Here is a 105,952-nt window from a genome sequence, read left to right as displayed (position 1 = left end):
AAAGGTGCACTTTCAGATGAAACCAAGCAAAACATTTTCAAGGCAACCACCACACTAGTCTCATAACAAACAGAAAGCAGATCTTCACATTACACAGCCAGCACTACAGATTGCATGTTTCTCACATACAACGTCACTGTATTCTAAAACTGCTAACACTAAAGGCAATATACTTTATTTTCTTACCGTTTTGTGGTCATTTCCAGTGCCCCCACGCTATTCTCTGACCAAAATCCACAGTGTTTTCCTCTGTAATATTAAAATGGCGTCATGCGCCATCTTTTGATTTGCTGCCTCTTGTGGCCATCTAGGTGGGTTGTCGTTAAGCTTGGGAATTTAAATAAAGTTTGTTGACATTCTGCATCTTATGAGCTGTCGAATGATGCATCATGGAATGATACTTCAACAGGGAGATGTCTTTCAGCGTAAACACAGGTGAGCTGCCACCATCTTGGATTAATGACGCACACAAAGGGAACATTCTGTACTTTCAGCACCTCTTCTGGCGGTCAGGAGGGATGACTCAGAAAAGGACAACGCAGTACTTAAACTAAACTAAACTAAACTAAACAGAAACTAAAGTGGAAACAGAAGTGGTCTGTTACGGTGTCTCTGGTTGTAGTGTGTTGCCTGCTCACGCCTCCCCTCCTCAGTCTTCTTTTGAAAAGAGGTGCATAGGTTTCTCCTCGCTCCCTCGTTAGATAATGATTGGTTATGATTTGAGTGCAACACCAAACTGTGTGAACACCACTTGAAATTCTGTGATGGTAAATGCAGGAAAGTGCAACGATGCCATTGCGAATACGCCACAAGGGGGCCCCCCCAACTAGTCTCTGACAATAGCCAGTCAGCCAGGTATGCCATTGGCAAGACATGAAACTTCATGAAGAATCCATGTGTCCAGTCCTGACTCTTCCTGTATCATGGAATCAGGTGAAAGGAGCTTTTCAGCTTTTAAGTGAATCAAAATGTTCATGAGGTCCATCATAGACAGACAGAGGCTCACGGGACTGTCGCCTCCTCTGAGTGGGACGTTCGCCGTCTTTGAACATGAAGAACGCTGTGGTTGTTGCAAACAGCAGTTTTAGATATTTTGCACATGGAGGTTAATCTATATGCCTTGAAGGTTAATCACGAGTGTGTGTGTGTGTGTGTGTGTGTGTGTATGTTTATGTGCATTCTCCATAGGTTGAAAAAAGTGCATAACTTTGCATAGGCTGGCAGTGTTTTGTATCAAATGTTCAAACTGAAATATTTTTTATGTATAACGTAAGTCGTATTTGTACTCTGATAATGTCTGGGAGTTAACTAGAGGTACCATTATTTTGTTGTATCTTTTTTATTATTGTGAGAGTTACAATATTTTAAAAGTAACTAATTACTAGGAAGAATTTTTTTCTATCATAATTTTTTTGCTGTCTTGATAGTAACAGAGAGGTTACTTTCAGCATTATAAATTATGGTGAGTAACATCTAGGAAGCCTTTTTTTAAAATTGTCTGTTGTAGTAGTCTATAAGCAGACAGCATCTTAAGCAAACTTTGGTAATTGTGCTTCATTGTAAAACTTGAGCAAACTAATCACCCCCCCCCCTCCAAAAAAACAAAAAGGAAGTGCTCAAAGGCCATATTTAAAATGAGTGCTGTGTCTCACTATTACAAGATAAAACATGTTGATAAAATACAGAACTTAACTGATCATTAAAAACAGGTTTTCTAAAGTGACACATTTATATTCAGCAGAACTGGCTGAGCAAGTCCACAGGTTCACAAGTGTCTCTCCCATTTCATTTGATTTCATGCTGGTGTTAGTGAGGCACTAGTTTTTTTTCTTTTCTTTGCTTTTTGTGGGTGGTATGTTAATGAGCTTCGCATAAATCACAGTAAGTGACTAATACGTTTCAAGCTCATATGATAATCCTGTGTCCTGATATGAAGTAAGTATAGAAAAGTGGGTTAAAGTGGGCTTACTCTTGTATAAAGGAGCACAACAGCAGATGGAGGAAAGACCGTCCAACATTACTGCATGCATTTGTCACAAACTAATCAAAACCCAAACACAGAGTCACACAGATGACTGAGAGCGCCATCGACCCGCTCAGCTTCCAGGATCTGACGGGATCGGGCATCCTCAAGGTGGTTTGACCTCCATATTTACATTTTCAAATTTTAGATAAAGAAAAAAAAAACAGAGGAACAGACCAGAAAAGAAGAAAATGTAAAATATTTCATTTGCATGATTGACTGACAGAGATATTCGGAGAAAACAGATCCGCTGTTGTAACTCTGTTGCAGCTGCAAGTAAAAAGCGTCCAGTTGAAATACAGCCGTTTATCACAATGGGAGTTAATGCTTGTGGCGACTGCTGCGTGACGTGATGGTTCCACTCCGGATCTGCTCCAGATCTGTTCCGCATCCTGTGTTTAAAGGGCATAAGAGTCTCTGAGGTTTTAACCTTTTCACGTAGGCTGATATTATCTTCTTCTGTATAACTGCCTCTGAAGTGTCCCGCAGTTCGCTGGATTCACATTTCCATCATCAATGATCTCTCAATACGCTTTGAGTTCATTCTTCATTTTTTCTCTAAACCCAGGGCTGTTTAGCAGCAAGTATTTAATCTCCATATTGTTGTTTTATTATAACCACTATCAAAGTGTAATTTCAAGTGATCTGTTATATCTCTCTGACTTATTTCACATTCTTTTAGCCTATGTTTTTCAGAATTATAGATAAATAATCAATCCTTGAAAAGGCATTATATCGATTTGAGTGGAACGTGGATTGTCTGACCTAGTTGTGAAAATCTCTCCAGACATTGATCGGGCCGCGATCCTGGATTCTTCTGTGAAACTATTTTTTGCTGTTTGTGATTTTTCGTTTTTGATAAGAGGTGTCCATCTTCAGGTTAAACATTGTACTGAAGTCACCAGTTTGACATTAAACAAACTTGAGCATTTTTTTATGTGCACTCTGTTTCAACCCGGAGGTGCATAAATATTAAGTAAGGTCACTTCTTTATTATCTAATTTGACCTTCGCCATGATGAACCTGCCCTCTTTATCTTTGGTTTTTGATGAAAGCTCAAAATGAATAGAACTGGGCATCAGAATATCTACCCCCTGGTTTGTGTCTTGTTTTAAATGACAAGTAGTAAATGTGTCCAAACCTCTTTTTTTTTTTTTTTCTTTTCATGCTCCTCATTTGTTAAACGAGTCTCCTGCCAATATTTAGAACAACGTCTGAACATTCAGCACAGAATGGCTGCAACGGTGAACAGAAAGGAAAGTAGGAAAATAAATGAAAAACCGGGCTTCCATCGAAGAGGCTGTCCGTGAGCCTCTTGTGTCAGAGTCTGCATGAGTGGCCCTCATTCAGCATCTTCAGACCAACTACCAAGTTCTTCAATCAAAATAGGCCACATTTAATCAAAAACGGTGAAAATTTTCCTCTTAAGACATTTTCTATTACATTTAGGTTATAGATGGCTTTAAAATTTTCCACCCAGCTGGTATTACTTCCTGGTAGCAGGAGTTTTTTTTCCCCCTCCTCTGTCATAAATGTAAAATATTTTTTTTCTCACTGCTTATTTGAATGTAAACAGCCACAGTTATCTACTGTTTTCCTGTTGAGGAAGCTTCGGTAAAGTACTCAAATTAAAGTATTGACAATGACAGGAAGTATTGTGTTTCAGTCTGTTGGTATTTTTAGCGTCCAGTCTGATGTCAAGCTGTCTGCACTTTGGGGGAACCCCCCCGGCACATTGAGGATTTCCTGTCTCCTAAAACGTTGTTATTGTAGGACATCCACAGCACAGAACTGCAGCAGCTGCGTCTTTATGAGGGGAGAAGTTGTCAGAGATACCAGTTTTATTTGTGATGTTTGGTGACAACAGCACTTTTGTCTCGGTGGTTTTTTTGTGAAATCACATGGTGCACCCTCAAAGAGGAAGCGCTTCGCTTTCCCTTTGCCTCTCTGCATGCATACACTGTTCGCTAGCCTGAAGTATGCTGCTTGCAGACTTCCTGTCATTATGCATGTACAATTGACTGAATAACACAGCCTGTTTTAAATGTCTCTCCCTGGTTCCTAAGTCTAAAGGAAGGGCATCATCCCAATTCTTCCGAGTACTCACATTTTCCCATTTAAAAATAATTTCAATCTTTCAGAACAAGATTTTTTTTTTTGTCCATTTTGAAAATTATAATCTGAGGTCATTACTTTATGCTAAATAAACGTGCGAGGGCTTCCCACAGTCATGAAAGCAGCAGAATGCAGGAAAACCCAGCAAGATTCTGAATGTCATCTTGAGAATTCCCAATTTAGTCTTTCATGTGGTTTAAACTGCTAATTGGGTTTTTGGATGGAAATGTCACTGTCTGTATCAGAATGAGAACCACATTTATTGCCATCTATAGTTTTCTCAATATGAGGACTTTTTTTCTGGTTGTTTGGTGCAAGCAATAAAAACAGAGAAAAAGACATAAACAAGTAACACTGAAAACAGCAAAAAAAAAAAAAAAAAAAAGAAATAATACAATTTCAACTTTTATTTACATTGGAACTAAAAAGTGGCATGCCTAGAATTATTCATACCATTTGACAACAGTCCCAGTCTTTTGAAAATCCAAAGTTCTAAGACATTCCAAGCTGTTCTAAAGCATCCTGAATATCCTGATTAGTTGGGGACAGTTGTTTTAGTCAACACACATGAAAAGCAGCAGCTTCCTGCCGTTGCTTTGTGGACGGTCATCTCTAACACTGTGGAGTTCACTGAGGACCTGCGGCTGCATTTTGTGGCTGCTCACAAATCGGCAAAGTACGGTGGCCCAGAAGGGCCAGCCCCTGCATTCAGCCTGTTTGAGAGCACTATATTCAAGGCGCCTGGACCCATTCACACTATTGTTGCCACTTTGTACCAACCCCCAAAGCCCCGCATTGACTTGTTAACTGACGTTGCCACTCTTCTCACCCAGCTTTCCACTCTACTGACATAATGCTGCTGGGAGATGTCAAAATACACATTGATGACACTACTGAGTCTCTTCTCCAAAACTGAGGTTATCTCAATTCTAGACTCCCTCTACAACCCTGATGACCTTACAGCAGCACTGAACAATGGGCGACACAGCATCCTCGACTCCCTGGCCCCGCTGAAAAAACAGACTGGTACACCCCTGATCTTCAGACTGTGAGGACAAACAGTTCTCACCTCAAGTAACTCTATACCAAAACACTGGAGTCTCTGTTCACAAAGATTTGTACAGAAAACACGTGCTCCATTACAATGACTCCACTGCACACTGGATAACTGCTTACTACTCCGGTCTCATCGTCTCCACCGATGGAAACACCAAATCACTACTCTCACTTCTCAGTAACATCCTCCAGCCTCCTCACCCGGGACCCCCACCACCACCAACACCAGCTCTACTCAAACGACACCTGAAATTCTCTGATGGTAATTTTCAATGACAAGATCAACAACGTTCACCAGGTCCTCTGCTCTCACCCTCCTGTTCTTTCCACCGCTGAGTCCTTCCTGTATAGTCGGCCCTTCTCCTACTTTCAACTGCTCCACCTGCCAACTGGATCCTCTCCCCACATCTCTGGTCAAATCCTGCCTTCCTTCCCTGCTTTCTCTCGTTTCTGCCGTCATCCTTTTTTCACTATCCTCTGGTGTTTCCCCTTCACTTTTTAAAGATGAAAAACCCCGATTCAGACCCCAACAACTGCAATAACTTCTATCCTATCTTCAATTTATCTGTCATCTTCAGAATTCTGGGAAAAGTAGTCTCCTCCCAACTCTACGCCCATCTCTCCCACAGCTGCCTCTACGAACCCTTTCAATCTGGTTTCTCACTGACACTGCTCTCATCAAAAGAACCAGCGGTCTCCTCACAGCTGACACTGGTTCGCTCTCCATTGTTTGACCTGAGTGTGGCTTTTGACACTATCCCCCATAACATCCTCCTTTCCTCCGTCGGCATCACTCACACCTCATTCCAGTGGTTTCACAAGTCAAACTCAGTTCATCCAGCTCAAGTACTTTACATCCAGCTCATCTACAGTCACCACAGGTGTGCCTCAGGGCTATGCCCTGGGGCCCCTCATTTTCATTACCGATCGCCTCTCCCTCAGCCCTATCTCCCATTAATCCAGTATCTCCGAGCACTGCTACGCCGATGACTCTCTCTCTCTTGCCTACTCAGTTCCACTCTCTGCCCCCCATCCCTCACCTCCTGCCTCCTGCTGCACTGCCCCTCTTCCGATTTGCTATTGTACATTGTTTTTTTCTTTTTGCCCTGCCTGTATTTTATCTTGTGTTACCTTGTGCAGCGACCTTGGGTGACCTGAAAGGCTCCTCCAAATCAAATGTAGAACTATTATAGTAAAGTTCCCTCTTAGTTGGTTCCCATTCATCTAGCAGGGAGCAACACTATAAAAGTGAGAGGAAAAGAGAAGAGAAAGTTGAGCAGTGGAATAAAAGAACTGTGTCCATGTGTGTGTGTGTGTGTGTGTGTGTGTGTGTGTGTGCTGGTTATACTTGCAGGAAGGGAGGGGGTCTTATGAAACCCCTCTGATTGGATGATCACACTCGCACACGTACACACACACACACACACACACACACACACACACACACACACATACACACACACACACACACACACACACAGATTCAAGACACAAGTCAGGAGCCAAACCATGTGGACTAATTCAGTCGCTGGCACTCATGTTACTGCCTCCTTTTAGTGCAGGGGTGGGGGGGGCTCCGGCTGAGTGGGCGGAGAGCAGCCGGGTGGAGGGAGGGGAAGACAAACAGGAGGAAGGCTGGGGCTCTGAGATGGGGGCGGAGAGCAGAAAGCTCTCCAGTTGTAGGAGTAGTGTGGAAAGTAGGACTGGGAGTTTGACTCTGTGAGCACATGACAACAAAGGAGGCCGAAAGAGAGGAAGAATGAAGGAGACGGCTGGATCAAAAAGACAGAAGATGGAGTGAAACAAGATGTGGCGAAACAAAACCCACCTTCCCACTTCCACCTCAGCGGAGCCTCTGTAGCGCAGACGTGGAGGAATACAGCAGAGGAGCAGAAGACTTGCCTGGACAAGAAGACAAACTGTGACTGAGGAGGCTTGAACTCGCTTCCATAGAGGAGAAGAAACTTGAGTCAAAGCAGACGGGCAACAGGCAGAGGAGGAAGAGGAGGGGGAGGAGGAGGAGGAGGAGGAGGAGGAGGAGGACTAGAGGGCTTCCAGGAAACTGAAGAAAAGCAAGAGGCGAACACTGACACTCTTGAATGAGTGCGAGGTACTGCCAGGGAAAGGCGTTCAAGGAGGAGGTGGTGGAGTGTCTGAGAAAGCAGATACCAGATAATGAATCAGTTTTAACAAGAGGAGACAGAAAGACATGAGACTACAGATCCTAAAGCTGCTCTTCTCTCTGCTCACCATCTTCTTCTTGGGGGGTCTGCTCTCCACCCTCATCTGGTACATGTTGAACAGCAAGTAAGTCTGTCGCTACACTACACACATCTTTGACCTTTGTTTTTTTGTACAGTAGTTTTGTTGAAACCACATCATCTCTGACAAAAAAAAACACAAGTTGCAGAATAAAATTTCACAGTAATACAAATCTTATCCTTCCTTTTAACTGTCATGTCAGTTCTGGCACAGTAAAAGAAAACAGACATAATAAACTTGTATAAATAGTTCTTAAATGATTCACATTCAGTAACTTAGAAAACACTTTTTGATGATGATGATGATGATGATGATGATGATGGTGAGATTTATAAAAGACGGTAAAATGAAACCGTAATGCTCCTATTGAGGGTTGAAATCAAAGCAGATCAGTGATTTTTTTTTTTTTTTTTTTTTTTTTTTGAGACAAGCCCTTGTTTCAGACAAAGAGAAACAGAGAGGATGTTTAAACTGAAGAGGAGCAATTCTCCCAACACACACGTCAGGCTGAATCACTTGTAACTGCAGAAACTGCAGCATGTCATCCCGCAGATAACACACATCACAACACCATAGCTGTCTGATGGACGCTCATGCAGATTAAGATCTCAGTGTCGGGTTTTTTGTGATTTATGGCAACATAAAAAGAAGGAAGTAGCCTAGAACAGAAAACTGGCGCCGAAGACTGAGAGACACGAGGCTCCTGCAGACATGTGGTTAAACTTTTCACTCTTCTTACTCATTTATACCACCTGATCAATGTCCAATGTCATAAACACAGAGTCACATTTGAATAGTTTGAAGAAATCATTACTGCTGATATATGAACGCATCATTGGATTAACTCTCTTTATAAAATATGTAGCATATTTGGTTTAATGCAAAGGTCGAAATAGGAAATTAATAAATGCTTACATTACTGTAAGTGTACAGTACACTTACACATGATTACACAGTACTGTAAGATGGATGTTTGAGTGACACTACTTCACTTTAAAACAGAAAGTACCGGGGAGTACTCTATATATATGTGATGTATATGTCAGACCTTTTGACTCATTTGTATACCAAGTAAGTTTATGGTTTTAACAGAAACTCCCACACTAATGTCTCTGTTTGCATCCAAAAATGATTGCCATTGAGGAATTTTATATACATATTGTTTCAGCATCGAAACTTGAAATATTTTCATAGGTGAAGGACAAAGAAATACATTGCAAAATATCATTTTTCAAATAACTTTATTCAAGCAGTGAAGCAAACTTTTTTTTTAAGAATTATTGAAGATACTATTTAAATGCTTCTTAACTACTTTATTTTATAGCATCAAAAATAGAAGCGGTTCAACTTTTATTGCAGTTACATTTTTAAAAATGCTTAAAAGTTTTTACACTGAACTAAGACTCAAAACTTTTGTATGTTCGCCCATTTTTCATGCTCGGGACTCCAATTTCTAATATTTTTTCTATGTACACAAAAGGGATGTTTCTCTCAAATACTGCTCACAAATGTATCTAAATCTGTGTGGCAGATCAAGATGCCCATAAGAGAGCAGGATTGTTGTTTTCTTCGACTGACCACAATGAAAGGCCACTCTAAAATATGCGATTTTAATGTGTCTGTCGTGACCATGGTTTGCGTCACGCAGTGCAACATATCTCCTTCTGCAGAGATGATCAGGTTTTTGGAATGGTGGTTTTATCACGCAGCGCAATGCCACAAACTTCGCAAGTTTAGAGGTAGTGTGCAACTGGCATGCTGGCTGCGTGGTTTTCAAAGAGGGATGCAACATAAGGTACAAATTTGTGAACAGTATTTGAGAGAAAAAAGCCTTTTGTGCACAGAGAAAAAGTCTTGGATCTTTGAGTTCTTCTCATGAAAGCTGGGAACACAATGAAAGTTCTGTGCTTATATTATTGTTCAGTGGAAGTTTATAGGTAAAATACTTTTTCTTTCCTCTGTTTTTGCCGTGAGTGACGTGCTGCTCTGCCACACACACAGATGAATTATGATCATTTCTTTGTACTTTTGCACAATTCTGGTTAAGAGTTATGATGCACATGAATGAAACTGATCTGTTTGGAACCTTGATTAAATATGTTGCCCTGCGTTTGGGTTCACCCTGCCCCGTGACAAATTCATGTTTAGAAAAACAAGCACATGTGACATGAATATAAACTTATGAAGGCTGGCCTGGGGTTTTCACCTCAGCACACATTAGTCCAATTTGATCCCTGAGGTTATATCCACAGTCTGCCAAAGTCAGATCTCCAGGTGATGGTTTCTAGAGGATGTCACACCGCTCAGTCAGACGCTTGTTGCTTACGCTCCCTGTCCACTCCTCAGCAGTGAAAGAGATTGACTCCTGTTGGGTGATGGCGATCAGGTGTTTAAGAGTGTGTTTCAGCTTGTGATGGGACTAGGTTGCTTGTGCTTTTAGTTTTGATGTTTTCTCAGTGCCAGTCTCAAAGCAGGTGTAGCCGGCCTCCTTCTCCTCCACTGATATCTGTTGTTATCTGCAAAAAAAATGCCATGTCTATTGTGCTTTTTTTCCACAAAGTGTAAAAACGTCTGCACCGTGTCTTTAACTTTTTAAAACTAACAAATAGCAGAGAAGGAGAGCGTTGTACTGGTGACGAGTGTAAACGTTTCAGCTGCCCACAAGTCCCAGCATGCACTGCAGTGTCACATCACCCATTGGAGCCCTGCTCAACCCGAATCCCATCACATTTTTATCCTGAGCAGAGGTTGATTGAGAACAGCCCAAATAAAACAAGGGAACTGTGTTTATCTCTGAACAGTTTATTTTCTCTGCCTGCTTCTAATCTGAGCTGTTTCATGATGCCACAGTGTGGAATCTCACCGACAACCTCCTCACAAGAAAAGTGTCCCAGTGTCTTCAGAGCAGTGTAAAAATTGCAGGTGAGAGCAAACATGACCATCACAGCCTCCTTCCTGTAACTGAGTACATTTTTTGAGAATCTTGGGGATTAAACGCCTCACTGTGTGTGAATGTGTCTACTAAACAGGGAAATCATTGCTAACATAGCAAAACGTTATGCTGAACCCTGGAAGAGGCAGGATGGAAATTACCAGAAGTTCAGGTGAGAAAAATGCCTCAAATCTGTACATCTAATAGACACATTAACCAGACTGCTGTTACTGCTGTCCCTCACCCTGCTCACCCTGGACCTACACACACACACACACACACACACACACACACAGTCTTGTATTTCTATCCTTGTGGGGACCTTCCATTGACTCCCATTCATGTCTAGCCCCTAACCCTGACCCTTACCCTAACCCTAACCCACACCACAACACAGCCTAACCCTAAAGAAATGTTTTTGCACTTTTACTTTTTTCAGTAACAACAACATGGTCAAGAAAACACTGTTTCTCCTACTTAGGACCGGAAAAAGGTCCCACAAGGCACGTCGTTCCACGTTTTGCTATCCTTTTGGAGACATTTGGCCCCGACAAGGATAGAAATACAAGAACACACACACACACACACACACACACACACACACACACACACACACACACACACACACACACACACACACACACACACACTTCAGTTGTACACACTATTTATCCCAAGGATCTTCTGTCATTCTTTGCTTTCTTGTCACTTTTTTTTTTTTTCTTGAAATGGGACTCTTAAAAATTGTTTCAACAAATCTCTTTGGCAGAAAAGATGTTGTTTTACATGTCTGTGTTTGTTCAGAAAGACATCATTGTAAAGGAAAAAAAATGGACAAACAGTCACAAGAAAGTAACTGAATCTCAGTCCATTCGTTCTCTATGGCTTATATGGTGCCAGAAGTTGAGGTGAGAACGGTGAAAGAAAACAGTACATCTTATAGACACATTAACCAGACTGCTGTTACTGCTGACAAAAATTTATATATGAGGTTCACCCTGCACGCACACACACACACACACACACACACACACACACTCTATTCATACCAAGGATCTTCTGTCATTCTTTTTTTACTTGTGTGTGTGTGTGTGTGTGTTAAAAGAAAAAAGCTACAAACAGCTGAATCACAGGAACAGAATCCCAGCAGCTCTTAATTATAGCCCTTCAAGATGTTCTCATTTCAAATGTTCCATCTATCCGTCTTCTGCTGCTTCATCTGGGGCCGGGTCACATGCTCAGCGGTATGAGCTAGGATTCCCAGATTTCTCTGTCCCCAGACCCTTCCTCCAGCTCTTCCTCTAGGATCCTGAGCCTTTTCCAGGCCAGCTGGGAGACATAGTATCTCCAGAGTGTCCTAGATCTTTTCCAGGGCCTCCTCCCAATGGGACATGCCTGGAACACCTCCCCAGGGAGACGTCCTGGGGGTTTCCTGAACAGATGCCCGAGTCTCCTCAGCTGGCTCCTCTGGATGTGGAGGAGTGGGGGCTCCACTGTGAGCTCTTCCCTGGTTGAACTCTTCACCCTACCCCAAAGCGAGCTCACAGCCACCCTACGAAAGAAGCTCATTTCCGTTGCTTGTATCGGGGATCTTTTCAGTCAGAACCCAGAGATGATGACCAGAGATGAGGGTAGCGATGTAGATTGACCGGTAAATTGAGAGCTTCCCCTTTTGGCTCAGCTCTCTCTTTGTCACAATGGACCGATACAACTGCATCACTGCAGATGCTCCACTGATCTGCCTGTCGATCTCATACTCAATCCTTCCCCAACTAGTGAACAAAACCCGAAGATACCTAAACTCCTCCATTTGGGGAAGGGTCTCTCCACCGACCTGGAGAGGGCAGACCACCTTCTTCCGGTTGAGAACTATGTCCTCACATTTGGAGGTGCTGCTCCTCATCCCCTTTGCTTCTCTCTACTGCAAACCACGCCATTGCATGCTGTAGGTCCAGGCTCAATGAAGCCAACAGGACTACGTCATCTGTGACAATCGGATGAAATCCTGTGGTGCCTGAACCAGACACATCCGACCCCTGGCTGTACTTTGATACTCTGTCCATATAAATTACGATCAGAACCAATGACAAAGTTCAGCCCTACCAGAGTCCAACATACACAGGGACCAGGTCCAGCATTCTGCTGGCCATGCGGACCAGACTCCTACTTTGGTCATACAAAGATCAGATGGCCTTTAGCAAGGGGCCCCAGACTTCCGAAGCACCTCCCCATAAGATACCACAAGGGATATGGTCGAACATCTCCAAATCCACAAAACAAAAGTGGACTGGTTGGGCGAACTCCCACGAACCCTCAAGCACCAATGGAGAGTGTAGAGCTGGTCAGTGTTCCACAACCAGGACGAAAACCACATTGTTCTTCCTGGATCCAAAGTTTGATTATTGGTCAAATCCTCCATTCCAGTGCCCTGGAATAGGCTTTCCAAGGGAGGCTGAGGAGTGTGAGCCCCCTATAGTTGGAGCACATACTTCGGTCCTCTTTTTTATAAAATAATAAAAAAAGGACCACCACACCACTCTGCAAATCTAGAGGCACTGTCCCCAACTGACGCACAATTTTGTAGAGACGTGTTAACCTAGACAGTCCCTGCACATCCAGAGACTTGAAGTATATAGGTTAAATCTCATCCACCCACGGTGCCTTGCCACCAAGGAGCTTACCTTCCTGGATTCCTTTTTCCACTGCTTGGCAGAAATAAAACAATGGCTCAGCGAAAATTCTCTCCAACTTAACGCAGACAAAACTGAAACACTCATCTTCGCCCCTGATGTCTCAATTCCAGGGATCAAACAGTACCTTGGTGACCTCGGGCAGTCTGCCAAATCCAGTCTTAGAAACCTGGGTGTTTTCTTTGATAAAGACATGTCTCTGGAGGAGCACTGCAAGCAGCTGACGAGAAACTGTTTCTTTCAATTGAGAAAAATCTCTAAACTTAGGAAAATGGTCTCATTCAATGATTTAGAGCTCATCATTCATGCTTTTGTCTCTTCGCGCTTAGACTACTGCAACAGCTTGTTCTCATGCCTGAATAAGAAGGAGCTTTCGAGGCTGCAACTTGTGCAAAACTCTGCAGCAAGAATCTTGACCCGCACAAACAGATGGACCCGCATTTCTCCCATTTTGAAGGAGCTTCATTGGCTGCCAGTCTCTTACAGAGTTAACTTTAAGATTTTGGTTTTAACCTTTCGGGCCTTGCACGACCAAGCTCCCTCTTATATTCGCGATCTGCTCCAGCCTTACTCCCCTGTGAGGGCTTTAAGGTCTGCGGACCAGAATCTCTTAAAGGTGCCGCGTACCCGCTTCAAGACCAGAGGAGCCCGATCATTCCAGGCCGTTGCTCCCAGGCTCTGGAACGATCTCCCGCTCTCTCTTCGATCAGTTGTGACTGTTGACACTTTTAAGTCACAACTTAAAACTTTTTTATTCTCTCAAGCATTTGCTTAGTTTTTCGGGCCTGTTTTTGATCACATTTTTAGTGCTGCTTATTTATGTATGTGTATTTAATTGTTGTCTTATTTATGTATGCTGTGAAGCACCTTGTGGCTTTGTGTCTGTGAAAGGTGCTATATAAATAAACTTTACTTACTTACTTACTTACTTACTTACCAACCACCTCGGTGACTTCAACTTGGGTGATGGATGAGTTCACCTCTCAGTCTTCAGCCTCTGCTTTGCCCAGGTAAGATGTGGTGATAGGATTGAGGAGGTCCTCAAAGTATTCCTTCCACCATCTGATCTGAAACCACCCAGTTGAGGCCTGCAGCTCCCCACCTCCACTTTAAACAGTGACAAACCTTGTAGGCTGATGGTTCGTCAGAATTTCTTCGAGTCCAACCGATAATCCTCCTCCATGGTCTCCGCATGTTCTCAAATGTTAAATGTGTCCTGAATGGTGGTGTTAGTAGGTGAAACTGGCCCTAAAAATTTTCAGACTTCTGATTAACCCACGAAGTGTGTCCTTGGAATGTGAGATACAAGTCGAGCTCACAGATAAAACTCGGGCAGTGCAAGGACAATCCCAATAATTGTTTCAAGGTCAACTCAAACAGTACTTTAAGAAAATCTGAACACACATAGGCAGAACATGCAAACACCACGCTGAAAGGCCCCTAACTGAATACATATATATAATTTGATGTAGCCTGTTCTTTTTTTTTTATTTACAGGCTATATAATACATCTTGTAGGTCAATATGCATGAATGATTTCAACATTTCAAAACATGGCTACAAATTTGTCAGCACACAGAGCCCCATAAAGTATTCATTTAGAATATATAGATGTTACAGATGTCTCTAGATGTTTATGTTTTCAAAGCAGTTGACCTCACTGCAGTCAAATACGCTGAACAGTAGGGAGGAGCAGGAGCACAATTACTGTTAAGCTTAAAAACACACAGCATAAAAGATAGTGAAACTTATCAAATAAAACACTTACATCCACTTACATTTGATATGATAACCTGGACTCATTTTCACAAAAACATTGACTGTTTTGACTGATATAGCAGAATAATAAAAAAAAAAAAGTGTCACTCTTATGACAATCTCCACATATAGTTCACAGTCAGAGTGAGTTGAATATCATCATGAAGCACCTGGGTTTGTTTATTTTGCATACTGGATTAAAGAAGCACAGCTACAGACAAAGGAAGAGAAGTAGGGCAGAGGAACTTAGAGCCCCAGTCTAAATATAACATGTCATAAGTTCACGTGAGTTATAGTAAAACGGACTGAAAGCCACAAGACCTTTGAATACCATTTTCTTTTCTGTAGAAGTTGAGAAGATATAATTATGCAACTTGCAAACAACACACTAGTTGCGGTATTAAATTCATGTTTGTGTTTTTATCCAGCTCTCTGCTGAGCAGCAAGTGCCACGGGGCTGAGTATGCCATTGTTACCCAGAACAACACTCCACTGGGATCGCAGATTGTTTACAGCGGAGAAGCAAAACGGAAGGCCATTGAAGTGACAACAAATTTGTTCAGTACTTTTCCGAAGGTAAGACATCTTCACTCAGTGATCATTTAACTGCTTTGCTTTCACATCATGAAACAAGAGTCACAGTATCAGTGGGTAAACTATGACCGTGCAGTCAGGTTTATTTTAGAAAGGGGTCATAACAAGTCAGGGTCGAGATGTCTGGACCTGAATTACACTGCTGCTGCATTGGCAGGGCAACAGTGACTATCGTTAACGATAAGCTGGCAGAGGAAAATATCAGTATGCAAACCTCAGATTACTAAAATGCAAAGTGTTAATGAGGCCAATCAAAAGCAAACAAGTCAGCTAGCAGACATGTTCGTCTGAGTTTCTCATTCAATACGGAGTTTATTTCAATTGGTTTTATGTTTTCTTCGAGGAAGACTTTCTAAAGATCATGAATAGCTCTCTTCAAAGGGGTGTCTTCTGTGCTGCTTATAAAACGCGGCGGTGAAGCCCTTTCTGAAGAAGAGCAATTTACACCCAATTGTTCTTATTATCTACAGGCCTGTATACAACTTAACGTTTTTAAGTAAAGTTTTAGAAAGACTGGTTCTTAAACAAGTCAATCACTTCTTAATCAAAAACAATATTTTTGAAAGACATCAGTTTGGTTGCAGAGTGAACCACAGTGCCGAGACATCCCTTCTAAAGATTTTAAATTACACAGGATGAATTTGCACAAAAATAAAACTTACAGCGTTGGTTCTACTGGACCTGAGTGCGCTTTTGACACAGTAGACCATCACATTTTGATAAATAGACTGAGACACCTGGTGGGACTCTCTGGTACTGTTCTTAACTGGTTCAGTTTTTATCTCATAGACCAATGTTTTTATGTAAGTAAAGACATGTTCCTCAAGAACCCAAGGCTCACTTTTATGTCCCATTCTTTTTAACGTCTACGATACATGCTTCCTCTTGGGGACGTCATCTGAAGGCACGCATTAGTTTCCATAACTACGCTGATGATACTCAGCTGTGCATCAGTTTCTATAGTTATGCTGATGATACTCAGCTGTACATCACCGTGTGTCCTGCCCACTCAGGGCCAATAGAAACAATTTTAAACTGTATCTCAGGCAAGTCATGGATAGTAGTGATTTTTCTACAGCTCAACAGCACAAACCTGAGGTTTTAGTTATCAGTCCTGAAGGTCAGAGAGAGAAAATTTCATCCAAACTACTTTTGTCTAAAGCGACGTACATTTTCATCATCTTAAGAAAATAGCCAGAGTCTGTCCATTTCTCTCTCAGGCCAGTACAAAGGTGCTATTGCAGCTTTTATCACTTTTTGGTTAGATTATGTAATGCCTTGCTCTCTGGTCTTCCCAAAAAAAGCATCTAAAATCTCCAATTATTATAACAATCAGCCGCAAGTGTGCTGAGAAGGACCAGGGGGTGAGGCCACATTACACCCTTTTTAAAGTCGCTGAATTGATTCCCTGTCTGCTTCAGGATCAATTTTATGGTTCTCTGATTAGTTTTTAAATATCTTAACAGCCTTGCACCTTCTTATTTAGCTGATTTGATTTACCATCTGGACCCTTGGGGCCCTGAGGTCCTCTGGCAGTGACCTACTGTGCGTCCCAAAAGCCAGAACCAAGACCTACACTGAGGCTACCATTACCCACTACAGCCCCTGTGGAACAGAATGCCTGTAATTTTAATTTTTAATTTTATCTTACTTATTTTACTTCCAGCTTTCTGTTCAGTCTGAAATAAATATTTGTAATTTGAGGAGACATTTCCATCAATGGTGTCTGAAGCAGTTTTTGTTGAGTGACCATATTGTGAACGCCTAAAAAGAAGAGACCCTACTTGGTCTCTTGGAGATACCACAAAAACACCCAAAGACATTCAAAGACAACAAAGCAGATTTATATACAGTACATTTATTTAATATGGTTTGAAGGAATATTTTGTGATGCAAACATAAATAGCTCACAACATAAGAAAAAGAGAGGCAGCCCCAATATATTTCTCTTACCCAAAAACAAGTTTAAGTTCAACAAAAGAAGAAGATTGGTCACCCATTCTTGTTTTATCTAGGCCTATGTAAAAAAATAAATTATGACTCAAAATTTAAAAAAAGAAAATGACTGACAGCATGTTCTTCATTTTTTCCTTCAGTCCTCCTTGTCTGTTTTGTCTGTCCCAGAAGTTTACAATCATCACAATACGTTTGTTTATATGTATTTTTTCCTGTTGTACATCTGTGAAAGATTTGAATTTGGCATTTTTGGTCTGAGAGTGCAGAGCAGGGAGTCAGAGTGTGTAGGGAGTGGGGGGTTTGGGTTGGAGTGGGATGCAAAGGATTATGGGACATTGTTTTCCCAGACTTTATTTGTGTAGCTGGGATGATCAGCAGGTGACAAGTGAAGGCTGCAGTGATTCTGGAGACACTGCAGTGAATGCCAGTGAGGTTTTTAGCAAAAAATGTCAGTGTATGGAATTCCAAGATGAAAACAATTGTGTGCACAAAAAAAAAAGTTATTCATTCATTCATTTTCTTTGCCTCTTTGATTTTTTTTCCTGATCGCAGGGTTCTGCTCATGTGATTGATTTGAGATTGAAAAGACAGAGTGCTGTTGAGGATGAGACCCAGATCCTTAACCTGGGGTGAGGGTGAAATGGAGAAGTTATCAGTGTTGATGTAAAAGTGGTGTGGGATCAAAGGGACTTGGTTCCAATGAGAAAATCCTCAGTTTCATTACTGTTTAAGGAAGTTTAGGGTGGACCAAATTTTTATTTTGGCAATGCAATCAGTGACAGCAGTGTAGCAGTGGAAATTAAAGTTGTATTTGTGGAAGATATTGCCAAGGAGAAGGAGGATGATGATCGATGGAAGGATGATGAAGAGAAGTGACCCAAGGACAGAAGCCTGAAGCACACCTGTGGTGATGGAGAAAGAGATGGATTTATTGGATTTTGGTAGAATGAACTAAAATGGAAGTAAAATGGAAAGTTAGTGAGCTCCTCTAGTGATTAAAAAAAGTAACACCTTGACAAGAATCATCTGTTGAAGCATCATCATCACAGCATGAAGCTTAAGACGTTTTACACACTGTGTAAATGTTGCTAATGTCTTTGATTCCAGGACCATCCTCTTCCCAATAAGAAATGGGACTCCTGCTCTGTGGTGGGTAACGGCGGGATCCTGGTCAACAGCAAATGTGGAAAACAAATCGATTCGGCTGACTTTGTGATCAGGTGAGAGATTCAGCGACTGAGGATGGACATCAACTGAACTGAACTACTTTCTCTGAAAAGTTCATGTAAGGATTTGTGGGTCTTCTCTGCTTGTTCAGGTGCAACCTCCCACCTTTGGACAGTGAATTGCAGAAAGACGTTGGTAAGAAGACTAACCTTGTGACAGCAAACCCGAGCATCTTCATGGAGAAGTAGGTTGGAGAGTGACTCTTTGTCTCCTTCAGTAAAACACTTTGTCTCATTTCATCACAACAGCTGTTTTTTTATTCCCCAGGTTTCATGCTCTGAACAATCACCGCCGTCCATTTGTGGAGAGTCTGCGCCGCTTCGGAGACGCCACGCTGCTCATGCCAACTTTCTCCTTTGGCTACAACACTCAGATGTGTCTCCGAGCTGTCTATGCCATCGAAGACTTTGAAAGTCCCATCAGACCTGTCTCTTTTAACCCTGAATACATGAGGAATCTGTCCATCTACTGGCGCTCCCAGGGCCTGAAGGAAGCTCGGCTCAGCACTGGCTTTATAATGGTTAGTCTGGCACTAGAACTGTGCAACAGCGTGGATCTGTACGGATTCTGGCCTTTCAGTGTCCACCCTCAAGACTTCCATCCCCTGACGAACCACTACTACGATAACAGACCGCCTCGAAAGAGATTTCACTCCATGCCAGCCGAGTTCGACCACCTGCTGAAGTTGCACAGTCAGGGCATCCTCAGGCTTCACCTGGGAGAATGTGAGCAGTGAAGGATGGGTCTGCAAAAAAAAAAAGAAAAAAACCCCAAGAGTGCCTTACTGACTTCACCTTCCAGCAGTCAAGGTGTTTTACTGTAGTTTTGCGAGCACTTTCACATCAGTTTCTTTTTTACTTGGAATAGAGAAAAAAGATTACTTGGTGCTTTCTGGAGGATTTGTCTTTTTCAGTGGTTGCTGTTTGATTATTGCTAGATATGCCAGAGGGGCACCAAAAGTGAGCACTGTTGTCCCTCTAGAGGAAGGTCTCTGGTTTGTGTGAAGTTTGCATGTTTTCCCTGTTTCTGTGTGAGTTTTCTCAGGTTCTCTGTCTACCTCCCATGATCCAAAGACGTGTAACTCTGAAGTGACTCTTGAATGTGTAGCTGGTTATTTCTATGTTAATTCCAATATGGACAATTTGTTGAAGGGGTTTTCTAATTTTTACATTTTTTCCCATGAACCAACTCTGAGTAAAGGCAGTTAATGAAATGAAATGTATAGCGTCATGAAATACCTGCTGTATTTCAGTAGCATTTATATATCAGTATTTCTGTGAGGGTTGTACCAAGGTTGTGCCTTTTAAAACTGACTATCTTTTTCATCCAAAAGTTTTTTTCTTGAATCACTCTATGACACAAAACGTTTTTGATGCAAGGAGGTCGCCCTCTGGTGGCCACAGATTTAACTGCAGAACAAAACAACCTGTCTGACAGGTAGAAATGTTGCTTACTGTGTAAGAGTTTATTTTGAGTAAATAAATTAGAAAGGGTCTCTTTATTAAGCGGGGTACACATAAAGATTTTCTTAATCTTAACAGATATTTTGTCATTTACAGACCTCAGACATGAACATTTTAAAAAAAATAGTTGAACAGTTTTCATCGTGTTGTGTTTCACAACACACACACCACCGCTCAAGCCAGAAGTGTTGCACGATCAAACAAAAATGAAGAAGAAAAAACAACGATGGGAAAGCACAACGGGCATCATGAGAGAGGGCGTAAGAGGACGTAGTGATGGTTGTCTTGGAGCAGGGCCAGCCCTGGGCATAGACGACCTAAGGAGCCGCCTAGGGCGCCATGTGTGGGGGAGGGGTGCCGAATTGCAGTCCCAAATCTTTTTTTGACAGTCATTATCCTGTGCCCCCTGGTGGGTGCAACAAAGTATGGAAGGATAGTGCATTCAAATGTAGTGTGGGACACGAGGTGCGGCGGTGCCGTTAACTCCAACTACCCCCCTCCCTGCTGCATAGCAAGTCAGGGCCAGTACTGTCTTGGGGCTATTTATAATGGGAAAATCCTGAACAAAAAAACTGAAAATGTGATTCTGTATCCATGTTTGACCTGAAAAGCTCTCTTCTTGATGTGACTGTCAGGCCTGAACTGTTTCAGTTACGGGGACAGATTCACACTCAACACAACCCAGACCACAGGATGATCTTATAGGACAAAACACAATCTGGAGTTCGCCGTCCTTGGTCGAGACAAAAGCAGCCCAGTAATCTTTGTGTGTGCCCCGCTTTAAAAAACTACCGAAGTGTAACTTGTAGGCATAACATTTGTAGTTGAAGGTCGAGAGTAAAACTAGAGTTTTTTTTTCTGCATTTCCTCAAGAAACCACTTGAGAAGTTTTTTTCTGTCATGAAAATGTTTCTTTGAGGAGTACTAAGACCGTTAAGTAACTGTGTCAAAAGGTGATGATTATTTTTCAGTTTTAATAAAATGTTGAAATGCATTTGCAAGAAATGTTGTTAGTTGTTGTTTTGTCATCTAAAAGTGCAAAAATATGAAGTGAATCATCAAATACTCATCTTGTACAGAGAAATCTGATTGGACTTTTAAAAAGTCGTAGTTTGGGACAATCTTTGCTTGATGACAGAATTGTTTTTGTGGAATGAACACATGCTCATGCACATTCCAGAAATTCACACATGGGCTATTCTGTCCTGAGTCATTATTGCACTTTTATGTACAATGGTTACTGCTGGTATTTCACTCAATGACTTTCTCTCTCACAAGTACACATACTGCCATTACAGTGCACTGTAACTTAATCATTTTCACCACTCACCTGAAAGACCCGGGGGTGTCCAAAAACACAAGAAAGAGATAACAGGAATTATTGGATGTTGAAATGAATATGAACGATCATCTGGCCAAGAAGAACAGACAGGGGAGGACTATATACCCAGGGAGGAGAAGACGAAAAATGACAACAGGACAATTGAAAGACTGGAGATTTCAGGTGAGGGAGACAGGATGGACGGACAACAGGAGGAGCTGAAAACACACAGGGGGAATAGAAGGGGCAGAGAGTATCCTGACAGTCCTGATGGCCAAAGCACCTCCTGAGGTTGAGTACAGGCGTACTGATCCCACAAAGCACTATTGAAGGGATTCGCCACATTCCTTTACCCAGGCCAATATTATCAGAGCCCAGAAGCTGGGCTGGGAGGCTGAGAGACGCACTGACAGGATGGCAATTGGCAGGATTGAAGGGAGTATAGCATTATCTGCTACTTAAGCAAGGGGAGAACTAAAACATGCTGGAAAAGGGCTCTCCAGGAACAGGGTTGGAGACCCCTGAGCTATCTGAATAAATGCCCTCTGTCAATGGCCACTGGCTTGTCGAATTTCAAACAAATCTGGTCGGCTTTCATTTCTCCTGACATTCTGGGATCACTGATGATCTTAGCATACTGTTTATAATTTCCATGTTCACGTGACTGCTCAGTACGCTTTGGTCCACCCCCTGTCCACGAGGGTCTACGACGTGGATCCCTCCCTCCATGGTTGACCACCTGCAGCCCAATTTTTGGGACTGCATGCGTTGATCGCACATGCGCCAGAGCCTGAGAGCGCTGGTTAAACTGTACATGTGCATGCGTGCAGCTTGTTTGTCAACAGCGATGTGTGGAGTGGCCATTCATTTTATGGCTGTAGCGCTACAGCTGAGGTTTCTATGACCTGGACCTGCTAATCATGGTCCACAGTCATGTTTTTGGGGGTCAACAGCTTCTCAGAAAGCGCTTGCTGGTCTCTGAAAGCTGTGCTCAAACTGAGTCTGAATGCTCTGTCCAATCAGAACTCTTCTCAACCCTCAGATGTTAGACAGAACTGAATAAAGGTGATTAAACATGTTTTCCATGTAAAACTCAATTCAGAAGTACTACGTGAACGCAAAGGAGAATCTTTTCATTCTGAATGATTTATTTCTGAATAATTAATTTCGAATGAGAAAACATCATGCAACCTTGGCCAATGAAAGACACAGCAGAGAGAAAACTTGTCTGGAATGGAAGATAAACTGTGACTACAGAGGTTTGAACTCACTTCTTTAGAGGAAGAGAAATTTGAGTAAAACCAGACAGGCAAGTGGTGGAGGAGGGTGAGGAGGAGGAGGAGAGGGCTTCCAGTAAATTGAAGAAAGGAAGAGGCTGAACGCTCGTCAGAGAGTGTGACGTACTGTCAGGGAAATCAGTTTGAGGAGGGCGGTGGAGTGTATGAGAAGGGAGATACCAGATATTGAGAGTCAGTGTTGTCAAGAGGAGACAGAAAGTCATGACACTACAGACCCAAAAGCTGGTCCTCTCTCTGGCCATCGTCTTCATTTTGGGGCGAGTGGAATGTTTAGTTCATCACGTAGCACAGTGACACAGGTTGCATGTCAGCAGTCAGTGTGCCTGTTGTTGCACTACTTTAAAACCTGCTCATCCCTATCGATGTTACGCTGTGTGAGTCACATGATGGTCACACCAATCCGGCACTGATCGGCTGTCTAATCCGACTGCACCAGGATCTTCATTCAGCACACCTGTGAGGTGGATGGATTATGGCGGCATGGCAGAAGTCCTCACTAATAAAGATTTAGACAAATATGTGAACAATACTTGAAAGAAATAAGTCATTTGTGTACATAGAAAAAGTATTTGATCTTTGAGTTCAGCTCATGAAACGTGGGACCAAAATAAAAGTGCCAGGCTTATATTTTTGTTGAGTGTCAGTTTATATGTGACAAAAGTGCTTTAGCGATAGTCCGATAAGGTTCATTAGGCCTTTTTTTTGTATTCATGGTTTGGATTCATATACACAGGCCAGAGGTTATTTTGCCTACCTTGACTTGTTTCGGCTGCCAAGCTGCAGCCTTCCTCAGAAGTGTCACGTGATGTTGTCTGGTCGGCTGATTTATACAGGTTTTGGCGCCAGCTTCCTACGTCGAATCCTACAAATCCTACGTCGGGGAGACTGGCAGAGCCTTCAACATCAGGACAAAAGAACATCGCACTGAATGCGAAAAAGAAACATCTAAAGCGTGCACACGCTCCTCCAAACGACAGGCAGAGCAGGAACAGCTAAAGTCTGCCATTTCCGAACACTGCAAGAGGGAAAACCACCTCATGGACTGGGATCATGCCCAGATCATCGGCACGGAAAGCAACAAGTACCACTGCTGGATCAGGGAGGCCATCGAGATCCGGAAACGCGCCCCCCAGACTGTGAACCGGGCAGAGGGGGCGTATCAACTTTCCCATACCTGGGACACAGTACTGAAGAAGTCGGACTGCAGATGGCGCTGTCATCCTACTGCACCCAGTAGGAAGCTGGCGCCAAAACCTGTATAAATCAGCCGACCAGACAACATCACGTGACACTTCTGAGTTATCACTAAGTCACTATCACTAGTTTATCACTAATCACTAATAGTTTATTTTATCTGCCTGTCACTAATCTGATCAGTTCCATGATGCCCCAGTGTGGAATCTCACCGACAACCTCCTCTCAAGAGAAGTGCCCCAGTGTCTTCAGAGCTGTTTAACAACTGCAGGTGAGAGCAAACATGATCATCACAGCCTCCCGCACTTATCAAAGTCAATTCTTTGAGAACTTACAAGAACAGACATTAACCATGTGTGTTAATGTGTCTGTTAAACACAGAAATCATCGCCAACATAACAAAACATTATGCTGAGCCCTGGTAGGAGGGAAATCGTCAGAATTTCAGGTGAGAACAATGCTTCAAAGCAATATGAACATCCCATAGGCACATGAACCAGGCTACGACAGCTGCACACATACAGGCAGAACATGCAAACTCCATATAGAAAGACCACCAACTAAACTTAACCCATGTAGTTTTTGATGTAGTCTGTTCTTTTTAATCCACATGCCATTTAAAACATATCATTTAACAATGCAAGATGTTAACATTTCAAAACATTTTTAAAAATTATTAGCCCAAAAAGTCCCATAAATTTTTCATATCAAATATATGTTTCTAGATATTTATGTTTTTGAAGCAATTGACCTGCAGTCAAATATTATGTTTTTTAAAAGAGCAACAGCAGCAAAATTATTATTAAGCATCCATAACATTGTTATATGAAACACATATATTGAGAACATGCATCTCTATTCTTGTCCTGTCAGATCTCAGTGCTGCATTTGAGGTGGAATGTGCGACCGCTCAACACCACCAGAGCTAAGCAGGGAGAATACAGTCACCTGGTGAAGCAGATGCATGACATGGACGAGGAGAGACACTTCTATTTCAGGGTGTCGGCAGCTCGATTCGACGACCTCGTTCAACGGATCACACCGTTCATCCAACCTGTGCAGACACACCGCAGTCCCATCTACATCCAGGAGAGGCTGGCCATCACACTTCGCATTTTAGCTCCTGGGAGCTCTCAGAACATTGTGGCGGCGAGCTATAAAGTGGTACTTTCGACTGTGTGCTCCATTGTCTTCGAAGTGACTGATGCCTTCTGGGGAGCTCTGGAGGATGAGTTTGTCTCCTTCCCATCACTGGCACAGATGGTGGACATCACACGGGATTTCTGGAGACTGTGGAACTTCCCCAACTGTGTTGGTGCTATCAATAGAGAACACGTCACTATCAGAGCACCACCCAGAGCTACAAGTGACTTTTTTAACTATAAAGGCCAGCACTCCATTGTCCTGATGGCTGTGTGTGATGCCAGGTACCGCTTCACTGTGGTGGATATCGGGGCCTACGGCAAGCAGGCTCCTCATGTGTTTGTGCGATACCCAGCTTTGCCCCCTTCACACAAAACTTGTACGTTCTTATTCAGGTATGTTGCCCATTAGTCTCTTGTAAAATATAAATCTATGTGAAGTACAGATAAATAAGTAAAGAAACTAAAAAGGGACGTTGGGGTTCCCCATTGTTACTCTGACATCTGTAAATGACTTATTTACTTTTTATGGCTACAAGCAAGGCCGGTTGCTAGCTAGCAAATATATCAGACTGATGCAGAATTGATCTTAGTTCAGATTACTTTTTTAAATCTTGATTGTAGCAATATTCGCATATTTAATATTTTGATCTCAAACTGACCATTATTCACTATTGTCCAAAGGATTTTAGTGGACAGAGGGAGCCACACTTGCTAAAAAAGCTGAAAAATATTGCCACTCCAAATTAACATGCAACATTATAAAGTATGTTGGTCCATTATTACTTCTCATCCTTACATTATTTTTTCAATATTCATTTAAATTATTTCTCCTAAATTTGTGTAAATATGCACATTCCAATGTAGACCTGATCTGTACAGCACTTTGTTTTGATTTAGGATATAAGTATGAATTAACCCACACGTACCGTTTATACCTTTCTAGATCGGAATCTTTTGATGAAGGTCGGAGACACGGTGAAGGCCTGCGTTGCACTCCATATTTACCTCGCCTGTACAGATGCTGCAAATCCAGCGGCCGCCAGATACATCCCACCAAACTTGCTCAACTCCACAGTTGCTTCTGGCGAGTTGCAGCCTGGAGAGAGGAGAAGACAGCTGAAGGGACTCAGACTCCGAGCATCTCAGGCGGCCTGGGCCACGAGAAAGGATTTTCTCGAGTTTTTCCACAAATCGCAGGGCCTCCAGTTGTTTGTCCAAGCCGATAACTGAAAGCCAGACTTACAAATGAATTTCCCGACGCCCCTGTTGGAAAAAAAAAAAATAATAATAATAATAATTTATAGATTTGTTTACTTTTTCTCAGTCAAGCAGTGCAAAGCGAAATGAAGGAGTCTAAGAAATGGCTATGTAAAAATCAGACAACACATTTCCAGATCACCAAGTGGGGCAGAAGCTGGCTCTGTGAAGGAGCACAAATATCAAAAAAATTATGTAATTTTTAATCCCTTGCATCCAGTCCAGAAGGGATGAAAATTACATTGAATATGTAGTTAAGTATGTGTATTATCTTGAAATCATTTATCAATATATTTATTTGTTTTCCAGTTCTCGAATTAATCTAGATGTCATGCCACATACACAGACAGAGAAGAGAGGCTGGCATCTCTGGTGAACACCGAAGGAAGCAGGGAATGCTCAACTCCAATCCCTGCTTCCTCTGTATCCCTCTCCTCATCTGCTGCTGAAAGGCCTTCATGTTCCCGAAGCCCAAGAGAGCGGGGTGCAGCAATGCAAACAACCTGGGCTGAAACAGCAACAGCAGCAGCAGCAGCAACACTGACGGCTCCAGCTGCGACCGCAAGAAGACGGGCCCCATGACAGTCCGGCCTTGGAGACAGACTCTTGACAATGCTGCAGGAGCAGCACTGACAATACGACCCTGAAAGTGAGGCAGATGCTGAATAGGCTGGACAGGGCTGCCAGACAAAAGGCCAAAATTACAATTTTGAACACATTGTACTCTCTGGAGCACAGACAACGGAAGCAGCACACTGTTCTTTTATTTTAGAGTGCTGTTAGTCTTTGCTATTGTGTTTTTATTTATTGATTTTAGAAGTACGTACTTAACAAAAACAACACCAGACATTGTGATTGTATTTTCATGTAAGATTGAGATTTGTATTTTTTGCCTATTTTTTTGGCACATTTGTTCAGAGTTTAATAATGGAACTGTTACATTTATGCTACATTTATTTATGATATCGTCATTTAATGCAATAACATTAGAAATGCTTTATTTAAGGGAAAACTGCATTTGTCAAAGCTGGTCCCATTCTTTCATAACCATAGAAAAGTAGGGACATATAAAATACATCAACAAGATGCTACACCCCAGTCTAGGATCTGGTTGAGACATAATATAAAAGGGACTCTCCCCCTTCCCCGCTCCCAAGGAAACCAGGGCCACAACCATTACGGTCCACAATGTCAGCATTTATTTTCACTGCGACAATAACAGAAATCTTCAAGGTGAGCAGGAGAGAAGTTTTACAAAAAGGAACCAACACTGCTAGAAAAAAAGCTGCAAGCAGTGATGAACTAGTCCTTGCACACACACTTCCACAGACATGCATACTGACCGACACACCTTTTGATAAAAATGTCAACAAATTTGATATGGATACAATCAGCCTTCTTACAATGCTACATCTGTGTGTAATGTTACACCAGGTGACACTGACTGTGATTAGATGGATGCCTTGATCAAATCCATATTCCGATAACCATTCCAACCATAGATTGTAAACAAATGGATAGACGTTTTTTGACGTCACCCATTGCGTTCCCAACCGCCATCCTGAAGACTTCAGTGAGTCCAGCAGGACGTCTCCACATTGATTATTTGAAACCGGATGTAAATGTGATTGGTCCAGCCCGTCATGTGAGTGCATCATGTGGACAGAGGAGGCGCTGTGATAGGGCGATTTATACTGAACTTCAACTCATAAAATAAAATCAACTGATGATTTATGTGAAAATCAGAGTCTGGTGAAGCCAACACGGTTATAAAAACTAGTGATAGAGGCCAAAACATGTTCTGAAACCACGCGCTTTATATGTTTGTTTGCACTCGGAAAATCGCCATTTTTGAATGGGTTCCAATGAGACCGGGGCTCTTTTTGAAACCAGCATCATCGCCCCCTGCTGGAATTTCTCCGGAATTAACCGTTTTTTTGCACTTCCGCATTATCTTCATGTTTTATGAGCGGAGGTTGGCGCTTGATTACAACATGTAAAGTTTGAAGCAAATTGGTGCGGGCACATGAAAGTTAAACAGCACTTCCTAATTAACGGTGAACAGAAAACACCAGTGAGGTCTCCATGGCCACATTTTTAACATTTAGTGTGTTAGAAGGTTCATCAGCAAGGCCTGCTGGTATATAGTGGTCAAATTTGAGGTCTGTAGGAGCAATCGCCATTGAAAAGACTGGGGCGCTGCAGGCTGGAATTCGTATAATAGTTATTATTATTATTTTCTAACATTATTACAAGCCTAGTAGTGTATGCAATAAATGCTGTGCAAAAATAAAAACACTATTTAACGTAATTTATCTTTTATTACCCATTTATTAGTAAGGGTTTTATTTTGGTAGGGAGTCCATTTGACCCGTGACGGTCAGGGGTCACGTGGTTCCGTTTTTTGGTTTTGAGACCTGAAACGAAAAAATTAAAAATTGAATCCAAAAAACAAAATTCGGCCGTAATTTGCTTGTGTTTGTTTCATTTTTGGTTTTGAATTGAGAAAGAAAAAAACGTTTTTTCGTTTTTGTTCGAAAACGAAAAAAGGAAAATTGAGCCGTTTTTTCCTTTTTCGTTTGTTGGTTTGGTCAGAAAAACAGATTATACTTTTGGCCCCTGACCAGTAGTCATCTGTGAGTGAGTCTCCCAGCTCACCTGACACAACGTTCTCAGCAGTATTTAGCCGGAAGTTGTTGAATGCGTAAAAGAAATCAAAGAATGTTATTTTCTCCATGCAGCCATCACGTTCCAGATGTGAGGAAGATAATAAAGACTGACTTCTTGACCTTTAATTGATTTACCCTTTCAAAATATTCAGTGTTTTACCTTTCTTGAAACTCTTGCATTGTGGTACTTCATGGATTACCAGTTAACACTAGATATTGATAATGTCCAATGAAACCAGCATGGTCCTCATAACAAAGGATTTTGCCAAGTTTGTGCATGTGTATGGGTAATGTCTGACTAAACACAGTGTCCTCATAAGTCACCTCTGTGACTGGAAACGCCATGTGAAGTTATTATTTCACAACACTGGATAGCAATGTTGTAATCCTAAGTAGACTGAAATGTTCCTAATTTCCTCTGGAGTAGTTTTCTGGTCCCCATGTATCTCTAGGACAAAAGGAAAGCTGAGTCCCTACAAACCCTGTTTGATCTGGTTTCCAAAAAATGTCCCTATAAACTGCCCAAACCAGTATAAGTGTGTGTGTATATGTTGGTGTCTATGCTTAAAGGTGCATTAAGGAGTTTGCACATTTCATGCGAAACAACGGCCCCTGCAGGCCTTGGGCGTAACTGCAGCTTAGTGAAACACTCGTGCCTGTGGCTTCTGTGCTGGAGTTGTGGCAGTGCTAGAAGCCGGTCTTTTCTTACTTTCTGGAAGATCCATCCTGAATACTGCTCAGTTGTTGCTGCTAAGCATCTGGCAGAGTAATGGTGAACAAAACAAAACCTAAGGATATCAGGCCAGCGGGAGCGCGCATTATGTCACATCATCTCAAATTCTCCCCAAAAAAAATTCTCGTGCCGGACCGGCACTGCGACTTTCAAGTGACAATTTAGTGCTGTTAGAGGTACTTACAATGAATATATCAGGGCACATTATACACATCATTGAATATTTGTAACATATTTATTAGGGATGTCCCGATCAGGTTTTTTTTCCACCGAGTCCGAGTCTGAGTCCTATCATTTTGAGTATCTGCCGATTCCAAGTCCTGATCCGATTCTTTTCTAATATAGTAAAATATGTACATTATCTATAAAAAAAAAAAATAAAAAACTTATGAAAAGTTCCCTTTTTTATTTTCTTAAAGTTAATTCAAAACAACACTTAGAACAGTGCATTTCTGTGACTAAAAATAACAATCAGAAAATAAGTACATTTTCTCTGTAATTGCATCTTTCTGTAGCACGGAAAACCTAAGTACATCTCATTTAACCCATTAAAGCCAGGCATGCATTACCGCTGAAACATGCTTCAGTGTGCAGCAGTGGCCAGAAACATTCAATACAAAGTTACGAGGCAGTGCAGCAACACGATCTGTACCCAGAAACAGGATCAGTTATGCATATGCGGGAGTTTGATGCATTTCATTGCCCAAGAAACAGCTGATTAGCGCAAAGAAGAAGAAAAAAAGACCCGGCGTCAATGGTAGAACTGTGCAACAGCGCTTCCGGGTTTAATGATAGAATTGCGCAACAACGCCACTACCGTAAATGCATCCCGGCTTCAATGGGTTAAAAAGGAAATTAAAGAAAAAAATAAACATATGTGTCCAACTGAGTCCAAATCGGGAGAAAACTTCCGATCCCTAGCGAGTCCGTAATCACGTGATCGGGGCCGATTTCCGATCACGTGATCGGATCGGGACATCCCTAATATTTATGGTGGAAAATACGTTTTTTTAAAGTTGAAAAACTCCTTTATGCACCGTTAAGAATGACCTTTGATCAGGGTTGTTCTTCATTAGGGTGTGTAAGACTGTCATGTCACGCTGATATATTCGAGGATGGCCACCCGAAACAAGAGTTGAACTTGAGTCAAGAATTGAATTAAGTTGACTGAACATGTTTTCCATTTAAACATCAATTCGGAATTATTATTCCCATGAACAGGAGATTATTTTAATTCTGAATTATTTAATTAATATCTAATTAATAAATATCATACAGTGAGGATGATGATTGGTCTAAAAAGACACTAGAAGGAGTGAAGCAGTATGTGGTGCAACAAGGTGTCAGCTTCCACTTCAGCAGATGCCTCTTCAGCTCAACGGTGGAGGTAAACAGCAGAGCAAGACTTGTCCTGACAGGAAGATAAACTGTGACTAAGGAGGCTTGAACTCACTTACATAGAGGGAGAGGAGGAGAAACTTCGAGGAAGAGGAGGAGGAAGAGAAGGGTTTACAGGAAACTGAAGAAAGGGAAGAGGCAAGGATTCACACCCTTGAATGAGTGTGAGTTACTGCCAGAGAAGGCAGTTAAAGGAGGAGGTGGTGGAGTGCATGAGAAAGCAGACAGCAGATAATGAGGCAGTGTTAGAAAGACGGGACAAAGACATGAAGGTACAGATCCGAAAGCTGCTCCTCTCTCTGGCCGTCGTCTTCATCTTGGGAAGTCTGCTGTCCAGTTTTACTTGGCACAAGATCAACAAGCAGTAAGTATATTACCACACACACACACACACACACACACATACACATACATACACACAAACACACACACGCACACGCCTGAGAAAGTTCTGAATTCTGAGCACTGAAAGCTGTGTATTTGTAGCCTGTTTTCATACTTGTCTAAACCACATCATTTTTGACAAAAACCACAAGTTGTAGAAGAAATATCAACATCAATATGAATCTTTTGCTTCATTGACTTGGTGATTATTGCCTGGAATACTGTCATGTCAGCTCTGACACACCGTAAACAGACACATTGAGCAAACAGTTATTTAATGATTCTCAATCAGTGACTGAGATAACTTCTTTCCGTGGTGTGACTCATGCTTTCTTTCAGTTTAATTTGTAAATATCAAAGTAGAACAGTCTATTTTTTTAGACAAAATCTTTTTTTTTTTCAGACAAAGTGAAACATGAGAGGATGTTCAAACTGAGGAGGAACAAATCTCCCAACACACACCTCAAACTGAATCACTTGTAACTACAAAAACTGCAGCATGTCATCCCACAGATAACACATATCATAACACCATAACTATCTGATGGCCGTTCATTCATATTAAGTGTCTGTTTTTTTTGTCTGTTTTTTTTAGTGATTCGTGGCACCATCAAAGAAAGGAAGTGGAACCGACAACGGTCAATGAAAGCACTGAGAGACCTGAGGCTCCTGCAGACATGTGGTAAAGGTTTTCACTGTCCTTATTCTTTTACACCCTCAGTTTAATGTGCAATGTCTTCAAATATAATGTCACATTTTTATAGTTAGAATGAATCATTACTGCAGATATATGAATGCATCACAGGATTAATTCTCTTTCTGAAACCTGTAATGTGTTTTGCTTTAATACTAAGGTGGAAATAACAAATTAGAAACATTCATATCAGTCATTATCACTGAACAGTTTATTTTATTTGCCTTTCACTACTCTGATCTGTTCCATGATGCCACAGCGTGGAGTCTTACAGTTGTACCAACTGCAGGTGAGAGCAAGCATGATCATCACAGCCTAACTTATTTATCAAACTAAATCCTGTGAGAACCTCGGAGATTATAAACCTGACTGTGTCTGTTAATGTGTCTGTTAAACAGGGAAATCATCACCAGCATAGCAAAATGTTATGCCGAACCCTGGAAGAGGCAGAAGAGAAATTATGAGAAGTTCAGGTGAGACCGCCTCAAATACGCACATTAACCAGACTGCTGAAAAATGTTACAACATGAAGTTCATTCTGGAGCCTGAGACACGCAATCAAACACATTTCACTTTTACACACAGCATTAATCCAACGGATCTTCTGTCATTCTGGTTTCGTGATGCTGGTCTATCATGTGCTGTGTGTTGAGAAATGAGTCTCTGGTTATTCAGTTTCTTAACCACAACGACACTGAACAAAAATATTAATGTTACACTTTTGTTTTTGCTCCCGTGTTTCATGAGCTGAATTGAAGGATTAAATACTTTTTCTATGTCCATAAAAGACCTATTTCTCTCAAATATTGTTCAGAGATGTGTCTAAACCTTTATGTGCAATGCCGAGACAATCCCTCCACCTCACAGCTGTTGTAGCTCAAGATCCTGATTTGACAGCAGAACTATTGCACAAGCGTGCCTTTGTTTGACCGCAATAAAAAGGCACTAAAATGTGCAGTTTCATCACGGCTCCACGTCAGTGGTGTCACAAACTTTGAGGGCGCGTGCAATTAGCATGCTGACTGCAGGAATGTCCACCAGAGCGGTTGTCCATGAATTAAACATTCATTTCTTTACTATAAGCCAGTTGTGAAGGACTCTAAAACTATCAAATGTGTGTGTAACTCACGTGTCAAAGAAACTATATATTACATGTTTCACAATATGATTGTGTGCCCATGAAATGTTTTTCAAAAAAGGGTACAGGAAAAATTTGGATTGAACACACGACCATGTCACATAGTGAAAATGGATTGTTGACTCTAAAGGGCCATAAATCCTGATAACAGACATAAATAATAAATATTACATTAAATTGTAATGTAATGTAATAATGTATTTAATAAACATTAAATATTAGTGAACACTGGGTAATGTAATTTTTTTTTTTTTTTTTTTTTTTTTAGGAGGGACTTAGATAGCCCCCAACTGTAGGAATTCTGGGAGGGTTTCAATATGTGATCACAGAATATGCAGCAAACACAGAATCAGTCTCATCTGCATCTTTAGTGTGTGTTTTCTCACCACATCACCTTTGCACAATGTTGAATCTCATCTGTGGCAGTTTCAGAGTTTTAAAGGTGTAAATATTATTTCACATAATATACCTACCTCCTCGGAGAGTGCCGCGCAGGTTGCCAGATTTGGGGAGATGAGGTGAGTTCAGACCGTTTAGAGGGGATTTGTCTGGCTAGCTCTGGAGCTCACAAATGATTGGAACCCGGAAATAGTGATGGCTAGCCCCGCCCACCAAAGTTGTTGTGGACGTAACTCTGTTTAAAAAAAAAAAAAAGTAACATGACCAGGAAATTGACGTGTCTTTGATGACAGATGAAAAATAGGAATGATGTTAATGATTTATATCTTTTTTTTTTTTAATTACTGCACCTTTAAAACATAACTGACCATTTGGGTTTGTATATTTTGCATACATTTGAAGAGAAGTCAGCCGTAGGAACTTACATCCATGGTCTAAATATAACATCATTTATAAGTTCATGTGAGTTTCAAGTAAAACAGACTGAAAGCCACAAGACCTTTAAATACCCCTGTGTTTTCTGTAGAAGTTGAGAAGATTTGCTTAATGTAACATGGAAACAGCACACCTTCATGATAAATGCCTGTGTTCAATTCATCTCTGTGTTTGTATCCAGCTCTCAGCTGAACAGTAACTGCCACGGGGCTGAAAATGCCATTGTCACCCAGAACAACACTCCAGTGGGGTCGCAGATTGTTTATGTCGGGAACTCAAAAAAGAAGACCATTGAAGTGACAACAGATCTGTTCAGTACCTTTCCAAAGGTAAGACGTCTTTCACTCAGCCGTCATGTAACAGCTTTGCTTTCACATCAAGACTCTGACCGTGCAGCAGGGCTCATTTTAGGAAGTGCTGTTGTGGAATTTTGTGAGAGAAAAAAAAAAAAGGGGAGTCAAGGTTTCCACACTGCACAAGGAGGTTTTATTTTAGGACTGCAAAGAATACTGACTAGTCAGCTGAGTGAGAGTAAGGCTAAGGCAGAACTCAAACCACCTCTCCCATGGTTTCAGTCAACACTGTGTGCATTAACAATCGTCAATCGACAATCGTCACCAGAATAGCATCTGTTATTCAGATCAGAGTGTATGACTCCTCTCAACCTCTTTCAATGTCAGAGCAGTGTGGCCTTTCCACAGCACCTCAGGAAGTCAAAACACACTGAAGTCAAAATATCCCATAATCCCTCCTGTTGTTAAGAGATACAGACAAAATCAACTTGAATTTCAACAGTAATTTGTTCTTAAAGTTTGGCACTTGGAAACTATTTCACTGAGATGATCAGCGTCACACCCCGTGGTCAAAGCCGCAGTGATGTGGGGGAAATACTGGCCCGCAATGAATTCAGCCTGCAGCCTCTGATTCAGTTCCATCAGGACTGCGAAGCCCTGTTGACCCTCTGATAGTCGTCCTTTGGAGATAGTAGAGGCGCCATCATATGAAAATAGGGATCAATAGCTTTAGTAACTCTAATCTTTTGTGTGTGTGTGTGTGTGTGTGTGTGTGTGTGTGTGTGTGTGTGTGTTGGTACCTATGTATAAGAAGGACATTTGGGCATTGACACCACAGTACATGTTTTGCATTGGCAGGACAGGCACCTATACAGGATTTAGACAAAACAACACTCAAGAGAGAAGGACAAGGCACCTGAGCATCTTATTTTCATACTCAAATCCAGCTGTGATTGGTGCACCTTCATCTCCATTCTCATATTCGCTCGCAGTCTCTCACCAGGCTGTGTGTGATACTGCTTCCTCTGTGGTTGTTTGTGTTCAGCTGTCCTTGGCTTGAACTTTAAATTTAAACAAACCAAGAGATATGAAATAAATCCTAATTTCAACAATAATACTAGAATTTGGCACTCAGAGAGCGCAGACCTCCGCCACAGCGATCGGTGATTGGAGCGGAGCGCTGCGGGGCGTGGAGCGGTGCGGCGTGCAGCGCAAGGAGCGGCACGGTGCCTGCATGAGGTGTTGGACCGGGGGGGGGTGGGGAGGCGTGGAGCAGTGCGGAGCGGTGCGGTGCCTGCATGCTGTGTCGGGAGCCATGAGTGGGGTGCTGGATGGGCCCCCCCCCCCCCACCTTTAATTCTGCCCCCCCCCAACCCTGGGCCCTGGACAACAGACCTGTTTCCCCCCACTGTCGGCGGGCCTGCCCAACTATGTCAAAGACTGCCCTATCTCTCAATGATAAAGAATCCTTTAAAAAATTCCTGGATCCAGACAGTGATCCAGATTATCACCAAAATTTAATGGATTCTAAGTTAGCCCAAGACCCACCTTTCCACAAAGTTTCATTGCAATCCGTCCATAACTTTTTCCGTAATGTTGCTAACAAACCAACCAACAAACCAACCAACAAAGAAAAACAAACCGACATGATTACATAACCTGCATGGCGGAGGTAATATCTAACTGTAGGAGACAGTGTTGAGTCGCATTTTGTAGTAACGGTGCATTTTGTAATAAATGCCCAAAATGTAATAATTTTGTTGTTTAATTTTGTAACTAGAAATTGGCACTCAGAGAGCGCAGACCTCCGCCACAGCGCAAATCAGTCACCAACAAAAATAAGAACACCATATATAATTAAACATTGTGATCGGGGGTGTGATCGGAGCGGAGTACTGCTGCGGCGTGCGGTGTCTCTCTCAGTCGCCCTGTCGCCCTCTCTCCCTGTGTGTGTGTGTGTGTGTGTGTGTGTGTTTATCTGAAAAGGAAAACCGAAAAGCAACATAATTTATGATATTTTACTTCATTTTAATTTGAAAATTGACCGGATTCTCTCGTATTTTCCGTTCCCGACTGCCTGTGTGGTGCGATCTGCTCTGTCCAGCTTTACAACTGGCGGTCCACGGCGCGCAGCTCGCAGAGAAAATACAGAGGAGCAGAGCGGCCGCGGTCCACGGCGCGAGCCGCTACGCACGCGGCGGTCCCCCGCGCCTCCTGTATGAACTGTCAGATAGGTTAAAATGGGGGGGCCGATCTGACAGTCGGTGCGCGGTGCTTCCCACTTCCGCGTCGGAAGCGGGACGTCCTGTGTGAACCAGGCGTTTGTCCCCCCCCCCTGTCGGCGGGCCTGTCCAACCATGTGAAAGACTCCCTATCTCTCAATGATAAAGAATCCTTTAAAAAATTCCTGGATCCAGACAGTGATCCGGATCATCACCAAAATTTAATCAATTCTAAGTCAGCCCAAGACCCACCTTTCCACAAAGTTTCATTGCAATCCGTCCATTACTTTTTCCGGGATCTTGCTAACAAACCAACCAACCAACAAACCTACAAACCGACATGATTACATAACCTCCTGGCGGAGGTAATAAAGCTGCATTTTGCAATAAATTGCCGCATTTTGTAATCAATTTTGCCGCATTATGTAATAAATTATTACATTTTGAGAAGGTGCTGTTTCCCCAAAGAGGTGACATTCCATGTCCCTAGAGCCAGTCCCTGTGTCCAGGGATCGGGTTACCAGGCACCCTGCCGTTGGCTGCCACCCAACCCACATTGCACGCGCTCCCTATGGTTCCCTTGGCGGGTGGTGCTTCTGCCGGAGGGTGGGCCCACATTGCCCCTTCGGGCTGAGCCTGGCCGGGCCTTTGCCCACAGGGCCCGTTGCGAGGCCCGACCCCAGGCCTGGCTCCAGGGGGGGACCCTAGCTGCGCCATACCGGGCAACGTCACGGTCCTTGATTTAACGTTTCTCATTGGGGGTTTTAGACCTGCTCTTAGTGTGGCCCGTCACCCAGGACCAGTTTGCTATGGGAGACCGTACCAGGGGCATAAAGCCCCCAACAACACAGCTCCTGGGATCACACTGGCACTCACACTCCCCCACCACTTTAAGGCAGCAGATCAGGGTTCATAGTTTCAATAAAGGTAAAATGATACATTGAAAGGGAAACTGGGTTACAGAAGCATGCTTGGTTTATTAGGCTATACTGTAGAAACTATTGCTACTGAGATGCACTTTTTCCCCATAACAGGGCTCAAGGCAGCGCTATGGCTATCTCAAGCTTCCTGTAAACCTTCCAAGTCACTCTTGTCTAAGTTTATTATTTGATGAACAATAAAATAAACAACAAAATACGGCTTAACAAGGGCGTTGCAAATTCTCAATCTTGATCTCTTTATTGGATCACAGCAAGAAATCACAATTGAGCATGGAGACCTGCAGTGTGAACGTAGCTATTGAGGCTGCAGCACACGAGTGTGGGAACACTGGCACAGTGGGAGAAAGTTACACTGGGAACCGTGACACAGTAAGACAGATGGACAAACAACCAGAGCACACAAAGACAACCCATTATAAACCCAAGGCAGAAGGGTGACTCAGTCACACACTCAGGAACAGGAGCAGGACATCAGGGCGGGAAATCAAACACGAGGAGGGATAGTTAGAATACAGCATAAAGCACATGAGATAAAACATTAACCCTACATCCAGTTTGGTAAATGTCAAACAAATAAATGACCCCTGTATGACTGGTGGGGCTGATACTGATGGGTATTTAGCCAAACTGTTCTTCATCCAGACTGGGGGGTCTGAATTCATTTTCATTTCATGGCTGTAGAATTGTCAAAGATGAGCAATAATTTAGAGTATTTTCATCTTGTAAACATCTATTTTTTTGCTTTGTGGAAGTGTTCATTTTCTTTCAATACAATAATGAAGAAGTTTGGGCACTTTTGCATTTCAGTAGACATGTGAAACAGCAGTGATAAGAGGTTTGAGTGAAAAGGTTTTTAAATGTGAAGTAAGACACTTTGCATTTGGACATGTTAAATACTGTATTTAAAGTACAAGATGTCAGTAAAATGGTTAGTTATAGATGTTGACCTCTTGTGGTGAAAAAAAAAATATATAAAAACCTTGATGATTAGAATCATCTCATTAAAACGAACAATGTGGATCATGTTTATACAACCATGCCCACTAACAGAAATTTATGATGTTTTACACACTGTGTAAATGTTGCTAATGTCTTCGATTCCAGGAGCATCCTCTCCCCAATAAGAAATGGGACACTTGCTCCGTGGTGGGGAACGGTGGGATCCTGATCAACAGCAAATGTGGAAAACAAATTGATTCCGCTCAGTTTGTGATCAGGTGAGAGATTTAATGACTGAGGATGGACATCAACTGAACTGAACTACTTTCTCTGAAAAGTTCATGCAAGGATTTGTGGGTCTTCTCTGCTTGTGCAGGTGCAACCTCCCACCTTTGGACAGTGAATTGGAGAAAGACGTTGGTAAGAAGACTGACCTTGTGACAGCAAACCCGAGCATCTTCCAGCTGAAGTGAGTTGGAGAGTGAATCTTTAGCCTCGTTTCCACTGTGCAGCTCGTATCGGTACGGGTCAAGTCCGTAAAAGCGTACCAGGCACAAATCAGAGTTGCGTTTCCATTGTGCAGGGTTACGGTTGTAATGTAGACTGGGTGACAAACAGCCACATTACGATACAGGACATGACATCATTACGCATAGGCAAACACGGAAAAATGGAAACAAACATGGTGGGCATCGTATTCTTTCTTTTTGATTCCTTGCAAAGAAGATACAGGCTGTTTTAAAGGAGGCTCCAGGCAGCAGAAGAGACGCTGCCAAGTAAAGAGTGAAAGCAAGGGACATGATAAGGCAGAGATATCAGACAAGGAGTGGAGGGACTCTGAGGAGCTCTGCTCAGCACCTAATGTTTCAATACTGGAATAAAAATAAATTGAAATTGAGTGAAGCGGTGTTTTGGTCATGGAAATTCAGTAAGAAGATATGAAGTCATGGAAAATCAAAGGTGAAAAAGTGTCTGAACTTTGTTAACACTATATGGATATTATATGAAGTATAGATCTGCTCATTACTCGGTAACATCCATACATTTTTCTAACTGAAAAAATAGTTTGCTCTAAGAGGAGAGTCACAGTTTCAAACTCGCCTTAGAAATTGTGCAGAGACTACATGCTTGTCAGCGTGAGGCCAACTCAAAAGAAGAGTTGGTTGATCACAGGTTTGTTTTATAAGGCTGTATTTACCAACCGTTGTGTGTAAAGATATAAAGATTTAGGATTAGATAAGCGCTGACCTCTTCCCACATGTGAATGACACTGGCACCACATTAGCATTCACTCTTCAACAGCAGTAAAACTAAAGTGTGTGGTTTTTATGAAGGTTTTATGAGCACCGTCCGGTCTGGTTGGTGCTCCAGCCTCCTGGAGCAGAGGGGGAAAGAGATCAGTTAAGCAAGGCACTGTGACCCATACACTGCATTCACCCATTAGACACTGTGGTGGCAGGTAGTTGTGATATTCTTGGACAGTAACATTACAGGACATGTGGGACGTTATTCCCAGGGTTCAGTTGCAGAGTGTAGCCCATCAACTGACTGTTCTGCTCTTCTGTAATGGATTCATTATTACCTGTTGTCATTTGTCCAGCAAGTTTTGTTGCTTCAACAGTTTGCTTCAACAGTACTCTTCATCCATTGTCCTGTACACTGCTGGATATTCATGTCAGTATCCAGTTGGAGCAGCAGTGGCGAATTTATCTATGCGCTTTAACTTGATAGAAAACCAGAATAGATGCTGAAGGCTTTACTGCAATATGTACAAGATGAACAAGGCTACTGCTGACCCCAGAGCTGCTGTGTACTTCATAACACAGCAGGAGAGTCTGGCTTGAGGTGACGTGGATGCCGTCGGTGCTGCACCTCCCGTCAACATCGCTGGGCCCAGAGGAGGAGGACTTCTGGCCCAGCAGCGACTCACGTCCTCCTGCAGCAATGTTAACAAACCACACGTTCATATAAAACCGATAACGCTACACAGAATATGATCTACAGCTGGGTGTAAAGCTAACTAGCTTAGCCGCATGCTAATGCTAACCAGCTAGCGCTCTGCGTGGATGCAAATGTAAAGGCCACCACACACTACAGGATTTTTTCAATCTTCCCCGATTCAGACGCCACACACCAGAAGACAACAGAGGACAGATCGCACCCCGATCTTCCTCTCCTGATCTTCTAGTGTGTGGCGTCGCTCTGGAGCAGAACACACACTAGCAGATTCTTCAGCCAAGAATCGGCTCCTCACTCTTCCAAATCTCGCGTAGTCCAACGTGACTTTGTGCTGTTTCCCTTCATTGCTGTGTTTACGTTCATCTCCACTTTCAATAATAAGCGGAGAACTCATTCATTCCCTCAGTTCATTCATTCACATCGGCATCGCTCCTTCAGTGCAGACCCCCCCCCCCCCCCTGCGCATGGAGCACGGACTGTCAGGACCTTTCCAGAAATTTTGAATGTTCCAGTACAGAGGAGGGAAACATAGTTTCAGATCATTTTCTTATAATTTACCCTCCAAATTTAATAATAATTCAGCTTATTAATCTGTTTGGGGTTTTTTTTTGTTTTTTTTTACTTTTGAGTCCCGCGCGGAGCAGTAGAATAAAGTTATTAGCAGACCCCGTCTCAAATTAAAGCTACTTTTTTAAATCACCAACTATCTTAAATAGTTCTTTATGTCCACAGATTTGATAGTTTACACCAGAATAAAAACACGTTGATCTTGATTAGGTAAGTTTCATTATAGTCCGCTCTGTCTCTGAAGGCACGGAGTCAGAGGAAAGTTTTTTTTATTATTTTTTTTTTTTCTTCCCCATTCTTCCGTGATGGTTAATAACGGAGATTAATTAAAACATTGGGATTATTGCAGGACTGGCGGAGATGCAGATGAATGTATTAGATCAGAGTTTGGGTCTGAATGGAGGGAATACAGTTCATCCAGGAGCAATAGGATTAACAACTCTCTTTCTGCACGGCTGAGTTTAGGAGCTCTGGCTTTTCTGTTTCACTGTCATTTATAGTGAATATATTTCACAGACATATAGAGGGTTTTCCCGACGCGGCATCAGGCACGTCATCGACCCAGAAGTCGCCATCTTGGAGGTACACCGTATCACAACAAAGCACGAGTCCTAAGGAAGATCCAGAGCGTTATCAAGAAAAATGGTAAATTATTGCCGTGTCATTGGTTGTGCCAATAGGTCAGACAGAGAAAAAAATTCAGCCCGATCATCCTGTAGTGTGTGGTGGCCTTAAGACAAAAATCCCAGATTTCAGCTGTGGATGATTTAATGGCAACACTGGTGCAGACCCGGCATCAAGCACCCCCTCATGCAGACTCCCCCGCCCCCTCAGTCAAAGTACAGTATTTCATTAAAAAAATAAAGTTTTCAGTATATTATGTGCTTAAAAAACAACAGCAAACTCCACTGGCTTGGTCAAATCAATATGAAGTGTTGTGCTATTCAAAATTCAAAAAAGAGGAGACTCCAGCTCTACTAAAGGTGAGAGCTGGTCATTTTATCATTTGTTTTGTTACCATTTGTGCTTTTTAGCAATGTGGTTACTGATCATACGTTGTTGGACATGTTGGATCAGCGCCGCTGATCTGCGGATTCTGTTTTTGTGTTGCTCCGTTACGTTTTCTCCACTCCCCCCCCCCCCCCCCCCCCCCCCCCCCCCCCCCCGTCTACACTGGGCTGGCGCGGGACTGCACTGGTGGTTATACAATTCATAGTTTTAAAACTTAGCATTGTTCTCCACCTCAGCCCAGACCGCCTCCTGTGCCTTGACTCACAATGTGGCCCTAAATCCAGCCCATGGCGTCAAACCACCACCGGTTCCTCCTCAGGATCCCACTGAGGCTGTTGTGATCCTTTATTTTTCTGTAATCTCTCCGCAGTTTCTTGCATTTTGCGCAGCGCTGATCGGGGGTCTGAAGCCACGGGAGAGCAGCCACTCCAAAATGACGCAATTTAAAAAAAAAAAAAATTATTTATAACGGTACTGTTCGGCTCCCATTGAACCTCTTCTGCAGTGATAGAGAGTAGCAGCTGCTACTCCTGTTAAGACCAGTGTTCAGTAGACTTTTTGGAAGAAGTTCGGTGGCTGACGGAGTGATTTCTGTCGCCAAACTTTTTGAAAATAGCAAACCTCTAAAACAGCAGCAGTTGTAGCAGACCAGTCAGCAGACAGCAATGCTGAAGTCGCTCCCTATCATACCTGGGAGGATCCAGGACATGGTCCTAGGTATCGTATATGGAGGGGTGGCGGGAAATGGTCACGGGTTGTAACCCTTATTGCAGCACCATGAACAGTGGAAATGCACGCCGACCCAAAACAACCTGACCCGTACCGCAGCTGTGGAAACAAGGCTTTTGTCTTCTCAGTACAACACTTTCAGTAATGTTTCTTCACATCAGCTGCTTTTGTTTTATTGCAGGTTCTCCTCTCTGAACAACTTCCGTCGTCCATTTGTGGAGAGTCTGCGCAACTTCGGCGACGCTATGCTGCTCCTGCCAACCTTCTCCTTTCGCTTGAACACTCAACTATGTCAGCGGGCCATTTATGCTATCAATGACTTTGATAGTCCCATTAGACCCATCTCTTTTAATCCTGAATACATCAGGAATCTGTCCATCTACTGGAACTCCCAGGGCCTGACAGAGCCCCGCCTCAGCACTGGATTTATGATGGTTAGTTTGGCTCTGGAACTTTGCAACAGCGTGGATCTGTATGGATTCTGGCCTTTCAGTTTCCACCCTCAGGACTTCCATCACCTGACGAACCACTACTACGATAACAAACCGCCCCGAAAGCAATATCACGCCATGCCAGCCGAGTTCAACCACCTGCTGAAGCTGCACAGGCAGGGCATCCTCAGGCTTCACCTGGGAGATTGTGAAGCAGAGAAGGATGTGCCTGCAAAAAAGAGACAGAAAAAGCATAGAATGCTTGTCTGACTCCATATTTCAGCAGCCAAGATGTTTGTACTTCAAGTTTTTTTAGCAGTTTTACAGTATATCTATTTATTCACATCAAAATATTAAGCTGGAATCTGGATCTGGATTTTTTTTTCACATGGTGCCTACCTGAGGATCTTGCTTTTTTCAGTGACTGTAATTTGATGAAACTCAATGTATTTTGATAGATATGCCACAGAAGTGCCAAAATTAAGCACTGTCGTCTCTCTGAAGGAAGATGTCTGGTTTGTTTGTGGAGTTATTATGTTTTTCCTGTTTCCATGTTCAGTTTTCTCAGATCCTCTGTTTACCTCCCATGATCCAAAGACATGTGACTCTAGGGTGAATTTTAAATGTGTATCCACACACATCCAGACATTATTTATTTATTAAACGTGATATGAACAATTTGCTAATGGTGTTTTTTTTTTCCTGTATTCCTGTGACAAACAGGTTAATGAAATGTATGAACATCATGAAATACCTTTAGTATTTCATTAACATTCATAGATCAGTACTTCTCTGGGTTTGTACCAAACCAGCCATTGTGCCTTTTAAAAATGCAGCATGTTCTTTAAAGATAAATATTCAGAACTATTTCTAAACAGTGAAATCAATAATTACAAAGTCTTTGTCATTGAAAATGCTCATTTCTTTAGCTTTTTTTTTCATCCACAATGTCAAAGTTTGTCCCTGAATCCCTCCACGGTAGAAAATGTTTTCCCTCATTTCTTGAAGCCCTGTTTCTTTTAAAGGAGGTCGCCCTCTGGTGGTCACGGATTTAACTACAGAGCAACACATCCTGTCTGACAGGTGTTTTCCTTCTTTTGAAGCAGGAAGTACTTAAATGTTGCTTACTGTGTAAGGGTTTATTTTGAGTAGATAAACTGTAAAAGGTATCTCTGTTAACCACGAGACAGAGGTTTAACTTGTAGACATTAGATTTGTTGTGGAATATCTACAGTTGAGATATATATATATATATATATATACATATATATGTGTGTGTGTGTGTGTGTGTGTGTGTGTGTGTGTGTGTGTGTGTATATATATATATATATATATATATATATATATATATATATATATATATATAATATATATATATATATATATATATATATATATATATATATACATATTTCGAAGAATTATTATGTTTGCCAAAAAAACACTTAACACTTTCACTGTTTTGATCCTTCAATATTGGCTCTTCTGATCATTGTGAAGTTGAATTCACCGATCGTCGTTTGCTGACTCATAGGGAACGAGAGCTGGGTTTAGACCTTTGTGAGGCAGGTTAGTTTGACCCTACTATTGTTACTGCAATAATAATTATTCTGCTTAAGCTGAACAGAAAATCTGTGGACGTTAATGAAGGAAAGGAGAGAGAGAGGGGACGAAAGGTGAAGGGAGGAAAAATAAAACTTAGTCAAGGTTGTAAGAGAAAAAAATATTTGTAGCTGTCTCATGTCTTTGTACTTTTACTTTTGATACTTATATACATTTCATATAAAGCACTTTATGACTTTTACTCAAGTAATTATTTTATGGGTGACTTTCACTTTTACTGAAGTAGATTTCAAGCAAAGTATTTGTATTTTTATCCAAGTATGACTTTCTGACTTTCAGCTACGGTGGAGAAGTAGGACGGGGAGAACGAGGAGGAGGAGGAGGAGGAGGACAGTGATTCTCCAGGAAGTAGAAGAAAAGCAAGAGGCAAATGATTCTGTTCTGTCAGGAAAAGCAGTTTGAGGAGGAGGTGGTGCAGTGGAAGAAAAAGCCAATCAGTGTTAGCAAGAGGAGACAGAAAGACATGAGGCTACAGATCCTAAAGCTGCTCCTCTCTCTGGTCACCATCTTCTTCTTGGGGGGTCTGCTGGTCACTCTCGCCTGGTCCAAGTTCAACAAGGAGTAAGTGTATCACCACACACACCTGAGAAAGTTCTGAATTCTGAGCGCTGAAAGCTGTGTAAGGAAATGAAGAACTAAGTGTTGTGACATGTTGATAGTTGACCTGGTTTTTTTCATAGTTTTGTCTAAACCACATAATCTTTGACAAAAAGCACAAGTTGCAGAAGAAATATTAACATTAGTACCAACAGTCTGCTTCCTTTGAGCATCACTCATTTGGTGATTATTGCCTGGATTACTGTCAAATCAGTCGAGACACAGTTAAAACAGACATATTGAACTTATATAAACAGTAAGTAAATGATTCTCATTACGTGATTTAGATAAGTTTTTTCAATGATAATGATGGAGTGTTTTGGATGGTGGTGTTTTTAGTTCGTGGCAACATCAAAAAATGGAAGTAAAACAAGAAACTGGCACAGAAGACTGAGAGACATGAGGCTCCTGCAGACCTATGGTTAAAGTCAGGCCCAGCCATAACCAATCCGGCACCCTAGGAAAGATTTTAGGTGGCGCCCCCCTTGCATTGCCAGTGTATACTGTATACTAACAAGAAACTTCATAGCTTTGTCTTGGACATTTTTTTTTTTTTTTTTTTTTTAAAGAAAGATCATTCCCAATCAGCATAGTCAACAAGATAATAAATTATAAATAAATGCAAAATGAAATTAATAAATGAAATACAATATGAATACCTAACATGAAATATAAATGATGTGACTCCACTGCATATCTAATATTTAAAACATGTGATTTCAAGAATAAAATGAAGTGATATAATAAAAAAAAAATCCCAAAGAGATACATGCATGATATTCACTGTAGAGCGCAGTGCATGTATAATATACAATGCACTTGTTTCTGATTTGCAAATTAAATGTTCAGTTTATTGTCATTACAGTGGAATGCTGACCAACACAATGTAAAGCAGCAGTACTGATTAGAGGTCGACCAATTTATCGGCCGGCTGATATATCGGGCCGATATTTGGATATTTTTCTCCATCGGCCATCGGCCGTATTTTCTTTTAAAAAGCCGATTTTTGATCCGTTGTATAAAATGACGCAATTTTTGATCAGACGCATGTGCGGGTCCTCAAGAAAGGACCCCTGTGGCACGCTGCTGCATTCATTTACGTCAGAGCGGAGCGTGCTCGGTGGAATCCAGGCTGTGGAAAAAAAACCTGCATCTGTTGCATCTGCAATGAATAACGGATTTGTTGAACATTTCAATGTTTTTGTGGCTCTATGGCTCCAGTCTGCAGCTTATCAGTGTTTACTGCAGAAAAAAAAAAGTTTTTATATATATATACACATATATGTGTGTGTGTGGGGCGCAGTGATTAGCGCTCTTGCCTCACAGCAAGAAGGTCTTGGGTTCAAATACCGGCCGGGGCTCAGGGCCTTTCTGTGTGGAGTTTGCATGTTCTCCCCGTGTGTGTGTGTGGGTTCCCTCCGGGTTCTCTGGCTTCCTCCCACGGTCCAAAAACATGCATGTCAGGTTAATTGGTCACCCTAAATTGCCCCTAGGTGTGAATGGTTGTCTGTCTCTATATGTCAGCCCTGCAACAGACTGGCGACCTGTCCAGGGTGTACCCCGCTTTCGCCCACAGCAGCTGGGATCGGCTCCAGCCACCCGCGACCCCGAAAGGGAGAAGCGGCAGAAAATGAATGAATGAATATATATATACATTTATTAAAAAATCGGCCTAAATATCAAATTGGAAAAATCGGCTATGCATATCGGCATCGGCCCCCAAAAAACCCATCAGTTCACAGCAGCATTCCGTCTCATGTGATGCTACTTAATTAAAGGAGCACAGCAGGCCTTAGGTGTAACTGTAGCTTAGTGAAAAGCTCGTGTCTGTGGCTTGCGCCCATGTACGCGCACAGAAGAGGGGAACTCCTTCCTCGCTCTTTTAGCAGCGCTCGAGTAAAATGTAAGTTTCTTCTGCCTGGTGGGTCTGTGCTGGAGTTGTGGCAGTGCTAGAATCCGGTCTTTTCTTACTTTCTGGAAGTTCCATCCTCAATACTGCTCAGTTGTTGCTGCTAAGCGTCTGGCGGAGTAATGGCGGACAAATCGAAACTCAGGATTACCAGGCCAGCGGGAGGCGCATTACGTCAGGCTCAGAGCGATTCGTACCCGAATCAGTCATACTGCTGTGCCTTCAGTGCCCTGCACAGGAAAACAGGAGCGACAGCGATCTTGCAAAAATAGCTCTTGCTGCCCATCAGGCAAAGGTGAAAACGTGTGTGGGTGTGAATAATTGAAAATTTGATATTTAAAACTGCGCTGTACCCCTTTAACTCAGTAAATAATATTGTAGACAACTGTAATTACTTAATCTTCTTTGCTTATATAATACAACTACTTAGAAAAATAGTGAAAGTAGCACCTTTTCTTCTTTCCCATTTGTGCTGCTGGCGCCCCCTGATGCCTGTGCTGCCTATGCCACATGCTGGCTCTGGTTAAAGCTTTCACTCTTCTTATTGATTTATCTCCTCTGATCAGTGTCCAATGTCTGCAAATATTGAGTCATATTTTGATAGAATGAATCATGACTACAGACATATGAATGCACCACTGGATTCCTTCTCTTTCTGAAACCTGTAACATGTTTTGTTTTTTTTTTTTTTTTGTAAAGGTTGCTTTAATGAAAATGTAAAAATGCGAAATTATAAGCTTTCATATTACTGTAATTAAATTGCATGTTTCAACATTACTACTTACCCCCTTTAAAACAGAAATCACTGCTGAGTACGCCACATATTTCTTTTTTTAATCTAACCTTTTGGTGTGCATTTTGACCCAATAAGTTCATTGTTTTAACAGAAATTTCAGTATTGTTTAAATAACTGATTTGTACTTGAGTAATTTTATATGAACGTTGTTTCATTATGGAAACTTGAAATATGTTATAAAAATGAATTGAATGTCTTAACTGAACTGTGCAATGAAACATCATGAAAAAGTAATATTGTGAGTAGTTGCAAGAGGTCTTTGAACTTTAGTAGACAAATTACACACAAAAAGCAAAATGTGCTGTAAAAGCATATTTTTATCTGGATTTTATTTAAGCAGTGAAACTTAGACATATTTGAGATTTATTATTAAACATTATTCAGATACTCACTACTTGAATTTTACCATTCTTCCATGCAGTTGAAGTTTTAAAGCTTGACACTTTATCTTTTATTTTTTATAGCTCATGTTTAACCAAAGTACTTTTTCTCATGAAGTAGACCGATTTCAGTGACATGCTCTAGTTTTAGAACACCTAAACATTGACATTTTTATTGTAAGCTGATGCTGATTGATATATCAGCCAAATGAAACAAGAAAACTGTGTGTTTATCTCTGAACAGACCATTTTCTCTGCCTGTTTCTAATCTGAGCTCTTTCATGATGCCACAGTGTGGAATCTCACCGACAACCTCATCACAAGAAAAGTGTCCCAGTGTCTTCACAGCAGTGTAAAAACTGCAGGTGAGAGCAAACATGATCATCACAGCCTCCCTGATCACACTAAATCCTGTGAGAACCTCGGGATTAAACGCCTGACTGTGTGTGAATGTGTCTCTCAAACAGCCAAATCATCACCGACATAACAAAACGTTATGCTCAACCCTGGAAGAGGCAGGAGGGGAATTACCAGAGGTTCAGGTGAGAACAATGCCTCAAAGTAATCTACACATATTCTACACACACACACACACACACACACACACACACACACACACACACACACACACACACACACACACACACACAATTCATCCCAAGGATCTTGTGTCACTCTTGGTTTTCTTGTCATTTTATTGAATGGTAAAATGTTTCACTAAACCATTTGACTTGAAGAAGATTTATTTTCGTAGTGATAATCTACATTTCCTCCATCTACAAATGATGCCGGTTCACGTGTTTAGGAGATATATCAACTTAGTCTCACCAGTGTATGATATATAGAGGGATTATCCGTCGCCGTTCCACGGCGGCTACAGAAAGCAGCAGGAAGAGTAGCGAAAATGTGCACGTTTTATAGAAAACAACTGGCAATCCATCATACATCCACATTACCAGAGTAGTACTACTAATAGTAATAGTACTAGTAGTCAGTGGGAGCGTGCGGGAACTATTCTCTCATAATTGTTTCTTAAATCTTTTTTTTTTTTTTTTTTTAACCTGTCCAGCATCAAAGCAGCAGAATGGAGATCTGGCTACTGTTGTGCGCTCTTCCAAGAGGAGCTTGTAAGTTCAAGAGGAGCTTAGAAGTAGTAATTGTTTATCTTTCTCTGTTTATCTTTCTCTGGGACAGACGGATTAAGTAGTGTCCTGGAGGAATAATTTTGGAGGATATTAATCTGAATGACAGCAGAACCAGCAGCTGATCAGTCCCTAACAGACACGACCGCTGTGCTCGAGTGATGACTGATGACAACAAATATGTAAAAACACAAATGAAACCGAAGTAACTTCCCTCTCCTCTGTCTGTGGGCCGTGGCAGCGCAACATCGCAGCGCACAACAGAGAAAAAAGTATTTAATCATATTTTTGTGTAATAAAAATAGTAATGCAACAATATTTTGATCAGAATTTGTCCTGAAATGCATCTTTTAGAAATGGACCCATCTGAGATGGGTGCACAAATCACTGGTGATCACGGCGAAAAGGAAGAAAAAAAAGTATTATTAGGGCTGTCATGGTAATGGTAATAAAGCTCTAACAATTCTGCATCTTAAAAATATAATAAAACAATATTATGACTGGAATGGATGCGTCCATCCGGATCACATCTGGCTGCAATGTCGGTAAATTCCAGTAAAACTCAGAATTCTCTTGTTTCGTGTGAATGCAATGAAAGAAACAGACGTCAGGGGAGAATTCACAAATTATGTTTTTTCTTGTCCTTTATCCACTCAACTGCATATCCGTATGGGTCACTGAGACGTATCTAATTCAACAACAGTAACTTAGCAGCATCACTTGTTCTATCACTGGATGATAAACTATTGTAGAAGAGTGACAACGTCGTGAGCTAACAATGCAAGATGAACGTGGATAAACACAACAATGCTCAGTGTAGCGGCTCTTTCTGCATTCAAGCTGTGCACACATCCACAGTGAACAAATAAACCCTCTATTGATGAAGCTTAATTTATTGATTCATGTCCAGAAACATGAATTGCTCATAATTTTCTGTCCCAAATGACAACTTTAAAACTAATACATTTCAATTGGAATTGTCTTTCTATTGGTGGCTCCCCACTCCCCAAATAAACAGTGCATGTGCCGTGATATTATTGTCTCTGATCTTTGAACAATCAGGTTTTGTGACCCTGTAAACACTAAAGATAACTTTAAAGGTATGTGCACCCACACTGCTGTACATTAACATTCTGGGAACACACGGAGCTGTCATCCAGTTCAGCAATTTACTTTTGCAAATCTTTGTGTATATATGGACTCTCGTTCGTTATTGGCCACTAAGGAAATCTCCTGACCCCTAAGATAGGCCCTAAAACCGTCCCAGACAGATGAAATGGTGACATCTGACGTCAGATTAAATTCTAAGTTGAAAGTTGGTCAGACTGATGGAACTGATTCAGTCTGGTTTTAATCCCCTCCACAGCACTGAAACTGATCTTTTAAAAGTGTTTAATGATCTGCTTTTAAACCTTGATGGTGCTGTTTTAGTTGTGCGAGACCTGACTGCAGTGTTTGATAAAGTGGATCATTCTACTCTCCTTCCCCTCCAGCACTCTGTTGGTATTAAAAGTACCGCTTCAGACTGGTTTGAGTCTTGCCTCATCCATGCTTTCAATTCTTCACACTTGGAGGACTGGTCAATGTCCTTCGGCATTGACCAGTCTAAACCGGTCCAAAATGTAGCCACTCGTCTCCGAACCGGGACCACATAACTCCAGTGCTTTCTTTATTTGTCTTTAAGTCGCTGAATGGACTGGCTCTAGATTATTTATCTGACCCAGTTAAGGTCCATCAGTCCTTCAGAGCCCTGAGGTCAGCTGAGAAGCGGAGCCTTGATTTTCCTCAATTCCTCTTAAAAACCAGCTTTGCCCTGCTCTGTGTGGTCTGCAAGTAGCCTCTCTATTTAAAACCCCGGCTGAAAACCTTGTTCGCCCTGGCTGACCAGAGTCGAATGTGGATGATGCAGTTTAACATTTAATTGTTTGGATGCTTTGTTTTGTGGATTACTGTTCCTTGATGTTTTTACTGTCCTGTTAAGCACTTCAGAATTTGCCCACGATGTTTAACAACATTATTTCTGTTTCATTTCATCCAATTGAGCTTCACACATTTCCGAGAAATCTCCAACTGATGCAAGACTGGATCCAAAGGATGAAAAATTAAAAATTTGTCAGAGGGCAAAAAATGATAGATCATTGGAAGAGACTTGGTCTGATGTCAGTATCCACATTTAGAAAGAGAAGTAGGAGAGTGGAACTTAGTGCCATGTTTTCAATTTAATATCATACCCCTGTGTTTTCTGCAGAAGTTGAGAAGATTTGCTTAATGTAACATGGAAACAGCACACCTTCATGCTCGATGCCTGTGTTCAATTCATCTCTGTGTTTTTATGCAGCTCCCTGCTGAACAGCAAGTGCCGCGCGGCTGAAAATGCCATTGTCACCCAGAAAAACACTCCACTGGGATCAAAGATTGTTTACAGTGGGAAATCAAAAAAGAAGACCATTAAAGTGACGACAGATCTGTTCAGGACCTTTCCAAAGGTAAGACGTCTTTCACTCAGCCGTCATACTGCTTTGCTTTTACAGCATGGAGCAAGAGTCACAATATCAGAGGAAAGACTCTGACCGTGCAGCAGGGCTCATTTTAGGAAGTGAGGTTGTGGAATTTTATGAGACAAAGAAAAAGAGGAGTCAAGGTTTCCACACTGCACAAGGAGGTTTTATTTTAGGACTGCAAAGAATACAGACTAGTCAGCTGAGTGAGAGTAAGGCAGAACTTAAACCATCTCTTCCATGGCTTCAGTCAACACAGTGTGTATCGACAATCGTCACCAGAATAGCGTCTGTTATTCAGATCAGAGTGTATGACTCCTCTCAACCTCTTTCAATGTCAGAGCAGTGTGGCCTTTCCACAGCACCTCAGGAAGTCAAAACACACTGAAGTCAAAATATCCCATAATCCCTCCTGTTGTTAAGAGATACAGACAAAATAAATTTGAATTTCAACAGTAATGTGTTCTTAAAGTTTGGCACTTGGAAACTATTTCACTGAGATGATCAGCGTCAGACCCCGTGGTCAAAGCCGCAGTGACGTGGGGGAAAAACTGGCCCACAATGAATTCAGCCTGCAGCCTCTGATTCAGATTCATCAGGACTGTGAAGCCCTGTTGACCCTCTAATAGTCGTCCTTTGGAGATAGTAGAGGCGCCATCATATGAAAATAGGGATCAATAGCTTTAGTAACTCTAATCTTTTGTGTGTGTGAGTGTGTGTGTGTGTGTGTGTGTGTGTGTGTGTGTGTGTGTGTGTGTGTGTGTGTGTGTGTTGGTACCTATGTTTAATTAAGAAGGACATTTGGACATACACACCACAGTACATGTTTTGCATTGGCAGGACAGGCACCTATACAGGATTTTAGAACAAAACAAACACTTAAGAGAGAAGGAACAAGCACAAGAGCATCTTATTTTCATACTCAAATCCAGCTGTGATTGGTGCACCTTCATCTCCATTCTCATATTCGCTCGCAGTCTCTCACCAGGCTGTGTGTGATACTGCTTCCTCTGTAGTTTGTGTTCAGCTGTCCTTGGCAGTCTGATAAGGAGGCAGCAAATGATGAACTGCTTTGCACTTTTTTTTGAAGGTAAAAGGTTCCTCCCTCTGTAAATTCATTAGCTCCTCCATATTCTCATCATAAGAATGTGAACTCTGGGTGCTGTTTGTCATTTTAAACACAGACACTGTGTGTAGTTTCATATTTTGTAAAAATGACTGCCTTGCAAATCCAGGATTTCATTCTCTGTCTCGTCCTGTATAGTCATCCCACGTTTTCACAAACCTGCCAATGGCTCACTCTGCCTCTGCACACTGTTCATAATCTTGGAGTAATGAGTTTTCTCTCACACACATTTTAATCACATGAAAAGCAGCATTGTTCAGCCAACGGTTAACAGGTTGTTAATCTGACCACTGCCCATCTACTGAGGAGGGGAAAAGGGTCTTATTCTGTCAGTTTTCCTAACCAAACAGTTGTAAATTGTAAACATTACTTCAGCCTTCAGCATTGCTGCAATACTTCATCCATTTGAAGTGATGCGTAAGCTGAGTTTTTGCAGAAGGAGCTGCTTCCTTAAATCTCACCTGGACTCCACATCATCTTCACTTACCATTATCTTTGGTCCTTGAGGTGCTCCTGAACTACCCTCTCCATGTTTGCTGTTCCTCCTTCAGGGGATCTTCTGGGGCAGCTACTTTCTCTTGTTCCATGTCCCCGCCTACCTCCTCACTTTTCGCCCTACTGGGGGCTGTGGTCCCCAGGGACCTCCCTAAAGACCAGCAGCAGCCCTTCGCTCCCCTGCCTGCTTACTATTCAGGCGACCCCAAGCTGTGGGTCCAGTCAGTGCCCCTCTGGGGCCCATAGGGGCCGGAGGGTCAGAGGCTGAAGTCCTTGGGCCTGATTTCATTGTGCCCCTGAAGAGGTGGTTGGACGGATTCTGACTGAGACCATCGCGGGAAGCTCAGGGTGTAGCAGCAGTACCTCCAGGCCCTGGCCAGAACTTCCCGTTGAGGGTGTCCCAAAAGACTGTCACCACGCATACCAGTTTCTCAAGGTGAGGTGCCGTCTGGCAACACAGGGCAGTTCCGTCCCGGTGATCTGTGAGGAGCAGTGCAGATCACATCAATGTGCTGGAGCTGCGAGTAGTACACCTGCCCCTTAGATATTTCTTCCCACTTGTGAGGGGAAGACACGTGCCCGCATGGTCACACAACACCACGGCCATCTTTCACATCAACCACGAGGGCTGCACCAGGTCCACCCAGTTGTTGCCTCACAGCGACTCTCAGGTGAACTGCGAACTGTCTGGTCAGCCGTGGGCCATGTATCGGCCAAGGGCCTGAACGCGCTATCGGACTCCCCTGAGGGGAGTACCCCTGGACGAATATGTGCCGCTGCCTGCTGGGCAACACTCAGCACTTTTTTGTAGGTTAAACCGCATGAACGCCACCACTCCCCAGCCACTGGGCTTGGTCTTTTGCTCTACAGAACCATCTCAGTGAGGTTTGTCCCTGAGATTCCTCATAACTACACTGGGATTAGTCATTCAGTGCAAGTCAATATTCTGTAGGAGCAGCTCTTGTGGTGACACCTGAACTTTGTCTTTCTAGGGTCACCCAGGGGTCACAGGTGACACTGTTGATATGCATACTTGAACTGCGCATGCTGAAGGGAGCATCCTTGCTTTCAGCACTGACTTCTGGTGGTCATCTGGGATTCATAGAACTGTAGTTACATTCATGACACGTTTTACCCACTGTGTAAATGTTGCTGATGTCTTTGATTCCAGGAGCATCCTTTCTCCAAAAAGAAATGGGACACTTGCTCCGTGGTGGGGAACGGTGGGATCCTGATCAACAGCAAATGTGGAAAACAAATCGATTCAGCTCAGTTTGTAATCAGGTGAGAGATTTAACGACTGTGGATGGACTTCAACTGAACTGAACTACTTTCAGTAGAAAGTTCATGTAGGGATTTGTGGGTCTTCTCTGCTTGTTCAGGTGCAACATCCCACCTTTGGAAGGTGAATTGCAGAGAGACGTCGGCAACAAGACCAATCTTGTGACAGCAAACCCGAGCATCTTCAGACTGAAGTGAGTGGTGTTTCTAGACCAATTTTGCTGTAGGGGCAGCCTGGGGCCAGGGGTTTTGTCAAAGGGGCACATTCAGTCTGCCATCCAATTTTATTCTGAGTGGGGGGTCCAGGTTCATGTCTGCCGGCCCCTCCTCGGAAGCACCACTGGTGAGTTGGAGAGTGAATCTTTGCCTCCTTCAGCAAAACATTTTCAGTCTTCCTTATTCACATCAGCTGTTTTTTTTTTTTTTATGTTTTTGTTTTTTGTTTTTTTCAGGTTCTTCTCTCTGAAAAACCAGAGTCCATTTGTGGAGAGTCTGCGCCACTTCGGAGATGCCATGCTGCTCCTTCCAACCTTCGCCTTCAGCGCCAATACTCGTGTGTGTCAGCGGGCCGTCCAAGCCATCAAAGACCTTAATAGTCCCATTCGACCTGTCTCCTTTAACCCTGAATACATGAGGAATCTGTCCACCTATTGGCGCTCCCAGGGCCTGAAGGGACCTCGGCTCAGCACTGGCTTTATAATGGTCAATCTAGCGCTGGAACTGTGCAACAGCGTGGATCTATATGGATTCTGGCCTTTCAGTTTCCACCCTCATAACTGCTGCCCCCTGACTAACCACTACTATGATAACAGTCCAGCTGTGAAGAAAGTTCACTCCATGCCAGAGGAGTTCAACCAGCTTCTGAAGCTGCACAGTCAGGGCATCCTCAGGATTCACCTGGGAGATTGTGGGCAGTGAAGGATGGGTCTGCAAAAAAAAAAAAAACTCCACCTTTCAGCAGCTCAGATGTTTGCACTATGAGTTTGTGAGCACCTTTATAGTATCTCTATTTATTCACATCAAAATTTTCAGCTGGAATCTGGATTTTAATTGGTTTTTTACTCGGTGCTTTCTACAGGATCTCCATCATTTGTTTGGCTTTTTCAATGATTGCTGTTTTTGATTAAACTCTTTGTGTTTTGATAGATATGCCACAGAGGGGCCTAATGTGAGCGCTGTCGTCTCTGTTTGTGGGGTTTGCATGTTTCCCTGTTTCTGTGTTAAGTTTCCTCAGGTCTCCCGTTTTGCTCACATGATCCAAAGACGTGACTCTCAAGTGAATGTTGGATGTGTGGATGATTATTTATTTATTAAATGTGATATGGACATGTTGTTGATGGGGGTTTCTGATTTTTATGTTGTGTTGTGTCTGGGTAGAACACATTGATAAAATGCATCATGAAATACCTGTTGTATTTCAGTAAATATATATATATATATATGCATTGGTTTTATATAGCGCTTTTCAGGACACTCAAAGACGCTTACATTGCATTATTCATTCACACCATACTGGGTGGTGGTAAGCTGCTGCTGTAGCCACAGCTGCCCTGGGGCAGACTGACGGAAGCGAGGCTGCCAATCTGCGCCATCGGCCCCTCCGACCACCACCAACCGTTCACTCTCACAACTTTCATACTAGGCAAGGTGGATGAAGTGTCTTGCCCAAGGACACAACGACAGTTTTACGCCTGCGGGAGCAGGGATCAAACCGCCAACCTTCCGGTTATAAGACAACCTGCTCTACCAACTGAGCTACTGTCGCCCCAATATGTATGTATATGTGTATATATACATATATATATATATATATATATATATATATATATGTGTGTATATATATATATATATATATATATATATATATATATATATATATATATATATATATATATATATATATGTGTGTGTATGTATATATATATATATATATATATATATATATATATATATATATATATATATATATATATGTATATATATATATATATATATATATATGTATTAGTACTTCTGAGGGTTTGTACCAAGTCAGCCATTGTGCCTTTTAAAACTCAAGTGTGTTCTGTCTTTGTAATTATTCAGTTCAATTCAATGCACTTCCATTCAGCTTTATTTATAAAGTGCCAATTACAACATAGTCATCTCTAGACAATTTTACAGAGAAAAACCCAACAGATTGTTGGGGTTTACGTTTGGTAATTCGTATTAAATTACTCAAGTTATGATTTTCTGGAAGTAATTGATTGCTTTCAGTAATTTGTTAACTTATTAATTTGCGTAAATTGTCATTTACCAATTAATAATTACAGGTCATTAACTGAATCAATAATAACAATCAATCAAAGTGTAATAAATACTTTAAAGTGGAGTACAAAGTAATTTATCCCAAATTCAATTATTATTAATCCGAATATACTGTTATTTATTAGTGCTGTCAGTTTTAATCGCATTGATCGCAATTAATCGTGATTAATTCATGGAGAACTGTCAACAATTAACTTTTTAAAAGTTGAGATTAATTGCAATGAAGAATCTAATCCTCATAAATCAGTCCCAATGTCAGGAAAAAACACTATTATCCTCTAGTTCTTTTCTTTGACCCAATTGGCAGACCTCAATGGATTAATCGCGATTAAAATTGACAGCACTATTATTTATTCATTATTAATGTCAAATAATCAGTTATTTGGGGATGGGTAGATCACAGAGTGACTTAACTATTAAATCACTGATTAACAAGGTGTTATTAATTATCCATCCATCCATCCATCTTCAACCACTTATCCGGGGCCGGGTCGTGGGGGCAGCAGTCTCAGCAGAGATGCCCAGACTTCCCTGTCCCCAGACACTTCCTCCAGCTCTTCCAGGAGGATCCCAAGGTGTTCCCAGGCCAGCCGAGAGACATAGTCTCTCCAGCGTGTCCTGGGTCTTCCCCGGGGTCTCCTCCCAGTGGGACATGCCCGGAAAACCTCCCCAGGGAGGCGTCCAGGAGGCATCCTGGGGTTGGGGCTCGCAAGCGAGCGCCTGGTGGCCGGGCCTTTGCCCACGGGGCCCGGCCGGGCTCAGCCCGAAGGGGCGACGTGGGCCGGCCCTCCGGTGGACCCACCACCCGTCGAGGGAATCGTAGGGGCTGGGTGCAATGTGGATTGGGTGGCAGCTGACGGCAGGGTGCCCGGCGACCCGATCCTCAGACACAGAGACTAGCTCTGTTATTAATTAATCAAGACCAATTACTGATAATGGGTAAATTACAGATAATGAGCTGAGAGATGTTGTGAATTATGCACCAAATAAACATGTTGTTTATTTTATTAATAATACCAACTTTCAGTCTCAAAGGGGAAAGTTAATTTAAGGTGGTTGTTCATATTTCGAATAAACAACAGTCAAATTATCAGAGAAACGTGAGGTCGGCAAGAGGTGTTACAATCAAGCTTGTCACAATCACAACCAAAACCCACCATGAATCGTTCAGTTCAGTTAATGAGAGAGAGAGAGAGACAGAAAGCGAGAAGGGAAGAGAGAGCGAGTGTTTTCGGCCCTCCTGATTGCGGTCTGCCCCCTCCTGCTTCCGCAGGCCATCTGGCCCGATGCCCTGTAAGACCCGTGCGAACTGGAGGTTTAAAATCTGGGGGAATGCGGTTGAAGTGGTGTTGAGGCAGTACGTTCCTCCGTGCTCCAGAGTCTAACAAAGCACATAATTCAAGTCCATGAATCCATATCCTACCACACATCTCACTCTCTGCAGACTTGGAGAGAATAACCACTGTACTGGCATCAGGGGCTGGATTTAGGCTCGTATTTGTGGGAGGTCGTGCTAGTTGACGGGGCGAGGGGCAGGTTCTCTGCAGGTGTCCCACACCAGAGCAGTTGTGACATCTGACATTGTCTATTTTTGACCTTCTGTACTTGCTTTTGTGTGGTTGGCCCCTCTGATAGAATTTCGGCGCCCCTGGTGGTGAGTGGGCAAGTGTTCGGGGACCTTCTTCCCTCTGTTCACTCACTGTAGCACATACAGGTTCATGTAGCGCGCCCCTATAGCCCCGTCCACCCGGACGCATCAGCTGAGTGACAGCCCTGGCAGCCCTCTTAGTGGTCTCATACCTGTGCAAGATCTCGCAGGCCCTGGCCAAGGTGCAGGGGCGATCTTCCAGAAGCTTTTGAACCACCTCAGCATCTGCCAACGAATCAGTGAAGATTTCCACACCAATACGGTCCTGCTCCTGCTCAGACCGGTCAGCATATGCGATGGAGAATATCTCGTAGATGTCATCTCTGAGTGTGTGCAGGGCCTCACCTGGTCTCCAAACCCTCTGCCTCAGCTCAGTGCCTATGGCTGCTGCATGTTCAGAGCACGGCCCGTAGGCAGCTTCTATCTCGTCAACAACGCAGGTAACTCCATCTGGAAGACTGTGGGTTCTTATGGAGAATTGCACCAGCTGCTCCAGTCAGGCTGAACTTCAGCTGGACGGCCATAGTATTTCCAGGCCAGTGGTTAGCTTTAGCACAGGTTTCAAACTGATACAAAAAGTCTCTCCATGAACTTGATCCATCAAACTGGCCTGGCTGCAGCGTAGGGATTCTTTCTCTCACACACTGTTCATTATCACTGTCTTCTGTGTTATCAATGTAGTTTACTCTACGTGAGGGGGCGTACCTTGGCACAGAGCTGGCTCGCCCAGCCTCGTGGTGGCTAGCCTCCCACAGTCCATTAGTATTAATCGGCGATAGAGCTGCGCAGTGTGGTGGTGAGGTGTGGCTCTGCCTTACTGCTGCACAGCTGGCTTGTACAGGGCCAAACACACGTGATGTTGAATGTGGCTGTGGTGATGGGGATACAGGTAGAGAGCATGGGACCCCGCGGTGAAAGTTCCCAGGTGTGAGTGGAGGAGCAGGGTTGCTACAAGCAGCAATATCAGTTTGTGTGTGATCATCTTCAATATCTCTCAACACTGCAGCAAATGGGGTAGATGTAGCATAGTCGTGACGGGTGAAATGGGGGCAATGGGACGCACACTCACCGCTAGCAGCCGTCTTGCGTAGCGCCGTCGGAGCATATCCCGCCAGATCGCTCGATGCTAGCGTTAGCTGCATGCTAGTGGCAAACGGGTTAGTACTTTGTCCGTATAAATGTACATCTCCCAGCTGGACGCTGTTCAATGTCCACTTGCATACTCTTTATTAAGTCCGGCAAAAATGGGTTAGTGATTGGATACGTCACCCCATCAACTGTGGCTTCTGGGGTCGCGGCGATGCTGCTAGCTGTGCCGGTGGTCACCGTGTCCACTGCCGATTGGTCCATTACATTCCCCCGGAGCAAGCCGCCAAAACTTCGGTCCTCATTGAAACAAAGAAATAAGATCCCGGATGAGCCCCCAGTGTTCAGTGTTGCCAACTTAGCGACTTTGTCGCTATATTTAGCGAGTTTTCAGACCCCTCTAGCGACTTTTTTTGTCAAAAACGACTAGCGACAAATTTAGCGACTTTTTCTGGTGCTCTGGAGACGTGACAGGACGTCTTGTTGCTGTCCTCAACCAGCAGCGGGTGCTGCGTGAGCCCCTCCCCCATCCCAAAGCACTCACAAGCGGTCAGTCTCACGCAGCGCTCCCTGCTGCAGTCAGAGCAGAGAGAAGAAGACCCACACCACTCCGCCTCCACACTTCAAATGAATCGCGTGCGCAAATCCGCCGCTGCTCCCGCCCTGGGTCACAGAGCGGGATGGACATGTAAATGTTTGTTCACTGTCACACTTTTGTCAGTTCATTTGTAGTTCTAAACATATTTAGGGTGTTTTTAGCTCACTTTTTGCTTCTCCCATGATATTATTCTTCTCTCCTACAGAGTACATTACAATTACATGCAAATTGCCAATTATGCAAATTAGGTGATGACATCATCTAACGACTTCTGCCGACTTTTAGGACAGCCAATAGCGACTTTTCTTACTGGGGAGTTGGCAACACTGCCAGTGTTACCTCCTCAGCTTCTGTGGCTCCTAACTCGTGGTACGGAACAGCTGAAACAGACCGGGTCTCTGCACCTAGAATGGCTCGTGTATGTAACTTGCTGTCCAGTTATCCTTGTCATATAAGGAGGCAGAAGTCTTGCTCAAAAAGGGCTTTATTTTCACAAAACAGCGCCGTCACCGAATTAAATGCAGGAGAACAGTGGACCAATTCGGACCAAAAACAAACAGAGTGCAGCTCTCGTCAGACACCGCCGAACCTCACGTCTTTTCCTGGTATCCAACTACACTACCCACAATTCCCTCTCTTAAAGAGCCAGATGCCCAGGCCGGTAACAAGAGTCACACATGTAAAATGAACAAAACTTCAGTTTCCGTTCACGAATAAAGAAGCACAAGTTTAAAACTATCACACTTCTATCTACGCCTGCCCAAGACACCCAACTCGTGAGGCGAAAAGAGAGTGCGAGCTGCTGCAGCGGCTCTGTGCGAGGTCCTGTCAGCAAGATGCGGCAATTTTGGTGGAGTTAGAGCCTGAGCTCTGACTCAGTACGTTTCCAGCAGAACTTAGTCTTTATGGCTCGTTTTGGAGGTTCATGTGAAGAAAGGAGGTCCGGTCTGCCGCCCCCTTTGGTCCAGACAATCTCAAGACTGTGGGGGAAGACGGAGTTGCAGGCAGAGAGCATGGTCCACTGACCACTAATAAAAAGAGGGGGTTCACCGGTGAAGAAATAGGGAGATGGTCTCGTCGAGCCTCATTCAGCAAGGCGGGTTTTTCCTTCGTATTACTCGGGCGTGAGATGCCAAAGCAGCCCAAGGAGAAAACTCACAAAGATTCTGGTTTCCTCTGTGTGGAGTGAGTCTTTTGAGTCATGGCGCTGAAAGGGGGGTGCCCTCCCCTTTTCTTTGTTTTGAGGGACCAGGCCTATACTATTAGAGTCATATTGATATCACACTGGTATCACACGACCAGATTGCTGGAATGTTGAAATAATAGTTTGATAGATCATCAGATTGTCATTACAAGATTGTTAACTTAAACTGTTAAAGACCTAGTAAACTGTTAGATTGTTGAACTTCAATTGTGATGCTAGGCACTGAAAACATTAGGTTGGAATTGATAAGCCACTGTAGGAACAAGCACGGGGCCAAGAATTCCAATATACCTGTACACGTATTTGTACATAGCAACTAAAACTTTTGTTCAATCATTCAGGTTCTGCAGATGGAACTCCTCCTTAGCTCTAAGGACCTTCCAAAGGTGATACTTTAAACATGGGGCATAACTGTCATACTATATTTAGTGATGGGAGTACTAGCTATTCCAATGTTAAGAGTAGGTTATATAATATCGCCCCTTCATTTAAGTATAATTTAATTTAATGTATAATTCTGATCATGTAGTTAAATATGTGACATGTTTGACAGTGATTATATCATAGCACCGCCATTCAATTGGTTATTTTGTCATTCAATTACACATTGTGTCACTGATCTTTAGCTAGCTTTAGCTAGCTAGCTTTAGTACAGTAGACACTAATTGGCTGTATTTGTGTGTCTGTAATCTGTAAACGGTTTTGTGTAACGTGTTTATATTTATTTAGGAATATCTTCATGGCAGAGGTGGTCATAGGAAAACCGGAGACCAGCCAGACACTGACAGTTCGCTTCTCTGAGTTTGAAGCCTGTGTTGATGGCATGGTGGCCAAGATAAAACAGGCCCTCAACACAGACGAGGGCCTCATCCTCATGGATTCACAGGGGAACCAAATTCTCGACGCTCAAGGAACCCAAGGTAGAGTTCAACATTCCGCACTCCACAGTGTTTGGACTGTAATCCCTTTGTATGAAATAAACTTGTTGAAAATACTTACATTGACTAGCTTCATTCTTTGTAAGTGCGACCGTTGAGCTGTTCTATGATTTCCTTGAGCAAAACCCTAGCTGGAGCCTACTCTGGGAAAACTGACATGCCAGGAGGGGCGACCACCCAGCCAGTCCCAATTTCATTATAGTTTAATGTTGATTTACTTTTCAGGATCACTGTACAGGAAGCAAAACACCAGGAAAGTGTTTGCAGTGTCAGAGAATGATTTCCAAGAACTACAGGGCCAAAAAAGGAGGAGAATCAGGTATCTGAAAAGCTTCATAGGGTTCTATATTTTTGAGGCTATTATATTTTTTATAATTTTTAAATTTATGTAACATTTGATCAATACAATTTTTTTTCCAACACAGGCCTTCCTACTGTAGTGCAGATGATCACATTCCTGGGCGGCTGTGGTTCAGTGGGGAGAGCAGTCGTCTTGCAATCGGGAGGTTGTTAGTTTGATTCCTGTCTCCCCCTGTCTGCATGTCGAAGTGTCCTTGGGCAAGACACTGAACCCCGAACTGCCCCCAGTGGATGGACTGAGCGCCTTGCATGGCAGCCGCCTCCACTGGTGTGTGAATGTGCGTGTGAATGGGTGAGTGCGTTAATGCAGTGTAAAGCGCTTTGGGCTCTGTCAATGCAGTGTAAAAGCGCTATATAAGTGTAGACCATTTACCATTAAGACTTAATAGGGAATGCCAAACAAAGCATTGAATAGATTGAATCAAAATTTCAATGAAAGCAGCTTCTGAATACAAAGTGGTAGATGAGAAACTATATTTATATTGCCATGATAGTTGTTTTGCTATGATTGCAAATAACTGTTTGCTGAACTTGTTATACATTCAGTCGGCAGAATGAAACAGGCCTCATAGACAACACTGAGGTCCTCGCAGCCCAACAATGTGTTTTCATCTGACTACTGCAATAATTTAGCAAACTTTTCTCATTCTACTTCTGAGGGATTGTTGAAGTGTTTTCTGAATCAAAAGTTCAGGCCCACTGTGTGATCCCACGGTGACAGCATGCTGCAAAAGCCTTATTGGCTGCAGCACCTGCGTGGAGAACTGGAAGTGAACTTCACCATTAAGTGTCGGGAAGACAATTTTAAAGGCAAAATTGCAAAAGTCACTGGTCTACCTGATGGTTTGACTGCATTGGGGAGTGCTTTCTGGCAATAATGTCATGCACAGTTCAGGTTTAATTGGCATTGTTAAATTTTCAGAATGTAAGCTACTGTTATGCACAGAGTTTTGTTTAGGTTTACTCTGTCAAGCATTGAGAATGTAAGCTACTGTTATGCACATTTGCATAGTTTTTTGCATTGATATTTTATAAATAAGCTACAGTTTAAATAGCATACCTCAGCACAATGTGTGCCGACCTCAGTACAGTTCTTACGAAGTTTTATATTTGATTTTTTTTATATATATATTTTAATAAAGACTGAAGCAATACCGTTTGTACATCTTTTTAAGCGTATCTCTGGGTAACACTGAGATGTAACAAAGCATCTGCGAAAGCAGTGTAATCATGGTTGACAGTACGATTAAAAAGAACAGACTGTCTGGCTGTCTGTCAGAATGTCTGGGTAGTTCTCTGCAAAGTTCTGTTCAGTCTGACACTTGTCCTCAGAAGAAAATGAGTCCATTCCAAAGGTTGATTCCCAAGTCATTGAGGACTGCAGCTCTTGTTCATACATATTTGTAACTACAGAGGCATTGGGCAGCATCACCACAGAAATCTTTGCCGGACATCCTCCTGCTGCCAGGAGAGTGGGTACCCCATGGCCTACAACAAGATGAGAGGGGAAATGAAATAGTACACAAACAAATGCCTTGTTTGAGTGTGGGTGGACAGTGTTTTGTGCTTGTAGGAGTAAAATGAAATGTTACCTCTAAAGCCTTGCACATACTCAAATTAGCATACCTGGAATTTTGTGCACTTTCCAGTCCTACACAACCCTGCCTAAGTCTAATTTGACTTAATTGGCATGCCAAGTTTGAGACACAGAATCTTGTCATGTTGTCCTCCATGTTGATGGTTTCATTGTCTTGGAGATGTACTAGGGATTGTTTCAAAGGGTAGTTAACCCTATTATTCACCTCTGGCCAAATTCTATCCACTCTGAGATTCTGTGGACAACAAAACATGTTTTCAGATTGGAAGGAGTAACACTGTGGCAGATTATTTGGCATTGTTTTTAGATACACACACACACATATATATATATATATGTATATATATATATATATATATATATATATATATATATATATATATATATATATATATGTACATATGTTAATATACACAAACACACACAAATATTTTTTTTTCATGGTAAAGGATGGGGTTAAGATTATGTGCACCCTAAAGAAGTGCCAAAAATTTCATCAACAACTTATTTACTCAAGATTTCATGAAGTCATTGGGTCTAATGTTATCTGACCTCTCAGTCCATGGTATGGCTGATGAATCTCTTTTAGAACTCCAACCACCCCGATATTCTCCTGCACGTATTCCCAGACAGGTAGCCAGTCATGAATTTGCAACATCTGATGGGCTCGTCTGTTCGAGGCAACAAGACATAAAACGTCAGTGACGAATGTACACTTATCCCACAGGCTTGTCTGACCCAAGTAGGCTATAATTTCACTGGCCTAGCAGCTGAGTAATAAAACAGCTAGCTCGATATACTGGGACTGCTGCTGCTTACAAAACAACAGTATAAAGCCACGTAGGCTGCATGGTCAGTTTGCATTCCAGTCATAGCGATGCTAACGTTAGCTAGCTGAGCGTAGCTCATGGAGATATAAAAAGACGTAGCTAGCTAGCTAGCAATTGTCAAATGTATCGTTACAAAAACAGGACTTACCTAGTATATTGAACTGACCACAGCCCTCTCCAGTTCTGCATCAGTAACATGACGTTTCTGCCTGAGATTGTGTTGGATGCAGAAAAGCTTGACACTTATTGCAGAGCATCTCCATACACCCATCTCCTGCATCTTCTCTGAAATGTCTGTTTGGGTCTCACCAGCTTCGAACAACTGCTCAATAACATCGGCGTATTGTTCTAGTGCGGCCATACTGGTCTATTTATATTTCACTCACTGCATATCGCCTTCTCTATCTCTGAACAGGTTTCAAGAGCCGTGTGATTTTAAAGACTGGCCTTGAGAAAAAAAAGTCAACAACCTCCCGGTCACAACAAATCGAAATGATAAAAACCAAAAACGAATGTAGTGAAAGATACAACCTTCAGCTAACTTACACTTTGTTGCGCTGGGGGGGTACTGGCCTGGGGCGGGTAGCCGTCCGTGTGGGCCGGCTCTTCTAGGTATGGTTGGCCGTCTGCCTGGGTTTGGGGGGTTTCAGCTCTTGGGCTCTTGGGCCCTGGGCCCTCAGCTCCTCCCACCCCGGGGATCCCGGGCCCGGGGTGGGCCGGCTCCTGCGGCGTTCCTCTGCCCTCTTCTGGACCGGAGCGTGGGCGTCTGCCTGGGGGAGGGAATCGGATCTGGGCTCTGGGATGGCCGTCGATTATTTGGGTTCTGAGGGCCTCTCTGGCCTGCTTCTGGCCTTCGTAGGGGTCAGAGGTCATATATGCATGCACACTATCACTATCACGATTAGATTTGCATGATCACGCTGACCTTTAATCACTCTTCACATTCTACTTGTAGACTCAGTTAAATTGTTTTCCTATGGTGGGTTAGACTAACGGTGATCTGTTGTAGGGAAGGGGAAAAAAAAGCAAGATGCCCTTTGTCACACCCTTGTAGTAGTAGTAGCTGATTGTGTAGTGTTTAACTTTACAAAAAATAAATAAATAAAATTAAAAAAATAACAATAATAATAATAATAATAATAATCTGTTCGGGTTCTGTCAGTCCTGGTGTTAGCTATTGATTTTTTGTCAGTCTCTCTGTTAGTTATAAGTGCTGTGGTTATGGATTGTTCTCTGTCACATGTGATATGTCGTATTGGGAATGTATACACACACACACACACACACACACACACACACACACATATATACATATATACACACACACACATATATATATATATATATATATATATATATATATATATATATATATATATATATATGTATAGGTTATGCTAACCCCTCCCCCCCCCCCCCCCCCACCCCGTTCCCCCTCTCTTTATCTTTATCTTTTTCTCTCTCTCTTGCTCTCTGAGCGTTTCCGTCCCGGTCCTGTCCAGCAGCCATGCCAGATGCCAGTTTCAAATAAAGGCAGCAGCAGGAGGAGATTCAATTTCAATCTCCTCCTGCTGCTAACAGTAAAATCTGTTCGGACAGTAAAAGGCTCCAATTATACAATATTGCACGCCCCAGCTGCCGAACAAGGGAGAAACAAAAAACACTTTACTTAAAGCACCCCTGTATAACACATTATAAGTACATTATAGCACTGTATAACTATAGCTATAAACACTCATAAATGATCACAATGCTTTATAACATCAGGACCTAACCCTAACCCTATGCTGTATAGTGGGATATAAAGCATTGTGATCATTTATGAGTGGTTATAGCTTCTTATAATGTGTTATACTGGGTGCTTCAAGTAAAGTGCTATCAAAATATCAATTAGAAATACTTCATTGAAGTGCATTGTGCAGGAAGTGTTTTCTAAAAAAATATTCTGAAATCTCATCCATGGACGAGTTGTCCAGGGTTGCACTTTTGTGGACGAGTTGTGTCCATCACCAGGCAGCCATTCAGGGTCAGAGAATAAGACATCTTTGTTCTTATCAAGGTAAACATTCAGGCATAAGACAGCTGGACAGCCTGTAGCTAACAAGCATTCATAGCTGCATCCTGTTTTGATCCTTCAGTGTTGGCTCTTCTGATCTTTGTGAAGCAGAATTCACTGAGCGTTGGATTGTTTGTTGACTCATATACCCCTTTCCCACTGGCCAAAAAACCCGTTTAAACCCGCTAAGTCATGGCAGTGGGAAAGGGTTTGACCCGGGATTTCGACCCGGGTCGTTGACCCTGCAATCGACCCGGTAATTTGCCGGGTGAGTTTGTAGCGGCTTTTAGTGGGAGGGACACATCCGGGAACTTACATGATGACGTCGACGCAGCGTGGCTACGTTAGCGCGCTAGTTGTTGTTTCTAGACACAGCGTGAGATTTCCTTCGTCAACATGACCCAGCATTGGCAAGATAGCGAGACCAGAGAGCTTCCCCTGATCCGTGGGGAAGAGGAGATTCGTCTACAGGTAACAGGGACTGTTTTCTGCTGCATTGTTTACTCTCGTTTTGCTCCGCCGCGCTGATGATGTCATCAACATGGGACACCATCAGTGCGGGAAAATGAAGCGACGCGGCCCGCCAGCAGGAGGTGAGACCCGGGTCTGCAGGAGGTGGGAAAGGCGTCTAAAAAGGTGATAGTTAGTCGCAGACACGGGTCGACCCGTTAGTTGCAGTGAGAAAGGGGTAAGAGGGAACAAGAGCTGGGATTAAACCACAGTGAGACAGGTTAGTTTTACCCTACTATTGTTACTGCTATAGTAATTATTCTGCTTAAGTTGAAGAGAAAATCTGAGGACTTTAATGAAGGAAAGGAGAGAGAGAGGGAGCAAAAGGTGAAGGGAGGGAGAATAAAACTTATTCAAGGTTTTAAAAGAAAAAAATATTTGTAGCTGTCTTGTGTCTTTTTATTTTCACTTTTGATACTTATGTACATTTCATATAAAATACTTTGACTTTTACTCAAGTTATTATTTTATGGTTGACTTTCACTTTTACCAAAGTAAATTGAAAGCAAAGTATTTTCATTTCCATCCAAGTATGACTTTCAGATATTATTTATTTATTTATTTATTTATTTATTATACTTGTTATTTATTTATTTATATTATTATATTATTATTTATTCCAGCATACCGTGGAGAAGTAGGACGGGGAGAATGAGGAGAAGGAGGAGAGTGATTCCAGGAAGTAGAAGAAAGGCAAGAGGCAAATGATTCTGTTCTGTCAGGGAAAGCAGTTTGAGGAGGAGGTGGTGCAGTGGAAGAAAACGTCGACACCAGATAATGAATCAGTGTCAACAAGAGGAGACAGAAAGACATGAGGCTACAGATCCTACAGCTGCTCCTCTCTCTGGTCACCATCTTCTTCTTGGGGGGTCTGCTGGTCACTCTCACCTGGTTCAAGTTCAACAAGGAGTAAGTGTAGCACCACACACACCTGAAAAAGTTCTGAATTCTGAGCGCTGAAAGCTGTGTAAGCTTTTCTCATAGTTTTGTCTAAACCGCATAATCTTTGACAAAAAGCACAAGTTGAAGAAGAAATTTTAACATTTGTACAAACAGTTTGCTTCCTTTGAACATCATTCATGATTACTGCCTGGATTACAGTCAAAGCCGTTGAGACACACAGTTGAAACAGACATATTGAGCCGACAGTAAGTAAAAGATTCTCAATAAGTGATTTAGATAACTTTTTTCAATGATAATGATGGTGTGTTTAGATGGCGGTGTTTTTAGTGATCTGTGGCAACATCAAAACGAAAGTAGAACAGGCACGAGACACGAGGCTCCTGCAGACACGTCACTAGAGCTTTCACTCTTCTTATTGATTTATCTCCTCTGATCAGTGTCCAATGTCTGCAAATATTGAGTCATATTTTGATAGTTAGAATTAATCATTACTACAGACATATGAATGCATCACTGGATTAATTCTCTTTCTGAAACCTGTTTTTTTTTTTCGTAAAGGCTGCTTTAATGCAAATGTAGAAATGATAAATTCTAAACATTCATATTACTGTAATTAGATTGTATGTTTCAGTAGTATTTAGCCCCTTTGAAACAGAAATCACTGCTGAGTACGCCACACTTTTGATTCGTAAATCTAACCTTTCAATGTGCGTTTTGACCCAACAAGTTTATTGTTTTAACAGAAATTTCATGAAATTTCATATTGTTTAAAAAACTAATTGCACTTGAGTAGTTTTATATGTTCATTGTTTCATTATGGAAACTTGAAATAATTTAGAAAAATGAATTGAATGTCTGAACTGATCTGTGTAATGAAACAACATGAAAAAGTAATATTGTGAGTAGTTAGACAAGTGCTTTGAACTATTGTTGATGAATTACACACAAAAAGCAAAAATGCGCTGTAAAAGTGTATTTTATTTGAATTTTATTTAAGCAGTGAAACTTAGACATATTTGAGATTTATTATTAAACATTATTTGGATACTCACTACTTTCATTTTACCATTCTTCCATGCAGTTGAAGTTTTAAAGCTTGACACTTCTTCAGCTCATGTTTAACCAAAGTACTTATTCTAATTATTTAGACCAATTTCAGTGTTCTAGTTCTATGTACTAAACACCTAAAGACTGACATTTTTATTCTAAGCTGATGCTAATTGATAAATCAACCCAAATGAAACAGTTTATTTTCTCTGCCTGTTTCTAATCTGAGCTATTTCATGATGCCATAGTGTGGAATCTTACCAACAACCTCTTCACAAGAAAAGTGTCCCAGTGTTTTCAGAGTGTAAAAACTGCAGGTGAGAGCAAACATGATCATCTCAGTCTGCCTCCCTTCCCACACTAAATCCTGTGAGAACCTCTGGGATTAAACATCTCACTGTGTTTGAATGTGTCTTTTAAACAGTAAAATCATCACCAACATAGCAAAACGTTATGCTCAACCCTGGAAGAAGAAGAAAGGGAATTACCAGAAGTTCAGGTGAGGACAAAGCTCAAAGCAATCTGTACATATTCTACAGACACATTAACCAGACTGCTGTTACTGTTGACATTGGCACGAGGTTCATTCTGGACTTTGACACACACACACACACACAGACACACACACACACACACACACACACACACACACACACACACACACACACACACACACACACACAGTCTTGTATTTCTATCCTTGTGGGGACCGTCCATTGACTCCCATTCATGTCTAGCCCCTAACCCTGACCCTTACCCTAACCCTAACCCACACCACAACAAAGCCTAACCCTAAAGAAATGTTTTTGTACTTTTACTTTTTTCAGTAACAACAACATGGTCAAGAAAACACTGTTTCTCCTACTTAGGACCGGAAAAAGGTCCCCACAAGGCACGTCGTTCCACGTTTTGCTATCCTTGTGGGGACATTTGGCCCCGACAAGGATAGAAATACAAGAACACACACACACACACACACACACACACACACACACACACAATTTATCTCAAGGATCCTCTGTCACTCCTGGTTTTCTTGTCATTTTTTTTAAATGGGAAAATGTTTCAATAAACCATTTGACTTAAAGATTGATTAATGATGCTGGTTCACCTGTTTGGGAGGCATGTCAACTCAGTCTCACCAGTTCATGATATATAGAGGGATTTTCAGTCCCCGCTCCACGGCGGCTACAGAAAGCAGCAGGAAGAGCAGCAATCCTATGTGTCATCATTCTGTCAGTGACACAAACCGTTTTTGTAGAAACAATAAAACGGGCAAGTTTTATAGCAAACAACTCGAACCCCTTGTGCCACACTGTGCCATTATAACCAACTAGTGCATGTGAGGCAAGGTGTGTGTGTGTGTGTGTGTGGGGGGGGGGGGGGGGATTTACAGTCTGTCCCTCCAGGTCAGACTGTAAACCAGGACTACTACAGGAAGTCCTCAGACGCTCCGTGACGATGTGAGGAGGAAGCGGCCCGCGGAGTGGCGGAGTGGAGCCCGGTTGATCCACCACCACAGAGCGCCAGCGGACACGGCGCTGCGCCTCACGCAGTTTCTGGCGAAGAATGAGATGAATCTCCTCTCCCATCCGCCTGATTCGCCAGATGAAGCCTCGAGTGACTTTTTCTTGTTCCCCAAGTTGAAGAAAGAGCTGAAGGGACAGCGGTTTGCAGATGTGGAGGAGGTGACAGAAAAATCGCAGCCGGCAACAAATGGCACTTTTACGTGCGGGTCTGACGACGCATTCGTGAAGTGGGAGACACGGCTGGAGCGCTGCATTAATGCAGATGGGGATTATTTTGAAGGCGACGGTGGTGTTTTATTTTGAAATGTCATAAATAAAAAGTTATAATCAAATTCCGGTTTTTTTTGGGTACACCCTCGTACAAGCGTCAAGACAAACAACTAAAGGCCATATGACTTGAGAACAGAACATGCACAACAAGACAAATGAAGAAGAAATGGGAGGAAGCTGAAGTCAATGTATGTGACTCAACTGTGCAAAATCACTTCAAGGAAATTGGATTTTCATACAGGAAAACTAAAAGGAAACCATCATTGACGCTTAAACAGAAAAGAACAAGACTGCAATGGGCCAAGGAGAGGCAATCATGGACTGTGGATGACTGGGAAGGTTATCTTCAGTGATGAGTCACGAATCTTCATTGGACAAGGTGATGATGCTGGAACTTTAGTTTGGTGCCGTTCCAGTGAGATTTACAAAGAGGACTGCCTAAAGAAAACATCAAAATTCCCACAGGCACCAGACTGATTAAGAATACTGTTTGTCATTCATCAAGTCCATGCCTCAGAGACTGCAACTGTCATAAAAGCCAGAAGTAGTGAAACTAAATACTAGTGAAGTGTTTTGATTGTTTATTTCTTCATCTGTTTTTCATGACGCCATATTTTTTTCCATGTGCTTGGTCTATAAAAGTAACATTTACTAACCAGCACAATGTTTTTTCTTCATTTCTTTTAGTATTTCTGAATGCCAAGGAGTTGCACTTTTGAAAACTTCATTATTGTTTCATGCTTTTTATCTGAGTTTGTTCTGCAGAATAAAATGTCTAAGTGAGTGCTCATCCAAGACTGGTGATTCCATACTTTTTGCTCGGGGTTGTAATATCATACCCCTGTGTTTTCTGCAGAAGTTGAGAAGATATGCTTAATGTAACATGGAAACAGCACACCTTTATGTTAGATGCCTGTGTTCAATTCATCTCTTTGTTTTTATCCAGCTCCCTGCTGAACAGCAAGTGCCACGGGGCTGAAAATGCCATTGTTACCCAGAAAAACACTCCACTGGGATCAAAGATTGTTTACAGTGCGGAACCAAAAAAGAAAACCATTGAAGTGACGACAGATCTGTTCAGTACCTTTCCAAAGGTAAGACGTCTTTCACTCAGCGATCACGTAACAGCTTTGCTTTCACATCATTAAACAAGAATCACAATATCAGAGGAAAGACTATGACCATGCAGCAGGGTTCATTTTAGGAAGTGGTGTGAAATTTTATTAGACAAAGACAAAGAGGAGTCAAGGTTTCTACACTGCGCAAAGAGGTTTTATTTTAGGACTGCGAAGAATACTGACTAGTCAGCTGAGTGAGAGTAAGGCAGAACTTAAACCATCTCTTCCATGGCTTCAGTCAACACTGTGTATCGACAACAGTCACCAGAATAGCGTCTGTTGTTTAGATCAGATCTCAGTTATTTAGACCAGGGTTTCTGACTCTCTCAACCTCATTCAATGTCAGAGCAGTGTGACCTTTCCAAAGCACCTCGGGAACTTGAAGTCAAAACACACTGAAATCAAAATATCCCATAATCTCTCCTGTTGTTAAAGGTGCATTAAGGAGTTTGCACGTTTTATGCGAAACAGCGCCCCCTGCAGGCCTTGGGCGTAATGCAGCTTAGTGAAAAACTTGTGCCTGTGGCTTGTGTGCATGGAAGAGGGGAACTCCTTCCTCGCTCGTTTAGTAGCGCTCAATAGGGCTGGGCGATATGGACCAAAATTCATATCCCGATATATTTAGGCTGAATATCAATAGACGATATATATCCCGACATTTTTTTTCCGCAAAGTGAGAGCAAATGTTCAGTCAAAGTCAAAGCCAAATATAACAAGTCACAAGTAGTTTTATTAAAACCGTCTGTTTCAGTGAACAGTGGCAAAATCAAATGAATAGTAATCAACAGGTTTCTTCACCTGGTTCATGAAAAATGCTCAGTTGTACAAATAATGAAAAGTACACATAAATACCATATAACAACAGGAATACCTTTATCAAATTAAAGCTCTGTCAGGTACATATTTAAATGAAAACATATCTTTAAAAAAAATAGCTTACAAAATAAAATAGGCCAATCTTTTTCTGAAATAAGTCTATTCATGAAAATACAATAAGCATTTTAGTTTTTTTAATTCTACAACTAAAAGTAGCTTATTGAAATCAAATGACTGATTTTCTTCTCCTTTCTAACAAATCTACAGATGCAAATAATAAAAAATTGTATAACATAATATGACAACCCTTTGTAAGAGCAGCATTTATATATAAAGAACAAAATAAAGTGCTCAGTTTAGGAAACAAATGTAAACATCAGTTTTAGATTACCTTTTCCTCTTACTCCTTTAGCAATTTCTTTTCTGAACAGTCTCAATCAGTTGCACAAGAAACAGAATATCAAGTCAATATACATTTTTCTCACTCCTTTTCTACTTTGACAGACAGTAATGCCCGCAGCTTTACACACTCCGTACTGCAGTTTGCGCCGCTGTTTAAGGTGGTGAAAAAGATTTGTCGTGCTTCCACCCTTGGCTGTAATTTGTTCATATCACTCCCGACATATAACGTGACTTTGATGCTCGTCTGATACTTTAAAACTGAACCATCTCCAAATTACTGAGCTACTGCTTTCTTCTTTTACTGACCAGTTAATCCTTCACGTGCTCTGCAGCCGCTGCTTCTTCCTCCTGCTTGTTGAAGAGTCCCGGAGTGTCGCTCTCTGCCCCTCCCCCCTCTGAGCACGACAGAGGAGGGGCGGGGGGAGCAGAGCAGAGAGCTCCGCTCCGGGGCAGCAGCGCAGCAGAGCGAGGATCACAGCGCAAATTTGAACTATATCAATATAAACGATATAGTCTAATTCCATATCACATTAAAAAATATATCGATATAATTTTAATATCGATATATCACCCAGCCCTAGCGCTCAAGTAAGATTTAAGTTTCTTTTACCTGGTGGAGTCTGTGTGGAGCTGTGGCAGTGCTGGAAGCCAGTCTGTTCTTACTTTCTGGAAGCTCCTGCTCAGTTGTTGCTCACTAAACATCTGGCGGAGTAATGGCGGACAAAATGAAACCTAACCAGCCGGAGCGCGCATTACGTCATTCCTTTCAAATTCTCCCCCAAAAAATGCTGGTGCCGGACCGGCACTGCAACTTTCAACTGACAATTTAGCGCTGTTAGCGGTACTTGCAATGAATATGTCAGGGCACATTGTACACATCATTAAAAATGTGTAACATATTTATGGTGGAAAATAAGTATTTTTAAGGTTGTAAAACTCCTTAATGCACCTTTAAGAGATAAAGACAAAATCAATTTGAATTTTAACAGTAATTTGTTTGTAAAATTTGGCACCTGAAAACTATTTCACTGAGAGGATAAGTTTTGTGTGTGCGTGTGCGTGTGTGTGTGTGTGTGTGTGTGTGTGTGTGTACGCATTTTTCTATCCTTGTGGGGACCAAATGTCCCCACAAGGATAGGAAAACCTGGCACGACGTGCCTTGTGGGGACCTTTTTCCGGTCCTAATGAGGGGAAACAGCATTTTCTTGACCATGTTGTTGTTACTGAAAAAAGTATAAGTACAAAAACATTTCTTTAGGGTTAGGCTTTGTTGTGCTTTGGGTTAGGGTTTGGATAAGGGTCAGGGTTAGGGGCTAGTAAATGCATTATGTCAATGAGTGTCTTCACAAGGTTAGAAATACAAACCTGTGTGTGTGTGTGTGTGTGTGTGTGTGTGTGTGTGTGTGTGTGTTCTCGTATTTCTATCCTTGTTGGGGCCAAATGTCCCCACAAGGATAGCAAAACGTGGAACGACGTGCCTTGTGGGACCTTTTTCCGGTCCTAAGTAGGAGAAACAGTGTTTTCTTGACCATGTTGTTGTTACTGAAAAAAGTAAAAGTGCAAAAACATTTCTTTAGGGTTAGGCTTTGTTGTGGTGTGGGTTAGGGTTAGGGTAAGGGTCAGGGTTAGGGGGTAGACATGAATGGGAGTCAATGGAAGGTCCCCACAAGGATAGAAATACGAGACTGTGTGTGTGTGTGTGTGTGTGTGTGTGTGTGTGTGTGTGTGTGTGTGTGTGTGTGTGTGTGTGTGTGTGTGTGTTGGTACCTATGTTTAAGAAGGACATTTGGACATACACACCACAGTACACGTTTTGCATTGGCAGGACAGGCACCTATACAGGATTTTAGAACAAAACAAACATTTAAGAGAGAAGGAACACGCACCTGAGCATCTTATTTTCATACTCAAATCCAGCTGTGATTGGTGCACCTTCATCTCCATTCTCATATTCACTCGCAGTCTCTCACCAGGCTGTGTGTGATACTGCTTCCTCTGTAGTTTGTGTTCAGCTGTCCTTGACTCCTCAGAGTCTGATAAGGAGGCAGCGAATGATGAACTGTTTTGCAGTTTCCTTTGAAGGGGTAAAAGGTTCTTCCCTCCGTAAATTCATTGGCTCCTCCATATTCTCATCATGAGGATTTGAAGTCCATGTGCTGTTTGTGTCACAGCATGGTACAGAAGGCAACCAGACACAGAAAGTGAGTGAAACAGGTTCACCTAACAGATAGTTAACTAGAAATAGTCTGAGGGCCGAGACCGGAAGACGGGACACAGACTCAGCAGCCAGGCGGGGAAGCTGGTGCCGCCACCCCAGCAGCCAGGGGGAGAAACGAGGTGCCAAACCCCCTCAAACCAGGCGGAGAAACAGTCCGGGAGACGAGTCCGGGAGAACCAAGCTCCAGAGCAGCCAGGTGAGCAGGGTGGCAGGCGAGGGAAAAACATCGGTGATCCAGGTTGAAGTGGAGGAGAAGCAAGTTCAAAATGCAGCATAGTAAACGTAAACTTATAGAACTCAAACAGAAAACTGACTGAGGGAGTTCAAAGGTCGGCAATCGAAGAGTGGACAGCAGCCAGTTTAAAGCTCATGTCCGGAGTTTCCGTTCATTTCCAACGCATGTATCATTTTTCAACGGAGCTTAAATGTGTCAGTCTGGTTCGATACTACAATATAATATTAGCATAAAGCAATATAAAAATTTATTTATGAGTCCCGCCTTCGTCTCATAGACCCCCATGTTATCCGAAAAAGCGCCGGTCAGCGTCAGCCAATAGACTTCGAGCTTCCGCATTCTCGTGCTGTCAGTCAACATGTGCGCGCAGCCAGAGAACACGGCCGCTCGCCCAGCAGAGGTGAGTTCGCAACACAGCAGCCGGCCCGCTTACCTCGGATATATCCACTGTCTACTGAACATCCACCGTAAACAGCTAAACATGTAGGATGCTGTAGGACTCAGAGGCTCTCATTTTCACCCGACAGATAATTCGCGTGCACTATTAAAGGGGCGTGGCTTGGTCGCTCATGACAGCAGTGGCAGGGCGGGAAAAAACCTCTCTCTTTCAAAACTCCGGACACGAGCTTTAAATAGAGGAGCAGGTGGAATAGATGAGGCCACTCTCCGAACAGGTGACACCAATGAGCTGATTGAACCGCCCACACAGCCTGCTCACCTGCAGACAGAAGGGGAGAGAGAAAGAGCAGCGAGGCAGACCCGCTCCAAAATGGCCGAGGAGCAGGCATGACAGTTTGTAATTTTAAACACAGACATGTGTGTAGTTTCACATTTTGTAAAAAAGACTGCATTGCAAACCCAGGATTTCATTCTCTGTCTCGTCCTGCATAGTCACCCCACATTTTCACAAACCTGCCAATAAACTTGAGCAATGGCTCACTCTCCCCCTGCACACAGTTCATAATCTTGGAGGAATCAGTTTTCTCTCACACACATTTTAATCACATGAATAGCAACATTGTCCAGCCAACAGTTAACAGGTTGTTAATCTGACCACTGGCCATCTACTGAGGAGGGGAAAAGAAGCTTATTCCGGCAGTTTTCCAACCCAAAAGTGGTAAATGGTAAACAGCTGTGTATTACTTCCCATTTGAAGTGATGCACAAGCTGAGTTGTTTGAGAAGGAGCCTTTTCCATTGCTTCTGTAAACCACTTCTGGGTATGTACATGTCGCTATCTGGGTTCCTAGGAGACAAGAGTAAAAGCAATAACCACTGGACACAAGGTTAACAATGATTTGAAACTGTTCTTTTTAGTGCCAACAACAATTTGAACAATACACAATAAACTCACAATAAATCCCAGGACAGGCCCAATAAACAAAGAAAAAAATAAATAAACCAGAAATTGGCAGTCAGAGAGCGCAGACCTCCGCCACAGCTCAAATCAGTCACCAACAACAATAAGAATACCATATATAATAAAACAACATTGTGATCGGAGCGGAGCGCTGCTACGGTGTGCGGTGCCTCTCTCTATCGCCCTCTCTCCCTGTGTGTGTGTGTGTGTGTGTGTGTGTGTGTGTGTGTGTGTGTGTGTGTGTGTGTTTATCTGAAAAGGAAAACCAAAAAGCAACATAATTTATGTTATTTTACTTGATTTTAATTTGAAAATGGACCGGATTCTCTCGTATTTTCCGTTCCCGACTTCCTGCGTGGTGCGATCTGCTCTGTCCAGCTTTACAATTGGTGGTGCGCGGCGCACGAGGCTCGCGGAGAAAATAGAGAGGAGCGGAGCACCCGCAGTCTATGGCGCGAGCCGCTACGCACGCGGCGGTCCACCGCGCCTCCTGTATGAACCGTCAGATAGGTTAATGGGGGCGCCGATCTGAAAGTTGGTGCGCGGCGCTTCTCACTTCCGCATTGGAAGCGGCGCGTCCTGTGTAAACCAGGCGTTTGTCCCCCCCCCTGTCGGTGGGCCTGCCCAACCATGTGAAAGACTCCCTATCTCTCAATGATAAAGAATCCTTTAAAAAATTCCTGGATCCAGACAGTGATCCGGATCATCACCAAAATTTAACTGATTCTAAGTCAGCCCAAGACCCACCTTTCCACAAAGTTTCATTGCAATCCGTCCATTACTTTTTCCGTAATCTTGCTAACAATCCAACCAACCAACAAACCAACAAACAGACGTGATTACAACCTCCTGGCGGAGGTAATAAAATGGAATGTCCAATGAAAATGTTCCTTGTTTGTTTGGATCCAGTCAGTCAAAGTCAGAAGTTGTGTCTTTGTCAGGGATTTTGGCTTTCTTTCTTTACTTCCTGTTCCTCCTCTGAATCAACTTTTTCATCTGACTTTCTTTCACCTGTCTCTGTCACTGCTCATTTTCTGTTTACATTCTTTTTCTACGTCTACCTTCAATGGGGAAAGCTGATTGAATGGTATTAATTTATTTAATTGAGGCAATCTCCGGCTGAGGAGAAGGCCGTTCCCTCTTGTGGACATAGCTTCAGCCAAACTTTACTAGCCCTGTGGTCTTGTGTCTGTGGTGTAGGCGATGTCAGCACACCCTCCCCTAAGCTTATTGCATGTAAGAAGTGGCATATTCGGCACTGTGGAAGATTCTTACCGTTGCGTGACCGGTGGTGTCCTCCTCCAGGATGATGAGAGTGGTTGGGCCTCCATTGTGTCAGAACCATGGTTCTCATCAGCGGCTCGGAGCTTACTGAGTGAGTAGATAACTCAGTACAAGCTGTCATGCATGTAGCCCTAGATAGTCTGCAGCTGGAAATGGCACAACCATCTCGGTCTACTCCTGTGAGGGCCTTCCTCAGTAGTGTAGGTGGCCCGTTTGCTGTTCCTCCTTCAGGGGATTTTCTGAGGCAGCTACTTTCTGTTGTTCCATGTCCCCGCCCATCTCCTCGCTTTTCGCCCTACTGGGGGCTGTGGTCCCCAGTGACCTCCACAAAGATCAGCTGCAGCCCTTCGCACCCCTGCCTGCTTACCATTCAGGTGACCCCAAGCTGTGGGTTCTGTCAGTGCCCCTCTGGTTTGACGGATTCTGACTGAGTGTCAAGCGGCACCATCGCCGGAAGCTCAGGGTGTCACAGTAGCACCTCCAGGCCCTGGCCAGAACTTCCTGTCAAGGGACCCCCATTGGGTAGGGCCGGGTAAAAAAAAAACTGTCACCACGGATACCAGTTTCTCTAGGTGAGTTGCCGTCTGGCAGCACAGAGCGGTTCGGTCCAGGTGGTTTGTGAGGAGCAGTGCAGATCACATCAATGTGCTGGAGCTGCTAGTAGTACACCTGCCCCTTAAACATTTCTTGCCATTTGGGAGGAGAAGGCATGCACTTGCACGGTCAGACAACACTTCGACCATCTTACACATCAACCACCAGGGTGGCACCAGGTCCACCCAGTTGTTGCCTCACAGCGACTCTCAGGTGGACTGCGAACTGTCTGGTCAGCCTGCAGACCATGTATCTGCCAAGGGCCTGAACGCGCTATCGGCCTCCCCTCAGGGGAGTCCGATAGCGAACACATGCCACTGCCTCCTCAGCAACACTCAGCATTTTTTTCTAGGTTGTACAGCATTAACACCACCACTCCCCAGCTACTGGGATTGGTCCTTGGCTTTGTAGAACCTTCTCAGTGAGGTTTGTCCCTGAGATTCCTTGTGACTACGCTGGGATTAGTCATTCAGTGCTTTCAGCACTGCCCTCTGGTGGTCAGGAGGGATGAAATAGAATGAAAGTTACAAATGTAACTACAGTTCTATGAATACCGGAGGACCGCGAGAGTGCTCTGTCACTTAGAATCCATGTGATCATGCGAGAAGATTCTGTCGGAGCCAAGGGTCACAGGTAACATTGTTGATATGAATACTTGAACTGCATGCGGAAGGCAACATTCTTGCTTTCAGCACCGACTTCTGGTTGTCATCCGGGCTTCATAGAAAGGTAGTTACATTCATGACACATTTTACAAACTGTGCAAATGTTGCTGATATCTTTGATTCCAGAAGCATCCTTTCTCCAATAAGAAATGGGACACTTGCTCCATGGTGGGGAACGGTGGGATCCTGATCAACAGCAAATGTGGAAAACAAATCGATTCGGCTCAGTTTGTAATCAGGTGAGAGATTTAACAACTGAGGATGGACATCAACTGAACTACTTTCTCTTAAAGGTTCATGTAAGGATGTCACGCCCTGTGCCCCTGTGGCCATGTGGGGGCGCTCGGGTCCTGTTTTGTGTTTGTCTGTCCTCATGTTCTCCTGCCAGGTCACCTGCCTGCTCCTCTTGTTCTCCTGTCTCGTTAACTCCCTAATGTGCCTCACCTGGGTCTACCTCTATTTAAAACTTGCTCCCCTGGTGTGTTGTGTCGGTTCCTTGTGGGTCTGTTCGTGTGTCCTGGCCTGCACCAGCTGTGTTCCTGAGTTCTTATGGAAATAAATGACTTTTTGTACTCTGCCTGGCTGCCTGTACATGGGTCCTTCCACCTCGCACCGTGACAAAGGATTTGTGGGTCTTCTCTGCTTGTTCAGGTGCAACATCCCACCTTTGGAAGGTGAATTGCAGAGAGACGTCGGCAAGAAGACCAATTTTGTGACAGCAAACCCGAGCATCTTCATCGAGAAGTGAGTGGCGTTTCTAGACCTATTTTGCTGTAGGGGCAGCCTGGGGCCAGGGGTTTTGTCAAAGGGACACATTCAGTCTGCCATCAATTTTTATTCTGGGGGGGGGGTCCAGGTTCAATGTTTGCTGGCCCCTTCCCGGAACCGCCACAAGTGAATTGGAGAGTGAATCACAGCCTCCTTCAAAGATGAAAAATGAAACATTTTCAGTCTTGTTCCTTCACATCAGCTTTTTTTTTTTTTTAGGTTTTCCTCTCTGAAAAACCACACCCGTCCATTTGTGGAGAGTCTGCGCCACTTCGGAGATGCCATGCTGTTCCTGCCAACCTTCGCCTTAACCTTCAATACTCCTGTGTGTCAGCGGGCCGTCCAAGCCATCAAAGACCTTAATAGTCCCGTTCGACCTGTCTCCTTTAACCCTGAATACATAAGGAATCTGTCGCTCCACTGGCGCTCCCAGGGCCTGAAGGAAGCTCGACTGAGCACTGGCTTTTTAATGGTTAATGTGGCATTAGAACTGTGCAACAGCGTGGATCTGTATGGATTCTGGCCATTCGGTTTCCACCCTCATAACTGCTGCCCCCTGACTAACCACTACTACGATAACAGACTGCCTTCAAAGAAAACTCACTCCATGCCAGAGGAGTTCAAACACCTGCTGAAGCTGCACAGTCGGGGCATCCTCAGGATTCACCTGGGAGATTGTGGGCAGTGAAGGATGGGTCTGCAAAAAAAAAAGCCTCCAGCAGCTCAGATGTTTGCACTATGAGTTTGTGAGCACTTTTATAGTATATCTATTTATTCACTTAAACATTTTCAGCTGGATTCTGGATTTTAATTTATTTTTTATTTGGTGCTTTTTAGAGGATCTTCGTCATCTCTTTGCCTTTTTCAATGATTGCTGTTCGATTAAACTGTATTTTGATAGATATGCCACAGAGGTGCCTAATGTGAGCACTGTCGTCTCTGTTTGTGAGGTTTGCATGTTTTCCCTTTTTCTGTGCTAATTTTTCTCAGGTCCTCCGTTTTCCTCCCATGAGCCAAAGACTTGTGATTCTAAAGTGAATCTTGAGTGCATGGATGATTATTCATTCATTAAATGTGATATGGACATGTTGTTGATAGGGTTTTCTTATTTTTATGTTGTGTTGTGTTTGCATGAGCCAACTCTGAGTAAAACAGGTTAATGAAATGTGTGAACAGCATCATGAAATATCTATTTTATTTCAGTAAAATATTTATATCGGTACATCTGGGGGGGTTGTACCAAATCAGCCATTGTGCCTTTTAAAACTTAAAGGTGCATTAAGGAGTTTGTACTTTTTATGCGCCCCCTGCAGGCCTTGGGCGTAATACAGCTTAGTGAAACACTCGCGCCTGTGGCTTGCGTGCACGGAAGAGGGGAACTCCTTCCTCGTTCTTTTAGTAGCACTCGAGTAAAATTTAAGTTTCTTTTACCTGGTGGAGTCTGCTGGAGCTGTGGCAGTGCTAGAAGCCAGTCTTTTCTTACTTTCTGGAAGCTCCTGCTCAGTTGTTGCTCACTAAGCATCTGGCGGAGTAATGGCGGACAAAACGAAATTTAAAGAAATCAGGCCAGCGGGAGCGTGCATTACATCACATTCTCTCAAATTCTCCCCCAAAAAATGCTGGTGCCGGACTGGCACTGCAACTTTCAAATGACGATTTAGCGCTGTTAGCGGCACTTGCAATGAATATATCAGGGCACATTATACACATCATTAAAAATGTGTAACATATTTAAAGTTGAAAAACTCCTTAATGCACCTTTAAATGTGTTCTTTCTTTATACATATTTAGATTCATTTCTAAATGCTAATATCTTTTTTACTCAGTCTTTGTCATTCAAGGATTTTGACTAAATGTTTTGGGTTTTTTTTTTTCTTTTTTTTTTCTTTTTTCAACCTTTTAAACACTGGGACATGTCTTAAGATGTAAAGCAAAGCAACAAAGTTTTTTCTTGAGACCCTCACTGGCAGAAAATATTGTCTTTCATTTCTTGAAGCCCTGTTTCTTTTAAAGGAGGTCGCCCTCTGGTGGCCACAGATTTAACTGCAGAGCAACACAACCTGTCTGACAGGTGTTTTCCTTCTCTTGTAGCAGGAATAAATACTAAAACGTTGGTTACTGTGTAAGAGTTTATTCAGAGCAGTTAATTTGGAAAATAACCCTCTGTATTCTTTGCATTGACAGCAACACTGTTGGACTTTACAAGCAGAGCACATGCATTAGGATGCTTTGGCATTTTTAAAGCTGTGGTTTCATGGAGGTCCTTTGTGGCTGTTTGTCTGGTTTTGTCTCAGATCAGGCAATCCTGGCAGCATCTTCTTTAATCTGAACACAAAATGTAAAAGTAGCAAAAGAAACAATTGCTAAACCAATATTCCAAATAATTCAATAAAATTATCTGACTCCTTTGGTGTCAATTAATTATAGGTTTAATTACAGTTTCCACATTTATTCTCAATTCAGTGGGATGAATTGTCTTTTTGACTTCTACAAATGGAAGAATGACTGAATGCATCACATCAATCTATCAAGGACCATTCATAATGAATCATTAAAATACATGCAGTCTTCTTTGTTGGGTAATCAGGACTTCATTCTCATAAATACTCACTGCTGAATGAGTCACGTTTTTGTGTGATTTTGTTTTTTTGTTTTTTTTCATGAAAAAGTCATGTCTTGCCCGATGATGGTTTCTTTTTGGAATGGGGTAAAGAGGGAAATAGATAAAGTTATGGGAATTGATTTATTATTCATCCCAAGTCAGTTTCTTTTCGATCTAACTCCTGATATGTATACCGATAACCAAAAGTACCTGAGACATATGCTTTTGATGACTGCTAGGAAAATGGTGACAATAAATTGGATGAATCCACTGCCACCTACAGTTACACAGTGGAAACACAAGTTGAGGGAGGTGTATGGAATGGAGGCTTTAACTGCTCAATTACAATTGAAGCCTGATGTTTTTTGCAAGAAGGTGGCTACTTATAGCAAGATATCTTTCAGAATAAGGGAAATCTCACGCTGTTGTAACGTCTTTGCTGTAATTATTATGTATTCATTGATTTTTATTTTTAGGCTCCCTGGGCCTCAGTAGCTTTTCTGTTTGTTTGTTTGTTTGTTTGTTTCCCTCTGCTCTCTGTGGCTACTTTTCTTTCTGTAAGATTATACTTTGTGATGTTGTCAAGGAATGTTGTGGTTTGTGTTGTGTTTTCTGTTCAATAAAAATATAGCTAAAAAAAAAAAGTCATTATGTCCCCACAATCCTCTTGCAGCCCTTCTTTATGACGTTGTGCACAGACCTTCGAAGGCCTTTTAAAGAGACCTACCAGGAGTCGTGTTGTTCTGATGAATGTGCAGCAGAACGCTCCAAAACATGCTGTAGACACCAGCTCCACCTTTAGCAAATGCAGAACCCAGCGTCATTCTGTCATCGTCAGACCACCGCCCATTCGACTAACAGCTCATGTCCGTCATCCGCCTCATGCTCCCTTGTTACTGTTGATCTTTCATTTATGCCAAATCTGGGTCTGGTTGTGGGAATTGTAAACCTCCTTGAGTATTATAATGTGCACATATTCTGCTTGTACAACAGATTTTTAAGGGTCATTTGTGAAAAACAATGTCCCTACGACGTCACACAAATTCATACACACAAACACATTTTTTAGAGTAGGGAGATTGAAGGAGATAGATTATTATTATCGCTATTATAGTTAAAATGAGACAGCCGTATCAACCATACATGGGGGTTTTGTGCTTGAAAAATGCACTGTTGAATGTCAACATGGTTCAACGTGTTCTGGAGATAACAACTCACGCAGCAGTCTCAAAACGATATCAGCTTCTGAAAGGTGTTTTGTTGTAGCTAATCTGTGAAGCTTATTTCATGTGTTTACCTGAGAAAGATGTCGTGAAAACAATGTTCAGGTTTTCTGTGAACTAAATGCCATTTCATGCTGCTGTCAACTTTGACCAGAACTAATAAATTGGATGTTTTTTCAGTCGGGATCTTGTCCTCTCCTCCAGACAGCAAAACATTTGACAGTGTGTGGTTAGTTCTTGTGGGGATTCATTATGCCTTTCATCACTCATGCTGTCAAATGAGAGAATGAAATGAAAGTGTGTATATTTTTAAAAAATTACAATACATGAAAGTCTAATGCCTGCTACCTTACATGGTCACATGAGCTAAAAAGCTTCAGCATGGTTTTGTCTGGTTTCAGAGATTTGGTTGGATAAAAAGCTAACATGGTTCAGCTGCTTTGCTGAAAGCAGGAAAATCTCTTGGTCCATTTAAATATGGAACCACACTAAATTTGCACGAAGTGTTGACAAAGATTAAACTGACCAAAATCACAAGTTTCACCATTTCTCGCTAGTTGGATCACTTCTGTAAGATACTGTCAACACACCAAGGATGGGTCCTCTATCTGTTTTAGGTTACTCACTGCTGCCTGATTACAATGAGGAGCTCTTTGTTGCTTTTTTAGGGTCTTAGTGATATATTTAGGAGCATTGAAACAGGAATATATCTAAAGCAGGAGCTCCCCAGGACCTCTGATATGCATAATATTGAGCCCCAATGCTGTAACATGCAGTATATCCTGCATAAATTGCTAAACTAAGGGTTTCATTTTGTGTGTCCCCTCATGCCAGCAGTAGCAGTAGCAGGTGCTTATTGTCTCTGTCACTGCTTTCATGTCCGGTCAGCGCGTCCAGCCGCTGAGGCCGTGAAGGGGATGAAATGCTTGTTTCCTTTTAGAGGAGCGAGCCCGCCGCCACAAGTTGCCATCCCACACTTTGCTCCCGGGATTTCTTATCATAGCAGCAGTGACCTGGTTGTACATCCAGCTGCAGCACTTCTCTTCCCACTGGCCCATCTCTCCAGGGAACTTGTTTTGTTTTTTGTTTTTTTGTTTTTTACCCCAGCAAATTACAAAAACATACTTTCCATTGAGGCCTCTGTTATCTCTTCTTCAGGGAGTTTTCCCGTGAAGCCACTAAAGTAAACTCTCATTTTGAATGCTTTCTGGACATGTTCCGTGGTTTGGCCTGGATTGAAGAGTTGCTGGTATTGTCGGGGATAATGAAGCGCTTCGGGTCGCGGGCTATTTGGAACAAACATTGGATTCATAATGCATTAATGTGATTTAAAAGCCTCACAGACTCAGATGTTCTCCCCTCACCGCCGCTGATTGAGCTGCCAGGGTGACAAACAGAATGACAGGCTGACAGGAAGTGGAAGTGGCATCTCGTCGGCGCTCCACGTTGTTCGGAGTCAGTGACACAACATCAGTTGAAGCCTCTGTAATTCTGCTGATAGGACTGGGGAGACCTCCTGCTCTCCAACAATCAAAATCAAACACACATCTCACACTGACAACAGGGCCTCAGTGTGTGTATCGAGGGACCAACGACTCTCATTTCCGTTTTCTGTGTCAACCCAACACAAAACATGGACAGATTGTGCTCAATATGTATTTTTTTTTTCAATTTATTCATTTATTTTTTTTAGGAAAATAGGCCTTTTTCACATGCAAATCAGTTGTATTCCTCAATATGAAAAAAAAAAATTGCCAGAGGATACCGGAGTGGCATTCAAAGAAGTGTACATGTTGCAAAAAGGCATAGAAAACACACAAAGACACACATGAATCTGAGTTTGCAACAGTAATAATGGTCACGTCCTGGAGTACTGACTATAAGAAACATATTGGGGAGACGGCACAGCCTCACTACACTCTTATTAACACACAGATTGTTTTGATGCGGGCTGACGGTTGACACTGTGGCATCCCTGATGTGACGCAACCAGTTTGATTTGCTTTCCATTTCCACCAAAAACCCAGTGCATGCATTTATACATCCAAGAAAGCTTCGAATCCTGGAAGAAACCACTCACTCCTGCTCATTTTAATTCTCACTTAATTACATATATTCAATAAGCATAAAAAATAATCTCAAAGTGTATACATCCACTTTAGGGCGCATCTTCGTTTCAGGTCACTTTCTGACAGAGCTGTTTTCATCGATCAGTGTTAAGAAATACCAAATACTCCTGCAGTTTTGTAGAGCTATTTGTGAAACACTGCTGGAGCCAAAAGTCCCGAAAACTTAAAGGGATACTTCAACATTTTGGCAAATTGGCCCATTTAGCGCAATTCCTTAGTCATTTCGAACAGCATACTTACTTTTTTGTGAGGGCGAGCTGTTGTTTATCCAGCGGTGAGTCGGGGAAGGTTTTCGGGACGGACACAATGGAAGTGAATGGTATTTTTGTTCCCCCTCGTCAAACTCATCAAATACACAATCCAACAACCCCAAAACACTTTGGTGGACACGTTATAATCCGCACATTCACTACGCTGTGGAATATTAAAGCAAAATGACCAGATTGAGTTGTTTATACGAAGATTGCTAAGACGGAACTACTTACTAAACATGGCGTCTGGGCGTAGTGATTTCAAAAGAAAAAGTAGTTCCCAGTATTTGCTTCAATGTCGTAACGCTACAATATTATTTGTTGGTGTTCTAAGGACTAAGGAATTGCACTAAATGGGCCAATTTGCTAAAATGTTGAAGTATCCCTTTAAGATCTTCTGGTTTTCACCACGTGGGGAAGAGGATCAGGAAGAATTCAGGGCTCTGAGATGCCTTGTTTCATAAAGATCGGCTTAATTTGAATGTGAAACCAACCAGTTAATTAGAACAGAAAAATTGCAGATTTTTCATTGACATTTCTAATGAATGACTAACTAACTAGCAGGAGACATTGTTGTTCACAGCTTGCAAATAACCAATAACATCTCATATGAAAAACAGGAAATCTCTCATTCAACCAGAAATTTCTTCTTTGCATAAGTTTTAGGGTGATTTGACTTCTGCGAGACGTGCTCCTCCTCATGTTGTACAGAAGGAATTTGGCTCAGTGGGGAGTTTTATAATAGACACTCGACCATAAGACTTGCTTAACCTGTAAGTTTGAAGCATTTGATATAAGTTGACAGCATTACGTCCAATATGTCATAAGTTTTGTGGATATTTTGTGGCCAAAGACCGAAGAAAAGAAAGAGGTCAAAGCACTGACTGCTGAGGTGCAGTGGGCTGTGCGAAGCCTTCGTCCTGCTGCTGGAACGGTTTGGTTTAAAACATTTGAACCTTCTGAATGAAGCTGTAAAAAGCTCTTTCTGACGGGGATGACCTGTTCCGTCTCACTTGTCTTTCTTCCTCAGTCACTCAGCTGAGAAAACAGGCCGAGACAAAAACATAACGGAGCCACAGGGTAATTCTTTTTGACCTGGTTTGCTGGCCAAGTTCCTCACATCTCCCTGTTTTGTTTTTTTGTTGTTGTTGTTGTTATTGTTGCTTCAATCCGAGCCATATGGCTCAGAATAGACGTGAAGATGCGCGGCCAAGCTGCCAGTCATGCAGACTTGTGCAGATGGGGTCTCTGAGATCCCTCACGGCACCGGGACACAAACACTCCTTCGTCTACCGGGAAGCCGCCTCCGTCCTGCTCACCATTTATGGTGCACTTTAGCCTGTCCTCCTCAGACGGCTGTAAATACTGCAGCAGAGGAGCTGTGCTCGGCGTGGCAGAGCCTAATGAGGTTTGATTTGTCCCCGGGGGACGGGGCTGACAGTGACTGGGGAACTTATTGGGATCTGGGCGTCGTCAGGCGAGACGCCATCAATCTGCGATTGGGTAACAGCTGACTGAAGTACTTCTGGTGATTTATGTCTGTCTGCTGCCGGCCGGGGAGCCCTGTGGAGAACCGGCCAATCAGACGGGATCTTTCCACTCCAGCACGCCGCCGTCTCCAGCAGCATGTTTATGGGACGGAGGCCACATCACAGTGTTCGGTCTCGCTGCTTCACGGGGGACACTTTGTTTGGCCAGTTTACAATTTGCAGAGAAAGACGCAGATCTTTCACATGAGATTTGTTCAGTCAAGAGCGGAGAGAGCGAGTCTCCCCGGATTCCTTCCTCTTCCTCATTTAGCAGTTCTAACTTGTTTGGAAAACTTCCTCCGGGCAAAACTTGGAATGGTCTGAATAATTTGGCACTTTTTTTTTTCCCCTCATGCACTTCTGTTCAGCTGATCTCAGAAATTCATTGGAAAAGGAGTAACACTGTTTATTAAAATACAGCCCAGAAGGTTGCTACATACATTAAATACCAATACTGCAACATACAAGGAGAAGACTGACTTTTTTTTCTTTGAATCACTGTAGCGGACTTTTTTTTTTTTTTTTTTATAAAAATATACTTCTTCATAGTTCAATTTTCTTCTTCTTCTTCTTCTTCTTCTTTTTTTTTACAACTGGAAGGCAATTTAAATCACAATACCCATAAATACTCATACAGATAATTCATTTTGAAAAAGACCATGTTTGCTTTTTTTTCTTGCTTTAAAAAAAAGAGAGTCATTGAAAAAGAGTGTTTTCATACAAAACACTGAATTGAAATAAAAACGGATCTATTTTCAACTCTGTTCAGAAAAACTAAAAACACATACTGTAATTAAAAAAAAGGGAGACTCTTACAAAAGGGTTGGTCTTACATAGGCATATTGTCACAACTGGAGTAGCATGGCCACAGTATTCCAAAGCTACAAACGACCAGGCTTCGTAGCAGCCGAGTATAAAATCTTGGCACTGACACTTGCATCACACAAACAGTGTTTGGTCTCACGATATTAGAGTAATGGCTTTGAACCTGTTTCCATTACAATGTGGTGGTATTGCAGCCTTTGTGCATCGAACACTGGGAAGACATGAGTGACACAAGTCTTATCCATAGGAAAGGGAACACTACGGCTGGTAAAGGTGCTGTCGAACGCAGGTAGAGCTGTTTTCTACTCCTCTGTGAAGGAAGGTCCAGTTCAGGTGCCACCAGGGGGCAGTCAGCTACAAGGCAGATGGAGCGATAGTGAAGCACTGGCTGCCTTGTCCTATAGCCATTAAGAGCCTTTGTCAAGAAATGGACAAAGAAAAGCATAAAAGCTCGATAGCTAATGCACCTTTGTGGGGAAAATAAAACATGGAATTTCAGATGTAGACAGGATGGAAGTACACCTGCTCTACCTACTCATTGTTTCCTGAGTAGCAGCTGGTGTTAGCAAAAAGTACACAGGACACACACACACACACACACGCAAACAGGCAGTCAAATGCTAAAAAGTCACAGCAGTGTAGCGCTGTGAAGAGAGAGACGTGACAGACAGGACACAGCCTACAGGAAGGTGATGTTCTCGCTGCATTATAAAGTCACTGCTTCGGGCGCTGTCACTGAATTACATTACATCGTATTGCATTTATGTTGTAACGGTGTTCTCGTTACCACAACACTGTGCCAAGTCATTGCTTTAGGCTGCAAACATATAGCATCCTGTACTGTGATGGCTGCTTTAGTTCTGATGTATTCGGATACCCAGAGAATCAGGATACCGATGAACTCATTGCAGAGAAGTGGACAGAACATGAGCTGAGCATAATCTGAGATCGACGTAGTTTCCTAGAGAGCTCATTATGATTCTGTAATCTTCCAAAGCTGAAATCCCTCAGACAGGAGGAACAGGAAGACAACAGAGGTCAATAATCTGCCCGACAACTTGGAAGGAAGGAGACATGTAAACGACAGACTGTAGCCTAACACAGGTTGTACTGGTGTGACGGTTCAAGTTAGACAGTGATCGCCCAGACAAAACACTTTGTCAGCTGCAACATCACCTGTTTCTTCTTCTTCTTCTTCTTCTTCTTTAAAGAAGCACACCTTTGTTCACAAATACACATTTTCTCCAGCTTGCAGGATTCTTTAAGGCACAGTGGTGCTTCAACGTTCGGAAAAGACTGCAAAAGTTCACCGTCCAGTCTGTGATATATACATGTCTGTGAGATTCGTCACTTTGTTCGGGGTTAAATCCATACGGAGGGCTTGCCCTCTCCTGATTTACTGCTGCTGCTGTTGCTGCTACTGCCTCCGCCGCTGCTGCCTCCCTTACCGTGCTTGAACCTGTGTTTGCGCTCTTTGTGAGGCTGCGGCTGTGGCTGAGGCTGGGCCTGGATAATGTTACTCTGGGGCTTGTCGTCCTGGTTGTCCCCGAGCTGCTCCTCAGCCCGGTGCTGCTGGCTGTAGGCCTGGATAGCTGCCTCCAGTTGCTCGTGAGCCTGCTGGATCATGTCTTTGTTCAGGGCCACACGGGCCTCCCCTCCAGTCGGGAAATTGTCCTCGTTGCTGCCAAACTGTTGCTGCTCCTCCTGGGCAATGTTTGCCCGGTTTTGCTTGCACGCCATCTTGGCATTGCTGAGGTCCGTGTAGGGCATCTGTTCCGGCTTCACCACGATGTTGTAGCCGGGTGGAGCTGACGGGGTGTTCCACGAGAAGGGGTATCCAACGTAATCGGCGGCGCCGTCTCCACCCACTCCTCCCTCGGAGCCGGCCTCAGGCCCCGCCCCGCCTACTGAGCCCTCCACGTTGCCGTTGCTGCCCAGCAAGCCCAACTGGTACTCGTCCTCCTGGGGCGGGCAGCGTCGACGGCGAAGAATGTCACAGATGGTGCCGATGCCCAAATGAAGCATCTCCCAAACGTTGAGAGTCAAGCACAGAACAGTCACGCCATACATGATGCGCAGGAATATGGTTTTCTCGGTGGGCCGCGACACGAAGCAGTCCACGCTGTGGGGGCAAGGCTTCAAAGAGCACACGAACACCGGCGTCACACGGAAACCGTACAGCAAGTACTGGCCTGCCAGGAAACCCGCCTCTAGCACCGTACGAGTCACCAGCTGCAGAACGTAGACCCGCATCAGCCCCTCGTCCCGGATCCGCGTACGGCCGTCGTGTCGGATCTTGGGTCTGGGCGTCGGCTGCAGTGGGTCCCGTGGCCTTTTTGGGGGCTCGATCTCTGGCACCTCGTAGATCATGGGATCATCCTCCTGGTCCTCCTCGGTCTCCTCGATGCCTCTGTGCTGTCGGGCTCCAAAGCAGATTTTCCGGGGCTTCCTGTGCGTGTAACCCCCTCCTCCCGCAGACCTGACCGCGGCGGAACCGGCTCCTCCTTTGGCTTCGTCTAATCGTGCAATTTTGTTCACAGCATAGCCCATGTACATGAGAGAAGGCATCGCCACCAAGATTATCTGAAAAACCCAGAAGCGGACGTGAGACAGCGGGGCAAAGGCGTCGTAGCAGACGTTCTCGCAGCCCGGCTGGCCCGAGTTGCAGACAAACTTGCTCTGTTCATCGTAGTAGATGGACTCTCCCCCGACGGCGGTCAGAACGATGCGGAAGACGATGAGCACGGTGAGCCACAGCTTCCCCACGAAGGTGGAGTGGTTGTGGATCTCCTCCAGCAGCCGCGTGAGGAAGCTCCAGCTCATGGTGTCGCTGGACAGTGGGGCAGACAGTGTCCCTCTCTCACCTGTTCACAGACTCTGCAGAGGGAAAAGACAGAAAAGGAAGACTGTGAGGCAACGTAAACGAGATTCCGACGAATGATGAGGCACAACGCCGAGTCATTTCTGACAGTTGTCAAGGCAACAAAATAAAGAGAAAATATACCGAACGTGATGATCTGGACATTTCACCATATTTTCCATCGTAGTGAAATAGTATTCACTTGTCATTCGCAGTCTAAATGTTACCATGAGCCGTGTGTGTTCTCCTAAACTATAATGAGTTTGACACCCTGGATGTGGAAGGATTTCTTTGAAATGTTTCCCAGTAAGGCGCTAATCCCGTGCCAGTTCAGACGTGGGATGTAAAAGGGGCTGACGAAGAAATTAATTAAAACGACTACTCCTTTCTGAGCTCTAGTAATCAATGCGTCCTGAATGTGATCTGTTGATCCGTACGGATCCAGCGCACACAACCCTGGAATTTCAAGTTTGGGCTTTTTAGGGAATTAAGAGACCAAGCAGAGTTGAAAAGAATATCGGTATTAAAAAATACCATCAAGCGGCACTGAGAAGGCGGCGAAATAATCCAAATAGGGAATTTGCTATCATGAAATACACACACACACACGCACACACATTTTATTTAACAGCCTATCTCTTTTGGAGGGAATAAATCCTCTTAGTGAGCCTTCTTCTGTGTGAGGTGCAGTTTTCAGGATTGTATTAACTTGGCGGGTTTGTTCTGGTCGGATGGCGCATCGCATCGCGCCGTCCTGCGCTTCGTGTGTGTGTGTGCGTGTGCCATTTGAGGAGAAGGACATGTTGCCCGTGTGTGTTAGTCCGAGGCTTCAGGCCATCAAGCCGAACCAGCAGAATCAGCAGGTGGCCGGCCACAACCCAGTGGAGCGGGATTTCGGGCAGCAGACCCACATTAGCTCCGGCGGTGGAGCTCAACCCAAACGCTGCGACGCCTCAGGCCGGCTTTGGGGGATGAGTGTGACACCTCCACAGAACTTTCCCCAAGACGAAGCTGCAGCGGCCGCATGGCTCATTGTTGGCCTGACTGAGAGGAAAATCCAGCCATGAATGCTCGCTTAGGCTGGGGTTTAAAGGGCTTCCAGGGACGATCTCCTTACCCAGCAGGTTGTGGGCTTAGCTGGAGCGAGCTGGAGCTCCGACGAGAGGGAAAATGTCCCCGGAGCAGAGGAGCAGGAACTCCCAGCCCCTCTGCTTTGTGTCTCCAGTCACAGCCCAGAGGGTGGGAATGTTTTGAAGGAGGCTCGTGATAAAGTATGCGTCGAGTATCGATCACTCGGACCATAAAAGGACAACGGCTGAGACGCAGGAGGTGAGACGTCAGGAATCCTCCTGCTTACACACACACACACACACACACACACACACACACACACACACACACACACACACACACACCAAAGTATGTGGAATACCGACAAATGGGCGCGCAACAGCCGAAACCCGGCACGCGCTTTTCGGAGAGCGTCTGTGACCGACATGTATGAGTAAGCAGCACATGGCCGGGGCGGATCGAGCGCCTGCCACAAGCACACAGAGTCACAGCAGTGCCCTTCCATGGTCGAGCGGCGTCTGACTTTTCCTGCATTACATCATTAATTTTCTTTACATAACTCAGACCGTGCCGCACACTTGTCCTTTAGCTAATAATATCCAGATTTGCTCAGAGAAAAACAGGCAGCTACAAAGGTTAAAATGCTTGATTTAATATTACAGCACAGCCCTCAGACAGTTTAATGTGCCGAGGCAATGTTTTGTCAGCACGGGATCTCCTGTGTTCTTTCTGCCATTCATTTCTGCTGGATTTCTGTACTTGCCTGTAATGGATTTATATCATATTTCCACTCTGCCACATGGGACTGCTCCTCTTTAAAGGTGCCATAATGTGCAAAATTTGCTTTATTATGGTTTTGTAACAGTAACATCATGTGTCTCCTCAGTCTGTGTATGAGGCTCCAGAAGGGAAGAAAGTCTGTCATCTCCTCACTCGCTACATTTTTTAGTGAATGTTAGGCCAAACAGGAGATTCAGAGATTTTCCCTTCGAGTCTTCACAATAAACATTCGCTCTGGAGGTGGAGCTTCTACTGATATACTGAATAAATTTAGGATAAAAAGAAAAAAACCAACAGTTTAACAACACATGCAAACACACTAAAAACACATTCAGACACATGATATTCTTAAATAAAAATCTTCAGCAGTCTGTCCTTCTGGATCACATTCTGGTTCCAGCTAGAGCTGGTCCAAACAGCAATGCTCAGTGCTCCAGATTATCCAGATTATCAATCTAAATGAATGACGGATATCTAAATATTAGCCTTGTGCGCTATATATGGGTATTTGGCTGGTAATGGCAGTTTATGGTAGCAATCACAGTTGTTTTGTTTTTTTCACTATTCAAATGACAGCAGGTCCATTTCAGCGGAAACTGAAAATGAAAGTTAAGTTGTGGCAGGAGCTTATTACCATCGAGGAAGAATGGTTCTAGTTCAAACTTGCAGGGTTATTCTGTACTATTCTCAGAGATTTCTGTGTCACATTTGCTTGTTCCTCTACGTGGGTTTTTTTTTTTTTTTTTTTTAATTAAATCATCGTCCTACAGTCCACACAGCACATGTGCACAGTGAACAAACTGACGGATAAAGCATGTCCAGAAGATGGGGGGAAATTGGTATGTGCTGGGTGTGATTTGCAGACCATTAGGATTCTACCTCCTTCTGATCCACATATCCCACACATATTACTCACACGTCTCCAGATATATTAGATATTGATTCAAACTCACATCCATCCATTTATCTTGCTGATTCCAGCCGACAGTGGGCGGCGGTGACAACCTTGACAGGTCGCCTCGCATTTAAACTCACGTGCATCTTTTTTTGGACTGTTCGAGGAAACCAGACTACTTTAGATTTGTTGAAATTAGATTAGATTAGATTAAATTAGATTTGTTGAAATTTGTTCAATATGAAGGCAAGAGATGATCTCTTCTCCTTCGGTCATCTAAAACAAAAGACAAACCTGTACCTGGAGGACATAGAGGAACATTAGCGTAGCTAAGGTCTTCTACGCCACATTGAGTATCTTGTGCGTCTCCCTCCTGACCATAGGAGGCGCTCCATCCCAGCCACCCAGCTCCTCGGCTTCAGTGCTCAGCCACATATAACCTGGCATTTTGCTTTCTCATCCAATTTGCGTCTGCGGGAGCTAGTGGGGCTGTTAGGGGTAAGGAGCTGACTGTGTGCATTAAGCTGGCGAGGTGAGTCAGCCTCCTGAATAGCACCGCGCAGGCACAGCGGGCAGCCTCTCTGCCTCTTACTTTGAGACAAAGAATCATTTCACATGAGGAAACATCAGGAAAAATAACAGACCCGACTTTGCTTCAAGAGTTGCAAACCAGGAAACAAGGGAACCCCCCCCCCCCCCTGGTGTAAACATGCAGTGATTTCATATGATGAGAAACAAAAGAACTCGAAACGGGTTCAGATGCAAGATCAATGGCCACCAGCCCGAAAGGTCACATCTGTGAGAGGACAGGTCGACAAGCTCACATGTATCAGTCGCTCTGATTCATCTGAGTCCATGACATGGCTCGTGGCCTTACCAGGAAAAAATAATACAAGGTCAAAGTTGAACAAGATCAGCTCCGGAGGACAGAGGCCCTCACATGACAACCTCACGCCATGACAGTGAGCAACACCGCGAGGATCCCCTCGCTCTCTGGCTTCTGTCTCTCCGATATGCCACAACAGCGCCACAGAGGGCGGAGAGCGAGGCGGCGGCAGTGTCCCCGGACGCAGAGGCACGAGGAACGCAGCGCCGGGGTTAGCTGAGGCGCTCCTCGTTCACCGCCGTGAGTCACCGCGTGGCCGAGAGCGAGCGCCGAGCCTCGGCCGGAGCGAGCCCGTCACGGGACGCAACCTGTGCACGGGACCACCGGAGGTGGGCGAGAGCGGGGTTGCATAAGGGGCTGACGTACTGCGACCGCATGCCTCACCGGAGAGGCTGCTGCTCCGCAACAGGTGAAGATCCAGCATGGATCAACCGGCTGGAGCTTCTACCTGCCCAAGTTTACATCAACACCACTGATCTCTCTTTAATTTGACATTTGTCCCACTTTTTTCTTACAACTTTTACTAAATACTCAATTCCAGAACAGTTTAATAAAAAAAAAAAAATCAAGATAGTCCTAAACTGAACAAAATTTATATAGAAAAATGACATGGACAAAAAGCATGCTGGGAAAAATGACACTGTTTTTCCAATAAATTACTCCTTTTATTCAAAGCATCCAACCATCTCTCTTTCAAAATCCACTTATTTTTCCTCTTGATTATCTTCAGAAAATACATATGACAAAAAGTGTCCGTCTTCAATTGATGGAGCAGCATTTTATTAATAAATGAACTGTAATCTGGGTGGTTATGAATATATTTTGTGTGCTCATATATCACTCCCACTGGAAACTCTAACCACTTTTGTGTGTAGTAGATATGTCTTGATTCGAAATGTTCAAGAAAAGAAAATAAGAAAATTCCAAAACAAACTTTTCACTTCATTTATTCTTTCCTCTAAATAAAACATGTGATGTCCCTGGCTTTAAACTTATGCAGACACAAAGGCACATTCATATTAATAAGAACAGGCCAAAGGCTGTTTGGACAAAAAATGTACTGTAAATAATAAAATTTGCAGAAATAAATAACGAGTGTATCTCAGGCTAATAGATTTATTAGCCTGTGGCTGAACTTCAGTGAAGCGAAGCAGAATAATGTGTGTATTTATAGACAAACGGCACATCAGCGACGCTCCGGGATTCTATTATTGTACATAACTTATATTTAGTCGTGGGGATGGTGAAAACGCCGCTGTGCCGCGACGTTTTCTTTCTAAAATTAGCATTTCATTGTGCGTCTGTGCAGTGGAGGAGCCTCTCTCCATCAGATGCTCCCCATTAGCCCATTCTGCTTCTTCATCATGGTAACGATCAATTACATCTCCCTCAGCGCTCCTAAAGTGATTGTAACGACCTGAAAGCAAAGTCCAGGAAAAATGTGCCGTCAGCCTCTCTTCAGCCAGGATCTGTTCTTGGACCGCTGCCGCTAAAAGACTGCTTATTTCACTTTCTTTCTTTTCTTTTTACACTTTTATGTGATTATGATCACTCCCTTGTAGCTTTTAGTGACTGACAGTAGGCGACGTTCCACATCAGTGACGGGGAATTTCTCATCAGATTCTTTTTTGATTCAGTTTTAAAAATGTCCTCAAATGTAACGTCTTTCTTTCATGTTTTGCACTTCAGTGTTTCGTTGTATTCTTTATAAACTAACGGCGGAAGTTTCATAACAGCCATAAAATACAGATTTAAAAGTATGTATAGAATATGGTGGATGGTGAAATATTGGAACAAAATATTGATTCCATGCATCTAAATCTGATCAGGATGAACCCATTTTACAGCTACTTGGCTGCTTTAACATGATTATTCATTTCACTGAGAGTGTTTCACACCATGTACTGACACAACTTTGATTAATTTGTTTTTCAACTTGCTTGATTCTCCTATTTTTTTAAGACGTGTAACACAGTTTGGATGAGATAAAGTCTGTAAAGATGTTGAAATCATGACGTTATTCAAACATATGTCGCAAGTTCCCATTACCCTACAGCATGGTGCTGCTCTTCTTATTGATACCCAAGCCTAAAATTAAAGTGTAGTTGATATTTCAATTATCTAAAAACCTTTTTATTCGCTGTGTTTGAATGTTTACGCAGTGGGAGACACTGCCAGACGGTATTTTGATTCTACTGTGTGACTTGAGGAGCAGTAGCTGACAGTGATTCTGACTCTGACGGCCATTCAGAGCCTATACTGTATATTACATTGCACATTTTGTGGTATATTGTATTAGATTTTGCACATTACCTCTTTTTTTTAATTGTTTTGTTCAGTTTTCTTGCACATATTCTCATTTTCTTATTCCTTGGTTGATATATTTTGCTAATACTGTGTATTTTTCATGTCCTGTGTGTATGGCAGATCAGGCGAGACGAGCTTTAGATTCCACAGCGAGTCTTGGTGTACGAACAGCAACAACGGACAATAAAGCTGGCTTTGACTTTGACTTTGACTTATTTTAATGCGCTTTAACAGAGGTGTCTCCATCCAGCAGGCTTATTTATGAGACGAGGTGAAGCACTGGGAGTAATCAATAACAGTCTGAGGAGTAAAGCCGGTCGCTGCTTCTCACCTCTGCAGACCTGGAGGCTTCCTGATGCCAGCAGCTGATAGGAGGACTTCATAATGCAGGTACAGCTCTAGAACTACTTTATAAAAATGTTTTAATTGTGTTATACACTGTCTCTTTCATCTTTATTTCTAATCAGACTTCATCTTTTCTCAATCACGCTCTCACACACTGTCGTTTAATCATATTTCTGGTTTACTGAGTGAGGTGAAATAAAGTCAATAAAAATCAGTCTGACGCCACAAATTTATGCAAAAATGAACAAAACCTGAAAGAAAGCGAGCCCTCCAGCAGAAACCTGCAGCTGTTGATGTTGTTTCTTTTTCACGGCTGAAAATAAAAGCCTCGTGTCACTTTGCATATTTCAGACTTCAAAGTTCAAAGAAAGGAGCGCCTGTCAACCTTGAAAGAGCCGCGCCGCTTCTTTATCTCCTTTCTTCCACATCAACTTCACACCTGTTGACTCCAAAAGGTTCATTTAGCGTTGCTGGAAGCGTTCGGCAGATTTCACTGGAAAACCGCGAGGAGGGTCTGAGGCGCGGCTTCACTCAAGATTATGCATCTGCTGTCGTGGTGGAGTCACGTTTTGGAATTTTATACGAGGAGAAATTTAATCAGGAACGCTCCAGGAAAAAAAAGAAAAGTTTCCACATATTGATGAGTTCAGAGCTGCTCTCGCCGCTTTGTGCTCGGCATTGTGCGGAGATGTAACGGTCTGTCTTTATGGAGCTGAATCATCTCAAAAGAAACACCTGTTTCCCCCTAATAAAGGCAGACGGCGAAGTTCATAATTAAGCGGGACGAGATGGAAAATGAAACACAATGGAGTCCGGATTGCAGGCTGACAGTAGAGCGGTTCTATTGAGCGACTGATCATCAGACGTTTACTAATGGGAAATAGGTTTGGATGGCTGATTTGGAGACAGTCTGAGGGTCACTTTCCACTCTGACCTCTTGACCCGCATCAAACCCAGATATCCGTCCATTAGCGCCACACACGGGTTAAAGGCTGCACACACAAACTTCTGCCACCAAAAGGTCAGCATCCGGCTTTAGGAACTGATCCGAGCAGAGATAACCACCGTAGCGGCTCTGCTGGCGAACGCTGGGATTTGAAACGCAGTGGGGGGGGGGGTTTCTCTGATGGTGTCTCCCTCCGCAGCCTCTGAAGAGGCTTTATAAGCTGCTTTGTTTGGCACGCAGAGACATTTCAACCATTGAAGAAACCCTCGCCTGGCTAAAAATGGAATACTTATCAACATTTTCTGGTTGTCTGTTGTTATTTTTTCTTTTTTTTTGTTTTGGAGGGGGGGTTTCTGCAGAGGAACTTTGTTCAAAAGAGTTCCTGAAGTGATTAAAACACCAACAGATGAAATTCTAATTTCATAGACTGGTCTCCACCAGACTGGATGTTTCATCTATTCACACACACACACACACACTCTAACACACACTCACACAGAAGTTAAACTTAGTTGCAGAGTGATCAATGTTTACAGCCATGAAACACAAACTTATGAATTCCAGAGAGTTGAGTGGACATCTGGCCCAGTTTGGGCTCCTGACTGCTAGAACAACGGACCGGGGTTAGAATGGAAGGATGAGGCGAGAACCGGCGGAGGGTGGTCCGACCTGGACCCCCGGCCCGGAGCCAGAGACCAGGTCCGCGCCGAGACGGCGGAACCGGCTATTCCTCAACGTTTGTGGGAAAATAATGATTTAAAAAAAAAAGAAATCCCTCATTACTGGTGTCCGAAGGGAAGAAACACACCGTCAAAGCGGTTCCATATGTTACAGGAAGAATCTCTGAGGCAGAAGCAGCCGCTCTCTGGGCATCTGTGCCTTTTTTTTACTATTATTACTCAACTTCACACCAGGAAAATGCGAGAAAAAGACCTTGTTAGGAAAAAATAACGATAAAGTTTAGAAAGGGAAATCAGCTCCTTGAATCCCCTCGCAGGGTTAAAAGTCACGGACCAAAGTGATGAATCAGCATACTCACTCCTGGACGCCAGGTACAGAGTCCGCTGCGTCCCCGGCGGGGGCCCCTCATCTCCGTCCCCTCACCCCCCTCCGACCTCTTCACACACCCCTCACCTCCACCGACGTCCGACAGCCCCGACCCCGAACCGGCGGCGGCGGCGTCACTCGGGTTCAAAGGAAGAGAAAGGCTGGAGACGGAGCGCGGGGCTGGCCGGCCGCTCGCTCTCCTCAGTGTGTGTGTTTAACCAAGTGTGAGCTCGTCCTGAAAGGGAGAGCGGCGAGGAGGCAGAGCATCTTGCCTTCCTCCCCGTGGTACTCACAATGGTCCTCACTTACCCCTCATCCCCTCCAAACTGGGTCACAGCGGGGGGTGGGGATGTGTGTGTGTGTGTGTGTGTGTGTGGGGATGATGAGGAGGAGGTGGTGGGATTTTAATACCCCCTCGGAGGGGGGCACGCTGACGGACTGACAGACAGAAGCGACAGAAGCTTTTTGAAGGTGGATAATATTCACGCGGCCGCCTCGCTGAGACCTCCGGCCGGCGGAGAGCAGGAGCAGCGCAGGAGGAGGAGGAGGAGGAGGAATCGCTGCCTCTCTCTCCGCAGGACGGAGGCTTTGAAGCCGCTGAGTCAAAAACAATGGAAGAGCGGTTCAGCTTAAGTACGTCCTGAGATCAGTGGGAACATGGACAGAAAGAGCCGAAAGTGACAAACTGAGATCCAGAGCGTCGCGGCGCTTTAAGAGAAAAGTACGACAGTTCAAAAGAACTGAGTGAAGGTAAGGAAAGTTCTAGAAGGACGACTTGTTTGGAACATTTTACCAACAACTGGTGTTTCAGTGTTGAACTATGAATGAATGAACTCGTCAAACTTTCAGCTTCTCTCTTTACACTTGTCTGCTGTCACATTTTGTGTTCATCTTTCTGGAATAGAATAAATTTGCCTCATTTCTAAATGATAATAGAAGTCAGATGGCCTGATTATGACTTTGGGAATCTGAACACACACCTATACAATGCTCTAACACTAAACAGATCAAGTCTCGGTATCAGCTGGTTGGATATATTATCAATAACTTCACCAGGGTGAAACATTAGAGATCCAGAAGTCTGGAACTGTGAACTCTGGAATCAAAGATGTAAAAAAATCTGCATAATAAGCCCTGTTTAAACCGACACATCCACCATGTGCTCATATCTGATCCTAATCCGTCCTCACTTTCGGCCTCTGCATGCCCTCCTCCTCTTCCTCCTCCTCTTCCTCCTCCTCTTCCTCCTCCTCCTCCTCCTCCTCCTCCTCCTCGTCCTCTCAGGCCTTCTCATGTTCTAATCATGCAACAGTGGGAACAATGAGGAGATGTTCCTTTCGATATTGTCCTGATCCACTCAGCAGCGGTGCTCGTTAAATCAGGACTGCACGCTCTCTCCGCCTCTCCTCCTTATCTGCGTCTTCCGAGCGGACCAATCGCTATCGCCAAATTTCACAGATCGCTCGCCGAGAAATCGCGGAGTTTAAATCCTCTTTAATTTCATAGCATGTCGTTCAAAGTTCCCCGCCTCTGTTGAATGTGCAGCCACACAGTTTCCATTTTCAACACATCCCTGAATAATCTGACGCTCTCAATGAACAGTATGGCTAACATTGATTATCTTACTGGTGAATTGTGGGTAAACCAAACTCTTGCTGGACGTTTGAGGACATTAGTGAGATATTAGATGAGTTAAAAGAAATGTCAGAAAATCACAATCTGGTTTCATCAGGTTGGATTCAGTGCCGGGGTTTTGCTATAAATCTGAAATTATACAGTTAAAAATCAATCTGTAATTTGTTGTGAGGGAGATATTCTCTCTTAAATCTGGTCTTTCCCTACTACTAATTCATTTTTTATTGTGAAAGTTCTCTTGCATCATTATCAAATAAAGAAAAAATTAATAAACACATAAATTGACAGTAAGATCAAAGTTTCCACTTCGAAATAGTAAATTTCACTTAAAGGTGCTGTAGGCAGGATTTCGCATCTCCGCCATCTCGCTTAGGGTTACCTAAACAAGATGGCGATTCGACCCATCAAAGATGGTGAATGAAACCCAGCACAGCCAATCCTGTCTTTTTTTTCTCTGACATCACGCCCTTATGCAAGTTAAGCCCCTCCCACAAGAACGTGCGACAAACGCCCCTCGACGAATCACGGTTAGAGCCTCAGCTGCTCTTCTGATTGGTCAAAGATACCTGGAGCTGTTCGAGATTCCTTTTCCGCTCAGAACAGAGACAGATGGAAACACTGCGCCCTCGCGGTAGTGCAGTTATGCTACACTCCTGAAGGATTATCAATGGATACTCTAACATTTAATCCAAAGAAAACACAGAAAAATTAGCATTGACTAGCAAAATCCTGCCTACAGCACCTTTAATGGAAGATTTTCTGTCTTTACAAGATAAAACACTTTTCTGCATGAAGTTATTAAATTCATGACATTTTTATTAAAACATGAATATTTAATGAAGGCTTTGACTTTTGATCACACTGTGTTTATTTCCTCTGTCGCGTTTTAATTTGTCTTCATGTTCTTTATGTTGCAGTCTGCAGTCCTGCTGAATAGATCTGAATCGAACAATCCGGCTGCTTGATTAGCATTAAACGAGAGAGGTTTGCTTTTCTGCATGAGCGCATCATTTCAACATTACAGCTGCTTTAAGCCTGAATGCATGCGAGCATTTCCCACAGGAACGATGATCCCTTCACGGATCCATTATTGAATTTTATGCACGATATGCAGGAAATATGGAGAAAAAAAAAAAAAAGCCAACTTGGCTGAAAATGAACCAAATTATGTCGACAATTATACAAAACTCACAGACGGAGCGCACTCTGCATGCAGAGGTTCTTCACATTCACACATTCCAGAACATTTTTATTCCTTCCATTTCTGTAAATAATCAATATTCCTGCATTTCTTCAGGGTGTCAACACCGGTAAATGGTGTTTGGGTGTTTATCCACAAGTCAAGGTTGTTGTTACCGTCTTACCGAGCGCACAGGTAGAAATGATTTATCGCTTTAATTTTCTGCTGATACAATGTGGAATAACTCTCTGTTACTGTCACTGCTCAGTGAAAACAGCAGGCAGTATATCTCAGCAGGCCGCCGCTTCACTCCAGCCTTCAGTTTTCTGTATCTACTGAGGAAAAAAAAACACGGAGTTACAGTTGATTGAAATAGAAATGAAGCTTCCAGACTGCGTCCTGCCTCCGTCACTGCAGGTCACTCACCGCCTCCCAGTTCCACACTTAATACTCGTCTCTGTGCAGGTTCCTGCTATAAATATAAATATACAGACAGAGTGTGCTCATGCTGGAAATGCGACAATGCAAAGTACACTCAAGCCAGAGACTCTGCATGCTGAGCAGGCTGGAGTGTGCTATTAGCGGATATCACTGTCCCGCCTCGCTGAAACGCAAGTGGAGGGAAAATGGGATCAGTCAAGAGCTGAAGGGTTTTCTACCTTTTCTCAGATCAAAACTGCAAAGAATCTTCCTTCCTGATTATGTACTTTGGGCTTTTAAAGGTTGTCCTTCTGGCTGCACATGATAACTTCACGGCTACGTTAAAATGAATGGAAGCACAGAGATGAGCGACGCTCCGTCGGTTCGGTGTCTTCTGATGTGCTGGAGGCAGAGCGGAGAGTCTGCAGCCAGCGCAGAACAAGGAAGGTGTGATGATAATTGCTTCGAATTTGGATTTTGGATCCATGACCTGCTTCTGATGCTCCGCCGCCGGAGTGAATTATTCCTGAAGAGACGCAGGCTGATCGAGCTGCGATCGAGCAGAATGGCGGCTCGCTGTGGGCGAGGAGAGCGACGGCGACCGTGTCTGGGCTGCTTCTTTTTGGATTCCTTACAGCAGATCGGGATGTTTAACCATTCCCTCCTTGCTGCAAACCTCAGTGGGTTTCAAACCCTGACCTTTCAGCCTGCAGCTCAAACTCCGAATGGAGGAACAGAATAAAGCATCTCATGGAAGCAGCTCTTTGTCATGAAGTCGATTAGAAAACCGACCTTCAGAGCGACCCATGCATCCTTTCATGATGCCGATGTGACGAGTGCAGAAAAACATCCATTACGGAGAAATATCAGCACATTTCAGCCCAAACGCCGCCAGAAGCTTCTGCTTTTTTAATTCCGAGCGGGCGTATGCAGCCTCTTAGAAAATATGTATGTGTAAACATGTCAGAGCGCAGACAGCGCAGAGATGGAATGAGGAGATTGAGGCTGCTGAGCTCCCATAATCCCTCAGTCTGCCACCATAAGCCAAGTAAATTTGGCTCAATTTACAGCCGATGGTCCATGTAAACATCAAAGAGCTTTAAGACGACGCGTCGGGTGACAAATTAGTTGCTTCCTTTCTGTCACAACTCAGGCCATTACAGAAACGTCTCCGCTTCAGAGTTTTAGACGGACAAGTGGCGATTAGTGTGCATTAAGTCCGGGACGGCGCTTAAACGGAGACGTGATGGAAAAGTTTCACTTCTCAGCGAATCACAGCACAAAGATTTCAGGAGACGGGGGCCACCTCGGGTTATTAGAGTCCAAACTCCAAACTCTGCTTTCTGTTTGTGTGTAAAAAAAAAAAAGAAAGAAGAAGAAGAAAATCACATCAAATAAATAGAAAGGACTCCTTCAGTGGAGTCTTTACTGACGCTTTCATCTTCAGCAGCTGCAATGTTTAGTCAGACAGTAAATAAACCTCTACACTCTCAAGTTCTCAAACAGTCACAGACCAGAAGTCGAGGCCATGAACCGCGTGAGTCGACTGAACAGTAAAATCACGCTACTTTGAAAACGACGACAGCGGAGCTCTGTGAA

The 105,952-nt window shown here is 43.1% G+C and overlaps 5 protein-coding genes across 5 annotated transcripts; 4 read left to right on the top strand and 1 right to left on the bottom strand.

Moving 5' to 3' along the window:
- Window positions 1-6,842: 6,842 nt before the first annotated feature.
- LOC115387589 (alpha-2,8-sialyltransferase 8F-like) lies at window positions 6,843-20,030 on the top strand. Its single transcript, XM_030090365.1, has 7 exons — window positions 6,843-7,501; window positions 10,307-10,378; window positions 10,486-10,560; window positions 15,265-15,412; window positions 18,494-18,606; window positions 18,705-18,797; window positions 18,881-20,030. Exons 1-7 carry the CDS (start codon window positions 7,404-7,406, stop codon window positions 19,347-19,349), a joined length of 1,068 nt encoding a protein of 355 aa, XP_029946225.1. The 5' UTR covers window positions 6,843-7,403; the 3' UTR covers window positions 19,350-20,030.
- Window positions 20,031-31,257: 11,227 nt separating this feature from the next.
- Window positions 31,258-43,915, top strand: LOC115387586 (alpha-2,8-sialyltransferase 8F-like). Its single transcript, XM_030090361.1, has 8 exons — window positions 31,258-31,455; window positions 32,071-32,157; window positions 32,429-32,458; window positions 32,568-32,642; window positions 34,323-34,470; window positions 38,702-38,814; window positions 38,913-39,005; window positions 42,984-43,915. The coding sequence occupies exons 1-8, from the start codon at window positions 31,304-31,306 to the stop codon at window positions 43,501-43,503; spliced, it is 1,218 nt and encodes a 405-aa protein (XP_029946221.1). The 5' UTR covers window positions 31,258-31,303; the 3' UTR covers window positions 43,504-43,915.
- Window positions 43,916-45,319: 1,404 nt separating this feature from the next.
- Window positions 45,320-55,998, top strand: LOC115386642 (alpha-2,8-sialyltransferase 8F-like). Its single transcript, XM_030089044.1, has 7 exons — window positions 45,320-45,417; window positions 48,832-48,903; window positions 49,006-49,080; window positions 52,019-52,166; window positions 54,971-55,083; window positions 55,182-55,274; window positions 55,533-55,998. The coding sequence occupies exons 1-7, from the start codon at window positions 45,320-45,322 to the stop codon at window positions 55,996-55,998; spliced, it is 1,065 nt and encodes a 354-aa protein (XP_029944904.1).
- A 13,027-nt stretch (window positions 55,999-69,025) lies between these two features.
- LOC115386641 (alpha-2,8-sialyltransferase 8F-like) lies at window positions 69,026-82,324 on the top strand. Its single transcript, XM_030089043.1, has 7 exons — window positions 69,026-69,123; window positions 70,413-70,481; window positions 70,589-70,663; window positions 72,910-73,057; window positions 80,781-80,893; window positions 81,306-81,398; window positions 81,642-82,324. Exons 1-7 carry the CDS (start codon window positions 69,026-69,028, stop codon window positions 82,108-82,110), a joined length of 1,065 nt encoding a protein of 354 aa, XP_029944903.1. The 3' UTR covers window positions 82,111-82,324.
- Window positions 82,325-90,867: 8,543 nt separating this feature from the next.
- On the bottom strand, window positions 90,868-92,853 carry gjc1 (gap junction protein gamma 1). The gene has a single exon (XM_030089710.1). The coding sequence runs from the start codon at window positions 92,802-92,804 to the stop codon at window positions 91,344-91,346; it is 1,461 nt and encodes a 486-aa protein (XP_029945570.1). The 5' UTR covers window positions 92,805-92,853; the 3' UTR covers window positions 90,868-91,343.
- Between the last annotated feature and the right edge of the window lie 13,099 nt (window positions 92,854-105,952).

This window comes from Salarias fasciatus, chromosome 4 (assembly GCF_902148845.1).
Source record: "Salarias fasciatus chromosome 4, fSalaFa1.1, whole genome shotgun sequence".
Lineage (NCBI taxonomy): Eukaryota > Metazoa > Chordata > Actinopteri > Blenniiformes > Blenniidae > Salarias > Salarias fasciatus.
This window is presented reverse-complemented; position numbering and strand designations above follow the sequence as displayed.

What these genes read in the sequence shown, in the direction of transcription:
- LOC115387589 (XM_030090365.1), top strand. Translation starts at nt 7,404, where the DNA reads ATGAGACTACAGATCCTAAAGCTGCTCTTCTCTCTGCTCACCATCTTC. An exon ending in GGAAATTACCAGAAGTTCAG is followed by an intron (nt 10,561 to 15,264) that starts GTGAGAAAAATG and finishes GTTTTTATCCAG; the next exon opens with CTCTCTGCTGAGCAGCAAGT. An exon ending in CCGAGCATCTTCATGGAGAA is followed by an intron (nt 18,798 to 18,880) that starts GTAGGTTGGAGA and finishes TTTATTCCCCAG; the next exon opens with GTTTCATGCTCTGAACAATC.
- LOC115387586 (XM_030090361.1), top strand. Translation starts at nt 31,304, where the DNA reads ATGAGAAAGCAGACAGCAGATAATGAGGCAGTGTTAGAAAGACGGGAC. An exon ending in TCCGCTCAGTTTGTGATCAG is followed by an intron (nt 38,815 to 38,912) that starts GTGAGAGATTTA and finishes CTGCTTGTGCAG; the next exon opens with GTGCAACCTCCCACCTTTGG. An exon ending in CCGAGCATCTTCCAGCTGAA is followed by an intron (nt 39,006 to 42,983) that starts GTGAGTTGGAGA and finishes GTTTTATTGCAG; the next exon opens with GTTCTCCTCTCTGAACAACT.
- LOC115386642 (XM_030089044.1), top strand. Translation starts at nt 45,320, where the DNA reads ATGAGGCTACAGATCCTAAAGCTGCTCCTCTCTCTGGTCACCATCTTC. An exon ending in CAGCAGTGTAAAAACTGCAG is followed by an intron (nt 48,904 to 49,005) that starts GTGAGAGCAAAC and finishes TCTCTCAAACAG; the next exon opens with CCAAATCATCACCGACATAA. An exon ending in TGTTCAGGACCTTTCCAAAG is followed by an intron (nt 52,167 to 54,970) that starts GTAAGACGTCTT and finishes CTTTGATTCCAG; the next exon opens with GAGCATCCTTTCTCCAAAAA.
- LOC115386641 (XM_030089043.1), top strand. Translation starts at nt 69,026, where the DNA reads ATGAGGCTACAGATCCTACAGCTGCTCCTCTCTCTGGTCACCATCTTC. An exon ending in TCGGCTCAGTTTGTAATCAG is followed by an intron (nt 80,894 to 81,305) that starts GTGAGAGATTTA and finishes CTGCTTGTTCAG; the next exon opens with GTGCAACATCCCACCTTTGG. An exon ending in CCGAGCATCTTCATCGAGAA is followed by an intron (nt 81,399 to 81,641) that starts GTGAGTGGCGTT and finishes TTTTTTTTTTAG; the next exon opens with GTTTTCCTCTCTGAAAAACC.
- gjc1 (XM_030089710.1), bottom strand. Translation starts at nt 92,804, where the DNA reads ATGAGCTGGAGCTTCCTCACGCGGCTGCTGGAGGAGATCCACAACCAC.